Source organism: Felis catus, chromosome D1 (assembly GCF_018350175.1).
Source record: "Felis catus isolate Fca126 chromosome D1, F.catus_Fca126_mat1.0, whole genome shotgun sequence".
NCBI lineage: Eukaryota > Metazoa > Chordata > Mammalia > Carnivora > Felidae > Felis > Felis catus.
The window spans coordinates 101,313,294-101,420,935 of NC_058377.1; the positions used below are offsets into that span (position 1 = coordinate 101,313,294).

General features: G+C 37.6%; 6 protein-coding genes and 2 pseudogenes across 8 annotated transcripts in view; 2 read left to right on the forward strand and 6 right to left on the reverse strand.

The window, feature by feature from the left end:
• Window positions 1-7,666, reverse strand: part of LOC101084480 (olfactory receptor 5M9) — an 8,489-nt gene extending 823 nt beyond the window's left edge. The window contains exons 1-2 of the mRNA XM_003993347.3: window positions 7,067-7,666; window positions 1-113 (exon numbers count right to left, since the gene is read on the reverse strand). The exon at window positions 1-113 is cut by the window's left edge and continues 823 nt beyond it. Of these exons, the coding sequence (XP_003993396.3) occupies window positions 1-113; window positions 7,067-7,666 (713 nt within the window). The remainder of the gene's footprint in view (window positions 114-7,066) is intronic.
• A 15,943-nt stretch (window positions 7,667-23,609) lies between these two features.
• On the reverse strand, window positions 23,610-24,548 carry LOC101083798 (olfactory receptor 5M8). The gene has a single exon (XM_003993279.3). It carries the CDS (start codon window positions 24,543-24,545, stop codon window positions 23,610-23,612), a length of 936 nt encoding a protein of 311 aa, XP_003993328.2. The 5' UTR covers window positions 24,546-24,548.
• Window positions 24,549-35,742: 11,194 nt separating this feature from the next.
• Window positions 35,743-37,471, reverse strand: LOC101084990 (olfactory receptor 1030). 2 transcript variants are annotated; one of them, XM_045038158.1, is made up of 2 exons: window positions 36,557-37,453; window positions 35,743-35,763 (listed from the first exon to the last, which is right to left on the reverse strand). In XM_045038158.1, exons 1-2 carry the CDS (start codon window positions 37,451-37,453, stop codon window positions 35,743-35,745), a joined length of 918 nt encoding a protein of 305 aa, XP_044894093.1. The 2 variants fall into 2 exon arrangements, with proteins under 2 accessions (XP_044894093.1, XP_003993398.3); XM_003993349.3 differs by lacking the exon at window positions 35,743-35,763 and having other exon boundaries at window positions 36,515-37,471.
• A 12,806-nt stretch (window positions 37,472-50,277) lies between these two features.
• On the reverse strand, window positions 50,278-65,448 carry LOC101097711 (olfactory receptor 5M11). 2 transcript variants are annotated; one of them, XM_045039298.1, is made up of 3 exons: window positions 64,830-65,448; window positions 59,280-59,294; window positions 50,278-51,647 (listed from the first exon to the last, which is right to left on the reverse strand). In XM_045039298.1, exons 1-3 carry the CDS (start codon window positions 65,423-65,425, stop codon window positions 50,723-50,725), a joined length of 1,536 nt encoding a protein of 511 aa, XP_044895233.1. In that variant the 5' UTR covers window positions 65,426-65,448; the 3' UTR covers window positions 50,278-50,722. The 2 variants fall into 2 exon arrangements, with proteins under 2 accessions (XP_044895233.1, XP_044895232.1); XM_045039297.1 differs by lacking the exons at window positions 59,280-59,294; window positions 64,830-65,448 and adding exons at window positions 54,753-54,866; window positions 54,995-55,362 and having other exon boundaries at window positions 50,278-51,684.
• Window positions 55,487-106,940, forward strand: LOC111556683 (annotated as a pseudogene).
• On the reverse strand, window positions 75,224-76,185 carry LOC101084348 (olfactory receptor 1030-like). The gene has a single exon (XM_011279811.4). The coding sequence runs from the start codon at window positions 76,160-76,162 to the stop codon at window positions 75,224-75,226; it is 939 nt and encodes a 312-aa protein (XP_011278113.3). The 5' UTR covers window positions 76,163-76,185.
• Window positions 79,253-89,907, forward strand: LOC123380606 (annotated as a pseudogene).
• LOC101086382 (olfactory receptor 5M10-like) lies at window positions 98,563-99,548 on the reverse strand. Its single transcript, XM_004001251.5, has one exon. The coding sequence runs from the start codon at window positions 99,546-99,548 to the stop codon at window positions 98,601-98,603; it is 948 nt and encodes a 315-aa protein (XP_004001300.4). The 3' UTR covers window positions 98,563-98,600.
• Window positions 106,941-107,642: the final 702 nt, after the last annotated feature.

Consider the following 107,642-nt stretch of genomic DNA (forward strand, 5'->3'; position numbering starts at 1 on the left):
AGAGTGATCATGTAAACTACTAGGAATATCACAAAAAAGAGAACTTGAAATTCCTGACGACTGGCCAAGCCCAGAAGAACAAATTCTGTCACATCCGTGAAATTTGGCATTGCCTTAACACAGAGCCAGTCTGTAGTGCCTATGGAGAGGAAAAAAAATGAATAGATCTGTTTTTTTCTTGAAACTTTTGAGTCATATATATCTTTATTCTAATTCGAATCATTTAAAAATCAATGCAAATACTGTGACATGTGCAAGATAAGAATATGAAGGCATCATCAGTTCCTGTAGTAGATCTTATAGGTAATGGCCATCAATATTTGTTAGTTCTTTATCAGTAAAATAGACAACGACCTACATTGGTATCATATATTATTAAAAATGGACATTTATATTTTGCTAGAGCAGTATAATAATGTTAAAATCGCAAGGCACATATTTGATTCAAGTCAGACGGAAGGTTGTCAGGGAATGGCTAAAGCCTATTCAACTTACGAACTTACACATTGGTGTTACAATCTAGTTACTGACATATTTGCCCTACCTTATGTCAGCATATGATTTATGCCTGCAACATATGAAATTCCTGGTTATATTTTATTTTGTTTGGCTAAACACCGTGCTTGTTTGAGTGCGGCACCCCCTATTAAAATTCTGTCGACAGATAAATATCATGAAGTGAAGTTTAGGTGACATGTTATTTCAGATTCCACTGGTTTTCAGAACGAAGCAATTCTACATCTTCTTATTCATTTTTCGCAGCTAATGTTATCACAAGGGAAAGTTTCCCCAAACAATATTTTTCCTATTTACTACACTTGCCCAGCTTACTTCTCTCAACAAGTAAAAACTTGCCATAAGTTCTCAAGGATGTATCTGTAGGCTTAGCACCATCTTGGGAGTTTAAGCTCCCCATAGTAATAATGGTTTGAAGGGCATATTACTGGTTTACCAATGGGCCTTTGCTTATAATTGCTTATCCTAATTTATTCGCAAACATCAAAGCCAATTATATGGCTGATATATTTGTCATATCTAGAAGAGTTCTAAATTCTGGAAATCTGAGGGTGAACGAAACGTACAAGATTCTGGCTTGCCTCGTACTTTATTCTCATGGAAAAGGAGTAAGCAATACACAAGGATACCAGCAAGAGACTCCAGGGAGTGGACATGCTGTGACAAAAGTGCCACATGCTAGAGAGATAAGAAGTAAGAGGAGGCAGGGCACAGACATACAGAGTGAGCAGAGATTTCTCTGAGATGGTGACTTCTGAGTTGGTGAGGAACAGTGTGGAAATATGAAATGAAGGGCATGAAGTGCAAAAGCTCAGAAGGAGAAGTATTTGCTTGGCATGTTGAAAAAGGGTGTTGCTAGAGACATCCTTTTATATATTGAAAAAATGTACAAGCTCTGTGATCACATTATGGCCCCTGCTATTAGTAACAGGATAAATTTAAGTGTGTTACTCTCTAAGAACTATTTCTTGCTCTTAAAATGTTTAATACTGGAATTAAAGATGCTATGGATTGGGCACATAACATAATAAGCATCAAAGGGTTTCTAATTATTAATTTTATGTTTTATTTAATTTAATTTCTTTTGACAGAGAGAGCGTCCATGAGAGGGAGGGATGGGCAGAAGGAGAGAGAGAGAGAGAGAATTTTAAGCAGACTCCACACTCAGTGCAGAGCCCAATGTGGTGCTCGATCTCATGACGCTGAGATCATGACCTGAGCAAAAATCAAGAGGCAGACACTTAACCAACTGAGCCACCCAAGCACCCTGATAAGCACCAAGGTTTCAATTCTAAGTCTCCCCTTACTATGTATTCCATGATTGTAACCCATCTTTTGTACCTTTCGAGTGTGAAAATACTGAGTCAGATGACAGCTGCAGACTGGTTGGGGACTAGAGGTAAGGGCACGGATTTCCCTATGTAAAAACTCCTGACCCTACTTGATGCACCTATGATTCTCTAATTAACAGAGTCAACTTGTGTTAATGGTCCTACTATCTTTCTTGAAGTATAAAACACAGGGGCACCTGGATGGCTCAGTCAGTTAAGTGTCCATCTCTTGATTTGGGCTCATTTCATGACCTCACAGTTGGTGGGTTCAAGCCCCACATCAGGCTGGACTCTGTGCTGACAGCATTGAGCCTGCTTGGGATTCTCTCTGTCCCTCTCTCTCTCTCTACTTCTCCCCTGCTCTCTCTCTCTGTCTCTCTCTGTCTCAAAAATAAATAAAAAGTAAACACTAAAAGTAAATAAAGTATAAAACATGTAAAAAAGCATCAAGGTATCTAAGATGTATAAATTAATACTACTTCTCCAATTTTTAGTCCCTGCCTGTGTGTGCATTTCTTCTCCTCTGTACAAAATCATCAGCTCTGTGGTTGCAATTGCCCAGCTTGGATGTTACATATAACTAATACTCAGGAATGTTCACACTTACCATTTTTTTTTACGGTGCTGTGATCTCCAAGTCAGCTTTATAGAATACATTACAGTATTCTAATATTATAAAAACTCTTCAAGACAGATTCTTCTAGAGACAACAGTCTCAGCTTTATAATATCAGTAAGAATAGCGGACTGTTACCGAGTGCTTACTGAACCTTTTGCATGCAAAGGTCCTATGAGACAGGTTCTATCAGCAACATCACTTTGCAAAGAGGAAACCAAAGCACCGAGACTGAGTACATCTCCCTGGTCAGACAACCACTAACTGACCAGATTAGGATGCAAACCAATGAATTTAACTCCAGTGTTGTCCCCTCAATGACCTTATATTGCTGCCTCTTTGATGACCTATTCTATTATCTTATTTCTTTACATTTAAAAGTTAGCTTGATCATCCTTCAAGACATAACCAAGTTATCCTTTTAATGGCCCATCCTCGATAAACTAGAAGAACTTTGTACGACCCTGGAGCAGGCTGAACCACAAAGATAGCAGACCAGGGACTGCTTCTTTCTCCTCCTCAAAGTTTGAGTGATCTCACAGATCTGGGATAAGATGATCAAATGACTTCTGGGAAAAAGCCAGTTGATTGCACAAGTGCATCATCTGTCAGAACAACTGAGAAGATAAAATGTGTAGTTTACCAAAAAAAAAAATGTATTAACCTTTTAGGAATTTCCCATGAAGAAAGACAATAGAGGTATAGTTATGAGTCGAATCATTCCCACTGACATGATATTCTCACCTCCATTCAAACATTTTTTAAAACAACAGTGCGAAGGAGGCACCTGCATGGCAACTAAGCATCCGACTCTTGATTTCCGCTCAGGACATGATCTCATGGTTCCTGAGATCGAGCTCTGTGTTCAGCTCTCTGCTATTGTAGAGACTGCTTGGGAGTCTCTCTCTTTCTCTGTCTGCCTTCCCACCCCCCCGCAAAATATCAACCAATCAATCAATCAAACAATAAATGCACAAGCAAGCAAGCGAACAAACTTTAAAACTTAAAAATAAATACAACAACAATGGGAAAATCAACGGTACTTATAGAGAAGAGTGAATGGGTAAAAAATGAGAATAAAATGTTATAAATCCCTATTGTAATGAGCTCCCTATGATGTTTTGAATGGATAGAGATAAGAATATTTCCCCATAATATAATTTCAAAAAATAAAGTACCGTGATAACAAATAAGTCTGCAAAGAAAGTCTCAGTGGTATGTTCAAGACAGAGACAAAAATGAGATTTGACTGCATTAATCTGTGTTGCAAAAATACACAATCTGCAGACCTACCTTCAGCAGAGAACATCAAAGGACAGTTTCCCAGTGTTTATAATAGAATTTTGAACACTGAGAGCATTGAGAGCATTTCCCCAAAGAGCTGCCCAGGTAATCATAAAAGGAATAATGATTAAAAGTCTGGAAGTATCTCAGGAGGGCGAAGTTAAGGACCGTTAATGAGAAGGGTAGTCTTTGTAGTAAAATTAAGAAATCAAAATTCTTGATAACATGATGTAACTTTTCCACCGTCACATGGGTTCTGCCTTCTTTCACTCAAACTTGGCAGTTATGCATCTCAGGAAAATATTCTTCTTTTTTCTTTAATCTTTTAATGATTTATTCTTGAGACAGGGAGAGAGACAGAGCATGAGAGGGAGAAGGCAGAGAGAGGGAGACACAGAATCTTTAGCAGGCTCCAGGCTCTGAGCTGTCAGCACAGAGCCCAACGTGGGGCTCAAACCCATGAACCGTGAGATCATGACCTAAGCTGAAGTTGGACACTTACCTAACTGAGCCACCCACACACCCCTCAGGAAAATATTCTTGGTTTGCATCATGAAAAAGAGAGATAAATACACTTTATGTTAGAGCTGCTAAAATATAATGAAGCTGACAGATACAGAAATAAATGTAATACTAAGATTTATTTTTAAAGTATTTTACAAAGATACCTTGAATTCTCAGCAAATGGCAAAATTGCTTTAAGTTCTGTTAATGAAACTAGAATCATAGATATTATTAGCCCAACAAGACCTTTGAGGTTAATGACTATCACCTAAAATTAACAGGCAAATCATAAAAAATTATTTATCCAAGGTGACTAACAAACTGCTTTGAAATTTGCAAACTCAAGCAGGAGCATCATTTGACCTTTGACCTCGATGTCCTCACTCTTTGTATAACACTAAACTAACTCTCCAAAAAAGTAAACAGGGAAATCTTTTCATTTTTGAAAAAAAAAACACAAAAAACCAAAAAACAGGTAACAAAGATCCAGACCCACCTGCTCACAGACTACAAAGTATCAAAATACTTTAAAACCACACTTTGAAATTTATTAGTAATCAACAACTAATTTGGCACATCAAGCGCTCTCTAAATGTGGAAAATAAATGGTTGTACTGACAAAGTTCCTTTTAACTAACCCCACAAGTAACATTGTGCTAAATCTTGCAGTCTTTAGGGTGTTTAAATTTTGCAACCATAGAGACAGTGATACAGTATTATAATTTAATCCAAATTAGTAATTTGTATAAGTGGGAGTATTTTTTTTCTTAATGTTTATTTATTTTTGAGAAGCGAGAGAGACAGAGCATGAGTGGGGGAGGGAATATTTATTCTCATACACATCAATCTCATGTTATATTTATATCTTTGAAGGTAAATTTATAATTACTTACATGTATAATTTAAGTGTGTATTACATTGTTATAGTTATGTATTTTCTACATCAAAACAGCAGTTTGTTTGTTTGTTTATTCATTTACCAAGAGACTTTAAGGAAATCCAAGGTTTGGGTTTTTTGGGGGGGTTTGTTTGTTATCTGTTTGTTTTTAATGTTTATCTATTTTGAGAGAGCGGGAGAGAAAGAGAGCATGAGCCAGGGAGGGACAGAGAGGGAGAGAGATAATCTCAACCAGGCTCAGAACCCAACTCGAGGCTCTATCCCATGAACCATGAAATCATGACCTGAGCCAAAATCAAGGGTCAGACACTCAACTGACTAAGCCACCCAGGTGCCCCAACAAAGTCCAAGTGTTAACGTCATTGTCTCATGCTTGTGTTTTGTGAAATGAAATATGAGAAATACCAAATTATGTTAACACTATCATGGTGGGACATGTTATTAGCAACAAATAGACTACCTAAATACTTTATGTCTTTCAGATACAAAAATTATTTCAAACTACTTAGCTACCTTATCTTAGTCACAGATGTACCAAGTATTCCCCAGGAATATCAGTTTAATTTTTTAAGTGAACTCTAGAGAGCCGTGCTTTCAAAAATACACAACCATTCACCAATTCTACCCAGTCTTTAGTCAGATTGAAGACACTGTCAGGGGCAAGTGAGAAGTACAGTCTGGTCACTGACCACCTTGGCATTGAAATACGGCAGTTATTGGAATCTGTAAAAGAGAGACACTTACTATGTTGTATCTCTCTTAAACACCAAAAAAAATCTAAAAGGGATTAAATACAATAGGATAGCTATTTTCAATGGGGTAGTCTCGGAAAAGACCCACCCTTCATCTTGAAAAAAGCATTTGTTCTCACACGGTCTCATCACTGTAAGCCAGACCACCGTTTTGATGTCATCATACTAGAAAACTAAGTGAAATATACTATTTTTTGGCCCCAATTTACTCTCTAAATAGGCAAACTGATAAATATATCCCAAACTCATCCATTGCATTTTTTTTAAGTAAGAAAAACAAAATCTTTTCATTGTAGCTAAGTATTTGAACAATTGCAATTAGTGTACCAGTGGACTTTGGCTCAAATAACCTTTTCAATGAATTAATTTATTAAATTTTAATTAATCCTCACTACTTACATCAACAGGGATAGATCTATCTCCTTTTTTTCCTGAATTCAAGACTTCCTCTTTTTTAATTTTTAATTTTTTTTTACTTTTTAAAAGTTTATTTATTTAAGAGAGTGCATGTGCATCTGTGAGTGAGTGGGGGAGGGGAAGAGAGAGTGAGAGAGATAGAGAGAGAGAGAGAGAGAATCCCAAGCAAGCCCCACACTCAGCACAGAGCCCCACATGTGTCTGGGTCCCCATGACCCTGGGATCAAGACCTGAGCCAAAATCAAGAGTTTGACGCTTAACCAACTGAGCCACAAGGCACTTCCTCTTTTTTTTTTTTAATTTTTAATGAACAAAATCGTTAGCTTTTGTGAAAAGTCTTTAAGCGATGCGCTGAACAACAATCTGTTGACGAATGCTTATGAAAACACAGGAGATACCATTAACTGAATTTTATTTTATTTTGTTAAGCATGTTCTGCTGGCCACTTTGCTCATGGCTTCTTTCACATCCTTGTTCCTCAAACTGTAGATCATGGGATTCAGCATGGGGATCACTGTGGTATAAAACACAGCCACCATTTTCCCCTGCTCCACGGACTCTTCTGTGGGACGCCTGAGATACATGAATATGAGAGTCCCATAAAATATGACGACAGCGGTCAAGTGGGACCCACAGGTGGAAAAGGCCTTCCGCCTCCCTTCGGCTGAGTGCATCCGTAGAATGGCAATGAGAATGAACAGATAAGAAATGGTGACGACACTCAGAGAATATGTGAAGTTAATGCCTGCAAGTATGATCATTGTATATTCTTTTACGAAGGTCCCAGCGCACGCCATTTTGATGAGAGGTGGGTCTGCACAGTAGAAGTGGTTGATCTCAATTCTCCCACAAAAGTACAAGCCATATGTCCAGAGGGTTGCTGCCAGACTAGTCAGAAAACCATATATGTAAGGGAAAGAAATCAGTCGAATACAGACTGTTCTAGACATTTTGCTGCCATAGAGCAGAGGGTTCCCAATTGCCATATACCTATCAAAGGCCATCACAGCAAGAATAAAAATTTCTACATGGACAAGGGCAATGAAAAAGAAACATTGCACCAAACAACCAGCATAGGAAATAGTTTTTGTCTCTGATAACAGATTTTCCAGCATTTTAGGGGTGACATTGGAGGAAAACCACACATCAACAAATGACAAATGACTGAGAAAAAAGTACATGGGGCTGTTAAGCTGTGGACTGATCTTAATTAACATAATCATGCCAATGTTGCCCACCACCGTGACAATATAGACCGCAAGAAAAATGACGAAGAAGAGAACTTGCCATTCCTGATGACTGGTTAATCCCAAAAGAATAAACTCTGTCACATCGGTGAAATTGAGCATTTTCTGAATTCTAATCAATATTGTTATAAATCTCAGCGATAACTAGAAGGAAATAAATTTAAAAATCACATATGGTTTGTTTAGTAATTTGTTATCTTCCTTTATGCAATATCTATGACTACACTTTGCCATTCTTTACAGCAAATTTTTCTTCTGGGCACTTGGTATGTAATAGGCTTTGAAAGTTACTGAGGTGAATAAATAAACAGGACCTGACAGTTATACCAAAATATTGTGATTGAAACATACTAATACTAAATATTGTGCTTAGCCAAATTTCTAAGACTACTTCTTAAACATCTCTTATTTCCAATACTGGTGTATTTTGTAGTTTCGTAGTTTAACATATTTATGAAGGGCTATAGTTCTCCTTTTAACCCAACTCCAAAATAGTTTTTTACCTTATCACTTTTTCACCATAAGCATAAAACATGTTCTCCATGATTAGGTATGGAAGCCACTTAACCAAATAATTCACCAGCCCTAAGTGTCAGATAAAAACATTATTTTTAAGCTAACCTCATACTTGCACTCATTTATGTTCTTGAGGGACAAACTTACGCACATGCATACATTTATACGTATTCCCTGGGTGTGGACTCTTTTTGCATATCTAAGATGTAATTACAATCTACTAAATATTATTGACTATAATGTTCTGGAGATAAAAAAAAATATGTAAAACAAAGATGTTAACATCACAATTTACAGTGGTATTTATGCAAATAAGCTTTCTAAAACTATGATATATTTTTACAGAGTTATAGTAGAGTCAGAAATTGGGGATTGTTTCACTCTACTTTGGAAATCCAGTGGAGCTCTGGAAAAGCATCTTGGGTATTTTGAAACTTATTTTCAATTTACTCATTTTCAATTTTTTTTTTTTGAGAGAGAGAGAGCAAGAGATCAAGCAAGGGAAGGGCAGAGGGAAACAGAGAGGGAATCTTAAGCAGGTTCCACAATGAGCGCAGAACCCAAGAAGGGGCTGGTTCTCATGAGAGTGAGATCATGACCTTAGCTGAAATCAAGAGTTGGTTGCTTAATTGATGGAGCCACCCACGCTCTCCTCAATTTATTTATTTTCAAATTTTTATTTTACAAATGTAGAGGTTGTTTCATATAAACCTTTTCCCAGAACAATATCACCCAAATTATTTTCCTGAGAAAACACTACCATGATGTTAATAGGTATTATGGAGAAAAATCTACAAGTGCTCATTTAACAAATAATAATGAGAAATCTTTATATCCTATCCAATCTCTTAGCGATACACAATCTACCTACTAAAGGTAGACTGTGAGAAGTCCTGTGGGAAAGAATTCTGTTATACTGACCATAGCCAGCATTTACTTAGCTTGAAAATGATAAAGATAAAGAGAGAGAGAAAATGAGAGAGAAAGAGATTCCACCAGCATCAATGAACATTCATGTTCTGTAGGACACAAAGTGCGCTTCTATTTAGTAAGAATCCTGAGATAGCTTCTCAACAGGACACTGAATTTGTTGGAGATGGTATTGTATCGTGCCCTCCGAAGGCTAAATGTCATTTTTAGGGCAAATGATGTTTCCAAGACCTTTGTTTTAATTCCAGCATTACACTTTGTTCCACTACAGTTTGACGGACCCTATCCATTGTTATCACCAGAAGAGATAAGAGCAGGCAAGAAGATACATTTCTGGCCATAATGGCATACACAGACTCTTATCCACAAAGGTAACTTCCACCCACCTCTCTTGGAAAGAAAAATTTTGTTGGGAGAAAAGAGAAAGCTACCAGCCAAAGTCGATTAGATTGGGACTATATAACTCCAGAGTCTCAGGCGACCTAATGAAAACTTGAGGTGTTTACTAATGGCTTAAAGATTTTAAGGAATAGTAACAGTTAAAGTTGTCTAAAATTGGATGAACTGTTTTGAAATACATCTGTCACAGATTTAATAATTTTATCTCTAAAATTCTTTGTTTTATTATATATAGAGTGTCACCCTTTCTATATAACTTCTGTGTCTTCTCCCCATCTACCCCCAGCCCCAAGGCTTCATGCTCCCTTTATGGGGCTCATTCTCCCCTAGAATAGTTTTCCAGTGGCCAATTTGACATGATCATTTAGATTTAAGCATGCATAGATATACAGAGATAAACTACAGCTTTGAGAATGAATGTGATTGCATTGAATTAGACTTGAGTATCAGACTACTATGCATAATGCAGTTTCCTTTAACTTACATTAAAGAATAACCAGCTACACTTGCTGTGTTATTGGTCAGCTCACTAGTCACAGCATGTGTGCTAATACGTTGGTCAAAATTATTTACCTACCAATTTATCATTCTTGTCACAAAAGTTAAATTACCATGTTAAAGGAATATATTTGCGATGTAATAAGTAAAAGATGACATCAAATCAGGGTAGAAAGTAGTAATATGGAAATATATTTTGTTTGGGGTTTTTTATCACAATTTTTTTCCAATATGCACAGTAACGGTGCATAGCATTTAATGCAACTTCCATAAAGCTAAACGACACAAATAAAATGATAAATCATCTGCATTATGACTAGCAATTAAGTGAATATGATGGATGGTGTTGCTTTTCTCTGGACAGGGCGATATAAATGTGTTGCAAACTGTTACTATCTATTACCTACGATGGCTGAGTTCTTCCTGCCATTACTTTTCCTCTTTTGAATTTCCGTGCAATTGTTCCCACATAAACATAAACTTCATTTTAAACTAATCTTAAACATTGAAATCCACTAACATTATAAACTGTTTTTTTTTTTTAGCCTTGTCTTCCAGCCTTAAAAAAAAAGTTGTGTTCATTTTGGGGAGAAAAGGTTATTATCAGGCAGGAAGAAAACATAACAAAATATTTCCTCCCATTTATTGGATGCACTTTTCATTGCGTTGCTATGTTCTCAGGTTTGGAGATACTCTTTGCAGGTCTGGGAGGGGGAGAAAATGTGTGTTGGGAGATACTCTTTGAAGGTCTGGGTGGGGGAGAAAATGTGTGTTGAGTATTTATCTCAAATGTGCTGCAGCATTATTGTGAGCTCCTGTCATCACGTGCAGTCCATGGGAACAGAGGCAAAAGAGTCCCTCAACAAGAAGAAATTGGCTTTTGAAAGTTTTCAACAGATGTACTGGTATCCGAATCAACAGAATATGCCTGTGGCTACCTTTACACTCTTATGCATTTTCCAAAGGTTAGTAATGGAGGAATTTTTCCTCGGAAAGTCAGAGCCGAGGGCCTGGTGTTAAGGATGAATCGGCACAACAAAATGCTATAAAAGATGGTGGTGACCGTACTTCTCAAAAGCTGAGTACATGAAAACCTGACAGGTGGTTAGCCAGGTAATAGATAGCAATGGTGAAGTCATGGGAAAGTAGAGTAACAGTTAGGCTCGATTTTAAAAAGAATGAGGTCTGAAAAAAAGTAGGGGGGCTTAGGGACCTCATGAGCACTTCGAGGACTGTCCTCACCATCTAAAGGCAAAAACGCATGCACAGACTTCCCATATTGTGTCACTCTGTATTTCAAATTAAATTACCAATAAATATGCATTTTTCCCCAAAGACCAGGTATGAGGAAACACTAAGTATTCCAGTTAAAGAATTCTGTTTCTGGTGTCAAACTTTGGTTGAATTCTGGTTCCATGACTTATTAACTTGGACTGGTTTCATACTTGTTTTGTTTGGTCTTTAATTTCTCTATGCCTTAATATGATGTAACAGTAATAATGATAATACTCTTCTCGTTGTTTTATTATGAGTATGAAAAGAGATATTACATATTAACACATAATAAATATACAAGGCACAATTATTATTAAATGCACTCTGAGAAATTATAGCTTCCATTAATAGTTTGTAGTAATCAAACAATCAACTCTCTATGGGAAATTCTCTCTCTCTCTTTCTGTCACTTTCCTTCCTCCCACCCTCCCATTTCTCTGTCTCTTCCACGTGCACAGATAAACACCAACACACACACATATAACGTGCATGGGATAATTCATGGTGATTACAAACAATAAAGAAGATAAAATATGAGATGAAAATTTAACCTGACAATTCCAGATACATTTTTATACCAACCTGAGAACAAAGAGAAATATTCCCGGTAAGAATACAGAAGTGAAAAGCGAATGCTACTTGAGAGACGATGAACAATGTACACCAGGCAAAAGATAAACTGGAAGCCCACAAGAGAAACCTCCCTTAAATGTTTGCCTTAGGGAGGAAAAAAAAGAAACAATTAAGTTTTGTCTACAAACAGCCCTGGAGGAAGTACGTCTCTAGAGGAAGAGTCCACTGTTAAGGTTTGTTGTTTTAAGAAATTTGCACAATTGTATTTTTCCCCAAACTCAAGTTATTTTGAATGTGTCCTGGGATCAGATTAAGAAAAATTTGCTTTGGGTTTGCATCACGCTAAACTTAGTGATGGTGTCACTCAATCTGCACAAGGCAATCTTGCGTTCTGCACTCCATACTCTGTGCCATTTGGCTTTTCCAGTGAAAGATGAAGCAAGTATCATTATTCCCTATGACTAAACCTATAGTACATCAAAGCAGGAAAAATGTATCTGTGTCAAATCCTTTGTTTTATAAATAAGGAAAGTGAGAGATTTAATAATAGCAACAATACGGCGTATATTGAAGTTAGCACATGCCAATTTAACTTAATTCTCCTAATTACCTCTTGAGGTCATTATTATTATTTCCATTTTGTAGACAAGAAACTCAGAGCTTAGGGAGTTCCAACGACTTGGTTAAAGTCACACTTACAATGCGTCAGGGACTAGATTCTTGATTCCAGACTTTGATTCCAGAATTTGTACTGCTATTCATCTCATCCTATAGCCCCAAAGTAACTATTAATCGGACAGATCAAAAGTCCCAACTTCTGATTCCAAATAACTTTCATTTCCACGACACGATTGGTGTATACCATATATTCTGTATAATATATTCTATCACAGTCTTAATGAACTTGAAGGAACAAAAATATGTTCTTTGTATAGCAAAAAAATGTGGATAATTTCAGCGGTATATGCATTTGATCACATGAATTGAGTCCTCTGGCAATTTATGCCCTCAAACTTGTTCCCTCTTCTGGCCTGACCACTGTACTCATATGGCCTCACTTCAGTTCATGCAACAAGAGTCTATTTCTGCTTACTGAGACCACTGAAGGAAATTGATAGTGTCCTCAAAAGTCTATTCTTCTCTCATTGCAAATAAGATTTTCAGTAGAGCAATTGCCTTGTTCATAGCCCTACCCAGGACCTATAATACTACTGGGCACATGGTAGATGTTCAAGAAATCTTTGTTGACTAAAGAAAATGGCTAACTGGTTATATTTTCAATAGGTGAACTCTACAGGCAAGAGAAGCACAAATCTATTACTTAGATGTTTCTCAGAGTAAGTTTGAGAATCTCCAGGTTTACCATGAAGCCACACTTTGGAATTGAGGAGTGTTGGTTAAGCATATGTAAGTTACAGCTCTGTGTGGATCTTGAGAGAATAATTGCTACCTTGAGAGCATAATTGTGTTACTTAGAACTAAGTGTTTACCAGCAACAGAGGTCTTAGTCCTTGCATCAGAAACAGGAACTTACCACGGACCCAGAATTTCTTTTAATGACAAGTTAATTATTTTTTATTCCCTCAAATACTGTGCTGGATTTAATTTTTAAGGCCAGCTGCTACAAGACACTAAATAGCCTCATGTAATTCCTCTGGATTTTATGTTGAAAGGTGGTTCTCAGTGCAAGGAGTCATAAGAACGACTCATTTAGCACAGAGAAATCCAGATAAGACAACGTTTGCAGAGCAAGAAGGTGAATTTATATTATTCTAGTTAGAGTTCTCTCCAGACCACAAAGTTTGTTTCATCCAATTATCTACCTATATGGGCCATGAAAAAATTACTTTCCCTTTAAACACTTCCTTGGGGGTCCCAGTATAAAATTATAATTTCCTCCTCCGTATTTGCACAGCACTCAGTTGGTATTGTTTATGCAGTAATTATCATTCTGTATCTCGTGTAGTCTTAAGTGCATGTTTCATAATGCTTGATGATGAAGAGCTTGAAACAAGACACTATCTGACTCATCACTGCACCCTTAATAATTGTGCAATACCAAGTATTTTGCTAGGTGCACATGCCATGTGCAGTGAAATATTCACAGGTTCAGGGATTGGGATGCGGACATCTTTGGGAGCCATGTTTCTGCCAACCACAGAGTATTGGCTTTTTTTCCTCTTCCACCTTCCAAACTTCTCATGAGATCCTCTTTTTGTCAATCTAATTTGGATTCAAAGGAGGAAGGGATTCTGCAATCCATAGTTATCTGCCTTAATCAAGGTGACACATGCAATCTAAGGCAAATTCCTTTTTTCCCTCATGATACGAAGTTATTACAGAACGATAAAGCTTCATTGGACTTTGTCATTGAGGCATGTGGAATGTTTCCTTTTAAAGTGTGAAAGAAAGAACAAGTGAATAAAGGAAAGAAAATGATGAAGAATAAGAACACATTACTATCTTCAACCTAATGATGTTTTTCTTCACAAGCCCAAGCGTCAAAATAGCAAAAATGAAGGAGTTAACAGAATGAAGATTTACCCAAAGCTACATTTAAATGTGATGTGTGTAGGCCAAATAAGTTGGTTACAGCCTCACTTCAATGCATGTTCAAGAGGGCTCATGAAACAAACTGAGGACAATCACTGGGGACTCTTTAGCTGTGAGAAAATTGTATGGATGGTTCCTCAATATTTGACCCCAAAATAAATAGAGACATTGTAGGATAATAACCAAAGCGTAACAAAACATGGGATATGCTTGCGCTTCTCCCTGAAAACTCATTGCCTCAAATGATGACAACTGCCACGTAAATTAATTGATTGAAGTGTTTCAATTGTGTACAGTGGGAGATGACAAAATAAAAGTTTTTGTCTACTGTTGATGTACCTAAAATTCAGCAAGATTAAAAGTCACAAGGCAAGTGAATTCAAATACAAAGAAAGTAGAGATGATAGTGCCTTGGACAGCAAGTAACTTGTTCTGTGAGTGTTCTGCAAGATAAGCAAACACTTCTAATAAATCTTAACTTGATAGAAGACTGATGTCTTGCAATATGAGTAGTACATGACATCAAATGTCACATAATCCCAACTCAGTCAATGGTGCTTCTCTCTCTCTCTCTCTCTCTCTCTCTCTCTCTCTCTCTCTCTGAGGGATTGTGGGTGATCATCTCCCATACTCAGATGCTTAGTCTCAGGCCATGGTGTTTGGCAGAAATCAGTGCCTTTTCAGAACGTTTGAAGGTTACCACAACTGACACTAGTGTATTTTTTGTCACTTCAAAGTTCAGAAAGTTGGAAGGTGCCCACAACTGACACTAGTATATTTTCTGTCCCTTCAAAGCACCTATGGGCAGTCCTTTGCTTTTCCATACAAGAGTCAGGTGAGGAATGCTTTGCTTCATTCTAGGTCAGGCTGCCTGCGGATATAGACCCTTTCCTTTGCTGTCTTATTGCCAGTTACATTAAATACAGTATATGACAAAAGTTTATTAATACTGTACTGTGTCAACATCTGTGCAAGCACGTACAATGGCTTCCATGCAGGAAAAGATTCCATTGAGCCAATAGATAGCAGTAATTCCATTAGTGATAGTGAAAGTCAGTCTACACAATAAGCCTACTCTCCCTTGGCTCCCTCACACCAGCCATGAAGATTTTCAAAGGTAAGTGTAGGTTGATTTGTTTATTTTTCTTTATATTTTCTATTTTCCTTATTATTTTGTATTTTATTACAGTATTGTAATCATTTTTTATATGAATACTTTGGGTTGTAGAGCAAATCATCTGAATTTCCATTTTTTCTTATGGGTAAATTCACTTTGGATTGAAAACATGTTTCTGAAATGAACTATGTTCCCAAACCAAGGTTTATGAAGCAATGTAGAATTAACATGAAGCAAAGTAGAATTAAAGTGTATTTAATTATAAATCATTAAACAAGAGGGAAAATATCCCTTAACTGATGAAGGGTATCATTATCATCCATAGTGAAGATATAATAATATATGTAACAGATGAATTATATAGTATAAATAATTTAGAAGGATAATACTGGAAATTAAAATTAAATTTGCATCTTTAAAATATTTTAAGCTTTTACAAAAGCAAACAAAAATAAGAATGAATATATAGAAGGTATGAATAATAATTATATACATTTTTAATGCAGAAATCTAGACTAATCAGAAGGCATATAAAAAAACAAGTTTTGAATATTTGTGAAAATTCCTAGTGGAAAAGCACAAAAATAATATAATAACATCTAAAACATATGAAAGAGTACAAGGTTTTTAAAAAAATAACAAAGAATACATCTTTAATTTTTTTAATATTTTTATTTATTTTTGAGACAGAGAGAAACAGAGTATGAGCAGGGGAGAGGGAGACACAGAATCTGAAGCAGGGTCCAGGCTCTGACCTCTGAGCTGTCAGCACAGAGCCTGACGTGGGTCTCGAACTCACAGACTGTGAGATCATGACCTGAGCTGAAGTTGGACGCTTAACCGACTGAGCCACCCAGGCACCCCAAAGAATACATCTTTAAAATAACATTAATTTATTAAAACAATTTATAAACTAAAATATATACTTATATAATTCTTAGCTCTAAGGAGAAATCAAAGCCAGAATTAAATTTAAAGCATAACATAATAGGAATGATGCATTTCAAAATGATATGGTCCAAATCTGAAATAAAAACTTAAATAGTTATCATCACTTAATAAGAAAAACATGTAAATTTATCAGTTAAGCATTTGATTCCAAATTTCGAAAAATTGAATAGTAAATATAAAGATAGTTAACCATGAGATTCATAAACATAAAGGCAAAAATTGATAAAGGAAACAGGATTGATTTTTTAAAAACTCAGCTAATTCTTGAGAATCTGGGGTTGGGCATTTGCACATATGGGCAAATTACTAGCTAGTATCAGCAAAACAAAGAGAAAGTATGAAACATATAATATTAGGAATATAACGTTGGCAAACAGGTGTTCCAGATCATAGCTGAGGGTTCTGTTTCATGCTGTCATTCAGGATCTCCAGTTGACAGGTCCTTTGCCCTCAACAAAGTCACTTTGAGCATCTATCCTCAGCTACCAGATGTTGGAGGAATGATGGGGAAGCCATCCATACTTTTAAAACACCTCGGTCTGGAGCTTTCATGTATAAATTATAGTTGCACTTGATTGGTGAAAACCAGTCACCAGAGTTTGTGGTGGCCTCGCACTTCCGAGCAACAACTCCAGCAAGAGATCTATACGGAACATATTTCCAGAATCTGAGGACCTCTCACCACCTTTACTGCTCTGCCATCATCCTAGCAATCAGCTCTCTTGACCGAATTATGGAACTTCCCCCTGCCCGAGTGCCTCTACACTCCCGAGTTCAAAAACTGAAGTGGGCCTTTTAAAACACAAGTCACTTTATAGTGCACCTTAGCTTGGAGCCCTCCCACATCTTCCAATTTTTCTCAAAGTAAAAACCTTTCAACAATTCACCCATCTTAAATAATTGGCCACTAAGGCCCTATTATGCCTCTGATTTCATAGTCCATTAATTTTCTCATTGTCCTGAGCTCCTGAGTGCAATGGTTTCCAATCTGTCTTTGAAACGTTCTTTTTTCCTTTTTTTTTAAGTTTTATTTTATTTAGACAGAGAAAGAGAGAGAGGGCATGCACACATGGGGGAGGGGCAGAGATAGAGGCAGAGAGAGAAAGAGAGAGAGAGAGAGAGAGATTGAGAGAGAACCCCAAGTAGGCTCTGCACTGTCAGCACAGAGCCCGATACAGGGCTCAAACCCATGAACTGTGAGATTATGACCTGAGCTGAAATCAAGAGTCAGACACTTAACCAACTGAGCCACCCAGACACCCCTGAAACATTCCTTGAATGCCTGCATTATAAGCCCTTTACACTAGCTATTCTCATACCTGGGGCACTGCCCCCCGTAACTGTGTGGCTAATGTCTAGACCACTTTCATAAGGTTTTTGCTTACTATTACCTTCTCAATTAAATTTACCCTCATTCTCATGCCTCTCAAGCCAGAGACACCCCTGTGCTCCTTTATACTACAATAATTTTTTTCTGGGTTTGTCATACAACAACTAACATATTATATGATTCACTTGTGTATTATGATAATTGTTTATGTATGTCTCACACCACCGGAATATAAACCTCAGGAAAACAAGGATTTCTTTTTCTGTTTGTTTCGTTGATAACAAATAACGAAAACAGTGCCTAGTACGTAATGACACTCAGCTAATACTTCTTACATGAATGGGCGAACTGATCAACTAAACAGCAATTTAGAATGCTAAGTAATAGACTAAAAGAAATATAAACAAGTTTATGTATAATATTGGCATTTTACAATTTGTGGAGAGAGGTGTTTTTTTTTTTAAATATTTATTTAGAGAGAGAGAACACAAACAGAGAATGGGCAGACAGAGAGGAAGACAGAAAATCCCAAGCAGGCTCTGCACTGTCAGCGCAGAAGCCAGTGTGGGGTTTGAACTCACGAACTGTGAGATCACTACCTCAGCCGAGAGTAGGACACTTAACCAACTGAGCCATGCAGGCACCCAAGAATTAGTCTGCTGTTGGAGATAACACCTATAACGTCCTAACTCATTTCTTAGTTTTAACCATGAATAAACTACATAGAGCTAAATTTCTGGGACTCCTGAGGAGCTCAGTAAGTTAAGCATCTGACTCTTGATTTTGGCTCAGGTCATGATCTCATGGTTCATGAGATCGAGACCTACGTTGTGACCTGTGCTGACAGCATGGAGACTGCTTGGGATTCTTTCTCTGTCTCTCTCTCAAATAAATAAATAAACTTAAAAAAGAAAACTACCTAGAGCTAAATTTCCAATTTGTCTTTTTTTGTGTGGAAATTTGGGACAGTAGACCACTAAGGCAAATGGAAAATACAAAAGAATATTATTTGAGATCAATTATAGTGAAACATCTGCTGGAGATCCATATTATGGAATTCTACCAGCATGACTCAAAGACACTGGTAGTATGATAAAAAGAGAAAGACAGAGTTCAGGGAAAATCCTATAGACTTTCTGTCATGGAAAATGCATTTTCTGTGCCAGTTTCCTCTAAAACTACCTATTTCCACACATCGGTATCTAAAAAGCATGCAATTTAATGAGGAGAACACATAAATTAATAGATATTGGAAATGAATATGCAACACAGTTCCTCTCTTACCTATGAAAATTAGAGCTTCTTAACGACCCCACAGGTCAAATTCTGGCCAGTGCTATGGGATTTATATTTTACCCAAGTTACTGACATCAGCATTGATCTCAGAAGAATCCCCAAATGTTTCAAGAAGAATTAATTAGAAGTGTAATCCCAGTGGAGAACATCCTCAGAGGGAGAAAAACTAACGAGTAGCACTATACTCTCTCAAAATAAGTCTTTTTTGATCCGTATTTGATATTTCCCTGATTCAAACCAGTTGTCTGCAATGAATACCAGGGCAATACTTTAGGCAATGCTAAAGGCCAAATCTAAAATGCTCCGGGAACAAAACTTCTCATGAGCTGGAATTCAAGTAATCATTTTTCAGAATTTCAAGATCTCTAAAATATTTTCTACATTCTTCTTTAAAAAATTCGCACAAAATAAACACTAAGTGCAAAACTCATGCCGTTTAATTTTCAGAATATGAATATGAAAACCGTGTCTTTCCCCTATAGAAGTTTGCACACTGATGGGATGCTGAAGACCTGGAAATAAATAATACTAGGTCTAAGTGACAAATTTCCAGAAGAAAAACTCCTGGAACATGAGATGCAGAAGACATTGACAACAACAGTACCTGATATACACAATAATCAATAAGTATATGCCAAACATCCAAATGACTAAATAACATATTTAATTTATTGTTTCTATCATGCGTCTCGTGTTCAGAAAAGTTTCCTAGCAGTGAGTCTAAAATCGAACTCGGAGCGCTCTTGCCTCAAATGTAATTGAGGAAAAGGCACCTGACAGATAATATTTGGTAGTCCATGAGATGGGCGTCCCTAATCATATTTTGCAGTAGAATAAGCTGAACCCTTAAGCATACCCACCCGAAAAATAAATACTAAACCTGGGATCTACACTCGGGTCTCAATAACTTCCAAATTAAACCTTTTCCCACTACGATATTCTGTCACAACGTGAGAGACATTTTTTCAGGCAAGAAGTTGAAGACAATATTTTCTTGGGATAGTTGGTGATGAGAAAGCAGCACAGAATTGTCACTCCCCCTACCTTAAGGAGCGCCTGAATTTCTGCCCTGAGTCAATAATCAGGGCTTTCTTGGTGAGCTCAAGGGATAAGGAGCGTGAAGAGAGTATAGTCTTTCCCAGGTTTGGAACTTTTCTGGTCTCAGCAAATGCCTGTTGTGATTTTCACCCAACATGCTCCTCGCCTGAGCAGCTGTGAAGGCTTTTCGGTCTACAAGCTGTTCCACAAATGTGTAATTATGGATGGATCGCAAGGAAGAGGCATTGTTACCAAGATTGCTCGGAATTAGTTCCCTTAAGTCCTTTCACTGTGATGTAGCATTCACTTTTATCTGTCTCTAGTGAATGACAATACACATGTAATGTGCCATCATTCCTACCTGGTGCCAATAAATTTACAATCTTAGTTTCTGCTCAGAAAGAATTCCTCTCAGTGGGCTTGTAGCAGGGCATTTATGGTAAAGAACTTGAATACGACTTTACTAAACCAAAGTAACCATCTATTATTAAAGGTTAGGATGGGAGGAGAAGAAAGTATCACAGACCAAAATCTATAATTAACCAGGGAGACAGGGAAAGGCAGAAAGATCTTACTCTTTCAAAAAACATGACTTGGGCCTCATGTCTTTATCAGACACTTTGCTAAGGTCGTAAAGGTACAAAGATGAAAAGACATGGTCTCTTCCTTTAAGAACATCCTAGAATAGGGGCACCTGGATGGCTCAGTCGGTGAAGCTGCCGACTTCGGCTCAAGTCAGGATCTCACAGTTCGTGGGTTCGAGCCCCGCGTCGGGCTCTGTGCTGACAGCTTGGAGCCTGGAGCCTGCTGTGAATTCTGCATCTCCCTCTCTCTCTGTTCCTCCCCTGCTCATGCTCTGTCTCTCTCACTCCTTCAAAAAAATAAAATAAAATAAAAACATTAATAAGAACTTTCTAGAATAGTGGGAGAAACAGGTGTACACTATGCATATGATCATGGTACCATGCCGTAATGGTGCTGATAGAATTGTAAACTCATGGCTGAACTATAATGTGGTACCTACACAGCCTGAATGTATTAGGGAAGAATGGCTAGAAGAGGTAATTCTTCAGCTAAGTCTTAAATTATAAGGGTAGAGGAAATGTGGAGGAAATCCGGGGCTGGAAGAAGAAAAGTTGGTTACGTGTTCCATAAGATGATCTTTGCTAACTCAAAACAACAATAATTGAAAACCTAACCCAACAAAAACCTGATGAATCAACTACTACTTCTCATTCTGTCTAACCTGTGAGATTATTGCCACATATCACATGGCAACAACCCAAACGTGGACACAAAAGCAAAGTGTTGCAGTGTGTTTGCCTTGTCAACTCTGGGAGTCCACAGTGCCATCCAGTAAATAGGGGGGCCACTTTTCCGGGATCAACGTTTCCTATTGTTTCTCCCATTTATTAAGCTTCAGCCACATGGCTTTTCCTTCTGTGGCTTCAACATGCCAGGCTTTATTCTGAAACTCTCTACTTGCTAGTGACTCTCCTGGTTGTAGTTCCCAAAGATCTGTCTGGGTTTGCCTTCTTCTGACCAATGAGGGTTCGATTCAAAGTGTCAGCTTCTCCAAGAGTCCTTTCCCCTCCGCTGAAATTGACACATCAGCACCACCCTCACTTGCGATGATCCCGAGCCATTGTCTTTCCGATTGCCTCACTTTACCTTCTCCATAACACTAATACTTGAAATATTTGATTATCTGTTTGTGTGGATTCTTTGCCATCAAAGTAGCCCACCTAGAAAACATAATAAAGGACTTTTTTCTGCCTTGTGTATTGTTGCATCTCTCAATTGTAGCACATGGTCCAGTAATCAACACAGAATCCAACAGAGGTTTAAAATAAATGCAACATTTTAAACCAAGAGTAGCAACCACAGTCTCCAGATAACAGTTCTGCAACATGTGTGGAGAGAAACAGTACAGAATCCAATAAGGGGAGACAGAAAGCTTCCAGGGAGAAAATGTGTAAAGTATAGGTCAGCTATCCATTTGTCCCTATAAGAGGTGCTTTATAGTTCTGTGGAAGTTTGGGGAAAAATAAATACACACACACACACACACACACACACACACACACACACAAGCAGGTAACAAGTATAGTGACTCTGAAAATCAACTAATTGTGCGAGAAGAGAATTATATTCATAGCATTACTCATAGTGTTGGTAATTAGTGTTCGTAATGTTCACAGTATTACTCATCTTATGATTCAGGTATTACTAATAACATATTTGTAGTATTTTATATATTTTAATGTTTATTTGATTTTGAGAGAGAGACAGAGCACGAGCATGGGAGGGGCAGAGAGGGAGGCACAGAATCCGAAGCAGGTTCCAGGCTCTGAGCTGTCAGCACAGAGTCCATATGGGGCTCAAACTCACAAACCCTGAGATCATGATCTGAGCCAAAGTCGGACACTTAACCGACTGAGCCACCCAGACACCCCGTATTTGTAGTATTCTAACAATAAAATATCAATTTAAGAAAAATTCAAATGTGACCCTGTTATAAATATGAGGAGAAAGAACTGATAGGGATGCAGGGCTTGGTGGAAGAATTTTAATATTTTATCTTTACTAAAAAGATGCCAGTGAATTGTATGTGTGTTCAAAAATCAATAAAAATAGCCATATAAACATATAATTTAAAATAAGTTACTACCATATAAAATAACAAGATGATGTTATCTATGGGAAGATAGGGTGAGGAAGAAGTAACACAGGAATTCATATAACCCTATAATATTATTTGACTTTTAAAAAAGCATATATGCTTTATATGAGTAATTTTAAACAATAATTACAATAAGTAATTTTAACTACAAACATGTGTATATGTAAAAACAGAAAATCCTAGAAAAATAAAATCTCAAATGTGATTTATTTTAGAGTTGTGGTATTTAACTTCTGTTATATGCATTCACGAGTTTGAATTTTGTGTAATTAATATTGTATCTGTAAGAAGAGGTTACTTGTTGACATGGTAACAAGCAATTCAACATAATATAGTAGCTTATAACAAAGGGAACTTCACACACATTCTATATTTCTGTTGTGAGTTGGTGGAGGGCACTTTCCGTGTTTCCTCACTCAAGAACCCATGTTTAAAACTTACATTGTAAATATTGCTGGTCACCCTGGCAAACAAAACAAAACAAAACAAAACAAAAACGCTGAAAGATTTTCTCACAATTGAATGCTCAACTGAGAAATGACACATATGAATTCTAATAAATTCTAATAAAACTCATGGTCCAGAAATAGTCACACCCTTCTACCTAAATCCAAAACAGAGAAATGTAATGCTACCATGTGTTCAATAAAGCAAAGAAATTGAAATAACTAGTAAGAAAAATGAATGGCAAGTACAAACACACAAACTTTTGTAATGGAAATTGTACTATTTGCGCTTGTATTTTTAAAAAATTATTAAAACTTTTGAAAATGTAATGTTCCCCCTTTGCTGTACCCTATTTCTCATTCCATCATCAATTCCATCCTGTAACTTCGGGAAAAAAAGGTTGAGAAAAAATTGGGACCCCAAAGAATAGTGATAGCTTTTAAGAAAATCTTTTTTTTCTTATCAACTCTTTGGTTAATGCTTCTTTCACATCTTTATTCCTAAGGCTATAAATCATGGGGTTCAACATGGGAATTACCGTTGTATAAAATACAGCAACCATTTTTCCCTGTTCCACAGATTCCTTTGAAGGGGGTCTAAGATACATGAAGAAAAGAGTTGCATAGAATATGGTGACAGCTATCAGATGGGAGCCACAGGTGGAAAAAGCTTTGTGCCTGCCTTCTGTGGAACGAATCCTCAGGATAGCAGGAAAAATATAAAGGTAGGATATCAAGATGATGAGGAGAGAAAAGGAGAGGTTACATCCAGCCACAACAAACATGGACAGCTCTTTGTTGGAAGTGTCAGAACAAGCCAGCTTAATCAGTGGTGGGTCAGCACAGTAGAAGTGGTTAATTTCATTGGGGCCACCGAAGGCTAGGTTGTAAGTCCACATGGTTTCCATGAGGCCAGTGAGCGCTCCATACACATAAGGCCCGGTGATGAGGGATGTGCACACACTCTTGGACATCTTGCTGCCATAAAGCAGAGGGTTGCAGATGGCCATGTACCGATCAAAGGCCATCACAGCCAGGATGTAGATCTCCACGTGGACCAAGGCAATAAAAAAGTAACACTGCACCAGACATGCAGGGTAAGAAATAGTTTTCTTCTCCGACAAGAAAATCTCCAGCATCTTTGGAGTCACATTGGAAGAGAAACACAGATCCACAAAGGATAAGGGGCTCAGAAAAAAGTACATGGGTTTGTGCAGCCGGGCATTGACCTGGATGAGTACAATCATGCCGAGATTCCCTGCGACTGTGGCCGTGTAAATGGCCAGAAACAGCAGGAAGAGGAGAATCTGTAATTCCAGGTGACTGGTCAGTCCAAGAAGAATGAACTCATTCACTGAGGTGAAATTTCTTCTCATAATTTCCTTCAACGGGACATGAGAACTTTGGATCAGTACAGAACGTTTTTTAAAGGTAAAAAAAAAATAATATTTTCTTAGAACGACATTTTGGATTTTTTTACCTGCTTTTTCTCTCCCTTTCTATGACTTTTGGCCCCAGGAGACACTAGAAATAGTGGTTTAATTGAAACAGTATCCAATTAAATGTTAGCAAACACACTTAAACCTCGGGGTCCCAGTCACTAGCGGGCTTTAAGTCTTTTTCTTTGATAAATATCCCTCTTGTTTCTCTTTGTCCATTTACCTTTTTGGTTTCTGTCGAGACATTTCTTACCCATCTGCATTTCTACTTTGTTTTCAATATTTTACTTCACTTCACATCGATTTTTTTCATCCCAGATTTTGCTAACCAATGCCAATGAACAAGCATCTACCACGTATCTAAATGAATATACCCAATAATATAATTAGTGGTTGAGAACTTTGTAGCAGCAGTTCTTTTCCTGATACCAATTATTTTGCCTGACGATGCCGCCTCAACTCCTTAGGTTCTTTGTAAAAGAGAACTGAGGGCTAAATTTAAATATGCATCTTCATTCATTCTTTGTAAGATAGAAGAAATCGACACTTCCCATTTTAGAATGACTAGATTCTAGTTGGAGAGACAGATGGAAGAAAAGAGAAACCTTTGAAAAGCTGAGTGATGATAAAATGTTTTACCACGTGTGGTTACTGACATAACGTGCAGGCAAGCTTTCAAAAAGTCTTTTAGCATTTTTACAGGCAATCCAATAGGTTTGGAGAGGCTAATTTTTCAGTCCATCAGATCTGAACTGGACCAGAGAATGACTTGGTCCAGTATGTTCGTCTACGTTTGAGAAAACAGACGGGAGAGCAAAGCGAGAGCCCCGAGCCACAGACAGATTTGACAAAGCCTGGGCGGCAGCAGTATCCGCCCCACACCCATGTCAGTTACTTCTAGGGGCCATAGTTGATCTTTATGCAACCGTGCTAAGACAAAACAAGCAAAACAACCGCAAATCTTCCCTTCTCGTTGTTTATTCTCAGACTACATTTTCTACGGTCAAAGAGCAGATCGTAGGCAAGAGAATGTGATGAAAGACAAGTGTGCAATTGTTCGCCATCCCCTTACACCATAGGCTAGCCCTTCCCTCCCTCCTTTCTGCCTCCCGCTGGCAGCTCCTGTGGACACAATGCGTAGCTACCTTGGATCATAGGGATGAGCTGGCAGAAAAGTGAGTGATTAAGTCACAACGACTAAAATCATGACGGAGCTGAACCGACATACCAGCTCAGAACTTTATATGAAAGAGAAGTAAACTTCTAACTTAACTATTGTTTTGTTTCGCCCTTGCGGGAAGGGAAATCATTATTCCAACTAATCTAAACTTCCAGGATGGCTGTAAGTCTCTGTAGAACTCATCCTGATCTTCAGATTTGCCTTTACCATGGCTTCTTTCCTACAGGTTTTCAAGATACAGGCAATCTAGAATCAATACTCTTGGTGGGCCAGTCAAAATCTGCGACAAACACATGAGGCACCGGGGTGGCTCAGTCAGTTAAGCGGCCGACTTCGGCCCAGGTCATGATCTCACAGTGTGTGGGTTTGAGCCCCACTCAGGCTCTGTGCTGGCAGCTCAGACCCTGGAGCCTGCTTCTGATTATGTCTCCCTCTCTCTCTGCCCCTCCCCCACTCATGCTCGCTCACTCTTTCTCTCTGTCTCTCAAAATTAAATAAACACTATTTTTTTTTAATCTGTGACAAACACAAACCCCTCAGGAGATGGAATCTCAATCATTGCTACTTTGGTTCTAATTCATTAAAAAAATTCTCCCTTCCACCTTAAAAAAAAAATCTAGTGATTAAGCTATAACTAGAAGAGAAATATAGATCCCCAGACAAAGATATATGTAATCTTGGATTTTATTTCCCACTCAATCAACAAGGTTCCTCTTGAAAAGAATAAAGTTTTATCTATGTCAGATAAAACTCTGCAGTGATAATTATTAGTTAGAATTTAATTAATTCCTTGGGGATTATGCCCAAAGACAAAGTTATGACTTAAAAATTGTGATGACAGTGTTTAAATAATCACATTGTAATCCTCTTGAGACCTTTTAAACATGCCGTAAACCTTCTTTTTTCATCCATTCTATGTTCACACACACACACACACACACACACACACACACACACACTGCAACTCTCCGTAATGCAGGGGAAAGATAATACAAAAATGGTTTAAAAATAAAATTTAACCATTAGTCATATTTATTCTTTAAATTCTCCTCCTCTACCCTAACGACAGAGGATTTTTCCAGGGGCTATTTTATAGCACTTAATCCCCAGCTTCATAACATATCTCTGTTTTTGTTTGTTTGTTTGTGTTTTGTTTTTGTTTTTGTTTTCTTACCCACTAGTATTTCTCACCTTTATCTCTTCTTTCCTGGAAAGACCTCAAGAACTCCATATTATCCTGAGCAGTTCACCTTTTGCTGGCTCTTATCCTCTAGCTCAGCTCTAGACCAACTGTTGCCTAGTGAACAAACTAAGATGTTTTGAAAAACTAAAAAGCTTTCTGTATAATAGGAACCATCATCTGTCCAAAAATGGTTATTTAGTAGATGGATGAGGTGTCTCAAGATCTTTTTCTTATCTCCTACTAGAGAGCACTGAAACATCATGTTGCACCTTCTATGTGCTCATGCCCTTTTCTTTCCTTCTGCCTTCCTTAAAAATAACCTACTAAGGTATATTTATGCTTTGCAAACCTTTAAAAATTATTTTGCTCTAAAATGTTTCCAGTATCCTTAATACTTGTGTTCATCTCACAGGTTTTGCAACTGGCAGATTCGATATGAAAAAGTACAACTGTGCTGGCCCATTAGCTCGGTGATTACAGATATCTTGACCTTCATAAGCCTCAGTTTTCTCACATTTAAAATGTTGCTGCAGGATTTTTCTCTGACGATTTTAAAACTTACAGTGTATGTAAATATCTGACCATGTGTGAGACATATAAGACTATCGCAAGAAATTCTTAGCATCTACCTTCCCCTTAATATTTAGAAGAATGAAAAAATACCCAGAGCATTGGTGCTGGTCATATGACCGGCTCTGATTTTTGTCTAGGTAGCCATGTACCCATTTCCAACCACACATCGATTCCTACCAAATAAGAAATTGGATTCCACATATACGTAGTAGCACCCTGGCTCATTCCTAACACACAAAATAGACAGCCCTACCTATAAGGAAGTAGGAAAACCAATGCACCTTCAAAAATCAGTGAGGGAAATTGTTGCTTGTGTTTATAAGGGTGATTATTTTTCCCTATGGTATTAAATCAAGATGAAGCAATCAATTCCGTCAATTAAAACTTTCCTGAAGACACAACTCAAGGACTGTTAACATGGGAATTAGGGATGGCTTAAACTTCTCTCCTGTGTCTTCTTCGTCTCTGTCAGTAATGGTCTTACTGACTGCTTGCCATGCCTTGCTGGGCCCATCCCCCTCACTGCCTCCATCACTCAGCAGAAAGAGCTACATTCTAAAGAATTTGTTTATTTTTTTAAAACATTTATTTATTATTGAGAGACAGAGACAGACAGAGCATGAGCATGGGAGGGGCAGAGAGAGGGGGAGACACAGAATCTGAAGCAGGCTCCAGGCTCTGAGCTATCAGCACAGAGCCCAACGCGGGGCTCGAACTCACAAACCGTGAGATCATGACCTGAGCCGAAGTTGGACGATTTACCAACTGAGCCACCCAGGTGCCCCCTAAAGAATTTCTATTTCACTTGTCCACCAATGTGACACAAGCATATTCTACCATATGGTATTATTGCAGTGATCATACATTCACTTGATAAAAAAGGGGTATTTTAGGAGCGACTGGGTGGTTAAGTCGGTTAAGTGTCCGACTTCAGCTCTGGTCAGGATCTCGCGGTTCATGGATTCAAGCCCCGCGTTGGCCTTTGTGTTGACAGTCAGAGCCTGGAGCTCCTTCGGAGTCTATGTGTCCCTCTCTCTCTGTCCCTCCCCTGCTTGTGCTCTCTCAAAAATAAATAAACGTTAAAAAAAATTAAAAACTTTTTTTTAAAAAGGGAGTATTTTAGTCCTTTATTTTACTTGTTTTCTATTGTTTTGTTTTTAGAAAAAGCCAAGAGGAAATGAAAGCAATTATCCTACATTACCCTACATTATCCACATGATTGACAGTGTTTCCAACTCCTTATTTTTCTAGGCCATGGTACTTTCTACAGCTGTTGAATTTCTTAGTGGTTAAGGGTTTTTAATATATTTGATTAATAAAGTACCTAACCTTCATTAAATTCGACATACTAAACTCCTTTTTTCATATAAGATTTTGTCAAAAACTCACTTAAAAATCTCAGGTTAATATTATTTTAAATTTTTGTTTCATGTTTATTTATTTTTGAGAGAGAGACAGAGTGCAAGCAGGGGAGGGGCAGAGAGAGGGAGAGACACAGAATCTGAAGCAGGCTCTAAGCTGTCAGCATAGAGCCCCACATGGGGTTCGAACTCACAAACCGTGAGATCATGACTTGAGCCCAAAGTCAGATGCTCAACCGACTGAGCCATCCAGGTGCCCCTCGAGTTAATATTATTAAACCCATTTTACAGTTGAAGGAACTGAGCCTTAGAAAAGACAATCACTTTTCTAAAAATCAAAGACCTACTAAGAAGATAAAGCAGTTCTGACTACAAATTTGTCTTTAGCCACTAACATTCACGGTTTTCCTCACAGTTCATCTCATCTCATGAAGTGGATTAAACATCATCTCACTTTATGAACAGATTAAACATCTATAAGAGTACCTCAAAACTTCCCATGTTTTCTAGGTTCAGGAAGCATTTTCTAATAAAAATGTATTACCACATTTAGCTAGAAAGAGAATCAAGTAAAGTGGGCTTAGTTTCACAGAGGAATTTTTTTTTACACAGCTGGCCCTTTAGTGCCAGGAGAGTTACCTTCTTTTGATTCCTTCATCTTTAAAATGTATGAGTATAGGGGCACCTGGGTGGCTCAGTCGGTTGAGCGTCCGACTTCGGCTCAGGTCATGATCTCGCGGTCCGTGAGTTCGAGCCCCGCGTCGGGCTCTGTGCTGACAGCTCAGAGCCTGGAGCCTGCTTCGGATTCTGGGTCTCCCTCTCTCTCTGACCCTCCCCCGTTCATGCTCTGTCTTTCTCTGTCTCAAAAATAAATAAACATTAAAAAAATTTAAAAAAAAGAAGTTATATTCCCTTCATACCACTACTCAGGTTAAGAAGTGTTCATGGTTCTCCATCTACACCAAATTAGATCTAAGTATGTTAGCAAAGCTTTTCTTCTCTCCTCATCTGATCCAGTTTACTATTCAGTATCATCTTTTCCCATTTTCCTCTCTGTGATTGGTGTCCCAGGCACAACCAAGTTATTCTTCTGGATCAGTTGATTCCTTCTTCAGAAAGCGCCTTTCCTTCATCCTTTGCCCTTTGAAATTCCATTCAACTTGCAAAGCTCAGCTCAACGATTACTTCCTCTGGGAGAACTACCTCGAAAGCCTTAAGCAAAATTAATATTTTTTTTTCCTTGGTGCCCAGAAAACAAGTAAAGACAAATATTTCAACTGTTTCTGTTACCCAAGCAAGTCCTCTGGTAAAATAGTTGTGGAATTTTCTCCATAAATACTACTCTTCATAGGCACTGGGTATATGTTTAATTACTTTTAAAACCTATGTGCCTTGCCTTTGATAGACCTTAAAAACTTCGTGTTGAGCTGAGTTAAATGAACATGTGGCCACAAACATACAAAGATATTTCTGTCAGTTAAGCAAGAGACAACTTGTCCTCAACATAGTCTTGCCTCTGTGAAACCGGCTGTCATTAAGGTCATTAAATAGAGCAAGTCTTCTAGGGAAAAAAAAATCATTTTATTATAATAGATCTCCCAACTCAAGATCATCAGAACAAGCAAAGATTTTAAATGTATTACAATCCCCAATTCAATGGATACTTTTACATGCGTTCTGAGTTCTTAAGCTCATTCATCAGAGCATCACATTATTTCTTAAGTGTTCCTTAACATTCATGAAAATTAATTCAACAATGAAATTGCCACTGGACACATACTTGTAGGATATGAGGCAGAAAAGATTTATAAAGAGAGGAATCAGTCTTCAAAGCCAAAGATTTGGAGTAAATCACTTAACTAGCGTCCCATTCTTGACTCTTGATTGGACGTTATTCGGACACTTACTCTACAAAATTTTTATTCTGTATGTATGTATGTATTTATTTTAAAAAAATTAAATGTTTATTTATTTTGAGAGAGAGAGAGAGAGAGAGAGAGAGAAAGAGACAGGGAGACAAACAGACTGAGAGCAGGGGAGGGGCAGAGAGAGAGGGAGACGCAGAATCTGAAGCAGGCTCCAGGCTCTGAGCTGTCCGCATAAAGCCTGATGTAGGGCTTGAACCCACAAACTGTGAGATCATGACCTGAGCTGAAGTTGGATGCTTAACCGACTGAGCCACCCAGGCGCCCCAATTATGTTATTCATATAAGGAACCACTTTCTCCCAAGAAAGGCAAACCAAAAAAAAAAGCATGTTTTTTCTTAAATTTTTAAAGAAAACATGGCTTTTACATTCCATAATAACATAATATAAGTCTATCAAATTATTCATCTGGTGATTTTTCAAGCTATGAATAACAGATTTATGTAGTAATTTCATCATACTTTCAAATATCATATTCTTTCTCTTGCTCTTTCTTATTTGGTGGTTCAAAACAAGAGTCATGACATATAAGAGAGACACTGTTTTAATTTTGCTACTCATTTTTTCGAGGAGGTGTCATTACCCAGCTATATTTGTAAGATTAGATTCAAAAACAGAGAGGTTTATGTGGTTGACAATGACTGGAAAGATTGAAAATTTGTTGGCAAAAGTGAAAACTTGACACTCCCATATACTCCTAAGAATGTTCTGGAGTCTCCATATGGTTTATGGTAAAATCTAATTTTTACTGTTACAGTAGCTACAGAGTGGCAGGATGTGATGATAATGTTCCATGTGGCCAGCTCTTGAGAAAACAAGTCTGATGTGACACAACTCTGTATGAAATCTAATATACAGGCAATGGCCGCCATGTAACAGTAGAACACTTTGGACCCAATATCGTAACTATGTGAAAAGCAAATGGTCACGTCATATGGATGGGATTGTCACAGACAGCATCAGGGACAAAACACTGAGTTAACACCAAGGTGATCATGTGACCAAGGTGACACTGTTCAAATAAATTGATCAACGACAAGACTTTTTCAATAAAAAAAAATTAACCAAAATGTTGGATCTGCATTGGCAGATCGGTGAACAATGGTATGAGCAGGTGATCCACAGAGTTAGGCTCAAGTTTTCCACAAGAAAGAGATACAAATAACTGTAGACAAGACAAAGAACAGTTGGCAACACTGGACAACTGGTCAACCTCAGGAAGCTAAATTTCTTCCTTCTCATCTGATTTACCCTGAACATTTCAAGAGAAATTCTGTTTAAGAAAATAAAAATAGACCAATTATGCGTGAATAAATTATACACAATTAAGATTCCATCAGTGTGTCTCATATGTGTTCCAATTCCCATCACCTTATACAACTAATGTAATTTCCAATTTGTAAACATTCGCTAATATCTATCTATCTACCATCTGTTTATTACCTATTTGGCTCTTAAGGGAGCATAGACTACATACCAGGCTAAGCAATAGAAAAATAACTGCTTTCAAATTTTATATCTGACTTTGTGGCATTTACAAGATTATGGAGAACACAGACGTTAATTAATTAACCAAAACTATAAGGGTCGTGTATATAAAGAATGATAAATGTAATAACAGAAAAATACAGAAAGCTATGAGAGGAAACAAAGTCTCGAATAGGTAAAGTAATTTTATAGCTAATAAAAATCAGGGGCTCCTGGGTGGCTCAGTCGGTTAAGCGTCCGACTTCAGCTCAGGTCATGATCTCGCGGTCCGTGAGTTCAAGCCCCGCGTCGGGCTCTGGGCTGATGGCTCAGACCCTGGAGCCTGCTTCGGAGTTTGTGTCTCCCTCTTTCTCTGCCTCTCCCCCATTCATGCTCTGTCTCTCTCTGTCTCAAAAATAAATAAACGTTAAAAAAACATTTTTTAAATAATAATAAAAATCAGTTCACTTTTATTGAGTGAACATTATGTATCATGCATTGTACTAAGTACTTTATAGGTATTTTTAAAATGTTTTTATCTGAGTATAGTTGACACACAATGTTACCTTAGTTTCAAGTGTACAACAAATATATTAATCCATTTTTTACACAGGTTCTTTATGAGAAAATACTATATACATTTATCTTACAGAGGAGAAAATGAGGCAGAGAGGCTAAGTAACTCGCTCACTAAGTCTGATTCCAAAGTTTATGTTCTTAACTATTAATTTAGCTGATAAACGATGGAATCAGGGTCTGTCTACAAAGCTCACTTTATTGAACTGATTGAATTTGTCTATACCTTATAAAATAGGATGTCTTTTCATAGTGGATTATATTATTCAGTGTGGATTCAGCTGTCAATTACCTGATCAACAATATTTTGGGGATACAGAAAATGATAGTTTTGCTTCTTACATGACTTTCCCCTTCAAAAAGCTATAGTGAGACCAGACAGCAACCAACTGGATTTCTGCTCAGGTCATGATCCCAGGGTCATGAGATTGAGCCCTGAATAGTTCCCCATGCTGGGTGTGGAGCATGCTTAAGATTCTTTCTCTCCCTCTGCCTTCCTCCTAACTCCTGTCTGAGCAACCTCTCTCTCTCTCTCTCTCTCTCTCTCTCTCTCAAAAAAAAAAAAAAAGTATTGAGAAAAAAGCAGGGGTGGGAGTGTTCCAGGCTGGCTCAGTTGGTAGAGCATGCAACTCTTGATCTCAGGGTTGTAATTTTAAGCCCCACATTGGGTGTAGAGATTACTTATTTTTTTAAAAAAATGTATGTCATAAAAGAAAAAGGAAATGATAAATGTTGAAGCCAGACACATTTGGGCTTCTCAGCTATGTGATTTTCGGTAAGCAATAAATCTGTGGGTCTCTACTCATCTTTAAAATGGGGGTAACAGCGCCTGGGTGGCTCAGTCGGTTAAAAGTCCGACTTTGACTCAGGTAATGATCTCAAGGTTCCGCATCGGGCTCTGTGCTGACAGCTGGGAGCCTGTTTTGGATTGTGTCTCCGTCTCTCTCTACCCCTCCCCGACTCACACTCCATCTCTCTTTCTCTCGCTCTCTCTCTCAAACTAAATAAACATTTAAAAATTTAAAAATAAATAACATGGGAATAACAATTCTGTAATCATGATATTAGTGGGCAGATTAAGTGAAACAACATACATTAAAACAGTACTTGAACTTTGGTGAGCATTGTTATTTCCTTCTCTCCCTCGTGTGTGTGTATGGGTGTGAGTGTGAAAACCTAAACTTTCTTCAGATGTCAGGAAATATATATGAAGAAAAATGTTAGACTTAAAGCAATATCTTTCCCTGGACCATTTGTTTATTTTTTTTAAGTACACATGGCTCAGACTTCCTTTAACACAGTACCAGTTGGATTTGTGATCTCTTAGATAGGTGGGAAGAAAAGTGTAAAATACCCCGTAATTATTGATCCTTAAGGAAGTGTGGTAAATATTCTCTATTTTCACATAGGTTCCTCCATCACTGTGTTGCTTAAATCTGTTCAATAAATTAAAAGAAAGTTCAGAATTAACTTGCAAAGATGTAGAGTGAGAATTTAGAAGCCCTTGCATCTTCATTTAGTGCCAAGCTAGGCTATAAAAATAGAGACCAGGACCCTGAAATAGGAAAATTGGAATAAAGGAGCTGGTTTTAAATAATTGCATATGTGTGTCTGCTTAAACAGCAATAGCGCTCTAGGTATCTGTTTAAGTAGAATCCAACACACTATTAACTAGATGTTAAAATTTACAAAAGTAGCGATTTGTTTAGATGTGTGTTTTACCAGCATCCACAATTTGAATTTCAAGATAAAGATATTTAAAGAACATCTAGTAATAGAAAATTTGAAACAATTAAATGGGATAATATAGAATTAATAAATATGAAAATGCTACTTTGTAGAAAATATTGAGGAGAAATAAGCTCTCAGGTAGAAAAGAAACTTTGAAATACGACTGAGAAAAACATGTCCATTGAGGGAGTGACTGATTACGGTTCCGTGGCTTTTCCTTTTTCATTGAAAGTAACATGTACATATGTGATCACGAATATTTTCTAATGCCTATTTTGTTCAGATCCTGCCTGCTCTGACATAACATTGTACTAGGAGCTATAAGTATGCTGGAGCAGGTGCACAAAGAATGAACAAGTCCCCATCTTCTGCAATTATAGAAGACCAACTTCGATTTACTCACAGTACATTCTTTGTTTTCTCTGCTGCATTAGCACTCCCCTTTTCTTATACTATGTAGCACTTAACAAATTGCATTGATTTTTCTCTTTACAGAATTCTACAAGACCATGCAATCCTAGAGCTCCTTGGGGGTTCTTGCTTGGTATTGGAGCAGTACTTGGCTTATTATACGTACTCAGTAAACATTCCTCAGCTCTGCTTATGCTTTGTAGCTGCAAAGTCACCTGAAAGCTTCACCTCTTTAAAAATCAGCTTGTCTTTTGCATTCTTTAGCATTAAAATATTGACAAACAGGTTGGCAGGTTTAATAATAAAATTAGGTATATAATAACTAACTGTGGTAAAATACAATTGTGGATAAAATTTGAGCTATGATACAAATGAAAAATATCTGTCCCATCCTGAAAAAATCGATTAATAGACAAAAATGAAGGAAGGTACGAAAACCCCCAATCCCAGCAGGCTGGGATATCACTGATAAACTCTACCGAAGTTACAATTTCTTTTGAGGCAAGCTATGTATTTCTGTACAAGATATTCATTGCCTACTTCAGGAGTTAATATCTAGAAGTTAATTGGAAGTCTTTGTATACTGTTATGGCAGAAGGAGGAAAGTGTCTTACTGAGAGTGGGGAGGAATAAATGGACATCAGGCATGGTCCTGGAGCTGTTATCATGACTTTTCTGTCCCAGAGGTGACAGCAAGTCTCGATCAGCAGTTCTGATCACATTCCTTTAGATAATGGAATTAACCCCCTGCATAGCAATTAGTATAGTATTAAAAACTACTAAAAGTTAGCTCATGATAGTCAACTATGTGTGTATGTACATATATAGCCATACATTGGTTTGCAGATATAGAGAAATTTTCCAAAAACGTAAGAAACCAGTAATAGTGATAACTTTGAAAAGAGACAATGGAAGATCATGGTGGGGGGAAAAGGGAGGAAAATCTTTTATTTTTTACTCTTCTGTAGAGATTGAATGTTTTACTATAAGAAGGAATAATTTTTACAGTGTGAAAGGAACATATGATGCTACAAATGTAAAAGTGTAAACGTATATAAGAGAAATTATCCACCCTACCTACATATCTAACCTCCAACCCTTTACACACTCAATGCACACTCACACATCTCCTATACAACTGTAAGTCTCCTGTACCTCTGTCTTTCATGCTTTGTCATTAGATTGCAGATTTTCATTGTAGATTAAAAGTTGACTTTACTGTAAATGCAGTTAAAGTTGGATCCAGTTCTCATAAGTACATCTTTTCTATAATTTTTTTTTGAGACAGAGAGAGACAGAATGAATGGGGGAGGGTCGGAGAGAGAGGGAGACACAGAATCTGAAACAGGCTCCAGGCTCTGAGCCGTCAGCACAGAGCCCGACGCGGGGCTCGATCTCACAGACCATGAGATCATGACCTGAGCCGAAGTCGGACACTTAACCGACTGAGCCACCCAGGCGCCCCTCTATAATTTATAAAGAAGGATACATTGTAACTTTATTTCAAAAGTACATTTCTTCTCATCAATTTCCAAAAAGCTTGCTTCACATTCTTGTTCCTCAGGCTATAAATGATGGGGTTCAACATAGGGCTTACAAAAGTGTAGAAAACAGCAATAATTTTAGACTGCTCCACTGACTTGTCCGTGGGAGGTCTAACATACATGCAGAAGAGTGTCCCGTAAAATACAGTCACTGCCACCAGATGGGAACCACACGTGGAAAAAGCTTTGTGCCTGCCTTCAGCAGAATGTATCCTCAGGATGGCAGTGAGAATGAAGATGTAAGAGATGACAATTATGAGGAGGGAGTTGGAGAGGTTAAATCCTGCTACCACAAACATGGACGTCTCTTTAATGAAAGTGTCAGAGCAGGACAGCTGGATGAGGGGGGGGTCAGCGCAGTAGAAGTGATTAATAATATTGGAGTCACAAAAGGTCAAGCGGTACGTCCACATGGTTTCCATCAGGCCACTAAGGAAGCCGTAGACATAGGGACCAGCAATCAGGCGAATACAGACCCCTCTGGACATCTTGCTGCTGTAAAGCAAAGGGTTACAGATGGCCACGTACCTGTCATAAGCCATTACAGCCAGCATGTAATACTCAGTAATCACCATGGCAATGAAAAAATAACACTGGGTTAAACAAGCAGCATAGGAAATGGTTTTCTTCTCTGATAAGAAGTTCGCCAACATCTTGGGAGTCACATTCGTGGAATAACACAAATCCAAGCTGGACAAACTGACGAGAAAGAAGTACATGGGGGTGTGGAGGCGTGAATCTATCCTGATCAATACCAACATCCCAAGGTTCCCCCCCACGGTGATCAAGTAGATCACCAGGAACAGCACAAAGAGGATGGGCTGAAGCTCTGGACGATCTGTTAATCCCAGGAGAACAAATTCGGTCACTAAGGTGGAATTTCCTCTGACCATTTTCTTAGCTGCCAGCATTGTTCACGTGGATGAATTAAAATAAAGTAAGAAGTGAATGAGAAGTCCATCATATATTTCTTCTCTCTCTTTCTCCCCTTCTCCTCCATCTCACACTCTCAATCACTCTCACGCAGGACTATGATGAGCATCTGAGATTGCAGGAACTGAGACTTTCAAGAAGGTGGTGGCCCCTAGAAGCTGGGTGTGTAATGTGCAGATGGTCCCCAAGAGAATGGCTCATGTGACACCAGCTTGCTTCAGAATGGGGGCCTTATGACCCAAAGTCTGCCTAAAAATGGAGTGAACCACCAACAGTCGCTTACCGTTCTCTATAAAATCACAGGTTTCATCATGGAGCCTGGGAATGGTTCCAGATGCAATGGTGACATGTGTTTGGAAACACTTCTGCAAGTCAACAGTGCATGCATATGTAGAAGCTCAACTTCTGAGAATTACACTCCCTATGGGTTGTAGGTGAAAACCCCAAATTACAGTGATTTAAAGGAAAGGGATCCTGTTTCACTGTGATATCAATAAAGTACAGGAAATTATGGCATTCATATGTGAATAGACCAAAGATAATGACCCCAAATGTGAAAATAGCAAAGCCCTGCATCAATCACTAATGAAGGAATTTTCGTTCAGAAGCATTTGTATGACTAGAGAAAGGGAGACCTAGGTTGGGGGAAAAAAAGAAGTGGTCAAAGAAGTGGATTATGCTTGTGGATAAAATGATCAATTCAGATAATATCAATTATAATGAAAGAATAAAATGAGAAACTGTTTTTCCAGGAGTCGGGAGAATATATTTTCATCATGGATTCTCAATGTTGTCGTGTTATTGTACGTGATAGACTGAATAAGATAAGGGATCAGAACTCAAATACCTCTCAGAGCCAGTTAGATAATAAGGATGAGTGAAGTGGGATAAGTATAAGGATGAACAGAAATGAAGTAGAGAGTGACTCCCAGGTTAAAAAGCCAGCAGCCACTCAGGCCAGTGGAATTTTTACTACACAATAACGTGAGCCCTATGTTCCAAGATCTTAAGAGCTTCCAAATGTAAACAGGTATGAGGATTCATTATTTAATGTGAAACCTACCATACACAGTGTTGGCGAATAATTTCATTTTTAAGCCTGTCTTTAACCAGAACATAGAAAAAGAAGTCTGTATGCCTGATTCACTGAAAAGGCAATGTCACCAGCTACATTTGCTGTATGTAAGCTGTTCCCGGGTATTGAACCAAGTACCCTCAAAAGTCAGCTACTTCGACTCAGTGATGTTTCCAGAATGTTGTATGATTTAGTCATTATAATAAGATAATCTTTGAGTACAAACCACATTGGACACTGCATGTCTGTGAGTCATTTTCCTAGGGAAACAAAGGTGACTGGTAATAGTGCTTGTCTTGAGAGAGCTGGTTGGTATCTTCATAGTAAAAGGGGCATAGGAAGAGAAAATTAAGATTATATGTGATAACTTCAATAATAAAGATGTGAACAAAGTTACTAATTAATTGTGTCCAGAAAGGCAGGATAGCCTCAAAGAATGGTACCCTTTAACTGGGACTTACAGGATAACTAAGAATTTTCTAGAAATATGAGGGTAGGGAGGACTTTCAGACAGTGTGAACAGTACACACAGAGACAGGAGGCTTTCGAGAGAAATCAAAGATATTCCACGTAGATGCAGGGATAAATTTTCTACGGATTAATTCTACAACTTTGGTCTTTGAGAGCAAACTACAATAATTTGAGAATCAGGATAGGTGTAAATAGCAAAAGTGCTTTTTCCTCACTTGCCAGAAAGATGAGTCTATTTGGAGAACATTCACCTTAACGGTACATGTAAATCTCCCATTTCAATGGCATTAAGACATTCATCTCATCTTTAGATTTGGACAGCTATGCCCTAAATACTAGCACCTGGTTGCTCATCATATTACATTTGACAACTAATAAAAGCAATAAAAATATAAAAGAGAAATAGGAATTTAATTTGCCTGTTTCCTACTATCTCCTTTAAATAGGTTCAGCAAGCATGCTCTAAGATTTAAGAAGAAGAGACTACATTTTGATTATAGTTCTTCTTTCCATGCACACAGCCACATCAGTTTTACAAAGCAATGATGCTGTTCTGTTTTATTTTACCTCTAGAAGAAACTGCAACTAATACAGAGCGACTACAATTAGGATAGGGGGGGAATGGGGCACACAGAAACCTTCAACATGCTGTCACCAGAGTTCTTAGATTAGTACTTTCAAAACTGTATGCACCAGATCAACTGGGTATCAGGCAACAAAATAGGTCTATGGTAAAACTAAATTTGAAAATTGCTGAGTTTTTTTTAAATGTTTATTTATTTTTGAGAGAGAGAGAGAGAGAGAGAGAGAGAGAGAGAGAGAGAGAGACAGTACAAGATGGGGAGGAGCAGAGAGGGAGGGAGAAACAGAATCCAAAGCAGGCTCCAGGCTCTGAGCTGTCAGCACAGAGTCTGATGCAGGGCTCGAACTCATGAACCGTGAGATCATAACTTGAGCTAAAGTTGGATGCTTAACCGACTGAGCCACCCAGGCACACCAAAGAATGCTGTGTTTTGAAAAAGAGAAGGGAAAATGGGTTTCTCTGTTGCAGGAAGTCTCAGAGCCTTCTAGATGCCCGCATGTATTGTGAAGCTATATAAGGTGGGCAAGAATATGCAGCTTTTCATAAGCTCACTTGTTCAAAGAGCCTGAAGCATCTCTACTCTCGTTAGACTAAGAAACTCTAATTCCACACGAGCACCAGAGATTGCTAGAACCCTTGTATCTCAATAGCAAAACCAAACACAGGAACGTAAGATCTATCCTGCGCTACTTGGAAAATCACCTTCTTTAAGTAGTGCCACTGGTAGTATACTAAAGCACTTTTGAATTTATCATTGATACATGCTCTCAAAAAAAATTGTTTGGGGGAAATACAGAGCTTGGAAGAGGAACCCTGTGAATGGGAAGGAATGGAAGCAAGCAGAAAACAGCAAAGAACTCCTAGGGAAATAGAAAGCGATATGACATCAGAGCTCTGTTTACCAATCAGAGGTGGACACAAGTCTTTTCTGCTCCCAAGCACATGATCTGTACAGCTGGACCCTAAACACTAGCCCCTGTTTGCACATCATATCATATCAAGCAAATAATTATGGTTGCTTATTAAGTGTCTATTTGAGTTAAGGTATGTGCTAAATTACCATGTATGTGGATATAACATAGGTTCCACATATTGTAAATATTCTCATATAATTTCCACATATTTTAACTTATCTGTGTTGAAATTATTACATATTCTTTTTAAAATCATGCTTCCCTAGTTGCTTCTCCTCTGTCTTTTTACAGACCTATCTTGCAATCCATGACCCTGTTTCTAAAACCAATGTAATTGAGGGGCATGTGGGTGGCTCAGTCAGTTAAGCATCTGACTTCGGCTCAGGTCATGATCTCGCTATTTGTGAGTTCAATCCCAGTGTCAGGCTCTGTGCTGACAGCTCAGAGCCTGAAGCCTGCTTCGGATTCTTTGTCTCCATCTCTCTCTGCCCCTCACCTGCCCACACTCTGTCTCTCTTTCTCTCAAAAATAAATAAACATAAAAATGTTTAAAAATAAAATAAAACAAAACCGTCTAATTTGAGTTTCTTGCCTGATTCAAATTTTAAAGGCCAAAAGTGTTTGGAAACATGATTCCCAATATCTTTAAAAAAAAAGATATTTGAGATCTGAAATGGGCATATGACAAATACTGTTGGTAAATGTTAAATATTTTTGGTAGCTCTCTATGATAATTCCAAATCAAAGCTGCTGCATTAGAAGTAAAGCCTTTTATTCCACTGGAAATAAGTAGCTGAATAATTTTAGAATACTTAATATATTATTTTTATTTCTATAAGCAAAAGCTTGTAGAGTTTTCTTGCGCTTCTGGGCTCATGTTTAATGGCTGTGGGAACTGCTCTTGAAAGCTCCCTATTTAAATTACTGTACCCAGCACTCCTTGTAGTTGGAAAGATTGCTCACTTATTTGATATTTATTTAAGGAATAGCAAAATTTATCCTCCGTTATTCTTATTTTCTAGCTTCTATGTCAATATAGAATGCCAAGAAATTCATACTGAATTATTGGAGAGATTGCTGAACTGGTTTTATAATAGTCATGCACATTTTTCTCTCCATGTGAGAAATGCCACACAGAAAGATAATTAAATTTCAGTGAGGTGGGGAGCCAGATATCTTCCTAAAGATTTCCCTCTGGCTTTGGTGTCTAATTTGAAATTTCTGGGTAATAATAAGTCAGTGAAAGTAGCAATGAGTTTTTTTTTTTATCTATGTCCCTTATTTCAAGAAACATAAGAAAAATAAAATTCTCAACATAAGGTTTCACTGGTTCAATAATGTCAAATTGCTTTTCTCCGGATTGGAATGATCATAGATAAACAAGATAACAGAGAGACTACATAGATTTTTCATGCAGATGAACTTGACTCCCAAGGATATTGATATGCATATATATTTGTTTCCTATTATGTAACAACGCAAGAAAACAAAACATTACTTTGTAATTTAGTAGGGATTATGGAGCAAAAAATAGGTGTCACATATGGTAAACCGGTACACGTGGTAAATATTTGGTGAAAATCTGGAGTTCCAAGATTTTACTTTCCCACTGAAAATCAGTCAGTCAAAGTGTGTAGCTCACTTCCAAAAGTGTCATTGATATCTCACACCCTGGTGGCTGAAATGTTCATTTGGGGAATAGTTTGCCCTCTTCAGGGTCCAGTTTAAAGGCACATGTTCAAAGTAACAGGATAACACTGACCTGCTTTCATTTTTGCTAACTATTCCATGTGCATAAGGTTGCCATTTCATACTCCTGTAAGATGGATTGAGTGGGAGACTCGGAGATATTGAAGCGAAGGATAGGGCCACACAAAATAGGAGGAAGGGTTATTGAAGTTTAGAGTCAGTAATCCTATAAGCATGCAAGCTCAACTGTTCATAAAGACGTAGATAAGCCCGCAAGAATAGCTAGAAAAAGAATGGTACTTTAAGGTAGGAAATGGCAAAACAAGTAAATAATAGGTCATGTAGTTGGTGGAGCCATGCATCTCATGTGAATATTAATTTCCCAGAAGGAGCACCTTCCTTGTCTACTCTGCCAAATAAACTCCAGTGTCTTCCCCTGTCTTAGTTTTCCATTCCATTGTCTCACAAATTTAAGAGCAGGGTGCATTACCTGGTTACAATGAATGAACCTCAGTTATAGATCTTGTAACACATTATGGCTTTGTATCAGCCAATGGTATCATAAAACCCCTTTTGAATTTTCGTTTAGAAAGCGATCTTTGGGGCGCCTGGGTGGCTCAGTCTGTGAAGTGTCCAACTTCAGCTCAGGTCATGATCTCACAGCTAGTGAGTTTGAGCCCCGCATTGGGCTGTGTGCTGACAGCTCAGAGCCTGGATCCTATTCTGTGTCTCCCTCTCTGCCCCTCCTCTGTTCACACTCTGTCTCTCGATCTCTCTCAAAAATAAATGAAATTTTTTAATAAATAAATAAATAAATAAATAAACATATAAACACTAATTTTTTTTATTTTTTTTAATTTAGGAAGCAATCATTTAACCTTGATATAGAGACTTTCTTTCTGTGAACTTGAGTCCTCATCTATTCAATATCATACTTTGGCTACATAATTTCTAAAATGCCCATCATTTATAACATTCTGATTCAGGATTTATGTAGTTAAAAATCCTATACCCATTATTAGCCATGTGTCTCAGTTTAATTAAATTTACCCCAAACATTTCTCTCTCAAATAATTGAAAAAGAGATTTATTGAGTTCTATAAGAGTTTTATTTTTGCCAGAATGAATATAATAATTCTTTCTTGAATTTTTTCTCTTTTCAATTATTTGATTTTTTTGGAGGAGGGACTGTTCTTCCAACAGATATTCTTCTTTTTTTTAATGTTTATTTATTTTTGAGGAAGAGAGAGAGAGCGTGGAGGGGCAGAGAGAAAGGGAGACAGAGGATCCCAAGCAGGCTCAGCACCATCAGCACAGAACCAGACATGGGCTCAAATCCACCAACCATGAGATCATGACCTGAGCCAAAACCAAGAGTCAGTTGCTCAACCAACTGGGCCACCTAGATGACCCAACAGATATTATTCTTTTAAAAATTATGAAATATCAGGTGCTCTCTCTCATATGGTTATTCAATATGTGTTAAACTATTGAATGGATGAAGAGAATGTTATTTGCAAAGTAAATTGATTAGTGTAAACGCATTAATTCCCACGAGAGTTTGATATTTTCTAGTGACCAATCTAAATAAAAATACATACAAACTCATTGTAGCTGGCCAAGAAATTAAGCTAACATTGAAAGCTCCTTTTGTGGCCACCTAACTCCTATGGTGAAGATCCAAAAATAAAACAGGAAGAGAAACTGCAAGTGTAGAAGTCAGCATTGTCGCTCTTACCTGATCCCAGGAAAGATTCTTTCGGAGACACGAGTGGTCCAAATAATGAGGTGCCGGGAGTCATTTATACCCAAATTGTAATTTGAAGCTCCTATTCCTAAGATATTCTTCAACATATACTGAACAAAACAATGACAATATTACTAAAAGAGAAAACTCCCAGGAAATAGTAACTTGGGCAGACTTATACTAATTAGAGTCTTGGGATTTCCCCCTTGTGACTGAATCAGTTTGTAATCATTTTGAGCTGATTCCTAACAGTGGTTAGGAGTTTATTCTCATGAAATTTTTGCATTATGGACAACAATTTATTCTCATCAGATAAACAGAACAAAGAATAACATCATAAAATAATGATTCAATTCATGGTCTTTGAGGTTTTTATGATTTTTCCTGTTCTAAATTGTGTTTTATCCATACAATTACTATTGAATGAATGTTTGCTGAAAGGACTTTCATATCCAGAATTAAGTGCTTAAATTATAACACCCAGTGAGTAAAATCATGTGGGCAGGATAGCATAATGAGTTGTGTAGAGTTCATTCAAGATGTTAAGTTCATTTCTTAACTGGGTTATTTGTTTTTTGGGTGTTAAATTTGATGATGTTTTTATAGATTCTGGATAATAATCCTGTAGCGGCCAGTTACATATAAAGAGTCGGGACACAGAGGCTTTTCTTTCCAGGAAGCAGCCTTTTTATTCGTGCTGGCATGAGCTTAGTGGGCTAAGACCCAAAAGGCTGAGCTCCGAGCACAGCGAGGGGTTGCCTTTTGTACAATTTTTGCTCCTTTGTCTCCCGTATGTGGTATCATACGGTCTGAATGGGCAGTCTATGTTACAGAGTCATGAAGAATGCCATGTACATATACATAGCCAGGTTGCCTTCCCTTGTCTTGAGATTTTCACCACATTCCTTAAGGAGGCGTTGTACCACAACCCTTTATCAAATATGTCTTTTGCAAATATCTCCTCCCATTTTACAGGCTGCTTTTTAGTTTTGTCAATTGTTTCCTTCACTGCGCAGAAGCTTTTTATGTTGATGAAGTCCCAATAGTTCATGTTTGCTTTTGTTTCCATTGCATTCTGTGATGCATCTAGAAAGAAGTTGCTCTGACCAGTGTCAAAGAGATTGCTGCCTGTATTCCCTAAGATTTTGATGGTTTCCTGGCTCCCATTTAGGTCTTTCATCCATTTTGAATTTATTTTTGTGTATGGTGTAAGAAAGTGGTCCAGTTTCATTCTTCTGCATGTCACCGTCCAGTTTTCCCAACACCATTTGTTGAAGAGACTGTCTTTTTTCCACTGGCTATTCTTTCCTGCTTTGTCAAAGATGAGTTGACCATGTAGTTGTGAGTCTATTTCAGGGTTCTGTTTTCTGTTCCATTGATCTATGTGTCTGTTTTTCTGCCAGTACCATACTGTCTTGATGACTACAACTTTATGATACAGTTTGAAATCCAGGATCATGATGCCTCCAGTTTTGATTTGTGTTTTTTTTTTTCAGGACTGTCTTGGCAGTTTCAGGTCCTTTGTGGTTCCATACTAATTTTAGAATTGTTTGATCTATCTGTACAATGAATACTGTTTCCTTAAGATTTGTCTTCCCTTCCAGACTATTAATTCCAAGAGTGTAAGAAACTAAAATTTTAATTCACTATATACACAACACTCTGCACAGTGACTAGAACATGCTAGTCATAAATACATATTGAGTGACTTTATTGAAAAAAAATAGAGTAGGATTTCACCCACAAATATCTTTTAGTTGACATGATATTCTCAAATTGACACATTTTGCACTACTTGCAAGATCATGAAATTCTTCTAAAGATCAATATATTTTGAATTCACGTGGCTTGCATTCTAGTATGGAAGCGAATGATGAGACCTGAGTAGTAGCTTCATCCATTAAAAGGCAAATGCTCTATGGTTTTAGAAGACGTCTAAACTTATTATCTACTAACCCATCATCCTAACTTCACAACCTGATTTCATTTGTTGGCCTTATGATTGAATATAGTGTGAAAGGCACACAAATGTCAGTTACAAAGTAGAATAGGAACGTAATACAGAAAATGTTCACTTCTACCTGCAAAAAAGTCTGGCAAGATAACCTATATGTGATGACTTTATATCCATGGTGACTAGATCTAGGGAGGAAGAAATAAAAAAGAGGTCTTTCAAAGTAAAAGTCATGATTTTTAATTGCAATCACATCTGTTCCGTGTGAGTTTATAACAGGTTGGTAGAAGAATTTTCTTTTGCCCTGGACATTACACTTTAATTAAGCCTGATACTGAAGACAGTCTGACACTTAATGAAACAACCCAAATTCTGATAACACATAGATGTATAAATAGTGGTACATTTTTAAAATGTAAAGCTACTCAATAACAGAAAATATATCAAATTATGGATCTATACATCAACTGGATGATTTTCCAAAATATTTTGGCAACTCAGAGAATGTACACACAAAAGACTATATATGGTTTGATTCTATTTATATGAATATAGCAAGAAAAAGGCATATCTGTGATTAGCAAAGGCGGGGTATGCAGGGAAGTAATTGTCATAAAAGGGATAAAAAGGAAATTTGGGAAGTGATGAAATCCTGTATATGTCAATCAATAGTGGTGACAGTCCTATGGATACACATTTGTCAAAACACCCAAATTGTACTTAAAATGGACACATGTGTGCCCATTACCTCTTGTAGTTCACTGTCTCCACAGGGATCAGTTGTTTGTGAAAAAAAATAGATGCATCCATTAATAGAATAAAAGGTTAAAATTATATGGTCATCTCAATAGATGCAGAAAAACATTTGACAAAATTCAATGCCCTATCATGAAAACTCTCAACAAATTGGGTATAAAAAGAGCATACGTCAATATAATAAAGGCTATATATGACAAGCCCACAGCTAACATCATACTCAATGGTGGAAAGGTGAAACCTTTCCTTTATGGTTAAAAACAAGACATAGGTGTCCACAATCACCACTCCCAGTGAACAAAATACTGGAAGTCCAAGCTAGAGCAATTAGGCAAAAAAAAAAAAGTATCCAATATCTGAAAGAAATAAGTAAAATTATATTTGCAGACGATAGATCTTATACATAGGAAAACCTAAAGACACTACCAAATAACTGTTAAAGCTAATAAATAAATTCAGTAAGTTTATGCAGAATGCAAAATCAACAAGTAAAAAATAAGTTGCGTTTTTACATACTAATAATGTACTATTTGGGAAAGAAATAAAGAAAAAAATCCAATAGCACCAAGATCAATAAAATACTTAGGAATGATTTTAACCAAAGCATGAAAAGATCTGTCCACTGGGGTGCCTGAGTAGATCAGTAGATTGAGTTCTTGGTTTCAGCTCGTGTCATGATCTCACAGCTCCTGAGTTCGAGTCCCACATCAGGCTCCTTGCTGACTGTGCAGAGCTGCTTGGAATTGTCTCTCTCCCTTTCCACCTCCCCCACTTGTATGCTCAGTTCTTCCTCTCTCTCTCTCTCATTCTCTCTCTCTCTCTCTCTCTCTCAAAGTAAATAAATAAAGTAAAAAGAAATCTGTGCAAATCTAAAAACAAAAAGTCTTTGATGAAAGAAATTGAAGAAGACATAAACAAAAAGATACCCGGTGTTTATGGATTGAAAGAGAGTTAAAATTGTTAAAATGTGCATACTACCCAAAGCCATCTGTAGATTTAATGCAATTCCAATAAAAAACCCAATGACATTTTTCACTGTAACAAGGCAAATAATCCTAAAATTCATATGGAACAACAACAACAACAAAAAGATCTTAAATAGCCAAAGCAATCATGAGAAAGGACAAAGCCAGAGGCATCACACTTCCTGATTTTAAATTATTTTACAAAGTTATAGCAGTACAAACAAGATGGTATTGGTACCAAAAACAGACATATAGACCAAAGAAACAGAATTGAGAGCCAAGAAATAAACCCGTGCGTATACGGTCAACTAATATTTGACAAGGGAGTTAAAAAATACTCCATGTGGAAAGGAGAGTTTCTTCGGTGAGTGGTGCTGGGAAGAGGATGACCACATGCAGAACAATTAAATTGGAGCTCTATTTTATACCACACATAAAAAATTAACTTGAAATAAATTAATAACTTAAGCATAAAACCTGCCATAGGAAAAATGTTCCTTGGTATTCGTCTTGGCAATGTCTTTTTGTATGTGAAATCAAAAGTACAAGCAAGAAAAGAAAAATTAGACTGCATCAAACTTAAAGCTTCTGCACAGCAAAAAAAAAAAAAAACTATCAACAAAATGAAAAGACAACTTACGGGTTGGGAGAGAATATTTGCAAACAATATATCAGAGAAGACATTAATATCCAAAATATATAACAAAAAATACAGCTTAATACAAAAACAAATAAGCCTGTTTAGAAGTGGGCGGATGTCCTGAATAGAAATTTTTCCAAAGAAGACATACAAATGGCCAATAGGTAATGAAAAGCTGCTTATCGCAAAACATCATGGAAATGCAAAGGAAAACCACAGCGCGATACAACTTCACAGCTATTAGGTGGCTATTATCAAAAAGACAAGAGATACTAAGTGCTGGAGAGGATGTGGAGAAAAAGAAACCCATGTGCGTTGCTGATGGGAACATAAATCTATATAGACAATATGGAAACAGTATGGAGCTTCTTCAAAAAATCAAAAATAAAACTATCATATGATCCACTTAGCCCCCTTCTGGGGATATGTACAGCCGGTCGAAATGAAATCATAATCTTGAAGAGATCGGTGCACCTTCACGTTCACTGCAGCAAAACTCACAAGATTCAAGACATGGAAACAATGTTAGTGTCCATTTGCAGATGAATGATTAAGACGATGTGGTATTTATATACAACGGAATATTACTCTATCATTTAAAAAGTGGAAATTACCATTTGTAATACTGGATGAGGGCACTATACTAAGTGAAATAAGTGAGATAGACTAAGACCGTATAATCTAACTTCTTTTTGAATGTGTTTATTTATTTTGAGAGAGAGAGAGAGAGAGCAGGAGCCAGGGGCAGAGGGAGAGAAAGAGAAAATCTCAAGCAGGATCCGCTCTCAACATGGAGCCTGACACAGGGTTCAATCCCATGACCGAGGGATCATGACTTGAGCTGAAATTAAAAGTTGAATGGTCAACTAACTGAACCACCCGGGTGCCCAGTATGATCTAACTTTTATGTGGAATCTAAGAAAGTCAGATTCACATAAACAGAGGGTACAGGGCTGGTTGTCAGGTGGGGGGGATGTGGGAAATGGGGAAATGTTGGTCAAAGGCTACAAGTCTTCAGTTATAAAATGAATAACCTCAAGGGAATCTAACGTACAACATGGTGACTGTAGTTAACAATACTGTACTGTATACATGAAAATGCTAAGAGAGAAGATCTTAAATGTTTCACTGTGACCACCACAGGAAAAAAAATGTGTTTATGCGACATGATAGATGTGTTAACAGTCTTGCCATAATCATTTCGTAACATACACATGTATCAAATCATTACAATGTACACCGTAAGCATACACAATGTTATATGTCAATTATCTCTCATTTTATAAATAAAATTTATAAATTTATCTCATTTTATAAATAAAACACTAAACTTAGTAAATTTCCAAGATTAAAATCATAAGTCATATGTTCTCTGGCAACAGAACGAAATGACAAATATGTAACAATGAAATATCTTTTAAACTCTCAAATATACAATGATTAAGCACTATCTTCTATAATAGCTCAAAGGTTAAAGAAGAGGTGCTGGAAAAAAAAGAAAATAGTGCAAAATGAATGTAAAAATTACCAAAAATTGGCAGTTTTTGGCTAAAGTGGTGTTTGGGTAAAGGATATAAAATGTTTATATGAGAAAAAAGCAACACTCAAATCAATAATCCAAATTTTCACTTATAAACTAGAAATGAAGAAAAAAGACATTGCCTGGCATTTCTAAACTTTTCACATCAAAGTGATACTGAAAGCATTCTTTCTTTTCCTAGACCTGGGTGCGTAGATTCAGGCTTGCAGATCAGAGGGAAAAAGTAGGTCCCTATAGTTCAGAGGTCATAGACTGGATCCACAAACTCAGAGCTAGGGAAAAAAAAAAAGATCACCCTATTCCTCTCTTCCCCATTCCCATACTGACCATTATATGAGCACATTCACAAGGAACGGGAAGACTATCATGATCCGTGCTTTTTGGTTTTACTTAGTAGCTCAGAGGAGACGGACAGAAGGATATGTTTCACAAACACTCATAGCCCCAAAAGATAGATAATAATGAGAATAGAACAAATATAAGGAGTGGAACTGAGAACATCTTTATCTTGTCATCATTGTAAATAAGAACACGGGAATGATCCATGCCATACTAAGTGGGAGTTTTCAATTAGAACAGTGCTCCTCAAATTTAATGTGTTTACAAATCACCTATGATTTGATTAAAACACAAGTTTGGATATAGTGCATCTAAGGTGCAGAATGTGGTGCTCCTACATTTCTAACAAAGTCCAAGGTGATGCTGTTGCTGCTGGTGTATGGACCACATGTTGAGGTGCAAGAATGCAGATTTATAAGTGAAGCTCATCTTTTCCCCAGACTTGAGATTTTTAGCTGAGATATTTGAGACTTATTCATAGAGAATATAAAAATACATCATTAGAATACAAAGATATTGAGCCCAAGTTTTAGTGACGATTCATTGGAAATCAGGGTCAGTCCCATGTTAGTGACCTATTTCCTCTGAGGACATTTTTCAAGGCTTGCTTTACATCCTTGTTCCGCAGACTGTATATCAATGGATTAAGCACCGGACTTACAAAAGTGTACAAGACAGCTATTATTTTGGATTCCTCTACAGTCTTATCTGTTGGTGGTCTTACATACATGCAGAAGAGGGTCCCATAAAAGAGGGTCACAGCCATCATGTGGGAGCCACAGGTGGAGAATGCCTTGCGCCTGCCCTCTGCCGATTTGATCCGGAGGATGGCACCAACAATGAAGGCATAGGACACCAGGATGATGCAGAGGGAGTTGGAGAGATTGAAGCCAGCTGATACGAGCATGGCATGCTCTTTGACATACGTATCAGAGCAAGAAAGCTTAATCAGTGGTGGGTCAGCACAGTAGAAGTGGTTGATGACATTGGATCTACAGAAGTTCAAGCGGAAGGTCAGGAGGGCCTGGAACAGCCCATCTGAGAAGCCATAGACATAAGGCAATGTGGCCAAACAGAGGCAGATGCGCCTGGACATTTTCATACTATAGCGCAGAGGGTTACATATGGCCACGTAGCGGTCATAGGCCATTGCCGCCAGCATGTAAAACTCAGTGAGGAGAAGTGCAATGAAAATGTAACATTGCGTAAAGCAGCCAACAAAGGTGATGGTCTTCTTCTCCGATAAGAAATTAGTCAACATCTGTGGGGTTGCATTTGAGGTGTAACACAAGTCCACAAAGGCCAAATTAGTGAGGAAGAAGTACATGGGTGTGTGGAGGCGAGAGTCCAGTCTGATCAACAGCATCATGCCCAGGTTGCCTGAGAGGGTGACAAGATACAAAACCAGAAACAGCACAAAGAGGAGAAGTTGGAGTTCAGGCCGGTCTGTGAGCTCCAGGAGAATGAATTCTGTTATTGCACTGGCATTTGAGATGGACATTTTCTGAGAATCTGGACCTAAGTTGGAAACAATGGAAGTCAAGCAGACAGAAAGGTACAAATCCTACTTCTGACTGTTGAAGTGATTTTCCTCAATATCTCCATGTGTCATTCAAAATGAACGTTACCAGAAACAGACTTTGTGCTTCTGCTAAGCCATTATTTCATTTGTCTTTGTATGGAATTACTATTGTATTTCTCTCTGTATAACTGTAGTTGCACCTATAGCTATACCTATAGATAACTGTACATAATACTTATTCCGTTATCCATGTTTACAACTGAGCTACACGTCCCCTCTCCCCCTTCAAAATTTTTTTCCTCTCAAACTGTACTTATCCGATAAGGTGCAGTAGTTTTATGCATCCAGCACACCCTACATACCTCTGACTCACTCTGTAGCACATTCTATCACCTTTCTGCTCATTCTATCTACTTTCCACTCCTCATATATTCCTTCCTCCGGGACAGGGACAAAGTCCAGCTCATTATCGAACTGTGACTTCTAATTGCACATTTAGAGATTCAATTTTAGGAAAGAAAAGAAAAGAATAGTGGAAGCATGAAAAATGGATTAATTACATATTTTACTCATCTCTGTATCCCAATGGAGCTTGCCATGATGTCGTGCCCTCAGGAGAATTAAGAGCTTTTTGAATTTAGTGTACAAAACAATTGCTGGGAAGGCTTCTTAAGAAAAGTTACAGGAAGTTTATGTGAGATACTTTCATGTGGGATATGGGGAACTTCATATGTAACAAGTAACCAGGAGATTATAATGCAGATGTTCCCAGATTCACAATTTTAAAAAGGACAATCACTTTGGTCTAATAAACTTACAGCAAATAAACGAGTGAAGAATCATCTAATCAAATGAATTCTCACTCATTATTTTGAGAACAGTCTACAGCAATATAAATATATAATGTGCTGATAAGTAAGTAAGTTTTGCATGGTTAGTATTTAAGTTGTTAATCACAACTTCTACCTATCCAGAAGTAGGACAAATTCTATGGGTTTTTTGCTCTCCTTTACATCATAACCAGTGCTTAGTTTCATCTTCCTTTTTCTCAAATGTTCTTTTTCTTGCCCTTCCTCTCATATTCAATTTTTTGAACCCTGCCCAATTCTTGTCTCATTTCAAAATGAGTCACTGAAACTTACTTTGGTATAGGTTTTAGAGAGACAACAGCAATGTCTTTTTGTGCTTTATCTCCTTTATCCAGAGAGTAGGTACTTAACATTTGTTGAATACACTAACAACACTTGCTGATAATGAGCAATGATCCTTAACCGTGGGTTACTTCATTTCCTCATTCGTAAGTGGGAATGATGATATCTGTTCTACCTCGCTCAAGGGTCATTGTGGATATCAAACTAGATGTTCATAAAATAAGTATAATGTGATGAGGCACGGCCGATGCAAAAGTGAACAAAACCACCTTCAAAATCCCTGCCCTTCCGACCTTCACGTACAGTGGACGGAGACATAGATTAGTGCAAGGAAGTAAATGGTGATTCAAATGGCATTGTTAGGGAGGGGAAAAAATGGAGTTTTGTGAAGCAGGTGTTCAGCTTTTAAGTAGTAACATCAGGGAAGTACGTCTGAAAAGATGACCTTTTTTGGCAACAAACTGAAGGAGGACAAGAACAAGCAATAATCTTACTTTACGAAGGGTGTTCTAGGAAGGAGAAGGAACAGAGGCAAAGTCACCGTGTGGGATCTTTCTTTGTGGATAGTAGCAGTGTCTCTTCAGGAAGTGGCCAGCCGGAGACTGCCCTCTAAACAATGTATTTCTTTAAATGACACACGTCAGTAGGGTGGCTTAGGAGATGATTTCACATCTGTTTGCACCCAGGAACCCTCAGAAAGGATGTAGATAGTGGTCCCCAGGACAGAGAAAGATGGAAAGTAAAAGATCAGAATGTGGGCTTTTCAGACTTATAGACACTATAGAACTTGGACTTAAGGCTTTCATTTGTAGGAAAACTCATTTGTCGCATGTCACTTAATGAATACCTGTGGGAACTGAAAGAGTCTTGATTCGTGAGATGGTGACTTGTGTGGGATCCAGAAATACCTACTGGAAAGTAGAGCAGAAGTTCTGATAAATGGGAAGAAAAAAATAAATAAAAAGATAAGGAATAGCATAGCGTGTGCTTACAGAAAGAATGTCACAGATGACCCAGCTGCCTGTATAAGGCCAGAGCAAAAGGGGAACATTCTTAACAGGGGGTTCAGAGTGGGTCCTGGAACACAAAGACTAACAGAGCTGATGACGGGGGATATAGAAGGAGATCACCCTCACTCCTGTGAAAAGAAGAAAAAAAGACTAAGGAAAAAAAAAAGAAAAACAAAACAAAACAAAACACCTAGGCAAGGATTCAGCCCTAGAGAGCATGCACTAGAGGGTAACAGAGCTCAATGGGCAAGTTGTCTAGAGTAATTTTTTTTTAAAGAGAATCAGGTTTCTTTTAAATTTTTTTTTCAACGTTTATTTATTTTGGGGACAGAGAGAGACAGAGCATGAACGGGGGAGGGGCAGAGAGAGAGGGAGACACAGAGTCAGAAACAGGCTCCAGGCTCCGAGCCATCAGCCCAGAGCCCGACGCGGGGCTCGAACTCCCAGACCGCGAGATCGTGACCTGGCTGAAGTCGGACGCTTAACCGACTGCGCCACCCAGGCGCCCCTAGAGTAATTTTGTAGCCCATTCAATTATAGGTAAATGACAAAAGATTTTTTCTGAAAAAAAGTTTGTAAAGTTAAGAAATAAAACTCTTAGCGAGAATTCATTGAAAAAATGGAACTTAAGCTTCTTTTTTCCTCCTTTTTAAAATATAAATCTCATGAAATATTTATTGAAACTATGGATCCTCAACCAGAGTTAATACACAAACTCAAAATCTTCCCCCACAAAAAATAGATGGATGATAGATAGATGATAGATAGATAGATAGATAGATAGATAGATGTAAAGGGCTCATAGATTGCCACGCTCTAACTACAAGAACTCTTCTCTTAGGGAAAGCTCCATCCCATGTCTGAAAATGTCCTTGCATTTTTCTATGATAGTAGACCTTTTACCTTTCTTTGTTCTTTTGCACCAGTGACAGCTCTGTAAAATGTTATCCAGGGAGATCAATGGAAATGTCAATGATCCTCTTGTCAGGAAAACTCAGTGAGGCTCAAACTCAGGACCTGAGAACAGAAGGGATGGCATGGGCATATTTCAAGCAGACAAGGAGCAAACTGTTGTGCCTTAGTTTGACACTTTAAGTAATTTCCTCCTGACTAAAACTAAAGAATATAAAAACACGAAGACTTACTTCTGATTGTGAAATGCACTATTTTTTCACCTCTGATTGAGGAAGTTCACTGAGGCCTTTCCAAGCTGTAAAATGTTGTTTCATATATACCAGGATGTGGGAGGTAGGGGCAGGTCTTCAAACAAGTCTCAGAAGGATTTAAGAATAGCAGCGATGTGTGTTACATGGGGAATCACGCCTGTGGGGATTAATCGGGACACCCTGGGATCAGAAAGCTAATCAGATGACTCAATCTTATTTTCCCTAATGTCAGAATTCCTATTTGCCCTACGAGCTCTGGGGAAGGCACACAAAAAGTTTCATCTTCAAATTTTGACAACGTTCTGATTTTCCATTTTTTTTTTCTTTCACACTGAAACTGTTTCTTCTCTTAAATCCAGAACTCTCAGAATGTCCCCGCTGATGAACATCGAAGTCTTGGGGAAGGTCAGTCATAAACAGCATTGTGACATACACAGGTCATGGGCAAACTCCTTGGTGAGGACTTCCTCTGTGTGGACAACTTTCAAGTAGGTAATTTAATGTCTTCAAAATAACCCTAAAGGGAAGGGACTCCATCCTGAACTTTCAGAAGAAAAGATAGAGATTCTACTAAAGGAGCTTGGATGGACTAACGCCCCAGTACCAGGTAGTACCTAAGTGACAGGGTAGAGATTGATGCCTATCATCGCATACCCAGTGGACTCTGTTTTCTTTTCTTCTTTTTTTTAATTTTTGTAATGTTTATTTTTGAGACAGAGAGAGACAGAGCATGAACGGGGGAGGGGCAGAGAGAGAGGGAGACACAGAATCCGAAGCAGGCTCCAGGCTCTGAGCTGTCAGCCCAGAGCCCGACGCAGGGCTCGAACTCACGAACTGTGAGACCATGACCTCAGCTGAAGTAAGACGCTTAAACGACTGAGCCACCCAGGCACCCCCAGATTGGACTCTGTTTTCAACTGAAAGTCGCTGCCGTTCCTCACCCTGCAGTCACGCTTTGTCCTTCTGTCCATCTCTGGCTTTAAATATTCACTGAGCTTCCCCTACAGATGACACCTTGCTCATTCCCAGCAGATCCAAGTTGCTTCTGGCAGCAGGACAGGCTCAAATGGATGTCTTCTCAAAAGATGCTTTCTCCACCTCCACAGAAGTGAGTTTGACCTCCCTCCTCCATGTGCTCTTAGCGCCCTGCCCCCATCCTTGTCTAACACAATCTGTTTAATTTACTGCCCATATCTCTCTTGACAACACTACATTGCATCTTTATGGGCGGGAACTGTGATCTCTGCAGCTAGCACAGGCCCTGGGCTATGATCGCTGATCAACAGATACTTGCTGAATGACTTAAGAAGTGGGCCGTGTGTCCTTTGGTTTTGCGAATCCACAGGAACTCTTGGTTATCCCCTCCCTGGTACTTGCACTTTTATTGAGCATACTTCCTTCTCCCTCAAAAATGAAAACTGCGGGGAGCCAAAGTGGAATAAGTGGGGAATGTATTTAAGGACCCAAAGGAAACAAATCACAATGAGGGTCATTAAATATAGGTGATAGGCATGAGACACTTACTATGCGCTGCAATCACCTTACAATCCTTAGTTTAGTTATTCCTCACACAAGTCCATAGAACACTAGCACCATTTTCTTCATTTTACAGAGGGTAAACTGAAGCAAGGAGAGATTACGTAGCTTTCCCTGGTAGATGCAAATAATAATTGGTGAGCCTGGCATTCAGTCAGGCCTTTCAATAGTCTTTAATACCATGTTGTTGATACTTTAACAACGAAATGTGACGTGTTCACATCATACTAAACATTCTCCAGGTTTACTGGCATTCATTCATTCATTCATTCATTCACTGGCTTAACAAACATTTAGGAGAAATTTTGTGCTTACCACTGTACTATCAATGTACAGTATAAGAGAAAGTCAAACTATCTGTGTCCTTAAAGAGTTTCTACTCCGTGGTGGGAAGGATGAGGCAAGCATATGCAAAGTTTCACTGTGCAGTTTTCTTTTTTCTTCCAATTTGTACTCTTTAAATATTTTATTTAATTAATATGCAGTGCCATATTGGTTTCAGAAGTAGAAGTCAGTGATTCATCACTTACATACAACACCCAGTGCTCATCACACGAGTGCCCCCTTAATACCCATCATCCATTAAGCCCATCTTCTGCCCACCTCCTTCCATCAACCCTCAGTTTGTTCTCTGCCATTAAGACTCTAGTGTTGTTTGTTTCCCTTTGTACTCTTTTCCCAAATCCCATTTGTTCATCTGTTTTGTTTCTTAAACTCCACATATGAATGAAATTATGTGATATTTATCTTTCTCCAGTGGACTTATTTTTCTTAGCATTATACATTCTAGCTCCATCCATATTATCGCAAATGGCAAGATTTCTCTCTCTCTCTCTCTCTCTCTCTCTCTCTCTCTCTCTCTCTCTCTCTGCTTTTTTTATTTTTTAGGATGGCTGAATATATTGATAAATTTCTAGCCAGACTTATAAAAGAGAAAAGAGTAAGGACCCAAATAGATAAAAATCTCCAGTGAAAGAGGAGACATCACAAATAACGCACAGAAATACAATTATAAAAGAATACTATGAAAAATTATATGCCAAAGAAAAGGGCAATCTGGAAGAGATGGACTAATTCCTAGAAAATCGCACACTAACAAAACTGAAACAGGAAGAAACAGAAAATTTGAACAGACCTATAACCAGAAAAGAAATTGTATCAGTTATCATAAATCTCCCAACAAATAAGAGTCCTGGGCCAGATGGCTTCGCAGTGGAATTCTGCCAGACATTTAAAGCAGAGTTAATACCTGTTCTTCTTAAACTGTTCATAAAATAGAAATGGAAGGAAAGCTTCCAAACTCTTTCTATGAATCCAGCATTACCTTGATTCCAAAACCAGACAAAGACTCCACTAAAAAGGAAAATTACAGGCCAATATCCCTGGTGAACATGGATCCAAAAATTCTCAACAAGAGACTTGCAAATTGAATTCAACAGTTCATTAAAAGAATTATTCCCCATGATCAAGTGGGATTTATTCCTGGGCTGCAGGGCTGGTTCAATATTCATAAATCAATCAATGAATCAATCAATGTGATAGATTAATGTAAAAAATGTAATGTAAAAAAAGATAAGAACCATATGATCCTCTCAATAGATGCAGGAAAAGCATTTGACAAAATATAACATCCATTCTTGATAAAAAGCCCTCAACAAAGTAGGGATAGATGGAATATACTTCAACATCATAAAAGCCATATATTGAAGACCCACAGCTAATATCATCCTCAAAGGGGAAAAACTGAGAGGCTATTTTTTAAATACAAGAATGCCCACTCTCACCATTATTACTTAATATAATACTGGAAGCCTTAGCCTCAGCAATCAGGCAACAACAACAAAAAATAAAGGTATACATATCATCAAGGAAGAAGTCAAACTGTGACTATTTGCTTTATGTAGAAAACCCGAAAGACACCACTAAAAAATTGCTAGGACTAATACATGAATTCAACAAAGTCACAAGATATAAAATCAATGTGCAGAAATCTGTTGCATTTCTATATCCCAATAACAAAGCAGCAGAAAGAAACCAAGGAATTGACCCCATTTACAACTGCACCAAAAACAATAAGATACCTAAGAAAAAAAACCTAACTAAAAAGGTTAAAAAATCTATACTCTTAAAATTATAGAAGACTCATGAAAGATATTGAAGAGGACAGGAAGAAATGGAAAAACATTCCATGCTCATGGATTCGAAGAGCAAACATTGTTAAAATTTCCCTACTATCCAAGGAATCTACATATTTAATGCAATCCCTATCAAAATGCCACCAGCATTCATTGCAGAGATAGATCAAACAATCCTAAAATTTGTATGGAACCACAAAAGATCCCAAATAGCCAAAGAAATCCTGAAAAAGAAAAATAAAACTGGAGGCATTACGATTCTGGATTTCAAGCTATCTCTCAAAGCTGTAGTCATCAAAACAGTATGGTACCAGTACAAAAACAGACGCAAAGATCAATGGCACAGAATAGAAAATCCAGAAATGGACCCAAAACTATATAGTCAACTCATCCTTGACAAAGATGAAAACAGATAGTCTCTTCAACATATGGTGTTGGGAAAACTGGGTGGTGACATACAGAAGAATTCAACTGGACCACTGTCTTACACCATACACAATAATATATTCAAAATGGATGAAAGACCTAGATGGGAGCCAGAAAACATCAAAATCCTAGAGAAGAATACAGACAGTAACCTCTTTGACACTGGCCAGTGCAACTTCTTTCTAGATACATTGCAGAAGGCAAGAAAAATGAAAGCAAACATGAACTATTGGGACTTCATCAACATAAAAAGCTTCTACACAGTGAAGGAAACAATCAACATAACTAAAAGGCAGCCTACAAAATGGGAGAAGATATTTGCAAATGATGTATCTGATAAAGGGTTAGTGTCCAAAACCTATAAAAACCTTATCAAATTCAACACCCAAAAAACAAATAATCCAGTGAATAAATGGGCAAAAGGCATGAATAAACACTTTTCCAAAGAAGACATGAAGATGGTTAACAGACACATGAAAAGATGCGCAGTGAGGTTTTCAATTGCTAAGAATTTGTGAAGATCATGGTGAAAACTGGTAGAATTTGTAATGACATAATTATAATGCAATGAGCACAATGATAGTTTATTAATTCAATATAGATCTATTGAGAATCATCTGTTCTAGGTTTGGGGAAATACTGGCTTTAAAATAAGTGAGCAAAAGCAGATAGATATGGACCTTGCCCTCTGGGGCCAACAATCTGGTTATGATACAATCATGAATCAATCACACAAATATCATACAAGTATTAACTTAGAGGTGTGAAAAGTCCTATGCATTAAAGGTTCATGATACTATGCGAGCATATACCCAGAGGATAGGGCTTTCTCAGCAAAGAAAAAAACTGACACTAAAACACACCAAATTTGACATAAGAATAAAATTTACCTACAGAGAAATAACAGAGGATCTGGTAATAAAATCTTCTCTGGAACACACTAAGACAGACCTGAAAAAGAATATTTTTCTATGTACTGAAAGGAAATACCAGTCTATCTAGATCCATACCCAAATGAGTTATTCATCAAGAATTAAAGTTAAAACGAGGCAATTTCAGACGAATAAAAACAGAATTTCTCTCACACAAACAAACGGTCATTGAGGATGACTAATTAAAGGTATAAATCATGTAGAAGAAAACTAGACCCAGGATAAAAAGGGGATACAAAGAGAACAGTGAGTCATTGACAAAAATGGCTAATTTTAAAGGAACATTAATATTAGATAAATATTAGATAAATTAGATAAATATTCAATATAATTATAATTGTAGTCATATATAACAGGTAATATTTAAACAGTTTATTATTAAGTGATAATTTATTATCAATCATATATCATTCTTCATGACACCATATAAGATAGAAGCAGGAGTATCCATGTTAAAATATTCTATAATCCTTTTATTATTCCAAGAAAAGTATGACTAATGACTTTGTTCAATCATTATATCTCTCCAAATTTTTAAAACTTTACTAAAAGTAGAAAGTACAATGTATTCTAATCAAATAAAAAGTAGAACAAAAAACTAAAAAAAAAAGTTTAGAGAACACAATTTAATTCGTGTTAGAAAGGGGAGAAAACACAGAGTAAATGCTTTCTAGGTGCAAAATAAACTGTTAGAAAGTATTCGTCAGCATGTATATTCATAAACGTATGAAATTCAGTAATTGAAAGGACTCAGGGCCTGAAAGTCAGGGTAGAAACGAACATAACAGGCATCAACTAACTGAAAAGAATAAAAAATACTGCTGAAGGTATCTGAATATCAGGCAAAATGCACATTTAGGTTTAAATCATCAAAGTTGGGAGAGAACGTACAAAATGTTAAAAGAGGGGCGCCTGGGTGGCGCAGTCGGTTAAGTGTCCGACTTCAGCCAGGTCACGATCTCGCGGTCCGTGAGTTCGAGCCCCGCGTCGGGCTCTGGGCTGATGGCTCAGAGCCTGGAGCCTGTTTCCGATTCTGTGTCTCCCTCTCTCTCTGCCCCTCCCCCGTTCATGCTCTGTCTCTCTCTGTCCCAAAAATAAATAAACGTTGAAAAAAAAAATTTAAAAAAAAATGTTAAAAGGGATAAGCCTCATTCATTAGCTGACAGGAGCTAATAAAATACGCAAAAATTACAAAGAGAAATTGATAAATCCACAAGCATCCCTCTCAGATTTTATATTTGAAACAGTAAAGCATTTGTAGGATACTGAAAATCTTAAAATAAAAAATCAACTGGATTGACCTTGATCTCATAAGACCCTGCTCTGCTCAGCTCCCGTTTCCTTTGAGAGTAATTTTCAACACCATTGATTTCCAAACCTTGTATGTCTCAGGAGAAAATGCCAAACATGAGCAGTAAGGTACCACGAAATGGATGGATACACAAATTATCCTGCAGGCAATAGACCACCTGTAACGCCTGAAGAGGAAAGTAACACAACACCTCACTTCTGTTGCTACTTTCCTTGTGAACTCTTAAATCTGGATATGGCAGCTTCCAGTTTGGAAAGTGGCCCAGTTTGGGTAAGACACAAGAGATGATCAAGGCATGCAAAACTTATGACGAACTGCAAACTATGTTAAACCTAGGAAAGGAAGATCTGAAGTGGCAAGTATCAGAATAAGAGGGTGGACACGGGACCAAATATAGACTATAAGTACCTTATGTCTTTCTCCATCTTGTAGCCACCATCACTGGCTCAATGAAGTTGGTATCATGTGCCTTCTGAGAAAATAATGGACATTCTGGAGAGAATAAGATAATTCTGTATATTCTAAAGTCTTCTGCCAAAGATCCTTCAACAAACTCTAACATTTCAAGCTTCCGGATTAGAGGTGGTAAGGTTATTTTTTAAAAACAGTTTGCAATGATGATGGAATGGACAACTTGGTCCTTAAAAAGAGAACCTAGCGAAAGACTGATACAAATAGGAAAACGTGAAACACGATAGAATTCTCATAAAAAAAATGGGCGGGCTATTGAAAAAACGATAGAAAATTTATTATTTTCATTACACAATCAGAATTAAAGTCTGTTTTGCAACATTTATAATGCTAGGGAAAAGAAAGTTTTAAAGATGCAAAAATAAAACTCTAAAGCATTGAAAGAAAATATAAGAGAATATCTTTATAATCGGAAAAAATTGTTTACACAAAACATACAAAGCACACCATAAAGAGAAGATTAACATGTGAACTATGTTAAAATACCACCAAATACATCATGCACAAAAGGGAAACATAAGCTACAAACAGACTGAAGTATTTGCATTGCATATATCATGAAAAGGTTGGTATCTAGTACAGAATACATAAGGAGCTAATGCAAAGGTAAAAAATAAAGCTAAAATAACCCAGCTGAAAAATGAACAAAAAATGTAGACAGACAACTGAAGAAAAGAAAGCTTTTCAATCAGTACCAAAGAATGTAAAAACATATCATTTCACTTGTAATGACAACACGGAAGATTAAAGAAGAAATTAGAATCCATTTTGCACCCATCAGATTGGAAAACATTTTGAAAGTCTGACAGTATATAGGAATGGGCAAGAATATGGAGTAAAGACCAATCTCGCACACTGTTTTTGGGACAGCACTAAGTAGACCAATTTGGCAATAGCTACTAAACGCAAAGATACTCTTTTATGACCCAGAAATTACCCTCTTGGGAATTTACATGGAGGAACGCTTGAACTGGTCCACGCTCAGAATTTCAGAGCAAAATGTTTGCTAGATTTTCATATTACCAAGGAACAGGAAAAATGTATCCCCCCATCAATAAGAGAATGGATACAGAGACTGTGGTATATTTACATACTGACGTGGACTATACCAGTGACAGTTCATGCTCCATGAATCAGCATGGATGAATCCAACAAGATTTAGTGAAAACAGAATAACTTGCAGAAGGATAGCACGACTTCATTTATAGCCAAGTTTTCAATATGCTAAAATATATATATATATATATATATATATATATATATATATATGTATATATATATATAATTCTATGGACACAAGAACACCAGGAAGTATAGAACTCTACATAGGGACACGAAACATTAAATTCACAGCAGGGTTGAGTGTAGGGAATGGCGAGAGAAACGGAATCAGGCAAGGAGGGCTTAGTTTGAGAATAGCTGAGTATGTGAAATAATCTGAACCCAAACTGGCATGTGTGAAGCCGTAATAATGATTAGATACATTTGCACAGGAGGTCTTTACATTATTTTCTATTTTTGATGCATTGGAAATAGTTCATAATAAAAAAAAAATACAAGTGAAACTACCAAATCACTTTTATGATGAGGGTATGAGGGTGAATATGAATTTAAAAAAATAAAAATAAAAACCTTTTAAGGAAAATATGCCATTCCCTCAAAAGCCTTATGAATGAGGATTACAGTGAACTAGTATTATCACTCCAAAGGTATTTCTTTTCTTGGGGTGCCTGGGTGGCTCCGTCCATTGAGCATCTGACTTCAGCTCAGGTCATGATCAGTTTGTGAGTTCTAGCCCCACGTGGGGATCTGTGCTGACAGCTCAGAGCCTGGAGCCTACTTCAGATTCTGTGTCTCCTCATCTCTTGGCCCCTCCCCTGCACATGCTCTGTCTCTCTCTGTCTCTCAATAATAAATGAATGTTAAAAAAAATTTAAAGATATTTCTTTTGTTTAATAAATATTTTTTAATTATTTTCAATGTTTATTTTTGAGAGAGACAGAGGGGAGAGAATGGAGGAGAGGGACAGGGAGAGAGAGAGGGAGCAGAGAATGCCAAGCTGGCTCCCTGCTGTGAGTCCAGAGCTCAACACAGGGCCCCAGTTTAGGAACAGGGAGATCCTGACCTGGACCAAAATAGTCAGGCACTTAACGCACTGAGACACCCAGGCAGCCCTAAAGTTATTTCTTAGGGTAATATGAATTACCCAGAGATCTTTATTACTATGTGATCTATAGAAATGCAAAAAGAAAAAAAAATACCTGCTATGGTTGAAAAGTTTTCAGAAATCAGTTTGAAAATTCTTAACCACTGTAAAAATTGAACATGTGATCGTTGACATAGTATCATTCGGTAATTCTGGGGTTTTTTTATGACTTTGTACAATTACGAATTTATTGGTAGAATCTTTTGTTCTTTATTGATTTATAAAGCAAGAGCAATGCCTTCTAGTCTTGTCTTTCAGTTGCTATGCAGTATTTGTCCTTCTTCACTGAGACGGCATTTTAATTGTTTGCAAATATCTTATATAGTCTTCTAAGTCCCATATTCAAATTAGGAACGACAAAGAACATGTAATGACAGAAAGTGATTTGCTAAATGTAAATGTTCATTAATTGGTGAGATTATAAGACATATTACATACCCCTGACCAAAGCGTCTATTTAAAAAGTAATTTCTTTTGGACAACTTTCCTGATTGCTTGTTTAACATCTTTGTTCCGCAGGCTATAGATCAAAGGGTTTAGCATAGGGCTCGCAAAGATATAAAAAACTGCGACAATTTTCCCCTGTTCTACAGATGCCTCGGAAGGGGGTCTCAGATACATGCAGAATAGCGTCCCATAAAAGGTGGTGACGGCCGTCAAGTGGGACCCACAGGTGGAGAAGGCCTTGCGCCTCCCCTCTGCAGAACGGATGCGCAGAATCGTCGTGAAAATGAAAATGTAGGAGATGAGAATGATGGCAAGAGAGCATGTGAGATTGAAACCAGCCACCACAAACATGGCAGTTTCTTTGACATACGTATCCGAGCAGGCAAGGACTATGAGAGGTGGGTCCGCACAGTAGAAGTGGTTGATTTCATTGGGTCCACAGAAGGAGAGGCGAAGCATCAGGATGGTCTGTGCCAGGCCATTTGCAAAACCGTAAATATAGGGCGTAGCAACAAGAGAGAGGCAGACACATCTGGACATCTTGCTACCGTACAGCAAGGGGTTGCAGATCGCCATGTAGCGGTCGTAAGCCATCACCGTCAGCATATAATAATCCGTGATCACCAGGGCAATGAAAAAGTGGAACTGTAGAAGGCAACCAAGGAAGGAAATGGCTTTTCTCTTGGATAAGAAATGAACCAGCATCTGCGGAGCGACACTGGTAGCGTAACAGAGATCCACAAAGGAGAGATGGCTGAGGAAGAAGTACATGGGCGTGTGAAGTTTTGAGTCACTTCGGATTAACAAAATCATGCTCACGTTGCCAACTACTGTGATAAGGTAGATGACCAGGAAGACCACAAAAAGGACAGGCTGCAACTCGGCTCGATCTGTCAGTCCCAGGAGGATAAACTCAGTCACTGCTGTGTAGTTTGTCTGTAACATTGTGTGTGCTCGGCTTCAAATGGGGACTGAAAGAAAGCAAACAGAGATGCATGTCTTTGGTCAAGCATCTGTTACCCCCATCATGTCATCTGATAGTTCTAGTCTGAGCTTGTAAGTTTCATGTACAGTAAAGAAATAGCCTAGTAAGCCCGCAGTTGACAGTTTAAACATCTACATTAGTAGAGAGCTCCTTTTATAAAGGCAGTCATATTCTAAATGCTTTTCTTCAAGTCTCTTCGTGTTGACAAGACTTAATCTTCTCTGCAAGACGTATTACGTTTGTTCACTTACAATTTCCTTAAACGTTGCTGTTTTGGGACATTGAAATCCATTGTTTGTCAATATAGTTTTGATGTGGTATATAAATCATCACCTTTTTTTTTGCAGCTAGAGGGAATGACGCATATCCTTATAGAACTAGCTTTTGTCCTCTTGCCTCCCCGAACTCAAGATCTTTTCAAGCAGTTTGTTCCCTCATGCTGCAATTCATGTCCTTTCCCTAGGGTCTTCTCTACTCAGGTGGTCCCCTATCACCAAACCTTAGTGAACATGTAAGACTCAGCCTAGGATCTCCTTTGCTTTGGGTATCATTGTCAAAAATCACGGCCAAAACATGGTTCATGAGGCATAAAAGTCAATCCTGTTTTGGTATAAGAAAAGATATGTGTATGATACATAATATATATGTATGTATATATATTTATTTATAAGATATATATATGTATATATACATATATATATATATATATGTATGTATGTATAAGACATACAGATACCTATATATCAGTGATATCAAGTGTTCATAGGGTGAGAGACTAATGGGAACAATATACTAAAAGACTCCTTGGTATGGGAGGAGGTGATAATAATGAAAAAACAGATTAACAACATATCCATGCATTATAGTAATTCAATTGCAACTCTACCTCCTCTTAGCTCTCGCAAAAATTGAGAAAAATTCTGTGACATAAATTCTATTTAAGTTTTTCAATACATGTAAATGATCTTACCAGAATAATCATAGTAATATTACAACTGAGACGAGACATAAGATACCCTCAAGTCCATCTCCCCACATTTCTACAGGATAAAAGTACCATAAATATCATTGTGGAAAACCTACACTTCCTTTCAAAAACACACACTAAGGTATGGCAATGTTGCACTGCCTCTTTCTAATAGCTATGAGGCCAGGGATGGCGAGGGATCACTCTGTAAGGCAATTTGTAAATGTCTTTCTCCAGCACCTTGTCCATTACATTATCCCATGCTGCACTTTTGGACTTTGGAATTATTTACCAGGGTAATAAAATGTAAGTCCTAATGAATGTCACAAGTCACCTAAATGAATGTAATCATATTTATCTTGTGTATTTCTAAGTTCTTAAGATTAATTATCATAATAGACAAGTACTGTTTCTTGTTGGGATGGTATTCTTAATATCTATTTATTGACACATTAATCAAGAGTCAAAATGATTACAATCTCCATTTATTTGTTACTGTGCGTTAATGAGGCAATACAAACTTGATCATTTCAGATAATTTAATTGAGTACTTTGCGACGATAACTTTTCTTTAAAGGAAGAGAGCACAACTTTCTACATGATATGAGCAAACAAACAAACAAAAACTCTCAGAAAAGTGTTTGTAGGTGGACAGAAGTAGTTATGGGGATACCTGGGGGCTCTGTAGACTTGACATTCACCCTCACTCTGAGACTCTGTCATGTAGATGCTTGCTGTCACTAGGCAGCCACCCAAAGAGGTAGAAGGTTGGTGTCTTCTTTAACAAGGATTATGTCTCCTTTACATGTGGCAGTGGTTCAGTTTGAAGTGGAAAAAGATTTAGAGAAAGTATCTTCATCAAATGCATTTTTCATTCACTTAAAAAATTAATATAGATTATAAAGTTGAGTGTGACCAATTCTCCGTGAAGGGGATACAGAGTATTGCATGATCTGATGCTAATAATTATAAAATAATAGAGTAGTATTATTAACTTGGAAGGAAACAAAATGATATTTACTACCATCCTGTTAGTTTTCTTCATGAAGCAACAGACAGTATGCATGGGTGGTTATGAGAGTCAGCAAAGATTAGAGATACCTCATGCATAAAATTTGGTTCTGAAAACAACTCCCTTGTATGAGATATTTAATTCAGATAAAACTTTTCAAGTATGCCTGACGTGTAGGAAATACTTAGTAAGTTGTAGCTACTGTTGTATTTGGGTGAAAAATCCAGGTCTAGTCTAACATAAGACTCAACATCGGAGTGTGACTTTCGGGGGCAAGAGTTTATCTAGTCTCTAGCTAGAGCCTCATTGGCACCTGGAACAGTGCTTTCCCAAATGGAGCCAATCAATCATATATGGAATGGATGTTCTCTCTAGTTTCCTTTCTATTATAACTATTACTCTATTGTACTTGTATAAGTACTTGTACTCTTAAAAATCATTAGAATCAATATCAACAATTGTGCTAATTCATTAGACTATGTTTCAACCCGTAATTTGATTTTTTTGTTGACTAAAACATTTATTTCTACTTTCCAAAATATGTATTTAACAACACCAAATCCTACCTGTGAAAGAGGAGTGATTTCCCAAGGACAGCATGGATAGAAGAACCTGAAGAGTTTATAACAGAATTATCACATAGGCACCAATTCCCTGTGGTTTAATTAATTTAGCAGCAAATCATTCAGACTATTTACAGTCAGTGTCTTACGCTTTTGCAAATCCTGACTAAGCTCATTGAGGACATGATTTTGGCCCATGCCCCAGTATCAACAGGGAATCAAATCTCTTGAGAATCATAAAGCAATGGGATTCCTCATTTATTTTACATTATGCTTGAATGTCCTACTATTTCTTGACTGGGGGAATAATAGGTTCTCTTGTCTACAACCTGTCAGGTAGAACGGTGCCTGGCGCACACAGAAAGTTTTGGAGTCTGGAATGTCATTGGAAGATCAATCAACTTAGGTTGATCTTGGACTCATTATTTACTCATTCCGAGCCTTGTGCTTTACCTTGTTACTAGGATTAATACTCCATAGCTATTATGTACTGTGGGAATGTTATGGATATACACATGATATAGATGTGCTGGGGTTCTCCCTTTGTCACCCTCTCCCACCCTGACCCACTGCCTTTTCTTCTCTACCTTCCTTTGTCCCTCTGGAGTTGAACCCTGATGGATCACATCTGTAGAGCTCCTTTGGTGTCCAGTGTCAGCTGAGTTTGGCCACTGGGAGGAACCAGTGGAGGGAAAAGAAGGAGAAAGAGAAAAGTCACTCAATTTATTTCTCCTTGTCTCCCCGATTCACAACAAAGGTGCTCGAGTGGCTGCGTCCTTCCAAGCTAAACTCCTGCTGAGCTGTGTATTGGGAAAGACAGCGGCCAGAACTTGCTTCCTGCCTCTGGATCCCCTTGGGTCTGAGGTTTGTAGACATCGCCTGGACACTGCTTTCTGCAGCTAGCCTCCAGATATTTCTTCAACTTCTCTGATCGATTTCTGTAACTTTGCCTGTATTCTGTGTCCGTTCTTTAAATTCTCTTCAGGTAATCAGTCCTGAGTGAAATGTTGTTTTATGCCATGTCCCTAACCCAGGTCAGAGCAAGACACAATAGTTATTCAATAATGTGGCAGTGGAAGTAATAGCAGTTATAATGATTGTTCATTTTGCTAAAAATTTGGGCTATAGCTAGGTTTAGAAGATTCTGGCCTGGCGCTTAAAAGGACCCTCTTTGTGTATCATGACTCAACTGAGGACTATGCATATGAGTCAGATATTATCATTACTAGCATTGTTGCAGGTTGACTTGGATTTGAAAATGTGGCTTAGACTTGCTTTTCTGTTCCTTTCCTCTGAATTGAAGTCACCCAGACACATAGGCATAGCCCTGGTGCTCTCCTTCCCTTTCCAGAGCCATGGCCAGTCAGCACGTCTGATTGAGATGAGACATGTTCATGAACCACATAGAGAATTGGATGCCTTGTATTGTTGGCCAGGCAGAGGCAAGGATCCTTTCCATAATCCCACTAATCTGTACTCACCCTACTTAGATAAGCATGTGGGGGATGTAGTGAATGGAATCCAAAATGTCTTTAAAACTTTGTCCCCCAGAGTCACTTAGAAACCTCTGCCTCAGCCTTTGTTACCATAACTGGTACATCTTTTCATCTCTTCATACATTCCAGAAGCCTCTGGGTCATCCCTGACTATGCTCTCTTAGTATCACTCTCTCCCAGAGCCAAATACCATTTTCATGACTTTTCAAACAATGTCTACTTTTTATTTTGATGATTTAAAAATTTGATTTACTTCATAAAATATATTGAGTGAATGCTATATTGCCTCTGACGGTAGGTAAGGCTCAAATGTTTTGTCAAAAGATGCTTTCCCCGCCTCCGCAGAACCAAGTTTGACCTCTCCCTTCAACATGCTCTTAGCAATCTGCCCCCTTCTTTGTCTAACACACTCTGCTTAATTGCCTGCCATATCTCTTTTGCCACGAGTACATAGTAAACCCCTACAGGCAAGAACTGAGATCCCCGCAGGTAGCACAGGCCCTGGGATATGATCGTTTATCAATGGATACTTGGTGAACAATTTCAGAAGTGTGCAATGTGTACTTCATCCTATGAATACACAACTCTTGCTTCTCCCCTCTCTGGTAACTTCCGGTTTTATCAAGCACACTTCCTTCTCCCTCAAAAATGAAAACTGTAGGGAGACGAAGTGGTGTAAGTGACTCATTTGTTTAAGAAACCGCAGAAAAGACATCAGAATGGGGGTATCTAATTACAGGTGATAAGCATGGAGTACTTACTATGTGCCAGGTATTAGGCTTACCACTATACACACGTTAGTTCAGTTATTCCTCACACAACTCTTGGGTCATTACAATACTATTAGCTTCATTTTACAGGTGGGAAACCGAGGCAAGGAGAGCTTAAATAAGTTTCCCTGGTAGATGCAAAGAATAAATTGTGAGCCTGGGATTAAAACAAGCCAACTGACAGTCCTTGATATCATGTTATGTATAGTTTAGCAAAGAAATGTGACAAGCTTACACCATGCTAGACATTCTCGAAGATTCGTGGCATTCATTCATTCATTCATTCATCCATCTATCCATCCACAGGGTTAAAACCATTCAGGGAAAGCCTTGTATTTACCATTGTGCTGTCGATGTAGAGAGGATAAGCGAAAGTCAAAGATTTGGGTCCTTAAAGAGTTTCTGCTTCATGGTGGGAGGGATGACACAAGCATATGTAAAGTTTCCCAATCAGGTTTCCATTTGTTAAGAATTCCTGAAGATCATGTTAGTAAGTAGCATAGAGTAGAGCTGGCACTCAAATAGCCATAATGCAATGGGCATAACAATAGTGTATTAGCACAATACAAATTTATTGAGAACCATCTATATTCAAGGTCTGGGGAATAGGCTGGCTTTAACATAATGAGCAAAAGCAGACATGGACCTTGCCTTCTGGAGCTGACACTCAGGGGATGAGACAGTCATGAATCAAAGTTACTTAGAAAACACAGTTTAATTCATGGTTGGATAAAGGTAAAAACAGATGGAAAAAAAAATTGTAAGTGCAAAATAAATTGTTATAAAATATATCTAAGTATGTGTATTCACAATGAAATATGAAACTCGGGAATTTGAAGGACTTAGGGCCTGAAAGTAAAGAAGGTAAAAAAAAATATACAATAGGCATCAACCAACCCAAAACAAGGAAAATACTGCTGGTAGTCTATGAATATCAGGCAAAAGCACTTTTAGATTTTAATCACCAGAGTTGTGATAAAAAATTAAAAAATGATAAAAGGAATAATACTAGTTCTTTACAGGACATGAGATAATAAAATAGGAAAAAAACTGGGGTGCCGGGGTGGCTCAGTTGGTTAAGCTTCCGACTTTGGCTCAGGTCATGATCTCACCCGTGTGGGTTCAAGCCCTGCCTTGGGCTCTGTGTTGACAGCTTAGAGCCTGGAGCCTGCTTCAGATTCTGTCTCCCCCTCTCTCTGCTCCTCCCCTGTTCGCACTCTGTCTCTCTCAAAAATAAATAAACATAATTTTTTTTTAAGTTAACAAAATAGGAAAAAATTACAAAGGGAAATAAAACCACAAGCATCTCTCTCAGTTTTTGTATATGAAGCAATCAAACATTTGTAAGGTACGGAATACCTTAAAAATAAATAAATCAATAACTAGATTGGCCTGGACTTCATAGAGCTGTGTTCTGCCCAACCAATCTATTCAGAGAGGAATTTCAACAAAATTGACTTTCAAAACTTGTAGTCTCGGGAGCAAAGGCCAATGATGAGAAGTAGGGTGCCATGAAATGGATGGACATGCATATTGTCCAGCACAAAATGGACCGCCTATAATTACTGAAGAGGAAAAATTATAACACCCCTCTTTTGTTGCTATTTTCTCTGTGAACTCTTAAATCTGGATACGGCGCATTCAGACTTGGGAATTGGACCAGTTTGGGCAAGAAAGAAAAGATGACCAAGGCATGCATCACTGATGACAAATTGAAACATATGTTAAGACACAGTAAGGAAGATATATGATGGCAAGTACCAGAATACAAGAGTGGACACAGATCTAATACCAACTATGAATAACTTTTTTCTTGCTCTTCTCATAGCCACCAGCATTGGCTCAATGAAGTTGGTATCCTGTGCCTTCTGAGAAAATAGTGAACATAAACTCGAGACAATAAAGTATTTCTATACATTTTAATGGTATCTTCTGTCAGAGATCCCTCAAGAAAATTCCTGAATTTCAAACTTTCAGATGAGAGGTGATAAAACTATCTTTATAAAAATAGTTTGTGTTGACGAAGGCTTTGACAGGTTGGTCCCACAGGAGAGAGCCATGAAACAAACTGATACAAATATGAAAAATTCATACATGACAGAATTTTTACTAAAATCTTTTTGTAATTATTTTTTTTAAGTTTAGGAGTACCTGGATAGCTCAACAGGTTAAGCGTCAGACTTCGGCTCGGGTCACGATCTCATGGTTTGTGAGTTCAAGCCCCGTGTCCAGCTCTGTGCTGACAGCTCAGAGCCTGGAACCTGCTTCAGATTCGGTGTCTTCCTGTCTCTCTGCCTCACCCCCACTTGTGCTTTGTCACTCTTTGTCTCTGAAAAATGAATAAATGTTAAAAATTTTTTTTAATTTTTTTCCAACGTTTTTTATTTATTTTGGGGACAGAGAGAGACAGAGCATGAACGGGGGAGGGCCAGAGAGAGAGGGAGACACAGAATCGGAAACAGGCTCCAGGCTCTGAGCCATCAGCCCAGAGCCCGACGCGGGGGCTCGAACTCACGGACCATGAGATCGTGACCTGGCTGAAGTCGGACGCTTAACTGACTGCGCCACCCAGGCGCCCAAATTTTTTTAAATAAAAAATAAAACAAATTACAAATTTTTAAGTTTGTTTATTTTGAGAAAGAGACATGAGTCGGGGAAGGGGCAAGGAGAGAGGGAGAGAGAGAATCCCAAGCAGGCTCTGGGCTTTCAGCCCAGATGGGGAGCAGGATCACATGAAGCCATGAGATCATGACCAAGAGTTAGACAAGGGACACCTAAGTGGCTCAGTTGTTAAGTGCCCAACTTTGTCTCAGGTCATGATCTCATGGTTTGTGAGTTTGAGTCCCATGTCAGGCTCTGTGCCAACAGCTTGGAGCCTGAAGCCTGCTTTGGATTCTGTGTCTCCCTCTCTCTGCCCCTTCCCTGCTCATACTCTGTCTCTCTCCTTCAAAAATAAAAAAAAATAAAAATAAAAAAACATTAAAGAAATAAATAATTTTAAAAAAGACTTGGACACTTAATTGAGCCACTCAGACACCCCTGTACTAAAATCTTAATCAGAGCCATATGGAGTGTTTAAAAGTTGGAAAAATTAATTATTTTCATAAAATGACAATAATAATTATATTGCAACATTTGTAATACCATGAAAAATAAAGGCTTAAATATGCAAAAGTAAAACTTTAAAGAATTGAAAGAAAATATGAAAATATCTTTATAATAGGAAAGAATTGTTTAGGCAAAACATACAAAGCACAGCCATAAAGAGAAGATCAACATTTGAACTATGTTATGTAGTTCTATACCACCAAATATCTCATGCATAAAAGGGAAATACAAGCTACAAACAGGTTGAAGTATTTGCATTGCATATATCATCAAAAGGCTAGTATCTACTACTGAATACATAAGGAGCTATTGCAAATGTACAAAATAAAGATAAAATAACCCAGCTGAAAAATGAACAAAGAATATAGACATACAACTGAAAGAAAACTTTTCCATTAGTATCAAAGCACTTAAAAACACTCCGCTTCACTTGTAATGACAACACAAAAGCTTAAAGAAGAAATTAGAATCCATTTTACACCCATCAAATTGGAAAACATTTTGAAAGTCTGACAGTATATAGGAATTGACAAGCATATGGAGTGAAGACCAGATTCACACACTGTTTTTCAGACAGCACTAAGTAGAGCAATTTGGCAATATCTACTAAATGTAAAGATACTCTTTTATGACCCAGAAATTACTCTCTTGCAACTTTACATGGAGGAACTCTTGAACTCGTCCACATTCAGAATTTCAGAGCAAAATGGTTTTCTAGATTTTCATATTACCAAGGAACAGGAAAAATGTATTCCCCCATCAATAAGAGAACAGATAGATAGACTGTGGTATATTTATATACTGATGTGGACTTTACCAGTGACAGTTCATGCTCCATGAATCAGCATGGATGAATCTAACAAGATTCAGTGAAAACAGAATAATTTGCAGTAGGATAGCGTGACTTCATTTATAACAAATTTTAAATCTGCCAAATAATATTATATAGTTTTATGGACACACTAACACCAGCAAATAATAGAACTCTACATAGGGATGAGAAACACTAAACTCACATGAGATGTTAGTGCAGGAAATGGAGAGAGGAATGGAATCAGGCGGGGAGGGCTCTGTTTGAGAATAGCTGAGTTTGGGAAATATTTGAAGGAAAACTGGCACGTATGAAGCCTTAATGATTAGGTCACTTGCACAGGTGGTCTTTATAATATTTCCTATTTTTTGATGTATGTTGGAAATAGTTTGTGATAAAAAAGAAATACAAGTGAAACCACAAAACCAGTTTTATGATGAGGGTGGATATTGATTTAAAAAAAAACAAACCTTCTAAGGAAAATACGCCATTCCATCAAAGCCTTAAGACTAAGGATTCCACGGGACCAGTATTGTCATTCTAAATATTGTTTAGAGTAATAATCAGAGATACATAAGATCTTCTTTGTTATATGATTACTGTAAAGAGCAAAAGAAAAAATAAACCCTCTCACCTACTATAGTTGGGAAGTTTCTGCTTATTAGTTTGGAAATTAATAAGCACTATAAAAATCAAACATATGGGCATTGACATAACATAATTTGATAGTTCTGTCTTTTATAACTTTGTATCACTATGAGTATTATGCATGGAAACCTCTGTTATTTATTGAATGTATAAACCAATAATAATGCCTTCTGGTTTTGTCTTTGAATTTATAGGGTTTGTTGTTTTTTTTTAATTTACTCAGATGGAACTATAAATACTAGCAAATAGTTTGACACTTTCAAGATCCAGATGTGAACAATAAAAGTCGAAAAGTAATCAATGACACAAGGTGATTTGTTAATCTTAAATGCTCATTTATTGGTGAGACAATAAGATATATTACATACCTGCGAACAAATTGTCTATTTAATAAGTAATTTCTCTTGGACAACTTTCCTGATTGCTTGTTTAACATCTTTGTTCCGCAGGCTATAGATCAAAGGGTTTAGCATAGGGCTCACAAAGATATAAAAAACTGCGACAATTTTCCCCTGTTCTACAGATGCCTCGGAAGGGGGTCGCAGGTGCATGCAGAATAGCGTCCCATAAAAGATGGTGACAGCCGTCAAGTGGGACCCACAGGTGGAGAAGGCCTTGCGCCTCCCCTCTGCAGAACGGATGCGCAGAATCGTCGTGAAAATGAAAATGTAGGAGATGAGAATGATGGCAAGAGAGCATGTGAGATTGAAACCAGCCACCACAAACATGGCAGTTTCTTTGACATACGTATCCGAGCAGGCAAGGACTATGAGAGGTGGGTCCGCACAGTAGAAGTGGTTGATTTCATTGGGTCCACAGAAGGAGAGGTGAAGCATCAGGATGGTCTGTGCCAGGCCATTTGCAAAACCGTAAATATAGGGCGTAGCAACAAGAGAGAGGCAGACACATCTGGACATCTTGCTACCGTACAGCAAGGGGTTGCAGATCGCCACGTAGCGGTCGTAAGCCATCACCGTCAGCATATAATAATCCGTGATCACCAGGGCAATGAAAAAGTGGAACTGTAGAAGGCAACCAAGGAAGGAAATGGCTTTTCTCTTGGATAAGAAATGAACCAGCATCTGCGGAGCGACACTGGTAGCGTAACAGAGATCCACAAAGGAGAGATGGCTGAGGAAGAAGTACATGGGCGTGTGAAGTTTTGAGTCACTTCGGATTAACAAAATCATGCTCACGTTGCCAACTACTGTGATAAGGTAGATGACCAGGAAGACCACAAAAAGGACAGGCTGCAACTCGGCTCGATCTGTCAGTCCCAGGAGGATAAACTCAGTCACTGCTGTGTAGTTTGTCTGTAACATTGTGTGTGCTCGGCTTCAAATGGGGACTGAAAGAAAGCAAACAGAGATGCATGTCTTTGGTCAAGCATCTGTTACCCCCATCATGTCATCTGATAGTTCTAGTCTGAGCTTGTAAGTTTCATGTACAGTAAAGAAATAGCCTAGTAAGCCCGCAGTTGACAGTTTAAACATCTACATTAGTAGAGAGCTCCTTTTATAAAGGCAGTCATATTCTAAATGCTTTTCTTCAAGTCTCTTCGTGTTGACAAGACTTAATCTTCTCTGCAAGACGTATTACATTTGTTCACTTACAATTTCCTTAAACGTTGCTGTTTTGGGACATTGAAATCCATTGTTTGTCAATATAGTTTTGATGTGGTATATAAATCATCACCTTTTTTTTTGCAGCTAGAGGGAATGACGCATATCCTTATAGAACTAGCTTTTGTCCTCTTGCCTCCCCGAACTCAAGATCTTTTCAAGCAGTTTGTTCCCTCATGCTGCAATTCATGTCCTTTCCCTAGGGTCTTCTCTACTCAGGTGGTCCCCTATCACCAAACCTTAGTGAACATGTAAGACTCAGCCTAGGATCTCCTTTGCTTTGGGTGTCATTATCAAAAATCAGGGCCAAAACTTGGTTCATGAGGCATAAAGTCAATCATGTTTTTGATATAAAAAAGGATACATGTATAATATGCAAACCATATATATATATATGTATATATATATATATGTATATGTATAAAATATACACATACATATATCATTGATATCAAGTGTTTATTGGGTGAAAGATTAGATAAAGCAATAGGATTAAAAGTCCCCCTGGTATCCAGGAGGAGACAATAATGAAAAAAAAAAAGTTAACATATCCATGCCTTATAATAATTTTATGGTAACTCTACCTCATTTTAACTTTCACATAAAATAAGAAAAATTATGTAACATAAATTCTGATTAGGGTTTTCAAGACATGTGAATGATCCTAGTAGAATAGTAATCATAGCAATCATACAACTGAGACAAGACTTAAGTTACCCTCAAGTGTATCTCCCCTTTCTGCATTTATGGAGGGTACTTTTATGTACCATAAATACCATCTTGTAAAAACCAGTAGCTTCCTTCAATAACACACACACAGGTATGACAGCATGTTATATTGCCTTTTACTAATAGCTACGCATCCAAGAATGGGCAGGAATCATTTTCTAAGGCACTTTGTAAATGCCTTTCCAATAATCTTGCCCATTGCATTATCCCACTCTGCACATGTGGACTTTGGTCATATTGACCAGGGTATTAAAATCCAAGACAAATCACCTAAATCAATGTAATCATAAATATTTTTACATTTCTAAGTTTGTAAAATCAGAGCAGTTATTATAAAAGTCAAATATTCTTTCATGCTGGGATGGTGTTTTTAATAAATATCTATTAACATATAAATCAAGCATCAAAATAATTATCTCTTTGTTTCTGTGGGTTAATGATGCAGTGTAACCTTGAACATGTCTGATTATTTAACTGACACTATACAACGATAACTTTTCTTTAAAGAAATAGATCACAACACCCTACATAGTTAGAACAGAGAAAACTCAGACAGAAGTATTTGTAGGGAGACAGAAGTGGCTCTGGGGTACCTGAGGCTCTGTACTTTTGACATTCACCCTCACCCTGAGGTTCTGGTCATGTAGATTTCTGGTGGTACTACCCATTCATCTAAAGAATCTACAAGGTTGATGTTTATTTTAAGAAGAGTGATGTCTCCTGATATGTGGTCATAATTTAGTCTGAAGTGGGAAAAGATTTAGGAAGGCATCTTCATGAAATGCATTTTGATTAACTTTCATGTGGATTATAAACCTGGGAGTGGCTGTTTTTTTATGAAGGGGTGTAGAGCATTGTACAATAAGATGCTTGTAATTATAACGAGTAGCATTTCTAACTTGGAAGGAACCAGAAAGTATTTAATGCCACTACCTAATTTTCTTCATTAAGTAAGAGACAGTATACTGGGTTAGATTTTGAAAGTCATCAAAATGAACAGATCCTAGGAGGCCGCAGACCACCTGGCAGGAAAGCCACATCCCCCAATTCCTAGCCATGGGGCATGACCAAGTTCCTCATCTTTCTGTGTCTAATTTCCTCATGTGTAAAATTTGGTTCAAGGAGCAACTCCCTCATATGAGGGATTTAAATTACTGCAAAACTTTTAAAATATGTCTTACATAGAGGAAACACTTAAGAAGTTGTAGCTACTGTTGTATGAGGTGAAAAATCCAGGTCTGGTCTAACATAAGACTCAACTTCAAGTGTGACTTTCAGGGACAAGAGTTTATCTAATCTCTAGCTAGAGCCTCAGTGGCACCTGGAAGAGTGCTTTCCCAAATGGAGCCAATCAATCATTATATATGGAATGGATGTTCTCTCCGGTCTAGTAACTATTATTTTGTTGTATACGTATAAATATTTGTACTCTTAGAAAATCATTAACTCGATAACAACAGTTTTGCTAACTCGTCAGCATATGTTTCAGCCCATAACTTGATTTTTTGTTGACTAAAATACTTATCTCTACATTCCAAAATATATTTTGACAACGCCAAATCCTACCTGTGAAAGAAGAGTGATTTCCCAAGGCCAGCACAGATAGGAGGTTATAAACTGTTATAGGTTTATAAACTGTTTGGGTTCTTCTAGCCTGAAGAGTTTATAACAGAATTGTCATACAGGCACCAAATCCCTATGGTTTAATTATCTCTAGCAGCAAATCATTCAGATAATGTGCAGTCACTAACTTATGTTTTTGCAAATCCTGACTAAGCTCACTGAGGACATGATTTTGGCCCATGCCCCAATATCAACAGGGAATCAAATCTCTCGAGAATCATAAAGCAATGGGATTCCTCATTTATTTTACATTATGCTTGAATGTCTTACTATTTCTTGACTGGGGGAATAATAGGTTCTCTTGTCTACAACCTGTCAGGTAGAACGGTGCCTGGCGCACACAGAAAGTTTTGGAGTCTGGAATGTCATTGGAAGATCAATCAACTTAGGTTGATCTTGGACTCATTATTTACTTATTCCAAGCCTTGTGCTTTATCTTGTTACTAGGATTAATACTCCATAGCCATTATGTACTGTGGGAATGTTATGGATATACACATGATATAGATGTGCTGGGGTTCTCCCTTTGTCACCCTCTCCCACCCTGACCCACTGCCTTTTCTTCTCTACCTTCCTTTGTCCCTCTGGAGTTGAACCCTGATGGATCACATCCGTAGAGTTCCTTTGGTGTCCAGTGTCAGCTGAGTTTGGCCACTGGGAGGAACCAGTGGAGGGAAAAGAGGGAGAAAGAGAAAAGTCACTCAATTTATTTCTCCTTGTCTCCCCGATTCACAACAAAGGTGCTCGAGTGGCTGCATCCTTCCAAGCTAAACTCCTGCTGAGCTGTGTGTTGGGAAAGAAACTGGTTGGGATTTGCTTCCTGCTTCTAGATCCCCTCAAGTCTGGTGGTTGTAGTCATTGCCTGGTCGTTTTAGAACAAGGAGTGGACACTCCTTTCTGAAGTTAGCCTCCAGATGATTCAACTTCTTTGATCAATTTCCATAACTTTGCCTGTATTCTGTGTCTTTTCTTTAAATTCCCTTCAGGCAAACAATCTGAGTGAAATGTTGTTTTATGCGATGTCCCTAATCCAGGTCAGAGCAGCACACAGTAGTTATTCAATAATGTGGCAGTGGAAGTAGTAGCAGTAATAATGATTATTCATTTTGTTAAAGATTGGGGATATATCTGGGTTTAGAAGGTTCTGACATGGAGGTTAAAAGGACCATTGAGGTACCCTCCCTCTGGATCCTGACTCAACTGAGGACTATGCATATGAGTCAGATATTATCATTACTAGCATTATGACAGGTCAACTTGGATTTGAAAATGTGGCTTAGACTTGCTTTTCTGTTCCTTTCCTCTGAATTGAAGTCACGCAGATAGAGTAGCACATAGGCATAGCTCTGGTGCTCTCCTTCTCTTTCCAGAGCCATGACCAGTCAGCACGTCTGACTGAGATGAGACATGTTCATGAACCACATAGAGAATTGGATGTCTCGTATTGTTGGCCAGGCAACAGCAAGAATCTTTTTCCATAATCCCACTAATCTGTACTCACCCTACTTAGATAAGCATGTGGGGGATGTAGTGAATGGAATCCAAAACGTCCTTTAAAACCTTGTCCCCCAGAGTCACCTCTGCCTCATCCCTTGTTACCATAATTGGCACACCCTTTCATCTCTTCATGCATTCCAGAAGCCTCTGTTATCAATGATTACATGTTCTCATCCCCATTCCCTCTGAATATTATTATATCCTTGACTTTGAAATACTCTGAGTCAAACTTTCCTAAATTGAGAAGAAGGGGAAGGAGGAGAAAAAGAAGGGAAAAACAATCGGAATCGTAGGCATCCAAAGAAACTCCAAAGAGGTTTGCAAAGTTGCTTTAAAACTATTGGAAGATCCTTTTTTAAAAAATAATATGTAATGTTAAAATTAATTTCTTTAATAAAAATTTCAAATTTGGACAAATGCTATGAATGGGAAGTACACGACAGGAAAAAGCAAGTCATGGCTCTGACCACTTTTTGATCCCATTAAACACTATCAATCTAGTACTGGACCCAATCCTTTTGCCTGGAAAGTATAAAGGTTTTTGGTGCTCCTCTTAGTTCAGTCTTCTCCATAAGAAACCTGTGTGTGTGTGTGTGTGTGTGTGTGTGTGTGTGTGTGTATTTATAATTTTCAAGAATGTCTGAAGCATAATTACCCATAAACATTCATTATTAGCCTTAACAAGTCCATATGGGCTGAAATGTTCTCAGAGAAATATCTAAGCAAATAATATTTTACTTGCATCCTAGCTCTGTGTTCATAGGAAAAAAATATTCAATTTTTCTGAGTGTCAGGACTTCCAGCTTAAGAAATAAATGATATCTGCATCACAGAAATATTGCAAATGTCAAATGTTCTTTGCCTGTTTGTGGTAATGAAGATGGATATTTATTTTAAAATGCTTAGCACACTAGTGACTTGTATTCCTCATAAATACTCAAGAGATGAGAGTATCTTCCACACTATCTGAGTCTCAAATGTGTTGTAGGTGCAGATAACATAAAGTAAATGTGAAAATGTAACTTTAATAATTCCCTGTAATTGTCTACCTCTTCCTCTGGAGACAATTACAGTGAGCAGAGATGGGGGAAAACAAGATACAGTGTGTTTTTTATGGTGAATCTGCTACAAAACCAGTTAATTATATCTGCCCAGATGAATTTAAGAAAATGCAGACATAATTTCAACGATCAAAGCATGTATACAGAGTGTACAATGTGGAAGTTGATGGTCAAAACATATTCAAGGTCTCAGCAATAGGTCAGTTGATTGGTAAGCAATTCAAATTTCCACAATGAATACAATGTATCACCTTAAGGGAGGAAAAACAATATCTTAACTAAACATGAAAACATAATTTCTTTCTACTAGCATATTTCATGAAAGATTTGATGATAGCATGGATTTAATACTGTGTTGTAAAGTATAAGAGATAATTATAATATATTCAAGCTTTGACCCATCGCAACAGATCAACTAGGCAGAAAAGCACTTTCAGAATGACAAGGAGTATATATAGGGTTTGTTGTTGCTTATTTTTTTTTCACCTAGCAGGATTTTTGACCCACCTGACGAGTAAAGTTCTTTTATTTACTCTTCACATGTTCATGGCAACTGGTAAATAAATATTTTGCATGTTTCTCTCTTATATTTTCAGAAGAAAATTTAATGACAAAATATCTATCTTTAGTTGTCATGTTACCTGAATCCTTGTGTCAGATATAATTCCATAGCATGTAGACTTGTGAAGTATGATTTTCTTTTCAAAAGCAACTTTGGACTTAGAGCCATCAAAATGTTAGTAACTCTTTGGTTGCTCTTTCTCTTTAGGGAAAGGCCCAGTCCTTCATATTTTAATGATTTCCCCCATTTTATGACTTATGAGGCCTCTTATCACTGGTGAAAAGAGGCTTTGATCTGCATCCGTTATGTTTGTGCTTCTCTTTGGCCTTCTTTGGCTTCCGATCTACATGGTTGCTCTGCTGTCCTCTACCAGGACAAGTGCATCTTGTAGTCCTTAATTTCTCTTGGCTGGACACAGCCTGCTAATCTTCCCTACTGACCCAGCTGTACCTTGGCTCTTCAGGGGACTACAGCCCCTCCTGTAACCTAAATCTGCCCCTTAGACTCTTGTAGACATGACCTGGGAATGCTCCTGTGTAGTACTCAGCCTCGCTGATGCAACACATCTCAGGTTCCCACCTTTGTGTGATATTTTCACATTCCCCTACAAGGAGATGAAGGAAATTTGGAAATTTGGGGATAGCCCATACCCCCATGGAAACCAAAGAAACTGTTGGAACATTAAGTCAAGTCCAAGGAGCACTATTGAAGTTAGGTGGGCCCACAGTCTACTTTGCCTTGGCTGCCTGACAAGTTGATTCAAGGTCAAAGCCCACAGCAAGGAGAGCCAGTCTCAGAGTTATTTCCTAAGGCCTTAAATCATCTTTTTCTTTTTTTTTTATTCACTCATTAGTATGCCTATGCCAAAGTACCAGGCTTTGGGCTCTTTACTTTCTCTTTGTCATAATCTACATTTTTATGTCAAGCACTAATGGTAGATGGACTTCAGATGAGGAAAATTTGGCTCAATCGTATAAAAGATAAAATACTATTATTTTTTCTTATTTATAATGGTATTATTATGAACCTGGCTCAGAAGTACTAGGAATTTACTCTGATTTCAAATTATAATGTAAATAAAATTCAAAGAAGAAATATTATATGAGCAGGAATCATAAACTAAACCTACTGTTGTATAAGCAGTCCATGCCAACAAGTCTACTTGAACTAGTTTCATTCAAACTAACCTCTCAATTAGATCTGAGAGTCTAAAAACTCACTCCCTGCAACTTGCTATTTAATTCACGGGAAGAAATGATCTTAGGTTGATCCTAGTGAACATGAGACAAGCTGCTGTTTACATGGAACACCACTAAGTCACAACGCTCCTCCTAGCATCACTGCTTAGGTATTCATTCAGTACCTCTCCACTAAACATCAACTGTGCACCCAAAATATTGTATGGATCTGTTCCAGAGATGTCAAGTGAAATCGACATTAATTCTGTCCTCAGAGCACTGACAATCTTGTAAAAGAAATAGAAAGGTTACAAAAGTAGTAAGTACAAGAGAGACAGGGAAAACCACCAGTGGCATTCACAAGGGGAAACAACTATTCCAGCTGAGGATACGATGAGCAGAGGCACGACAAAGACCTTTTCATTACAAAGAATGCAATACCTTATTACCTACCCTAGGAGAAATCTCAGTATCAAAATTGGTACCATGTGTTCTTGCATTTAATGAAAGATACCGCATTCATTTAATGATTAACCCATAAATGAGGATCTGATCCATTGAGAAGTGACTTTTGTAAAGACCTCCAGAGGGAATCCTAATGATGTCCCCTAGGTGATTTCCTGATGAATGCTTCAGAGAGGAGTCATCCAGAGTTAGTCATCCAAGTATGAATCCTCCTACCTTGGGGACCTTCCAGGAGGCTAGGAAATCACTATCCCTCCACAGGCAAGTCTGACAATCAAGAACTCCTAATATTGTTTGATATCTTAGTATCTCCTCTTTTGAACATAAAATGGAACTAGCAGGGATTATAAAAATTGACACATTAAGAGAAAACCATAGGCAGGCAGACTCCGACTCTTTTTGACAAAGACAGCAGGTGACTGGTAATGTGTTAAGAGGCCAGGCCTTGCAACCATCTCGAAATTGGTTACAGATCCATTTCATAATACAGCTAAGATTTAGAATAGACTTACACACCAAGCTTCAGCCAGTTCTTGGAATTCAAAAAGTCCGTACCTCACCCTTCCCTCTTAACCTTTCCTCCTCCAAGACTAGAGACTTAGACATTCGCACAAGAAAATGTACTTTCACTCCATACAACTGTAATTATTTCCTATACTTTTTATTAAGAGAAAATTTTTAAAGGATTTAGGTAAATGAGTGTAAGGTTAAGGGTGAGAAAGAAAAACATAAATGTGAACACCTCCCCTTATTCACTTGAAGGAGCTTCTCATAGATTTACTCAATTCAAGCTTGCACTGAAATATGATGGCATTGTTGCGACCAAAATGATCAAAACAGATTTAAATTGTTTTGTTCAAGGGGAATATACTTTTCTTTACTGTGTTATATATATAACACATGTTATTAAGTGAACTCTATGCCCAACATGGGACTGGAACTCATGACCCCAAGATCAAGAGTCACATGCTCTACCAACTGAGTCATACAGGAATTCCTTCTTTACTGTGTTTCTGTCCCTTTCCAACACTGCAATGGATTTTATTGACTTTTGAGCTAAAAGATCCCATTTAACCAAAGTTATCAGAAAAGATTCATTAGGGATTGAAGGGTTTTTTTGTTTGTTTGTCCCCCGTCCCCATATTGTTCATAGACCTTTAATTCCTACCTAAGCTAAGCATAATTGTGGTTCTTTTTGGCAAATCTGTTATTTGAACTGTAATGATTTTATACATTTAGTTATTCTCTTCTTTTGGATTACTCTCACTCCTCTCATTTTCTCACTAATCTTTCTATTGGAATGAGAGCACTGAATGACAGAGGAAGAAGGGTCTCTTAACAGCATGGAATGCACCCATCTGGTGGAGACCCATGGCATTGTGGGCTATGCTATGTGACGTGTGACTGAAAAAGTCTTAGATGCCATTCAACAAAATCTGTGCTGGCAGTTTTTGAACACTGAACACTTTAGTGAGAATATGAACACATGAGTTCTCTTCTACTCCTTCACTTCAGTTTATACTTTGGATTATAACTATACCAAATTTACTTCCACAGTAAGTGTTTCTCCACATGTATCCAAGAAAGAAAACCCTTGACCTTATGCAGTAAATAACAGAATGGTGTGATCATTAATAATAAGGCTTACCTCTTTTTCCTTCTATTTATGAATGCAAGAAAACTTGAGTTAGGCTCATGGAGACTCTTGGTAAGATTATCTCTTTTCAAGGTTCTAAAAAACCAACAGAATACTACTAGAGCTAAAGTCAGAGGAAGGGGTATTTCCTTCTTCAAACTCATGGGGAAAATTTTTATGTGCATGATGATGGCAAGTTCTATACTTAGGGAAACTTTGTGGTGATACATCAGGATCTTCTCTAAGGAGAAAGTATAAACCAGCAGAGGGTAAAAACATGTGATAAAACCTCTTTTATTTGGTTTAAACAGATCATAACAACTGTCTCACTCAGTGCTTCAACCCTAGCTGTACATTAAAATCATGTGGAAAGTTTATTAAAAAATATGCCAATGTGTATACCTCACCTGAGCTGAGCTGTGATCCCAGTATCAATGCTCTCAAATATTCCCCATCTGAATGTAACATGAAGCCAGAGTTGATAATCACTGATTGAAGTGTTATATTTGTGAATATATCATTGTTATAAGCAATAGAGTTATTCTTCAAAATGTATAAACTTTTAATATCCTCCTGGCTTTAAAAATTAAAGGCAAGTTATGTTTTCTGTCCTGAGTCAACTTCCAACTCTTTCTAACAGTCCAACCTGCAAATTTTAATCATCAATTAAAAAGGTTTTGGGTCAGATGCCATTATCACTAGTTTGTGTTATAAAAACAAATCAGATATGGTAGCTAGAATTTTTGTAGCAACTCAGTCTACACTGGTACATCACAGAGGTGAGACATCTACACATCATGAAAAATCAGCGGATGTGAGTTGGCAAACTTACTTCATTGATTCATCCGTTTGTTCAACTAATGGTTATTGTATCAAATGATGTCGGTATTGGCCCAGGTTCTAGGGATATGGCAAAAAATAAAGTTCTTGCCCTCCTGTGGCTAACATTTTAATAGAGGACAGATAAAAAATATGTAATAATTATTTATGTAAATAAATAATCATTTCAGAAGTGATAAATGAGGAAAAATAGATCATGGTCCATGATTAAAGAGCTATTTGGAGCAGAACTTAACTTCAGAGATCTAAATGAGATGATGCCATGAGTGACTCAAAGGCCTGGTAGAAGAAATTTCAAGGCAGAGGGATGAGCATATGCAAAGGTCCTGAGATAGGATTGTGCTCAAGATGTTTAAAAAAAAAAAACACTAGAAGGACAATGTGGCAAAAGAAAAAGGACTAGAGAGAGATTTTTATCTTAGGCCTAACTGACAGCAGAGAAAATGCTGACAAGCTGTTTTAAGATTCCATGCATAATCTTTGGAAGGTATAGCAGATAAGACTTCCTGATAGTTTAGATCTAAGGTACGAAATCAAAGGCATGAGATAAAATGAAATATGAACATGACATATATAATATAAAATAATCATAGATATTGGGATATTATGAGATAAAAAGAGACCATGAGATCAAAAGGGATATTAGGTGAGGAAACAACCCAGACTCTGAGTGGCTGGTTTGAAAGGAGATGAGATGGAAAAGACACCAAGAAACCTACGTTGCTGTAAGAGAATAAGGAAGAAATGAGGAAGAAACTGAACATCAATACATACACAACAGGCTCTCAAGAGTATATTCTACTCCAATTACAGAAGTTTTGCCCTTGTTGACAACAATACAACCAGTCTACAGAGCATCACCCCGTCTCCTGATTTCCTGATGAAGCTTTATGTCGTGATCAGACAATGGCAGTAGCCATGTTGGAGCACCAGTGGTTGTGATAACATAGCCTAATGAGCTAAGTCGAATTCTGTATGTGCTAGCTGTGAGGTAAGAGTGGCAAAGCAGTCAGCATGGCAGGTGCATGGACTTCAAATATATTGTCCATTTCACCACCAACCACCTCAAGGCACCTGCTGCACTTCTTCCAACACTGGGGCAACTAACAACCTATTTACACCTCTCTTTCCAAACCTGACTTTGTTTTAGTGCCCATTTACTTTGTTTAGTCTTGAAATGAATGCAATTTATTTCTGGATTTATATCTGAAAAATTATTCTCTTATCAGAGAATATGACGATGGACAAACTTCCTCAACAAAATGGCACTGAGGCAACTGAGTTTATCCTGCTAGGACTCACAAGCCAACCAGGGCTGCAGCCCATCCTTTTTGTGGTGTTTCTCCTGATTTACCTCAGCTCTCTGACAGAGAACGTTGGATTCATTGCATTAATCAGGTTCACTCCACGGGCTGCAAAACGCCATGTACTTTTTCCTCACCCATTTACATGCGTGGATATTTTGTATTCTACTAACGTCGCACCTCAGAAGCTTGGTAATTTTCTATCAGAGAAGAAAACCATTTCCTACATGGGGTGTCTGACCCAATGTTTTGCTTTTGTGATTCTGCTCCTTATGGAGTATCACATGCTGGGTACCATGGCCTCTGACAGGTACGTGGCCCTCTGCCATCCCCTACACTACAACAGCAGAATGTCCAGGCCCCTTTGCATCTGCCTTGTCACTGCCCCCTACCTCTGGGTACTATGGTGGGCACAATGCAGGTACTATTGACCTCTCGCTTATCCTTTTATGGACACAACATCATCAACCATTTCTACTGTGCTGACCCACCCCTCCTGATGCTCACAGGATCAGACACTTACAGAAAGCAGACGGCTCTATTTGTGTGTGGAGATTAACCTCACCGTTCCATCCTTATATCCTACTCATCATCCTTATCTCCTACACTTTCATTTTCACCACCATCATGAGGATCCCTTCCAGCAAAGGCCAGTGCAAAGCCTTCTCCACCCGTGGCTCCCACCTGATCGCTGTCGCCATGTTTTTGGGGTCCCTATTCTGCATGTATCTGAGAACAGCCCCTGAGCAGTCTGTTGAACAAAGGAAAATTGTGGCAGTGGTTTGTATCTTTGTGAGTCTCATGCTGAATCTATTTATCTACAGCCTGAGGAACAAAGATGTGAAGCAGGCTTTGAGAACAGGGTTTCGGAGGAGCTTTGGCCCAATGGAGAAAAGGTGTATTTTGACAGTCTCCCAATGAAAAAAACAAAAACGTGTCAAAAACAATGAAAAAGCAACCCCTGTTGGTTGTACCTGAGTGCAATTCTCTGGAGTAACACTAACAGGGATTATATATGCACAGCTTCTGACCAGGTGAGAATCCTAATGGCAGCCATGAGAAGGACAGTTGTTTGGAGATGATGACAGGTGGGAAACACAGCAGCGGAAGTCAGCTGCTTATAATTAAGCAGGGTCCCCTGTTTAGTCTCACTCAAGAACTCCCTTCGCCTTGATCAGTCTGCAGACAAGTCCTTCCTTTCAGCTCATAGGTCCACAATATTGACCATCACTGAGCTATTCTTAGTAGCAAAGTGCAGGGCTTTGCAGTATGTTTCCTGAATATGCAAATAATTTACATTCACTTGATATACTACATAGTTTCCTTTAATGAAAGCTGATTATCTTCTCAAAAAAGGCTGAAAACTCTAATTCTGCATATTTGTTTCAATACGTTCGTTTTTGGTACATTCTTATGTCTACTTATCCAGAGTAGAAAACCATCTGTGCTTTATTATTTTCACAAAGAATCTGATAGTTGACATGTTAATTAACCAACACATTTGTTTCAATAGTTTTCCTTAATCAAAGCAGATACCTATAGGAATAGGCGAAACCCATTCTGGACATAGAAATTTCATGGCCTCCATTAGAGGCTTTTATGATTCTGTTCCTACCTTATTGACAATTACTTGCTCTGTGATTCTGCATATTACCTTGCTGTTCCGTTCATGTCTACCCATAAACTATTTTTAAAATAGCAGCTATTCTAAGAGTGGAAATTTGGACTTAGTATTTTGCAACTAACTCGTAGCACAGCCATATTCCTGATTGCTTGATACTTTTTGAACTTGGGCTTTACTCAAGTGAATTAATATAGCGTACCATTGATATGACACATTTAATACATCTTTTCCTTTTAATATTTCAGCAGTTTTTATTTTTCTGTCTTTAGGAAAATCTTTCTCCACGTAAGTTTCAGCTTCTGATCGGTTATTACATGAAGATAAGTTTCTACAGTTTTAATCTTATTTCTTTCTTTCCTTTTGGACGTAGCGACGTGTACCGTCGCCACCACCAAATGGGTGCTCAAGTTTTCCTTTCTCCTCAAAAGCGTTGTGAGTGCCATTTCATTGTGTGTATGTGTGAATACAGTAGATATAAAACCATCACAGAGAACATTGATGCATCAGATACAATTTCTTGGAACCGAAATCTGTTTTACTTCATCTCCATGACACGGTACTTCTAGCTGTTGTGATGATGATGTTACAGCGCAAGAATTCTTCATTTGGTGGAATTTCTTTGGGTTGATAGAGTTTTGAAACATTACTATGAAAATTCTCTCAAAATATCTTTTTAGCCCTTCAGCGCATTCTTACAATTGGAATAGCTGGATAAAAGTGGACAAACATCTTTAATACTCCTGAAAACCTAACGTTAAATTGAGTTCCAGAACACTGTGAATTGTTATTTTTCCTGACACTAACAATGTATAGAAGTACTAGTCCTTTAGAACTCTCTTAACTGACATTCAAGAGTATCCTTTTTTTAATGTTTTTGTTTTGTTTTGTGTTTTGTTTTGTTTTTGAGACAGGGAGCACAAGCAGGGGAGAGGCAAAGAGAGAGAGGGAGACAGAGAATCTGAAGCAGGCTGCAGGCTCCAAGCTCTCAGCACAGAGCCCAGCAGGGCTTCAACCCACGAACTGTGAGATCATGACCTGAGCCAAATTTGGATGCTTAATTGACTGAGCCACCCAGGCGCGCCCCCACAAATGAGTATCTTAGTTCATGTTTTCATTACCAAACTTGTTACTCATCCATTTTTAGCATGTTTAAATTTATCAAAGTTCCATTCATAGCTTGCAGCATTTATTTATGTGTTGGGGTTAGTGATTCAACTGATTTCTAGGAACTTATCAAACCTTAACACTTTACCACTTTATTCTCTTTGTGGCAAAATCTTTGCCCAATTATTGAGTGCTACCTTTTTATTTTTTTAACTTTATTTATTTATTTTGAGAGAGAGGGAGAGATAATGTGAGCGGGAGAGGGGCAGAGAGAGGAAGAGAGAGGGAATCCCAATCAGGGGCTGCACTGCCAGCACAAAGGCAAACCTGGCCCTCGAACTCAAAAAGCTGTGAAATCGTGACCTGAGCCGAAACCAAGAGTCAGATGCTTAGCAAACTGAGCCACCGAGGCACCCGGAGTGCTGCTTATTTTAAATATTTTATAGTCAAACAGATTAACTTTCTGTCGTGAACTTTTCCTACTACTATTAAGCTCAGAAACATTTTTCTGATTGTTGAAATTTTAAGGATTTATTATAATTCTAATCAACACAGAATTTGTTTCCCGTGATTGAATGATTCACAGCTGAGGGCTCGGTGTGGCCATGTCGGTTCTTTCGGGGGAATAATTGTTGGCAAGAGGGAAATTTAGCTAGGGATAAGGTTCTGTGTTTACATATCTGTGAAAAAATATGTGGCATTATGGACACTGGCAATGTTACAAAACTAAAATGTTTATATAAAAGTGTTAAGTAATGCACAATGGTTATAGATAAAACCACATTCTTGCTCGTCATTTATAGGCCACCAGCATCTCTCTGCCTTTCTGGAAAAAAAAATCTTAATTCACTCATCTCCTTTCATCCTAAGCAGAACTCTCTATGCCATAATTCCATATATCTCCCAGTCAGGCGTGAGGACTAAGCCATAACATTCCTATTCATACCAAGACATGTTTATTCATTATTCAAATAATTTACTGCAGGTATGTCTTGTATGCATAGCCATATTTGAATTTTATGTATATATTTTCCTGTATTTCATGAATGAAACCATCTTATGCATAAATGCCAGGTTAAAAATCTTGGATAACTAGAAGCATCTGATTTGCATTTCCTGCAAAAACTTTTATAAGGAAAAATAATGAAGATGGAATTTTTACTAGCAATTGGAGCATGTTTTACCTTTATATTAATTGTAAGAATTTATTGTTAGATGTATTTACATCTATATGTATTTTAAATGATGTGAACAAATAAGAAATAAACAGAAGTATTTCATCTAATTATACAATGAAGATAACATCATACATTTGTGAGATAATAAAGGATTGCTTAAAAATATTAAGATGAAATGGGTTAACGTCTATATGTGCCAAAAAGATACTTGTTTTAGACCTAAAGACATCTGCAGATTGAAAGTGATGGGATGGAGAAACATTTATCATGGAAATGGACATCAAATAAAGCCAAAGTAGCAACACTTGTATCAGACAAACTAGATTTTAAACCAAAACTGTAACAAGAGATGACGGGCTCTATATTATAAGATTATTATAATATTATTGTAATATTATTATAATATTATTGTAATATTATAATAAAGGGGACTGTCAAACAAGAAGTTCTAACATTTGTAGATACTTATGCCCCCAAATATATAAAACAATTAATAACAAACATAACGGAACTCATTAATAATAAAGCAATAACAGCAGGGGATTTTAACACCACACTTACATCAGTGGATAGATGAAGCAGAAAAATCAACAAGGGAGCCATGGATTTAAATGACACACTGGACCAGATGGACTTAACAGATACATTAAGAACATTTCATCCTAAAGCAGCTGAATAAACAATCTTTTCTTTCTTTTTTTAAATATTTTAAAAATATTTTTAATGTTTATTTAGAGAAAGAGATAGCAGGAGCAGGAGAGGGGCAGAGAGAGAGGAAGACACAGAATCCGAAGCAGGCTCCAGGCTCTGAGCTGTCAGCACAGAGCCCGACGCAGGGGTTGAGCTCACCAGTGGTGAGATAGTGACCTGAGCCAAAGCTGGATGCTCAAATGACTGAGCCACCCAGGCACCCCAGAATAAACATTCTTTTCAAGTACACATGAGATATTCTCCAATATAGATCACAGATTAGGTCACAAATAGGTCAGGCCTCAGCAAAGACAAAAAGATTGTGATCATACCATGTACATTTTCTGACCCCAACACCATGAACCTTGAAGTCAACCACAAGAAAAAATCTGGAAGGACCACGAATACATGGAGATTAGACAACATACTACTAATGAATCAATGGGTCAACCAGGAAATAAAAAAAATTTTTTTAAACATGCAAACTAATAAAACTAAAGACATGACAGTCCAAAATCAGGGGGTGCAGCAAAAGCTGTCATAAGAGGGAAGTATGTAGCATTACAGGCCTATCAAGGAAGCAAAAACATCTCAGATAAACAACCTAGCCTTACACCTAAAGGAGCTAGAAAAATAAAAGCAAATAAAGCCTACAGCCAGAAAAAGAAGCTCAATAAAGTTTAAAGCAGAAATAAATGACATATAGAAACTAACAAACAAACAGAAAACAATAGAACAGATCAATGAAGCCAGGGGCTTTCTTTGAAAAAATTAATAAAATTGATAAACCCCCTAGCCAGACCTATAAAAAAGAAAAGAGAAAGGACCCAAATAAATAAAATCACGAGTAAGAGAGGAGAAATAGCAACCAACAACCAACACCACAGAAATACAAGCAATTGTAAGAGTATATTATGAAAAATTATATGCCAACGAATTGGGCAATCTGGAAGAAATGGATAAATTCCTAGAAAACTACAAACAACTAAAACTGAAACAGGGAGAAATACAAACTGGAACAGACAAATCACAAGCAAAGAAATTGAATCAGTAATCAAAAATCTCCCAACAAACAAAAGTCCAGTGCCAGATGGCCTCTGAGGGGAATTCTACCAAACATTTAAAGCAGTGTTAAATATTATTCTTCTCAAATGATTCCAAAAATAAAAATGGAAGGAAAACTTCCAAACTCATTCCACAAGGCCAGCATTATCCCAATTCCAAAACCAGACAAAAACTCCCGGAAAAGGAGAACTACAGGCCAGTATCCCTGATGAACTTGGATGCATATCGTAAATATATATATATATATATATATATATATATATATATATATATATATACATACATATATATATATACACACACACACATATATATATGTATATATATATATATGTATATATATATATATATATGCAAGATACAAGCAAATCAAATCCAACAGTACATTAAAAGAATCATTCACCACAGTCAAGTGGGATTTATGCCTGAGCTGCAGGGTGGTTCAACATTCACAAATCAATCAGTGTGATAAACCACATTAATAAATAAAAAGGATAAGAACCATATAATCCTATAAATAGATGCAGAAAAAGCATTTGACAAAATACACCATCCATTCATGATAAAATCCCTCAACAAAGTAGGGATGGAGAGAGCATACATCAACATCATCAAGGCCATATTTGAAAAACTCACAGCTGATATCATCCTCAATAGGAAAAAAATAAGAGCTTTTTCACTAAGGTCAGGAACAAGACAGGGATGTCCCCCCTCACCACTGTTATTTAGCATATTACTGGTAGTTCTAGTCTACCAGCCAGACCACAAAAAGAAATAAAAGCATACAAATCAGCAAGGAAGAAGTCAAACTTTCACTCTTTGAAGATTGGCATGATACTCTATATAGAAATCTAAAAAGATTCCAGCAAAAATTTGCTAAAACTGATACATGAATTCAGTAAAGTTGCAAGACATAAAATCAATGTACAGAAATCTGTTGCATTTCTGTATACCAATAATGAAGCGGCAGAGAGAGAATCAATCCGTCCCATTTACAATTGCTCCCAAAACAATAAGATACCTAGGAATAAACCTAACCAAAGAGGTAAAATGTCTGTACTCTGGAAAACTATAAAACAGTGATGAAAGAAACTAGGTGATACAAAAATGGGAAAAAAATATTCCAGGCTCATAGATTGAAATAACCAGTATTGTTCAAATGTCTATTCTACGAAAGGTAATCTACACATTGAATGCAATGTCGGTGAAAACATAACCAGCATTATGCACAAAGCTAGAACAAATGATCCTAAAGTTTGTGTGAAACCCCAAAAGATACGCAATAGCCAAAACAATCTTGAAAAAGAAAAGCAAACCTGCACAAACCATCACAATCCTAGACTTCAAGTTATATTACAAAACTGTAGTGATGAAAAATAGACACGTGGATCAATGGAATAGAACAGAAAAACCGGAAATGAACCCACAACTACATTGGCCAACAATCTTCAATAAAGCAGGAAGGAGTATCCAATGGAAAAAAGACAGTCTTTTCAACAAATGATGTTGGGAAAATTGGACAGCAACATAAAGAATGAACCTGGACCACTTTCTTACACCATACACAAAAATAAATTCAAAATGGATGAAAGACCTAAGTGTGAGACAAGAAACCATCAAAATCCTAGAGAGAACACAGGCAGCAACTTCTTTAACCTTGGCCACCACAACTTGTTACTAGGTATGTCTCCTGAGGCAAAGGAAACGGAAGGAAAAATGAACTATTGGGACTTCATCAAATTAAAAAGCTTCTGCACAGCAAAGGAAACAATCAATGAAACTAAAAGGCAACCTACAGAATGTGAGAAGATATTTGCAAAGGACATATTTGATAAAGGGCTAGTATCCAAAATATATAAAAACTTATAAAGCCCAATACCCAAAAACAAATAATCCAGTTAAGAACTAGGCAGAAGACATGAATAGATACTTGTCCAAAGAAGACATCCAGATGGCTAACAGACACATAAGATGCTCCACATCACTCATCATCAGAGAAATACAAGTCCGAAACCACAACGAGATACCACCTCACACTTGTCAGAATGGCTAAAATTAACACCACAAGAAACAACAGATGTTGGAGAGGATGCAGAGAAAGAGAAACCCTCTTGTACTGTTGGTGGGAATGCAAAGTGGTGCAGGGACTCTGGAAACCAGTATGAAGTAGCCTCAAAAAGTTAAAAATAGAACTACCCTATGATCCAGAAATTGTGCTACCAGGTATTCATTCAAAGAATACAAATACTGATCTGGAAAGATATATGCACCTCAATGTTTGTGGCAGCCTTACCAACATAGCCAAACTATGGAAAGAACCCAAATGCCCATCAACTGATAAATAGATAAAGAAGTTAGTGTGTGTGTGTGTGCGTGTGTGTGTGTGTATAATGGCATATTCCTCAGCCATAAAAAGGAATGAAATCTTGCCATTTGCACTGACATGGATGGGATTAGAAAGTATTATGCAAAATGAGATAAGTCAGTTAAAGACAAATACCATATGATTTCACTCATATGTGGAACTTAAGAAATAAACAGATAAACATAGGGGAAAAGAAGAAACAGAAGCAAACCAGAAAACAGGCTATTAATTATGCACAACAAACTGAGGGTTACGGGAGGGGAGGTGTGTGGGGAATGGTTTCAATGAAGCATGGGTATTAAGGAAAGTACTTGTGATGAGCACTAGGAGTTGTATGTAAGGGAAGGATCACTAGATTCAACACCTGAAACAAATATTACATGGTATCTTAACTCAAAGGAATTTTTTAATTAAAAAAAAAAGAGGAAACAGGTTAAAATATGAAGGGAAAGGTTATATAATATCACAGTGTGCAATAAAATTTTATTTAGAAAAATTCAACATATTCCTACAAAATATGGCCAGGAAAAATTAATAACATACAGAGATGCTTGCTTATTTAATTTTAGGTGGCAGAGAGGCCACAAAACAAAATTTAAAAAAAATTTCCCATAAAAATGTATATATTCTTCGTATGAGGAATCATCAGAAATAACATGAACAGCAATCATCAAACTGATGTATGTCTTTTATTACTTAAAAGTCTGTTTCAATTATTCTTCTGTTCCAATTAAAACATATTCCTTTCGTAAGAGTGCAGTTGAGACAACAAAGAAGACAAACAATCTTAAATGATATGCCCTAATATTAATAAAGGCACAGTCAACTGGTTATGCTCAAGCATAACTAGTCATAAGTGCTTATGACTAAGTTGATGACTCCCAGAGAAAACTTTACCCACAGAAAAAAATTAACAAAAAGTTTAAAAAATAGCAAAAGCCATATTCAGAGCATTAAATGCAGCAATTCCCCATCCTAAAAAAACAATCAAGCATGTTCATGGAGATATGAGTTAATCCTTGCAATAATAGGATACAATATGACAGAAGCTTGCAAGACAAACTGTATGCAAAGAAGGTGCACCAAATTCATTGTAATAAGAGATTACAAGTACGTTTTGCTTTTTTTTTCAAAATTTAATTTTAACTTTGTTCCAAAATTGAAAAACCCTTTAGTATTTTCCAATTTACTTTTCTACAGTTCATATGCAATATTCTTGTAACTAATTTCAAGTATGGTCGAATTTTCTGTATAATACTTTAAAAGTGATGTTCACTAAAAATATTTAGTCTGTATGAAAATACGAACATTATACTATCAAGTGAAAACTTAGTATTCAAACTTGTATAGGGCAAATGATTCCAATTGTGTCTCAGGAATTATAAGAATATGTATGCATATCAAATTACTGAGAAAAATATAATAAAATACAAACAGAAGGGGCGCCTGGGTGGCTCAGTCGGTTAAGCAGCCGACTTCGGCTCAGGTCACGATCTCACGGTTGGTGGGTTCGAGCCCCACATCAGGCTCTGTGTTGACAGCTCAGAGCCTGGAGCCTGTTTCAGATTCTGCCCCTCCCCCACTCGTGCTCTGTCTCCCTCTGTCTCGAAAATGAATAAACATTAAAGAAAAATTTAACAATAAATAAATAAATAAAAATAAAATGCAAACAGAAGTTGCCCACTGGAGTAGGAAATGTCACCAATAAATGTCATTGCCTCACATCAGTTTATTTTTTTAATTTGTATATGGCAAACATTGTTGAAAGAATCAGCCTTATTCAATCAACTGAGACCTAAGAATGGAGCCTAACTTACTAAAACTGCAGGTCATTTAAGTATTGTTCTGGAAAAGCATTTGAATACATTACTGTAAATACAGGAATTGATTTCACATAAGCATTTACTACTGCCATCTTAGTTAATATCTGAGCACGCAACATTAGAACATCGACATTTAAGATAATTTTTAGAAAATTTAACTTACATTTCAATACGCAGCCATCAGCTTGACTAATAACACGTAGGTTCACGTGCTAACGTGTTGAATTATGCACCTCTTCATATAACTTCTTTACTATTACTTTTCACGATAGAAATTTTGGAAAATACTGCAACAGCCTTATTCACCAAATAATGAGTCACAGACACTTTTATGAACCAAAGTAAACATCAGGTATTCTCCTCAGAAAGATAAAGACACACCGCTCATTTGTAGAATGTTTCAGGGCATTCTCAGGTCTACAGAGCCAATTGATAGACTCTATTTATTAAGTCTGAATAAATTGGATCTAAGTCAGAAGTACTAAATGAAATATATATCTAGATTTCTATTATACTATGATTGAACTGGATCCATGATTCTGAAAACTTATAAGCAGATGTTGAGAGCATTTTTTTCAAAATTGAGGAGCATAAACAATATTTATAATAAGACAAAACTTTTTCAGCATATCTATAATATTGGTTGGGAAAAAATATGGAAAGCTTAAACTTATAGGGGATCTGTATATTTAAAATTCCCCCGGGGCGCCTGGGTGGCTCCGTCGGTTGGGCGGCTGACTTCGGCTCAGGTCATGATCTCATGGTCCATGAGTTCAAGCCCCGCGTCAGGCTCTGTGCTGACAGCTCAGAGCCTGGAGCCTGTTTCGGATTCTGTGTCTCCCTCTCTCTGACCCTTCCCCGTACATGCTCTGTCTCTCTCTGTCTCAGAAATAAATAAACGTTTAAAAAAAATAATAAAAATAAAATAAAATTCCCCCAATGTAATATAGTGATTACTCAGGCACAAGACCATTGATCTATATCACTCATTGAAGAATAAATTATTTCATAATTCTCTTTTAAAATGTTTAAAACTAATCACTCTATTTTGAACCTCATTATGGCTCTGTAGACCATATAATTCAGAGGAGATGAATCTCCCATGTTCCAATCAAACTGAATTAATTCTAATATTTATCCCCAGGAAAATAAAGACATTAAAGTGTTTTCGGGAATTATTGGATACTACACAATTTACATTCTGAGATTTTTTTGCTAAGGAAAATACTGTTTCAACATTACAATTTTTATTAAAGCTATTACTTTGTGGAGAAATTTGCTAATGTCATTGAGAATTTATGTGATATTCCATCATGACTATAGAGTAGTAGGTTTGCCCTGTGAAGGGACCCACTATGTTATTACAGACACTCAGTAATTACAATGAACAGATGCTACACTGCAGTTTTATGAAAGAGATTTCCCTGAATGATTTGCTGCATAGCATGGATCACATGCTTGTTTCTTAAACTGTAGATCAGTGGGTTCAACATTGGGCTCAAGAAAGTATAAAAGACTGCAATTATTTTCGACTCCTCCACAGACTTCTCAGATGGGGTCCTTAAGTACATGCAGAAGAGGGTTCCATAAAATAGGGTGACTGTTGTCAAGTGGGAACCACAAGTAGAAAAGGCCTTGTGCCTGCCTTCAGCAGAACGGATCCTCAAGATGGCTGCAATAATGAGAAGGTAGGAAAGGACAATGATGAAGAGAGAGCTTGACAGAGTCAAGCCAGCGACTACCAACATCGCCATCTTTTTGACATAAGTGTCAGAGCAGGCCAACATTAACAGAGGAGGATCTGCACAGTAGAAATGATTGATTTCAAGGGAGCCACAGAAGGACAAGTGAAAAGTCAGCAGTGTCTGGGAGAGTCCATTAAGGAAGCCATAAATATAGGGGACCATGACTAGAGAGATACAAACATTCTTAGACATTCTGGTATTGTAACGTAAAGGGCTACAAATGGCTACATAGCGATCCAATGCCATTGAAGCCAACATGTAAAGCTCAGTGATCACCAGGGCAATGAAGAGAAGACACTGTGTGAAGCATCCAGCATAGGAGATGGTCTTCTGGTCAGAGAGGAAGTTGTGCAGCATGTTTGGAGTGATATTGGAGGAATAGCAAATGTCCACGAAAGAGAGGTGGCTAAGGAAGAAGTACATGGGTGTTTGGAGGTGAGAATTGGTCCTGATCAGCATAATCATGCAGAGATTGCCTGCCAGCGTGATCAGGTAGATCACCAGAAACACCCCAAACAGGATCTTCTCCAGGACAGGGTCGTCTGTGAGTCCCAAGAGAATGAATTCTGTCACTGTAGTGTGGTTTAGGGAAGACATTCTCTTATACCTTTTAAACTGAGAGTGACAGAGAAAGTGAGAAATTCCATCTGATCCAGAGTCTCCATTTATTCCATCCATTTCATCATTTATTCATTGATATATTCATCTACCGGAAAATTTCTCTTCTAACAATACATCAGAACATCTACATAAATATTTAGTACATGTCACTGTACTGTCTTTTTCTCCTATATCTCAAATGCCAAACATACACACACTTTCTCTGTCTCCTGTGTATATATATTCATATATGCACATTTCATATTAATTATTATCTACTAATGTATAATATTACATATTTTATGTATACACATGTTCATACATTTATGCCTTTCTTCCCAGGGAACTCCATATTTGAATTTGGTCACACTTTGAGAAAAAGAAAACCCGTGGGATGAAATTCAGCAATGAAAACGTGCAAGAAAGGTTGCCTGGGTGGCTCAATCAGTTAAGCTTCCAACTTCGGCTCAGGTCATGATCTCACAGTTCACAGGTTCAAGCCCACATCGGGCTCTGTGCTGACAGTTTGGAGCCTGGAGCCTGCTTTGAATTCTGTGTCTCCCTCTCTGTCTGCCCTTCCCCCACTTGTGCTCTGTCTCTCTCTCTCAAAAAATAAATAAATAAACTTTAAAAAAATTAAAAAGAAAAAAAAGAGATTAACTCAATTTGGGGGACTTAGCTGGCTCTGTCGGTTAAGCGTCTGACTTCGTTTCAGGTCATGATCTCACAGTTCGTGGGTTCAAACCCTGTGTCAGGCTCTGTGCTTACAGCCCAGAGCCTGGAGCCTGCTTTGGATTCTATTTCCCCGCCTGTCTCTGCCCCTCCTGTGCTTGTGCTCTGTCTCTCATCTCTAAAATAAATAAGTAGATAGATAGATAGATAGATAGATAGATAAAATAGATCTTTTTTTTAAAATAAGAAAAGATGCAGGTAATTAGCATCATTCAAATGGACAAAAATGAGCTTGCATTTCTAATGTCCCACGAACAATGATACGTTATTGTTTCAGATATAACATGGGAGATAAATCTTTAGTACCATATTTCCTCCTTAAATCTACAGCCGTCTGGCTTGATTTCATTCAGAAACATTTATTTATGAGATTCATCTCTTGATACTTGGCTAACAGTTTATAGAATAAAGAATTATTTCTGCTCTGTAAATTGACACATTCATTTATTCATTTACACTGTAAAGGCTGATTTGTTTTTTCCGTCCTAGGTTCTGTGGTTACCACAGTGAACAACACCCCAACCTCATGTTGCATATATTGTAGGAAAATGAACAGATATCAGACACATAGACAAAGAGATATATCATTATGTTAGTTAAAAGCAAGGGTTATGAAGAAAAATAAAGACGGAATGCATTTAGGTGCATTTTTTCCTCTTTATTGGGATACAAATCTCCACACAAAGAACATAACCTATTTTTAGTAAACAATGTAGAACGTGACCTACCTGGAAAAAGCTGATTTACCATGTTTTGTAAAATCAAGGTGGGAAGATTTATAATGTACTTCTTAAGTATATTCCTTAGAGTATTAAAAAATAATTCTAAAAAAGTAATTAAAAGAGTCTTTGTTCCTCACAGGTATAACCTTAAATTGATGCTCTGAGAACTGAATTCTCCTTTGAGGCCAATATCCCTATCTAACATATATATACACTGCTTAGTTCTGTGCATGAGATCTTTAGCACAATTAGCAAAATTAGCCCTCCGTTTTAATACTATTGGAAGAAGGAAGACAAGGATAGATAGGTTTTGCTGTTTTTAATATGGTAGAGTGGGAATTCCAATTAGAAAGTCTGTTTTTCCCTGTGAACACTAAGGTGACTTCAGCTAGTGAGACTGCAGACTAAGAAGGTACTATAGGTGAGGGATTTGAGGAGCACAAAGACCAGGAAAACTGCAGACTAGAAAAAATACTCACCTCAAGTAATTCTGACAAAGGATCTATGTCCAGAATAAGTGCATATCCTCCATAACTAAGGGATGAAAATATAACCAGCCCAGTAAAAAAGAATCTGAAGTGAACAGGCTCTTCATAAAAGATATCTGAACAGCCAATACCTGCAGGGAAAAAAAATGTCGACCACTAGAATTGTCAAGAAAAGCAAATTATAACTACATCTGGATGCTTCTTCACACCCATCTCAAGAGCAAGAATTAATACAGATTGAGAATAAACAGACAAAAATGACAATGCGAAATAACGTAACTCTCCTAATACATCACTTGAGGGAATATAAAGTCATTCAGTGACTTTGGAAAATGGGTCTACCTCCTAAAATTTCTCATAGACTTACAGTTTCTTACTAACCTGTGACGAAACAAGTATTAAGTATTTATTCAAGAAAATAGATGACACTTATCCACAAAGAAACTCAAACATATATTAGCAGACGCATAGACGAACAATTTGTGGTATGTCCAGATGTGGACACAAAATGAACAAAACTTTTTAAAAATTTGGAAGAGAAAGGAGACAAGTTTTATTTGAGCCCAAGGTGGGACAGATGCCCAAGATACACAGTCTTCAGAAAGAAGAGAGTGCTCGGGGGGGAACCCCATATATATATATATATATATATATATATATATATATATATAAAACGTAAGGAGTTACAAATTACCATGATGAAGGGCATTCCAGAAAGTTACAAACCTAATCTTATGTTTTTAGTATGTGCATGGCTGCATGACTTTAATCTTAGGGGAATCAGGAAGGTTTTGCTTTTTGTTTTGTTTTGTTTTGTTTCTTTATGTTTGGGATGCATCTTCTTCGTGATTTCTTTATTTTTATTTTTTTAATGAAGCAGATAGATGTGTGCTCGGGGGAGAAACAACCCATGCTTTGAGCCTTTGCGGACTCACTTGGACCTTGGTAAATTTTAATTTTTTTTGGTGTTTATTTATTTTTGAGACAGAGAGAGACAGAGTGTGAGTGGGGGAGGAGCAGAGAGAGAGGGAGCCACAAAATCTGAAAAAGGCTCCAGGCTCTGAGCTGTCAGCACAGAGCCCAATGCGGGGCTCGATCTCACTAACCATGAGATCATGACCTGAGCTGAAGTAGGATGCTTACCAACTGAGCCACCCAGGCACCACAGGACCTTGGTAAATTTTAAATAATAAGTTTCCTGGTAGCCCAGGAGCAGGGCCCCCAATGTTATTGAAAATCTCCTTTGTTACATATAATGAAAATAAAAAAAAACCTGAGTAATGCAACTTAAATAAATCCCGAAAACATACTACAGAAAACGACCAACTTCCTAAAAGCAGGGGAATGGCCTCTCCCAAACCTGTTTCTCCATAAAATCAATGAGAACACTGGCAGAGTGGTCAAATCAACTTCTTCGGACTTTTGGAAAGTAACCAAAGCCTTGCAATAAACCTAGGATTGCTTATTCAAATAAAAATGGCAGAATCTGGTAAGAAGGTTGACCTCTGTGGTGTTTTTATGTGCCCCGTTCCCATTCCCCATCCTCAGCAGCTTTGAAAACATGCAATCGTGATTGCATGGCTGCATGCACTGCCAAAATACAATCAAAATTTCTATCTTTCATTGTGAGTATATGTACCTCCATAAATTTGATTTAAAGGTCACTTTTATTTCCACAGGGTCAAGCAGATGAAGTTATTCACTAGATGCTTAATACTGACAAAATATTTATTACTAATAAAGTGTAACAGCAAAGGTATGATGTGATCGGGCCTCTTTCCAGCCTTAAACTAATGCAGTTCAAGAGCAACCGTTTCCTTCCCCTCAAAAAATTTTTAAGAAACACTTCAAGGATGGAATCCAGAAAGCTATGTGGATAATCTTTTTTCCCTTCTCTTTTCTTGGTTCCCAGTTTCAGAGACCTTGGTTTTAAAAACATGAGAAGATGAAAGACAAGCAGCTAAGGAGAAGTGGTTAGATGAAGAATTTTAAGTAGTAAATGGGAGTGGTCAAAGGAAATATACGAGAGTTCTCTCCACGAATCTTCATCAGCCTTATGCAGTATTATGTGCTGGGCACCATGGCCTCTGACAGGTACATGGCCATCTGCCATCCCCTACACTACAACAGCAGAATGTCCAGGCCCCTTTGCATCTGCCTTGTCACTGCCCCCTACCTCTGGGTACTATGGTGGGCACAATGCAGATACTATTGACCTCCTGCTTATACTTTTATGGACACAACTTCATCAACCCTTTCTATGTGCTGACCCACCCCTCCTGATGCTGACAGGATCATACACTTACAGAAAGCAGACTGCTCTGTTTGAGTGTGGGGATTAACCTCACCTTTCCATCCTTATATCCTACTTATCATCCTTATCTCCTAAATTTTCGTTTTCACCACCATCATGAGGATACCTTCCAGCAAAGGCCAGTGCAAAGCCTTCTCCACCCATGGCTCCCACCTGATCGCTGTCGCCATGTTTTTGGGGTCCCTATTCTGTATGTATCTGAGAACAGCCCCTGAGCAGTCTGTTGAACAGGGAAAATTGTGGCAGTGGTTTGTATCTTTGTGAGTCTCATGCTGAATCTATTTATCTACAGCCTGAGGAACAAAGATGTGAAGCAGGCTTTGAGAACAGGGTTTTGGAGGAGCTTTGGCCCAATGGAGAAAAGGTGTATTTTGACAGTCTCCCAATGAAAAAAACAAAAACGTGTCAAAACAATGAAAAAGCAACCCCGGTTGGTTGTACCTGAGTGCAATTCTCTGGAGTAACACTAACAGGGATTATATATGCACAGCTTCTGGCCAGGTGAGAATCCTAATGGCAGCCATGAGAAGGACAGTTGTTTGGAGATGATGACAGGTGGGAAACACAGCAGCGGAAGTCAGCTGCTTATAATTAAGCAGGGTCCCCTGTTTAGTCTCACTCAAGAACTCCCTTCGCCTTGATCAGTCTGCAGACAAGTCCTTCCTTTCAGCTCATAGGTCCACAATATTGACCATCACTGAGCTATTCTTAGTAGCAAAGTGCAGGGCTTTGCAGTATGTTTCCTGAATATGCAAATAATTTACATTCACTTGATATACTACATAGTTTCCTTTAATGAAAGCTGATTATCTTCTCAAAAAAGGCTGAAAACTCTAATTCTGCATATTTGTTTCAATACGTTCGTTTTTGGTACATTCTTATGTCTACTTATCCAGAGTAGAAAACCATCTGTGCTTTATTATTTTCACAAAGAATCTGATAGTTGACACATTTGTTTCAATAGTTTTCCTTAATCAAAGCAGATACCTATAGGAATAGGAGAAACCCATTCTGGATATAGAAATGTCATGGCTTCCATTAGAGGCTTTTATGATTCTGTTCCTACCTTATTGACAATTACTTGCTCTGTGATTCTGCATATTACCTTGCTGTTCCGTTCATGTCTACCCATAAACTATTTTTAAAATAGCAGCTATTCTAAGAGTGGAAATTTGGGCTTAGTATTTTGCAACTAACTCGTAGCACAGCCATATTCCTGATTGCTTGATACTTTTTGAACTTGGGCTTTACTTAAGTGAATTAATATAGCGTACCATTGATATGACACATTTAGTACATCTTTTCCTTTTCATATTTCAGCAGTTTTTATTTTTCTCTCTTTAGGAAAATCTTTCTCCACGTAAGCTTCAGCTTCTGATCGGTTATTACATGAAGATAAGTTTCTACAGTTTTAATCTTCTTTCTTTCTTTCCTTTTGGACGTAGCGACGTGTACCGTCGCCACCACCAAATGGGTGCTCAAGTTTTCCTTTCTCCTCAAAAGCGTTGTGAGTGCTATTTCATTGTGTGTATGTGTGAATACAATAGATATAAAACCATCACAGAGAACATTGGTGCATCAGATACAATTTCTTGGAACCGAAATTTGTTTTACTTCATCTCCATGAGACGGTACTTCTAGCTATTGTGATGATGATGTTACAGCACAAGAAGAATTCTTCATTTGGTGGAACTTTCTTTGGGTTGATAGACTTTTGAGCGTCAAAGAAAAAATTGTTTTCCTGATTAAAACTATGCAGATAAAGATACTGATATTTACTTTCCCCAAACCTCACCCCTACAATATACATAAGCATAGTCTGTTTCTCAAATTAATTGGAAGCACAGTGTATTTTTTTATTTAGGTACAGTGGGCATTCAATGTTACATTCGTGTCAGGTGTACAACATAGTGATTCGCCATCTGTATATGTCATGTTGTGCTGACCATCGAGGTAGCTACCATCTGTCACCATGCTATGCTAGTACAATATCACTGACGATACTCCCTGTGTTGTGCCTTTTATTCCAAAGACTTATTCATTCCATAACTAAAAGCCTCTATATCCCAGTCCCCTTCATCCATTTTTCCATCTCCCCACCAACATCTCCTCAGACAACCATGACTGTGTTCTTTCTGTCTACAGGTCTTTTGTTCGTTTGTTTATTCATTTGTTTTATTTTTGAGATGCCACATAAATCTTTCTCAGTCTAAATGACTTCACTTAGCATAATGCCTTCTACCTCATCGATGTTGTCACTAACAACATGAGCTTTTCCCACTTTATGGCTGCATAGCATTCCATTATGTGTGTGTGTGTGTGTGTGTGTGTACACCATATCTTCCTTATCTGTTTGTCTATTGATGGACACTTAGATTTCTGAAACACGGTATTTTTAAGGGGAAAAATAAGAGGAACTTGGATTGAAAGGAATCTGCATTACCATCAACTTCCATTACTATTAGGGAACTGTTTGGAGCCCTTGTTTTTCCCACTTTCCTATTTGAAATCTAACAGTAATAAAGATCTTTCAGTTTATATCTTAAGATCAGGACTGTACTGGTAACATACTTTTTTTGCCTTTTTTTGTACATATACAAGAAATTGTTGTTTCTTTTCGAAAATTAGTATATGCATATAAACAACAAATTTTACTTTTCCTTAATCTTAGCATTTAACAAAGTTATATTGTAAACATCATTGTACCCTATTTCCTTCTAAAATTCTCTGTAAAATCTTTTGGCCTTTCTTTAATTGGGTCCTTCTGTCATTTTAACATCTAGAATCTGCCCATGCCTAAGGGTTACAAAAGGCAGGCAATCCTCACCTGGCACAGTGCTGAGGTGACTGTGACTGTTAGGAAGCAGGGCATATTTGCATTCTGCATAAGTTTCAGTGAACAGGGTAACCTGCAATGTGAGGGTGACCTGTATTTCATAAGACTTTTTTGCCTTTTTCTCAATTTCAAAGCAAACATTCTTATGAAAACACTCCCCTATGTCTTATTATGCCTTCAGCGTATCCTTAAATTGGAAGAGTTGAATAACAGTGGACATTTTTCTAAGTTTATTTATTTATTTTGAAAGAGAGAGAGAAAGACGGAGACAGAGAGCATCAGTGGGGGAGGGCTAGCCAGAGGGGGAGAAAGAGAATCCCAAGCATTCTCTGCACCTTCAGAGCAGAGCCCAACGTAGAGCTGGATCTCATGAAGCATGAGATCATGACCGGAGCCAAAATTAAATGTCGGATGTTTAACCAACAGGGGCACCCGGGTGCCCCAAAGTGGACCAACATTTTTTAAGACTCTTAAAAACTTAATGGTAAATTGATTTACAGAAAAAGTGTATATTATTATTTTCCTTGACTCAACAATATGTGAACGTACCAGTCCTTTCGAACTCTTTTCAATATACGTACAAAAAAGGGTGTCTTATTTCAAGGTTTTATTACCAACTTGTCACTCATCCATTTTTAGCATTTTAAATTTTTAGCAAATTTATATTCACAACTTGCAACATTTCTTTACATGTTGGGGATCAGTGCTCCAACTGATTTCTAGGAACTTATCAGACCTTAATGCTTTTGCCACTTTATTGTGTTTGTGGCAAAATCGTTGCTCAATTGTTGAGTGCTGCTTATTTTAAATATTTTATCATCAAAATAGAGTAACTTTTTATCTTGAATTTCTTACACTGCTACTAATCTCAGAGATATTGTCTTCTGCTTGTTGAATTGTCAATATTTATTATAATTGTAATCAACAAGAATTTTTTTCAGTGATTGAATGGCTCACCATTGAGGAGTAGGTGTGGGCATGTCAGTCGTTGGGGGAACA

Bases quoted from the DNA above. Each gene is read 5' to 3' on its own strand.
- LOC101083798 (XM_003993279.3), bottom strand. From the start codon at position 24,545: ATGAGAAGAAATTTCACCTCAGTGAATGAGTTCATTCTTCTTGGACTG.
- LOC101084990 (XM_003993349.3), bottom strand. From the start codon at position 37,471: ATGCTGGCAGCTAAGAAAATGGTCAGAGGAAATTCCACCTTAGTGACC.
- LOC101097711 (XM_045039298.1), bottom strand. From the start codon at position 65,425: ATGTTACAGACAAACTACACAGCAGTGACTGAGTTTATCCTCCTGGGA.
- LOC101084348 (XM_011279811.4), bottom strand. From the start codon at position 76,162: ATGTTACAGACAAACTACACAGCAGTGACTGAGTTTATCCTCCTGGGA.
- LOC101086382 (XM_004001251.5), bottom strand. From the start codon at position 99,548: ATGTCTTCCCTAAACCACACTACAGTGACAGAATTCATTCTCTTGGGA.